This window comes from Parus major, chromosome 3 (genome assembly GCF_001522545.3).
Source record: "Parus major isolate Abel chromosome 3, Parus_major1.1, whole genome shotgun sequence".
Lineage (NCBI taxonomy): Eukaryota > Metazoa > Chordata > Aves > Passeriformes > Paridae > Parus > Parus major.
The window spans coordinates 64,900,723-65,018,721 of record NC_031770.1 but is presented as its reverse complement, the minus strand read 5'-3'; the positions used below and the strand labels follow the sequence as shown (position 1 = coordinate 65,018,721).

Sequence of the window (117,999 nt, the reverse complement as noted above, 5' to 3'; positions counted from 1 at the left end):
GAGAGGAGAGGAGAGGAGAGGAGAGGAGAGGAGAGGAGAGGAGAGGAGAGACGTGTTAAATTGACCTATTAAAAGATTTAAAAGGCTGACTTGATTGGTTAGTTGTGCAATGCAAGGGCCCATTACACGACAGAGGGGATCAGTTTGCAGGATATCACCATCAGACTCCTTGGTTCAGTGTTCTTATTGAGCAACACAGATTGATGAAGGAAGGCTACAGTGCCTTTGTGAAAATGCATGTTCACTTCTTAAGCTCTCCACAATCATTAAGACATTAACCACTACCATAGCCTGCTCACCCAGCCTAATATTCCCTGGCTGATTTCTTGGTTATACCTCAATGTGTAGAACAGGCTTAGGAAAGGATTTCAAGGACAGCCGATGGATTAATGGATTAATGGATTCATGGAGAATATCTCAGGCTCTAGGGAAGTACAGTAAAGCCCAGAGAACTGTAAGAGATCTTGACAGACAGGCTGCCATGACCAGTGTCATTGGCCAAGCAGATGAAGGTAGGTGTGATAACAGCAGAAACAAGTATAATGGCTATAAGTGTACTGCACTCAAGGAAGTCATCCAAATGTGCACAAACATTTTGACTGACCTGTTTTTGACAAATGGAAAATGCCTCCTTGTTAACCACCTAGTCTGTTGCTGTTTCAATTGGAAATAAACTTTCCCAACAAAAGTATAGCTCTGTGTAAACCAGATGTCCTGGTTTGTTATTCTCAGAAATTTTCCACCATACAAATACATCATGACAGGGTGAGGAGACAGGGTTATAGATTTCTACCATGAAAAGAATAATGGCATAATCTTCTCTTTAGCGATCATTATAGGAAGTCTTTGGTCAGAAGGAAGCCAGAAAATCCTGCTAAGTCTTCTCCATGAAGTAGATCAGCTGCTATCTGAACTATAGTAGCCCAAACTGATGAATTACACATGGCGCTGACATTAAATCTTGGTGTGTCTAGCTCTTTTCTGGTTTTTAAATATGTCTACCCTCTATTGGAGAGTCAACATGTGTTGTCACAGGTCAGTTGCCTAATCTTAACCACTAGTGAGGCTTGCTTATCCTGGGCCAGAAATAGGAAGCCGAGTGATGGTCATATGTCTGACAAGGAGCCGGGCAGTGGGCCAAAACACATTTGAGCTGGATGGAATTTCTTGCCACTGTGAAAATGCAGTGCTAAATCTTCCTCCCCCACTCGCCTCTTTACACACAAGTGGATCCCTCTAGTACAGTGAACTGTCACCCGAAACTAACAAGGAGGATGTGTCTCCCAGCAATCTGAGCTTAGGTCAAAAGTTCACCACTTGCCAGCCCCCTATGCCAACTTGGACCAAGATTTCTGGAATGGTTAGAAAAATATTTTAATGTAATTCACCTTGCTATGCTATTTCATTAATAACCTCTAAAAATGCAAAGAGTGCGGCTTTAAAATTCCTTGACATCCTCAGCATATGACTAATAATAATGAAACTTTCTTGCTGTCGGTAGAGCCACTCTGTGAACGCTCTGTTTTCCCTGGAGTTTCATGGAGCCTTTAGCAAATGCAGTACATTTGCCATGTCCATTTTCTACAGCATAGTAACTGCTGTTCAGGCAGGCTTGCCTGAGCTGTCTCTTTGTCCACACCACCACACTGCACTCTCCTTTCTCCCTGCACTGTGCTATTTTTCTCACAAGAATATTTTTTTACAAGCATAATTTGGACGTGCGTGAAATACTCTTTTACATGTTATGTCTCTCTTATTTTCTCTATATTAGTTCTGAGTCCAGCCTCTCACTGTCTTCCAAAATATCCCATCCATGCAAAGCATGGAGTTGTTACCAGCCCAAGACTGTGTGTGCTGAGTGAACAGGGCTCAGACCTCAGACTGGGACAGATCATGTCTGACATGCCATTATATAACATGAAACCAATGTACACAAGACCATCTTTAAGAGTATTTTTTACAGAGATCCCTATCTCTATATCTTGATTCAAGCATTTCCTTCTAAAATAGCCTTTGGGGAGTCAGTGGATGAGACTGCTCACTGGGGGTAAATCCAGGCCTACAGGATTGTTTTCCAAGTCATGTCTGCACCCAGGCTTCTAGGACCAGGACTTCATAAACCATGGGATGGTATCTAGAATTAAAGTACATCTAGATTAATTTTTTTTCTCTTTGCTCCTAATTTTGCCCCAATGGCAAAAGCAGAGCAAAGAGACAAAATGATTTTATTCTCAACACCTCCAAACTAGTAATGAAACAAAAACTCCTCTCATCATAATTTTTTTAAAAGCCTGGTGTAAGGTACAGTTATGGCCCATAGAGTGTACTCCCTATCAGTCCTTGATAGGTCTGTCTGCATTGCATATCCAAATGTAACAGGATCATGTTCCACAGCTTCCAGCTGACACATGAGTATTTGGGGATGCCATGCTAGATGCCTGGAGTAGATCCTTTACCCTACCACAGCCTCCTCTGGACCTGGGGTTTTGCAAAAACATAGTTCTTCTTTGTCTCTGGTGGTTTTCCCACCATGAGAAGCAGCTGAGATCAAATCAAGAGTGCTACCATAAACCATGAGAGGTTGTCATCCAAACATATTCTCTCCAACAAGCTTAGCCAGAGGAACAGTTCCCTGAGGGCTGTCCTGTGCCATGACCAATTGCCCAGCCACTCTATTTTGCATCCAGAGATCTGTTCATACCATACTCACACCACACCAGAGGCAAACAGGCAGGTTCAGAAAAATATAGAAAGAAACTATTTTTATAGCTGGATGACCTTCCACTGCATTAAAAATGATCCCTTTCCCAATGAATCCCATTTCTTTTCTAGCCCAACCCTGTGACTGTCTCAATTAACAGTTCATTTTTAGATTAATGTTATGCCATATGCACTGAGAGTTTATTTCCAAAAACTTCACACACTAAAAGATATAATCTTCTAGCACAGGTGAGACTGATCAGTGGAAGAGTTTTCCAGAGGTGAAATGAGAGTGGAATGTTTTTTTCCACAACATATCCATATTTGCTCAGTATTTTCCTATTTGTTCAAAAATCTGGCCCAGGAAAAAAATTGAAAAATTCCAAGCTGCTCTAGAGGTAAGCAAAAACTAAAGAAAAAGAAACAAAAATTTATCACAACAGATTAATAACATTTTAAAGTCCAGAATATTCATGAACAGATGCAAATATTTCTAGCTCCAGTTGCCTTGGATTTTGTAATAACAAAAATTAGATTTTATGAGTGAATTTTTCACAGCATAGACATCTGATTTGATTTAGACAGAGACTAAGTTTTCTCCAAAATGTGTGCCACTGTTACACTTCTACCAGACATTGCCACGTGAACACGAGCAGTGCTTTTGGGTTTTTACACACAGGTTTTGACTAAAGTTTCTAATCATCCAGTAGTATGTGGTGCAGGAGCAGCTGCAGTCTGAGGGGATTGGAAGTGTTCCCTTGAAGAGGCTTTCTGGGAACACCTACTTTCCATGAACACCTACTTTCCTACTCTCTAGGAGAGAAAGAAAGACCTGCTTCTGGCATCTTCTGGTTTCAGACAAGTGTCAGCTGCTGGCCTGGCCACACTCTCCATGTTGAGGCAGTTCCTCAACTGGATGCTATGTTTTACAGCTTTTTAAGAAAAGCACCTCTTTCCCAATTTTTTGTAAATAATAATTACATAGTTTCTGAAAATCTTCATCTTCAGACTTTCGTTATGTTTGTCAAAGAAAGAAAAATAATATTTTTGGTTTTTATAAACAAAAATATTTTTTTTAAAGTTTTGTTTATGTGTCTATCTATTATGTTTATATACATGTATGTGTGTGCATGAATATTTGAATACATGAATATGTATGCACTTTTTAACCACTTTTATTGCCTCCTTTATAATGAGCTGTCCATTTGTGACAACATGTCAGAATATGTTTATCTGGCTTTATGTCCTGTGTGACTGATACACCAGTGGTGTGCCATTCTGAGCAGTCACAAGCCCCATTTACCCAGAAAAGCCAAATATACATGTATTATGCGCAAACTGACCAGTGGAAAGTAGTCAATACATGTAAAATAATCAGTAAACCAGTCTTTTAAAAGAGCTGTGTGTATAACAAGTGTTTCTTTAGGGTCATTCTTACTGCACTTGCTGTTGGCCCACAGTGCCAACCCTCAATCAGCATGCTTCTGGAAACTTCTGTTCTTCTGAAAACCAAGCCTGTTCCTCAACTCATTTTCTTCTCCCTTCCCTGCCAATAGAAAGTCATTTCCTTGTTTCCAGCACTGTTGCTCACTGGGGGTCAGAGAGTCTCTGAGCTGGAAACCTCAGTGCACATGGGAGCAGACTGTTAGAAGCGTTTTTCACACATCAACAAGACCTGCCCTGTGTAGTTTTACATAGCATGGTGTGAAAAAAGGTTGTAACAGCCAGCTGGCCGTCCACACCAGGAATGCTGCTTATGCAGGGCTGAGTTGAGGGTGCAGCTTCCTAGGAAAATGTCCAAATCCAAACTGGGCCTGCAGAAGTGGAGGACATCTGCTGAAGGCACACGCAGAGTGAAGTCTCACCACACAAACTGAAGGAACCACACTGGAGCTGCCACTTGGCTCCAGTTAAAAGGGTAGAAAGGAGGACTCTGGCAGAGAAGGGAGGCATAAGCTTAAAGCTCCCCCTGTGACAGAAGAAACAACACCAAAAAGCAACAGCATCAGGGAAATCTGTGTCAAAACTATCAAATAAAACAGAACTAAACGGTGATCAGTTATAGCGCTTATAGCATTTAACATGAGATAGGGATTTTTAAAGGTATTCCAAAAGTTCCAAATACAGGTAGATTTCCAGTCCTTCTTGAAAATGAATTTCTTAAAAGGGAGAGAAAATATTAACTCAGTAGGGTTGTGGGAAATCAGTGTTTTAGGTTTTGATCAAGTATTTCTACAAAAGACAACAGTAACCTGGAAACATGAGTCACTCAAGGAGACTGGAGGTGAATTTTATCCATGAAACTGCTGCATATTAATTATCAGGCTACCCAACACCCCCAAAAGACAAAGTGTTCTTTCCAGTTCTTGGATTAGAAGTTCCACCATCATACCCCTTAGAACTGAAGGTTTGGCTTATAGTTATTAGTTGCTCAGACTTCTCTTTCCATGATATCACTCTCAAATTGTCTCTGCTTAGGTATTTGATAATTTTGAGAAATTTGTATGATAGGCTAGTAGGTGGGTAGGTAGATATTAAATGGATAAACAAACTTGGTAGGAATAATCTAGCAGACACATAAACTACACCTTTCATAGTATTTGGAGCTCAGTTGAAAAACACTGTATATATTTTGGGCATATTTTCACACATACTTTAAATATTTTTTATTTCTTAAAAGTAAAATTATTGACTCTTGGTTGATAAAGAACTTGTAACCGATTTGCATTTTAGACAAATTGTGAGTACAGAAGAACACAGTTGAAGAAACAACTGTGTTGGAAAAGAGAAATTACCTTTTTTCTAAGTCAGTGAGGATGGTATTTTTTTCTGCTTAGTGTTTCATGTATGTGTGAAATCACTACTTTAGCGTGTGCTCTCTGAGATGCAGAAGAAAACATAGTTCTGGCTAGTGCACATATAACTAGTTGGATAAAAACATGCAGTGTCAGGATGCCCTGAATACCCTTCGGAAAATTCATTTTACCCTTGTGCCAGCTTTCTCTCATCTATGCAAAAGCTGTCAGGCACCATTACTGATTTAGGAGATTAACACATACAATTCATGGAGTAGGAGTCATCTTGCTTTTCTCAAATAAGAGGAGCATACAGAAGACTGCCACAAGGCAGTTGCTTTTAGGATCCTGATGGAAGGATTGCTGAGCAGGGCAAACTGGAGAATGCTAGACTGATGGACCCTATTTCTCTGGGGCAACTGACTTTTGACACTATGCTAGGGCAATGCACAAAAGTAACACGAGAGAACTTGCAACCAGCTTCTGAAGCTCCAGTGAAGAGCAGGACACACACCCCAACCTGGCTGCAAGCAGATAAAAAGCAGTGTGACCGTAATTCTGCACATGCAGAATGCAGGCAAGAGAGAACACAGGAGAAAATAGGTTATATGACATTTTTTCTGACACGGGCTTCAAACGCTGTAACTGCACTTGCAGGTCATTGGAGTGTGGCACCGGTTGTGTTTTACTGAATGATAAAATTTGTCCTCCACCATGAGAACACACTCACCTGGGAAAGGGCACAGCACCCAATAATCAGTGTGTGTTTTCCCCCTGAGCATGGCAGCAGGCTGTGCTCCATGTGGGAAAAGGCAGGAGTGGGGTGTCCCATGCGGCAGGAATGCGAGGACTGTGGAGTTTGCCTGGTGCTGGAAGGCAAGAGACTGAAACATGGTTTGCCACATGCCGGCTGGAGGGACATGCTGAAAGACAAACTTCTGTCCTTGGGAGGGCAGGAGGCTGGGACAAGGCACACAGCATAAATATTTATTATTATATATAATATCTAGAGAGAAAAGAGCTGTAAGGGGTTCCTGAGTATCCTGATCTTCCTCTGGACATCTGGAGCATGGAGCCGATGACAAGCTTTCCCCAACAGTTTTTTCTTGAGTGTTTCTGATTTCCCTGGAAATCACCCTCAGCCCCTGCTTCAGCTGCCTGGCAAGCAGCTACCTGCTTACCCCAGGAACGTGCACAAGGGCTTCTGGAGGCAGCAGCATCTCTGCACAGCAAAACCAGTAAAGCCAGGTCCCAGCCAATTCCCCGGCTGGAAGTAAAGGAGCAAATCAGGACAAGAGACACACAGACCGGTAAAATTGTCCCTGTGATCAGCAATAGGCAGTATAACAAAAATTGATGCCTTAATGGTGAACAAGCCAGTTTATTTAATGCAGCTGTTGTATTATTTCAACAGACAGACACAGAAATGGCTTTGAGCTACCTTCCTGTTGCCCTCTGCATTGGGCCAGCTCCTCAGCTTTCATACTCTCCTTTACAATGAACCATGCTCCCATCTCACCAGAGAACTGTCTGTATCAATTTCTGAAAAATGTCATTCAAAAATTATCCCAGATTCTGAGGATAAATGAGTGCTGTCTATTAATTTCTTGTGAAGCGGCAACTCCAAGTATGTGCCAAACTATGTGTTTGGCTCTTACCAGCTATATACATAAAAACATGGAAAGGTAATTTTTAATGTTTTCTTCAATTTGATTGTCTTTCTGAAATGAAAATTGCATTCTGCTACCTTGCTATAAAAATTGGATCTGTATTTCAAAAACTTGATTTTTTAGAATAGTATCTCCATCAATTTAACTCAGTAGACAAGAAGTTCTTTACTGCACACAAGCCTTCTTCAGCAGAGGTATGAGAATGGCTAACTTTCTCTAAGCTCATGGCTCTTACCTCCTGTGCCAGCTCACTGACTGATTCATAGGTACAGGTAAAACTCTTTGCTCTTCAGGGAAGTGCCCGCCTTCAGCATGAGAAGAGATTCTTCTTAAAAAGTATGACCATCCAGCATGAAGATCCCAGCAAAAAAGCCCTGATATGAGCATTATGATTTGCGTTTGAGGGTGTGCTTTTTGCATGGGATTTCATTCCATTCATCTTTATTCTAATACTGTTGTAGAAGCAAGGGCATGGGGCACAAGCTACATGTCCTCAGTAGAGTCTAGAGCATTCTTATTTATTACAAATAAGTCATCTGCCTACTAATATCTTATCTTTCCATATTAAAAGAGGTAAATTTACACAGATACTGATATGAAACGAAGTCAGAATTCCCATCTGGGCTACAATATGACTATGTATACACTGTTTTTCATGGACTGGACTGCAATATATAGATATTATGAAAATTTAATTATATATTCTTTTGTCCCCTTCTTCCTCACACTGTGCATACCTGTGGTGTTAGTATGTTTGTTCATTCCTTTCTTATTGTTTTCCTCTCCCCTTCTTGTTTGTTTTTCCAGCCTCATTTCTGAAGATGGAGTTGGATTTTGCAGCTGTGAGGACTAAGTTCTCTATTAAATATAATCACTAAAAAAGAAGAAATTAAACATAGGATCTGTTCAGTTTCATAAAGTCAGGATATTTTCCAGGCCCTGAAATCACCCCTATTTACACTTAACCCAGGAGTTACATTATTTGGGGCAATCCCAGGCAATCAGAACACAATTCCCTGTAGCATGGCTCCACCTCCAGTATTTTGCTATGAATTTTCTTTTTATTTTGTTTTGCCATTTTGTCACTTAAAATATATTCTGTTACCATTTTCTAGTGGCATTCTCTCAAAGCTTAGCCAAATACACACTGAATAAAACAGAAGTGAAGCAGTGAGCCCCTCCTGTATGGTATAACATTGCCCACTCTGAGCAATTAAAGTTTCCACTTGAGGAAGACTTAATCATGGAAGTAAATGAGAGTCTTTCTTTTCCTCATCCCAGCTTCATGTTGTTGTTAGTATACTAAAGTCTGTACAGGCATTAAAAGCCACATCCCTTACCTGTTTGTGCTCTGCTGAAAACATGAATTTCTTGTTTCCTTCCATCGAGACACTTACTCTCTCAAGCTGCAGTCTTCCTCTGCCACCTACCTCCCTCTGTCTGAAATATTATCTGAAAGAGTGAAAAGAAAGATGCTTCTAAAATGAAAACATTCGCAAGAATTAAAGCCTTTGTATAAAGACACTTTCTTTTTCAAAACAAAACATGCAAAAGTACAACAGTACAATCAAAACCACTGAGACTGGACATTGAAGAGGATCTATATATCATAATTACATCAGGAGTTTAGTGCTTGTATTAATAGGGCTGGTGCTTAAGAAACTTCAAAAGAGTGCAGACACAGCCTTTTTCTGTTTTCACATGAAAGCAACCTTTAAAAAAAAGTAAAACATAAATCATCCCTATTTTGTGCATGGAGGTGATTTTTACGAAAATTTTCACTGAAATTGCCTTTCTGCTCAAAGCACAGTAGAAATAAGTATTGTAGGTGTTATATACAAATGCAAAAAATACATATTTTGGTGAATGAATCTCAGAACCAGCCAGATTCATCTTCTGGTGGCTCAGTGCTGAGAGGGGGAAAGAGGTGCACACTGATTCAGCTCAGATCTGAATGTGCCAAAACACCTGCATCAGAAAACCTGATGCCTCTGCCTCTGAGGGCAAAACTGAGTCTGCTCCTATCCTGACTTGGGAATAAACTTCCATGAACTTTCCTGTTGCAAAATCAAGCCCTAAATTCAATGCATTCAGTGTGTTCTCAGGCGTGTGAATGTATTCCCTCATGACAGCTCTGGGTTTCCCTTCCAGCCCTGCATAATGATCTCTTCATCTGCCGCCATCAGTAGAGGAGAGACAGGTGATGCCTCTGGCCCGTCAGGGCTGGGCAGGACGGGTGAGTGACACACGCCAGATGCTGCACCCTGAGCTGGGCTGCGGCTCCCCTGGAAATACATCATGGAGTAAGAATCACCACGTACATTCCAGCTGCTGCACAGCATGTCACATGGACAAATGTGCACCAAACAGTGTCCCTACGTGTGGTTAATTAGCAGCTAACAGCCGGTTCTTGGAGGTGTAGGGGAAAGAAAGGAAAAGGGGAGGAAAAGTCATACCTTCAAAGGAAGATCAGAATTAACTGTACAAGCACTCTGAGGTTGAAACACAGGTTTTTCAGGACAGTGAAGGAGACAATGGAGTCGGTGATTTGTGTCATGTGTCCCTTGATTTTTACTTTGTGTTTTACTATATTTATAATACTGATTTTTATCTTTAATGTCAGTTAATTCAGAATCCGCAAAAAACTACCAAGCCAGAAGCTCTTGAGCCTAAAGTCTTCTGCATTAAAACAGACCCAGAGGCTGGACCTCAAAAACATCCCTGAGAACACCATGGTAACAGTTGCCAAGCCCTAAAAAAACAAAAAGCTTTTAGGGATGTGGACCACAAAGACTAACAAGATAAGAAAGAGGAACAGCATTATCCATCTTAATTCATTCCAGCCAAATTTGACCCATGTAAACTCACAAGTAGTGCATTCAGCTGAAAGTTGAGTGTGTGCTGAGTCCTACAGGCAGATTGAGACATTAGAAAGTAACATAGAGAGCAGGAATAGAAGACCAGTGAAACTGAATTTATCATCTCTTGGAGGAGGCACTGCACAAGTGGTAAGTATAAGTGGTACACACAGCAAATAGACAAAAAATACAAGAAACAAGTCAACAAACAATCTTCCTGCGTTTAGAAATACGAATACTACCACATAAGAGTACAGTATATGAACACTGTATAGGAATATTTGTGGACTGTGCAAGATGATCATCTGTAGCTTGAAAGTTGATATGAAATCACACCAATAAATTTAGCAGGTAACATAGTAACAAGAAGACTGGTGAGTAAAGCGAGACTCGGGACTTTTGGCAACACCTGAGCCTATTGCTGAGTCTTGTGGCATTCTCATGAACAGCACATGAATGGACCTGTTTGAAGAGTTGCACATCTATGACCAAGGAAGATAAGTGATGGAAAATGTCTTAGAAAGGATGATTGTACAAGGCACTGTGAGCAGGTGTCATAGGCTTACATGGGATCATCACATTTTTCAGCCAAGTTACATGCAATCTCAGTCAGATATCTAAGAGTTTAGAAGAAATTCCAGGAGGCTCCCAATACCGTTGTCTCTTCACCACCAAATAGTCCATGTTTTTCATGTACTTGTAGTACCAAAACTGAAAATACAGTGGTCATCACATCACATAACACATTAAAATTGTGTTATGGCAACAGTTTTAAGCATCAGTTGCAAAGAAGGTATTTTACTTCATTTATGCCTTCAGAAAGAGCAATGTTAGAAAAATAACAAGGTCTTGCCTCAATATTTTTAAAACAAAGTTTAAAAATTGCATTGGTTGAAAATAAACGGTACAAAAACTATTAGAAGAATTGCAGAGGAAAGTTAAGGAACTCCATCTATTTTGACAGCAAAAAATATTATATAGAATAAAATCAATTTCATAAGATAAAATATTACATACAAAAGGACTGTTTAAATAAGTGAACTAAGGCATTACATGAACCAACAGCTGGAGGCTGAAGCCAAGCCAGCCCAAGCTGGAAGAGAAAAATACTGAAGGCTGCTAAGCAGCGTGGCAAACGGCTGCAGAGGGCTGGATTCTCCACCCACCTCGTGGTACCTTCTGTTTGGAAAAGCATGCCTTACTGGAAACTGAAAGTGTCCCTGAGCTTCTGAAGAAGTATATTGTGCACAGCAAGAAAGTTATATGTGGTACGATTGAAAAACCAGAAATGCCCCTTCTGGATGATAAATACTTAATCCTTTAATTGAACGTAATACTCAGTGCTCAAACCTTCATACACCAGGGGCTGGCAGGCTAGCACTGGATGCAGGATGTAGGGAAGGTGAGCAACAAATGTGGTCAGTGCTACCATGTTTTTGTCACAGTCTTCCTGAAAGTTGATGTTTTGTTTCATGATCTGGTTGCTTGTCTGGTGAATCCTCCGAAGTAGTACCCAATTCTTGTTTTGTGAAAAGTTCCAGCTTAGTTAGAAGATAACACTTACTTGTTTTATAGGAATGTTTTCTGAGGCAAGTTGTAACTTTCTGCATCTTGCTGTTTATCAGAACCAATCATTCTTTATTCCTAACAAGATTTTCTTTTCATATTACTGCTGTGAAATATTTACTAGTGTGTGGTTTAGGAGCAGGCCCATGACAGTGCTGCAATGGTACACATTCAGTTCTTAACCCATGTCCTTTCTAAAACTGTGCTTCCTTTACTGCTGTCACAATTTTCTCTCTGAGGTAACACAGCTGTTTCTTTCCAAGTTTTTATAATTCCTTATGTGATTCAACCCACCTGAAATTCTTTCATTAGGACCACGGAAGACTGTTTTTATATAATTGTAAATACACAGTGAGATCATTAGTAAATTTGGTTTCTGACCCTTGGTTTCCAGGATCATTTCCTATGCCAGGACTAATTTCACAGATGCACCAAAGAGGCAAAATACTCACAGTATTTTTGCATGAATGTTTGTATTGCTCTGCATTAAGATACTGAAGTTTACTTGTGTCTTACACTGCACAGTTTTACAGTCAAGTAACTGTCTGTAAAAGAGATCTAATTCATTGCAAGCCACATCAGACCTGATTCCCCTAGCATAGACCTGAGAGTGAGGTAAAACCCCTGAAGTCAGCCCTCAAGGAGAGGTTCTGCAGGGTACACACAAGCTAGACCATCTGCCACATTTCAGCACCCAGTCACACACGCTGCTGTACACTTTGGGTTTTTCCACACAAGTGAATGCTGAGCCTTGGCCAGTGTCAGGTCCTACCTTTGCTATCGCACAGAGTCCTGGTGAAGGGCTGCTCCAAAGAGCAGGAAGGCATGCTGTGTCTTTGGAGCAGGTGTTAATTGGACTTACCCTCTGAGAAATGGGCTTTTTTTGGTACCTTGCCCAGCACACTCTTACCTGTGAAACAGGCACAGGTCTGTGTGTGCTGGGAAAGCTCCCTACCTCTCACAAGCAGGACACAGAGGAGAAGTGAGATCCCGATGTCCCAAGTGAGATTCCTCAGTCTCTCGATGTGAGGAGGGAAGGGCTATTCTTTAGCTGACTGCTTTAATTTGGACACCAGCCACAGAGTGAGTCCTTCCCTCTACTGTGACCATTTGCTTACTGTTCAGGAGAAATAAAATTATAGAATACAAGTTACATTTCTTATTTTAAAGCCTAATACCCAGAGGTCATCCCTCATTTTCTTGTCCACCTACACAAAATTGACTCTGATGGGGGAAGGAGCAACACTGAGGCAGAACCCACAGCCACAGTGTTTCAGACTGCACTGCAGTATGGAAAACTAATTTCCCAAACTAGAACAGGGAGAAAGAAATTTGTTTAAATATTACTTTTAAACCTAGCACCTGGTGCAGAAAACATTGAAATATGCTCATCAGGCACTGGAATATGATTTTGGTGAACAACAGGCATTCAAAACAATTTCTAGCACTTGGAATATAAAAATTGCATTTTGAAGAAAACAAAATAGAGTAAATGTTTAGTTTTAACTATGATGTTTCTGTGATAAAATTAGTTTAAATGTTTCCAGGTCTTCAAAATTCAAAATGTTCATTCTTTTAAGATTTTCCCCAATAGTTTTGTAACCAATCAGCATTTGAAAACTGAGCAATATTCTTTCTCTTGTATTTTCTATATTTTTTTCTGCTTCATTACCAGTGCTTAAATCAAAACAAAATGGGTCTCTTCTCACAGTGGTTGTGACCCGTACCATGAAGCTGAACATTTCAAAGAGTTGATATTGAAATGAGAACTTACATCTCTGTTAAAAAATAATTTGCCTCCTATGCAACTCCTTTAAAATGAGCAGTGAAGATACATTCAGCTATTTACAACTTTGCGTGTCGTACTCAGCAGAAAGCCAGGGAGTAAATCCAGTTTACCTTCACGATACTTTGTTGTTTTGACATGACTTTGCCCTCGGCGTTGTTTTAGTTTCTATTAAGTGCAAAAGCATCGCCGTTCCCGGGATTTGTAATGATTCAAAAGTTTCTGGGGAGATTCCTCCTCGGGAGCAACTGGTTTTTCCTCCTTCGGTTTATCAGACCTCTCAACTCCTCTGGTTTTGGTGGTGGCATTTTCCGGCGGACGCCGGCCTTGGTGGGATTTGGATGGGGTCACCCAGATTCCTGCCTTTCCCGGAGCTCCACTTCGCCCGGGCCAGGAGCGGCGGCCGACAAGGTGGGGGTCGGCAGGGACATCCTCCCCGGGGGCAGCACCCGGCACAGGAGGCGCGTGGAATGTAACGAAATAAATGAAATTAAATAAAAAGCAGCGGGAGATGGATTGACCCGTTGGGTAAGCCCCCATCATCCCCCGTACCCCCGTCCCCCCCGCCAGGCTCCAGCGTGGCCGGAGCTTCCCCTGCGCCTCCCGCCCCGCTGCTCCCGGGCAGTCCCGGCTGCGGAGCGGGGGTCTCCCTGCTCCCTCCGCCTCTGCCACCCGCCGGGCCCGGGGCTGAAATTCCCCTGGTGGCCGGGGAGCCCCTCCAGCCCCGGCGAATTTGAGGGAGAGAGCCCTGCTATAGGAAGGGCGGCAGGCAGGGAAAGAAGGCAGGGAGGGGGTGTCAGCACAGCCCAGCGCGGCCTCATCCCCCCTCACTCCTCCCACCAGCGCGTGGTGCCTCTTAACCCCCGGGAACCTCCCTCCCCCGAAGCATTACTCCACTTTGCAGAACACGAGTTGATGAGAAAAAAAATTCTTCTCGGCCGCGGCCAGCCATGAGCTGTTTGGATGTTATGTACCAAGTTTACGGTCCTGGCCAGCCCTACTTCGCAGCAGCCTACAGCCCCTACCACCAGGTACGTGTAGCGGACAGCGGTGAAGAGGCAGAAGGTGGGAGGGGTATCGTCTGGAGGATGGCCGTCTGGGGCCTCACCAAAGGGAAAAAGGGAAAAGGAGAAGGGGAGGGGAAAGGGGGGGGGCGGGAGGGGGGAGATCTGGGAGCCTGCGATGGTGAGCGGAGCAGAACCGCATCCCACCTTGGCGCGGGGCTCGGCAGGGTATGTACCCCGGCGGCAAACGACGGGCTACGGGATGCCTTGGGAGAGAGGGCGCGATTTTAACCCTCAGAAGGCTTTTTAGGGGGGTTTGTTTGCTTGTTTGTTTGATTTAAAATGTTTGCTTGTTTGTTTTCTTTACCGTGACGGGCTGCTTCAGAGGGCGGCGGGTGGGGCAGCGATGTCCACGGCGTGTGGCGACCGTCGGGGGCTGCGAGGCCGGGCTTCCCAGGGCATCGCTCACCCCTGCGCGCCGGCATCCCGGCCGCTGCCACGGAACCCGCTTGGTGCAGAGATTTTACAGCCGACTCGGAGGGGTGCTCCGGAGTTACGCTCTGGAAGTGGGGGAGGCGAGAGAGACGGGAGGTTGCGGGGCTTCCCCGGTTTGGCGGTGGCGGAGGAAACCGCGGCCGCGAAGGGGAGCAAGGGGCTGCAGGATGCTCCCCTCGGCGGCGGCTGGACCTCGGGACGTCCCCCAGCCCCCCGGGCTGCCGGCGGCTGCCGTCGCCTGCGAGAGTCGAGGGTGCTTCGTGAGCTGGAGCCACGTCCCGCAGCCTCCTTGCGTGTAGCTCCGCCCGGGCGGTCGCGGGTGTCAGCTTATCCCGAGGTTTCAAGAAAAGGATCTCTCCGGGCGCGGGGATGTTTCGGGCACGCACGGCCCGCGGTGCGCGGGGATCGGCTGGCTCCGGGATGCGCACGGTCCCGCGTGGGTCAGGCTCGGCTCCTCCGGCATTGCACCTGCTGCACACCGCTTTCCTTTTCACCCCTCTGCTGTCCCAGTTTTTCCTTCTCCCCTACCCCTTTCAGAAATTAATTCCTTCCTCCCCCAGCATAATGAAAAGGGGATGGGTACAGAGAACGGTGCCCCGGGCCCGAGGCGGGTGCAGCCCCCGCCATGCAGTGCCGGGCCCGGGACAGCGGAGTGGCGGTCCCTGCGCAGCCTCCAGAGCCCGGCAGAGGGGCCCAGGACCCGTCACAAATAGCAGATGATGTGTATTCCCCTACCTTGCCTTCCTTCCCACCACCCCCTCAACCCCCGGCTTATTACATTATTAAGGGGGATGATCATTACCTCAATGGCCGAACAGGGAGCCAAGCGGAAAGGCGGTCGTCGCGACAAGTGACATTATCAAATATATATCGCGTGTCTTGGCCCAAGACACTGTCCCGTCCCCTCGGTTCTTCCCCCGCCGGCCGCCCCAAGGCTCTGCCCGCAGCGGCCAAGCCGTGGCTCCGCGTCCCAGCGCTTATTGCTAAGAAACTCCCAGCAGCTGCAGACACGCTAAAGCGCATAAAGACGGGAAACATCCGGCAAAACTTCACAACGCCTGCCGTTTTCCCACTCGGCGGAGTAAAGTAAAATGGGATTAATCCTGTAGTAAATACCTGGAGCTTCTTGGTGTCCAGAGAAATGCTGAGTTTTGCCCTGAAATGTGTTTGTGACTGTCAGTCTTTTTTTCCCCCTCTTTCCTTCTACCTCGCCGTTACGGGTTACAGGACACTCTTCGCACCAGATAGATTTCCGGAGCCAGGGACCGAGCGGCTCTCGCCTCCTCCCAGCTGCCGGCGCTGCTCCGTGGGTGCTGGGCCGTCGCACGGCCGTGCCCCCGCATTGCAGCCCCTTGGCAGCTGCCGTCCGCTCCTGAGCCAGCTGCAAAGAGCCTTTTTTTGCGGGGCTTGGTGAGGGGTACCCGGCGGTGTGACCCCCGCCCGGCCGCGGTCTTGATCCACCCCGTACAGCATCTGTGGGTTTCGGTCCCCCAGCCATATTTGCAGTCCCTTCGTTGCCCCCGGACTACAGAGGGCGATATGAGGGTGTGGGGGTTGCGGTGTACCCTGAGGGAACGGCGGGCAGCCGAGGACCAGACTTTGGCATCCCCTCGGAAGGACCGCGGGAGAGGGCTCGGCGCTGCACGCCGGAGGGATGGCACAGGGCGGGCCAGCGCACCTTGGTGTGCTGCGTGACCGGCTCCGTTTTCTTTCCTCCCCTGCAGAAACTCGCCTTTTACTCCAAAATGCAGGAAGCCCCGGAGAGCGGCAGCAGCGCCAGCGCCGGCAGCTCCTTCTCCAGCCACCCCGCGGCCAGCATCAAGGAGGAGGACTGCAGCCCCGAGAAGGAGCGACCCCCCGAGGCCGAGTACATCAGCTCCCGCTGTGTCCTCTTCACCTACTTCCAGGGGGACATCAGTGCCGTGGTGGATGAGCACTTCAGCCGTGCGCTCAGCCAGCCCAGCAGCTTCTCCCTCGGCAGCGCGAAGACGGCGAGGAACGCGGGCTCCTGGCGGGGTGAGCGCCCAGCGCGGCGCGGGGGATGCGGGGGATGCGGGGGATGCCGGGGATGCGGGGGATGCCGGGGATGCGGGGGCGGAGGAGGCTCCCTCTGGGCCGACACCTCGTCCTCTCCTTGGCTGCGCATCCCGGCTCTCTTCTCCCTCGCACCAGCGGCTGGTGCCCGGAGGGCATCCCCTGAGATCCCAGGCTAGGAGCTGCCAGATACTTGGCCCTTTTAGAGTAAAAAAAGAAAGAATAAAGCCCTTCAGTCTGAAGGGGGTCCATGGTCCAGGGGGAAAGCAGCCTGAGAGGCAGTCGGGGGAAACAAATTGTCTCTTCACTACAGGTCCTTTACCTGGAGGCAGATACCACCCAACTAGCCACGGCGTGACTCTCAAACTGTGACTGTGTATTCCCCATTGACCTTAGCTTTCAGTTTGGAGTGGTCATAGTGATGGGAGCAAAGAAAAAAGCAAATGTGGGAACCATCTCATCAGCTTCCCACCTCTAAACAAATATGTGTGTCCCTGTATCTTTCCCTGCATGTACCAGCACCCTGATTGCTGATGGAGTGCTAACAAGGACTCTGAAGTTTCTGAACACAAAGGCTTCCAGACCTGCTCATAGCCATGTGCTGTCAAGGCCAAGGAGGTGGCTTATGCACAGCTCTCCGTATCCGTGCCTGATTCACACTGGACAGGCCCACAGGGCAGCAGGAGTAAATTTCCCCACACTCCATCTGCCAGAGAGTTAGGGCTGGCACTTCCTTGTAGACAGTCTTAGTAACCCTCCCTCACAGGGCCACCTGCTCGGCCAGGGCTGGCTTCCCAGACCCTGCACGGATTGCTGTCTGTAGTGTCTAAGAATGTTTCATGGGTGAGATATATTCAGTGCTGGAACTGATGGCAGTAGATGAGGTTTTTTTGCTCATCATGAACTGCTACCCCATCTCCCAAGAAATGCCAAGGTTCAGAGCTGACATATTTCCCTGGCAAGGAAGTATTAGGAACACAGTTTTATTTCTTTCAGGAGCAGTGTGCATTCCCAGTTAATCATGCATAACACCTATTTGTGCTATTAATAATCACCAGTCCATTTTGCATGTTGCTAACTAGGCTAAGAAAATGTAGGGTGCTTGTCCTTTGCCCTGCCAATCTCCAAAGTTCTGCTGAGGGCTTCCCAAACATGTTGACAATATAACTAAGAAACAGACCGCTGTAATAGATGGAGAATTTTCCTCAGATATTTGAGTAACTCAAACATGTCTTTAGTCACATCTTGCACTGTTCCTGCCCACGTTGTAACTGCAGTGAGACAGCAGCCACTTTTTAGGAATCATTGGGCATAAATGCTTAGACAAGGAGATTATTAAAAAAACAAACAAGAAAAACCCAATCCTGAAAATGTAAATGGCATATAGTAGCTCTCACTCAGGTTCCACTACTGAAGAAAAGAGATGTTTCTCTCACCTTAGGTAACAACCTTTTGCCCATCTACAGGGTAGGAGAAAGATGGAGCATACAGTTGCAGTTTCATGGATAAACCATAGGCTAGGTGTGGTGGATTTTTAGCTGGGGAGGAATCTGTACTTGTTTGGAGCAAGTTCTTATATTTTCCAGTTTTTCGTGGAATAAAGGGAATGAAAGGACTGGTTTGGGTGGATCAGGGAGGGACAGAGCCCTAGGGAAAGGAGATCAAGTCTTGTGGGGCGTGCTCATTGCTGACTTTCTTTCCCATTTCCTTCACCCAGATGGTTCCTTCCCAATGAGCCAGCGCATCTTCCCACCATCCTTCTGGAACAGCACGTACCAGCCCTCCTCGGTCCCAGCCAGCCTGAGCAGCCCCCTTGCAGCTGCAGCCCACAGCGAGCTGCCCTTCGCCGCTGCCACCGACCCCTACGCGCCCACCTCTCTGCACGGCCACCTGCACCAGGGCAGCCCCGAGCCCTGGCACCACGCCCACCACCACCACCACCACCACCATCACCACCCCTACATTGGGACACAGAGCACTGCCTACCCCCGCCCCAGCGCCATGCACGAGGTCTATGGGCCCCACTTCGACCCCCGCTACGGCTCACTCCTGGTGCCCACCGCCTCCGTCCGCCCCCACCGCCTCACCCCCGCCTCCGTATCCACACCAGTCAGCCCCCCCTGTGAACTGGGCAAGAGCGAAGCGGGTGCTGCTGCGGCCTGGACGACGCCGGGCCCCTTCCCCAATGCAACAGGAGACATGGCACAGAGCATTGGCCTCAATGTGGACACAGGTAATGAGCTGCTCTCGGTCCCTCCAGGTCCCCTGGCTCAGCTGCACCCCTGCTCCCTGATTCCACACCGTCCACAGCAGTAGGGAAGAACTCATGGGAGGTGGCTGAGGCTCTGCTGTGCAGGAATGAAGTGAGGGTGGAAGCCCCATGTGTGCTGAGCTCCGTCCTGGGTGCTCTTCTTGGGGCTCTCAGGCCAGGCAAGTGAGGTAGGGAGAGGAAGGATGGAACAGGCCAGCACATCACATCTCCACAACATTATTTGAATTTCTGATGCCCTCAAACATGCCCTGAGGTTACAGGTTGCTTTGATGTACTTTTGTCCTGGTCCTGGTCTTGCTCCTGCATAGAGCAGTGAGAGCTGGGAGTAGAATGGAGCAGCCCCAAAGGTCACTGCTTGGCCCCACCCATGTGTTGCCCTGAGAGGTCATTTCTAGACACCATGCAGATTCGTGAACTAGCTCCTCTCGTTATTTACCTTTTCCTTCCAGGTTTTGAGATGAAAGAACAATTGCATTTGTTGAGCAAAAAAGGCAGGTTTCTTCCCCCATGGTGCCTGTTGGGGTGTCTGGAACCAAGGGTTTGGCTGCAGTGCTGGCAAAAACGGGTACACAGGCACAGTCAGCAGTGACAGATCCTAGGACAGTGGTTGTGAAGGGAGGGAAAATCTGCTCCATGCTGGTTTCATTATTGCAGCCACTAAGGGCTCCTTATAGTGTCCTCACTTTGAGCAGGAGGGACATGTGCCTTTCTCCAGTCTGGCTTGGGCTCTTCTTGTTTCACAGCCTTCTGGGGCTCTGGAGATCCCATGCTTTAAAATTACCTCAGCTGGCAAGAAATGCAATTTGTTTTCCTCTGTTCTTAAATGCCTATACCTATTTTTCTTCTTCCTTTTTTTTTTTTTTCTTCTCTCCGTTCTCAGGTTTGCAACCTCAGGATAAAAGCAAGGACCTGTACTGGTTTTAGAGCTGTCCTTCAATCCTCTTCCCCTGGCTGTCCCCTGTAGCTCTCTACCCGTTAGACATGGTGGCATTCAGAGCTGAAATCGGGTCAGTTTGTAACAGCTTCTGATCTTGGTTTGCAGCTCGCCGTTACTCCTTCTGTGGTGGATCCCTCCTGAGCTGATGTGCTGACTCAAAGACTCTCAGATCCCCCCTTGCCCTTTTCCAAGCCCACCATGGCCCTGCTGCTCGGGGAAAGACAACGGGATTTAAAAGGAGCTGGCATTGCAAGGGTGACACTTTAGACCTTTTTCGGAAAGGAAAACTGCTCTGTTGCAAGAGGAGAGCCAAAGACATTGAACTCCTGTTTAAGCAGATCCCACACCCAGACCTGCAGCCAGACTACTCTGAAAGAGACAAACGACATCATGGATGGTGATGCAAAACCACCGGCCTTCATAGAGGCAACAGAGGAAATTGTGGGGGGATTTTAGTGGTGTGAATATTTTTATATGGCAGTGAAAGTAATTTCTTGAATGCAACCATGGGAAAGCTAATCAGCATTTTTGAACTGGATTTTTATTTTGCATTATAGAAAAGTAAAAGTAACTGGAACTCATGAACATTTTTGGACTATCAAGAAACTGGTCAGTTTTTTTGACTTTGTGGTTGTGAGTGGCAAGTGTCTGAGTGGGGCCACCTGCCCCGGACTTACAGATATGCAGCTGTTCCCCTCACAACTGCTTAAATCCCAGAAAGACAAAAACCAAGGTGGCACTTCTCAGAGTTTGGCACATTTGCATTGGCTGTGTAACAGTTGTTTGGTTGGGGGTGGAGTTGTTTGTTTGGTTTTGTTTGGTTTTTTTGGGTTTTTTTCCTTTTTTTCCTTTTTTTTTTCTTTTTAATAAACATTTTCTGGTGAACGTTAAACCCTCTTAAAGCAGGGGGAGAAAGGAATCCGATGAAGAACGGCTCACCTCCAACCCAACCGCCTTTAAAGGGAACACCAGAGCAAAAAGCATATGATGGACATTAGTTCTGAATTGCCTCTAACACTTCCCTTTGTCTACTTGTTGCTGTCATTTTGCCACTTTAGTAATTGTTTTGTTTGGGGTATTTTGAAAGAGGGAGCTAGATATTTAACAGTAGCCAAGCTGTATTAAAAGTATCTCCTTCTCTCACCCTGTGTACTTTAATGAAGAATTAAAGCTAAGTAAGAGAAATGAAGCAAACTGGAAACTTCAGGATGAAGCAGAAAACATATCTCTCACGTGGATGAAGTGAGTTATTTTATTATTTTGCATGAAAGATATATAGAAATTCCTAACAGCTGAAAATATTTTCTTGGTGAGTAAAACACACAGAGATAAATATAAAAGATAGGAAAATATAAGACCATTGCTGTGTTACATTTTAGAATATGGTGTGTCTGTAAGATTGGTTAAAGTAAGGGAGCTGCTCCATATTTCTTCTGCTAGAAGAGGGGACTGTAGCATATAGAATTGCTATTGCAGTGGTAAATTGAAATGTTGCTACCTGGTGATGAATAATTAATGAAACAAGGCAGAAATGGCACTTACTTTTTTTATAGACAAAACATCTGATGCAAATACTGCAGTGTTTTGGTTTTTTCCTGTTTTGTTCTGTTTTGTTTCATTCTTTTTCTTAATGTAATGTCTTTAAAGTTGACAAATTTTAAAGCATATAGCAGGAAATTCCTAACATTATCCCCTGACACTGGGAGAAGCAGTAGAAAATGAATTTTTGTGCTGTGATGAGAGTTTTTACCTTTCAAACTCTTATATTGTTCATTGTGTGTCAGAAGTGGATTTATGAATAACCCAAACTTGCTTCTCCTAGGTTTGGTGATAACTCAGTTTCTGGGAAAGAATAGGAATCCTAACAGAAATAATTTGACAAAGCAGTGCAAGTACATACTGCGAGAAGCTGATCAGGAGCACCCGTGGCCAGAGCTTAGCAAATGGCAGGGGGAACTTGCCATGATTCCTTCAGCCAGACAAACCAATGGGCATTTTTCTCTCAGCCTCCAAATAGCCAGAGCCCAGACAACTGCAAAGGGCAAGAGAATGACCCCAGAATTTACATTATTTGTTAAACCAAAAACATTCCCAGGTGTTTATTAAGGAAGAAGGCACCAGCCTTTTGCAGGGGAAAAGTAACTGAAAATGGTATTTAACTGCAGGAGCTTAAAGTTAGCAGGGTCCTTTAATGAGCATTTTCCTGAGGGCTTTTTCAGGCTGTTTATAAGGTTTTGGTTTGTTGTTTTTTTTTTAAAAAAAATATAAATCTGAGTCTATGATTGATTGTGCTTCACCACAATTATTTCTTTTTTCTTCCTCTTTTCCTCCCCTCTTCTCTGCAATTCTTAACGAGGAGGGCTGAGTGACGCAGCCCAAATACATTCAGAAATATTCATGTAAACATAAACGAGTCATTTACTACATTGGCATTTGCAATTCGTTTTAACTGTGAATGTAGTCAAGCATGAGAATTTATGCAATGAATCAGTGAATATTGGTTTTGGCATTTGTTCTGTGGGTACATTTCATATTGTTATCTTATGAAAGCATCTAAACATAAAAGCCAAGACGGTGGCTCAAGGTGCTAAAAGTACAAACAACTTTTTTAAAAATGCTCCTGCTCTGGGTGGATTACAGCTTGAAAGCACACACTCCCTGTTTTGGCTAATCCCTGCAGTTTTGCTCACTGGGTTACTCTGACTCCTGAAGGACCACTCACAGCACCAACCTTTAAGGCTTGGGCATTAGTCTTTGTAGGACTGGGGCCACAGCTCCTAGTGCAGTAACAGCGCACATGACCTCCCTGCCATTTCTCAAGTCTGTTTTATTCCTCTTTGCATCATAGGTTATTACTCCCTTAGTCATGAATGCTTGCAGAAATACTGGAATTACAAAATAAACCCTTCTTAGATATTACATAAATATTACCTGTCACATGCTTGTCATGTGCTGAAAGGGATGTGAGTCCCCATCTCTGCAGCGTGAAGAGCAAATCCTCCTGCTGTCCCTTTCTGAATGTCATGCACCACACCGTGCTCTCTAGCTGCCCACCTGACAAACAGACTAGCCCAGCTGGGACAGACAAACAGACACAAACAGCTTCAAACCCATTTGTACAGTGTCCAGAGAAGGAGGCAGAGAGACAACATCTGCTGCAGAGCATGACAGTGCTGGACATAGCAAGGGTATCTGCTGCTGCCCAATAGCAAGAGTGTCCTCTCCACAAGGAGTTTCCAAAATGAGCTCTGGATGTATTCACCACAGATATTTATTTCTCTTTCTGAAAATAGCTGAAAATTAGCAAAGCCTGAAGTAGTACTGCTTTAATGATCTCTGAGATTAAAAGTGATCTGTCAAGGGAAGGATGGAGGTGGGGATAGGGCATGGTATTTGTGGGTGCAGTCTCCATTTTATTTTAATGAGTTTTTTGCTTCAGAATGGCTGCATTTGCAAGAATGAAGCATAAAACTCTTAAATGCTTGTATGTGCCCCTACACTTACAGTCTAATGTTGTTGAGCTTTAGGGCAGTGTTGATTTCTTATCTCCTTTTCCAGTGTGTTTTCCATAGGAGCCCCTAGCAGGAGGAGGAGGGGGGAGGAAGGGAGGGGAGAGAGGGTGAAAGAGAGCTTGAATAATCCCTTTTGCGGCCCCTAGATCGTGTGCTGCCGCCTCTGGGGAAATGTATCTGCCCTGTCTCCTCCTTGGGTCAGGAGCTGCCGACCCTTCTCGCCTTCCCTTTGAAGTCATATTTAGGTTCACAAGACAAGCTCTAGCTAGGGCTTAAATGTTGGGCCCTTCTTGGAAGGGAGGAAAATGCTGCTGGTGGCTTCGGATGGAGCAGCCGTCTCTAACTGACAGTTGCTGTGCATCTTTTTCTGGGCAAGTGTTGTAATTAACGTGCCCTTTTGATTACAGAAGGATGAGCCAGCTCCTGTGGAGGATTGTAGTGTCCTGGCTGTCTTCCCGGGCCTGCCACCCAGAGGAGCAGTTGCAGCAGGGAAAGGAGAGAGTCCTATGGTTATTTTCAGGAGTGAGACATTGATTTTGTATGCTAGGCAATTTTGCATAGGGAAATGCAAGTAGGAGATCATAAAAAAAGAAAAAGAAAAAAAAAGGGAAAAAGAAGAAAAAAGAAAAAGAAAGGGAAAAGAAAAGGAAAAAGAAAAGGAAAAGGAAAAGGAAAAGGAAAAGGAAAAGGAAAAGGAAAAGGAAAAGGAAAAGAAAAATAAAAAGAAAAAGAAAAAGAAAAAGAAAAAGAAAAAGAAAAAGAAAAAGAAAAAGAAAAAGAAAAAGAAAAAGAAAAAGAAAAAGANAAAGAAAAAGAAAAAGAAAAAGAAAAAGAAAAAGAAAAAGAAAAAGAAAAAGAAAAAGAAAAAGAAAAAGAAAAAGAAAAAGAAAAAGAAAAAGAGCAGAGAGACCCTGGGGAGCTATGTTCCCATCCTCCTGTCCCTGCTCTCTCTGTATCAGGTCTCACAAGAGATAGCAAAGGTGCTGGAGGAGCCTGTGCAGGAGTGTAGGAATGCAGGGATGCAGAGAGCACAAATGCAGATGGGCAGGAGTGCAGGTGTGTAGGAATGCAAGACTGTAGGAGTGTAAGAGTGCAGGGTGCAGGGACACAGGGTGCAGGAGTGTAGGAGGGCTGGTGTGCAGGGGTTCAGAAGTGCAGGGGTGCAGGTGTGCACTCTCCTGGGCCCCAGTCTCACACGTGGGTGCTTCATTTTGCCATGCTCAGCTGCAGCCCACAAAAGCACTGGCCAAGGATGGAAGCATTTCTTCAGGTATGTGCCAGTTGCTTATTCATTCATGGTAAAGGCAGGAAAAACACCTGGCAGGAGTGCTGTCCCACTAGGAGATATAATACCACATTGGATATTACTGAGGGTACTCCATCTCCCTGTAGCATGGCTCATTTCCTTCAGCCCTACCTGGCCTGGATACAGCTGCAAGATGCCCCTCCTCCCTCATCATACCCTCCCCAACTTCTCCACCCCTCTCCTTGACTTCTGTCTGCAGCCCAGACCCTGCATTTCATTTCCTCTCTGTTCTGCCTCACCCAGGCTCTTCCCTCCTGCACTTAGTACTCTGGCCTCACACCACAGCAGCAAGGAGCAAAGAAACAGTGTTAGGAGGGACACAAACTTTCCTGCCAAGGCCGTTTGCATGGAATCAGTATCTACGTGATAAACAGAGTTGGACAAACATGGGCCTTTTCAGGAAGAGCCAGTGCATTCATCTCAATCCTGCACCAAACCTCTGTGACAGGACCCAAGCCCTGGTTCTGATCCAGTGGAGAAACTTCTTCTCCCAGAAGCTGGGTCCCAAAGAACTGTGACAGCCCCAGTTGCGCACAGACACAAATGATTATTCTCTCTTGACAGACCTACACAGCTCCCTCCTTGTATTTAACTGCAGTCCAAGTGAGCTGGATCAGGAAAGAGACACTTGATAGCTGCTGTTTCCGTGGTTGAAATATTTGTGAAGTTAGCGCATAATCTGAAAGCAGAAGCTAATAAATTATAGGGTGCTAATTGGGGCCGGAGTGGAGCCGTCAATCATATTATCCTAAACACACAGAGACCCTCATAACCTAAAAAGGCAAGAAAGCTCCAGGAACGGCTCCCAGTTGTCACTAGCCATGACCTCCACTTCAGTGAGTGCACAGAGTCAAGGCAGAGAGTTTATTCTGCTAAGAAAATGCAAATCCTGTATTTAAGAGAGCACTTTTATTTAATTTTGTTTCTGCTCCTTGGGAGTGTATTTCCAAGAGAATGTTATTGTTTTCCTTTGCCACTTAACTTGACACTTCTGCCATTTAAAAATAAAAGTGTAGATCAGATTAGAATTTGCAATTTTTATATTTGCATAGTCCTTTGAATAACAGTTATAAGACTTTTTTCACACTCCAACTTCCTTGCACATAGGCTCGCTTTTTAAAAGCCATCCTATAACTCATATATCATTTATTGCTTCCTATGCCCCAGAAACATTTATTCCGCTTAGGATCTTCGGGACTCTGATCTGAATCAAAACATAACTGTGTAAACATGGTAACTATAGGGCATTTACAGCTATAGTCACTTTGTCACTACTTTTTCTTATATTGCTTCCATCAAGATTAAGTATTTTAATCATAATATTAAACTGAATCAAAGAATTCTGAAGAGATTTTCAGAAACACTTTTCCCCAGAAATGTATTTCTTTTTGAAGATAGGTAGGCATTCCAGAAAGCATTCCTTGAAGAGATCTGAATGGATAAGATCACCTTGAGGGCCATCACACTGCACATGCAGGACAATCAGGGGATCAGGTTCAAGCAGCATGGGCTTACAAGAGGCAGGTCTTGCTTGACTAAACTGATGTCCTTCTATGGAAAAATATCCCACTTAGTGGATGAAGAGAAGGCTGTGGATAATGTCTATCTGGACTTCAGTAAAGCTTTTGACGCTGTTTCCCACAGCATTCTCCTGAATAATCTGGCTGCTCATGGCTTGTCTGGGGTTTTAACCAGCTCACTGGGTAAAAAGCTGGCTGGATGACCAGGCCCAGACAGCAGTGATCAATGGGGTTACATCCAGTGGGCAGCGGCCACAAGTGGCATCCCCCAAGGCTCAGTATTGGGTCCAGTCCTGTTTAATATCCTAATCAATGCTCTGGATTACAAAATGGAGTGTTCCCTCAGTCAGCCTGTAGGCAATACCAAGCTGGGCAGGAATGTTGATCTGCTGGAAGGCAGGAAGGCTCTGTGGAGGGATCTGCACAGGCTGGATCCACAGGCCAAGGCCACTGGGATGAGGTTCAACAAGGCCAAATGCCAGGTTCTGGCCTTGGGTCGCAACACCCCCAGGCAGTGCTACAGGTTGGGGGAAAAGTGGCTGGAATACTGCCAAGGGGAAAAGAACCTGGGGGTGCTGGTTGGCATCCAACAGAACATGATCCAGCTGTGCCCAGGTGGCCAAGAGGGTCAATGGCATCCTGGCTTGTCTCAGAAATTGAGTGGTCAGTGGGACCAGGGAAGGGATTGTCCCTCTGTACTCAGCACTGGTGAGACCATGCCTGGAATTCTGTGTCCAGTTCTGGGCCACTCACGACAAGAAGGACGTTGAAGTGCACGATCAGAGAAAGGCAACAGAGCACAGGGAAGGGTCTGGAGCACAAGTTTTATGAGGAGAAGCTGAGGGAACTGGGATTGCTTAGCCTGGAGAAAAGGAGACCCAGAGGAGACCTTATCACTCTCTTCAACTGCCTGAAAGAGAGCTGTAGTGAGATGCCAGGCAACAAGCGGCAAGACAAGGGGACATATCTTCAAGCAGTGCCAGGGGAGGTTTAGGGTGGATATTAGGAAGAATTTCTTAATGGAAAGGGTTGTCAAGCAGTAGAATGGATTGCTGAGGTGGCAGAGTCACTGTCCCTGGAAGTGTCCAAGAAATGACTGGACATGGTACTTAGTGCTATGGTTTAGTTGGCAAAGTGGTGATTGGTCAAAAGTTGAACTTCATGGTTGTGGAGGTAATTTCCAACCTTGATTCTGTGAATCTGTGAAGGACATCAGGACTGGTGAAGGGTCTTGAGCACAAATCCTATGTGGAGCAGCTGAGGGAACTGGGGTAGTTTAGCCTGGAGAAAAGGAGGCTCAAGAGTAACCTCATCACTCTGTATGACTAGCTGAAAGGAGGTTGTAAGAAGACGGGGGTCTGTTTCTTCTCCTACGTAACAAGTGACAGAATGAAACAGCCTCAAGCTGCACCAGGGGAGGTTTAGATTGGTTTCTGTGGGACATTTCTTCTCAAAAAAGGCTGTCAAGCATTGGAACAGGCTGCCCAGGGAAGTGGTGGAGTCGCCATCCCTGGAAGAATTTAAAAGACATGTAGATGTGCTGCTCAGGGACATGGTTTACTGGTGTACTTGGAAGTGCTGGGTTGATGGTTGGACTCAATGATCTTAGAAATCTATTCCAACCTAAATGATTCTATTCTATTCCAGAAAGAAAATCCAGCTGTGTCAGCAGAATAAAAGAAGGAATTAATATCCAAACAGGGAGTGGTAATTTTACAACTCTGCTCTTACAGTAAAAGATAGAAGGCAGCGATGAACATCCTCCAAATGGAAGATGTCACACAAAGAAGTTAACACATCATAAAAAAGGTTATTTATACAGCAGTATCAGTTATGTCAGTAGCAATAACAAAAATATTTTGGCATCTTCAGTTGGCTTTGATACCCTGGGTTTCTGGCTATTTTTTAGAATTATAACATCAGTCAGAGTTGTTAAGTGTCATTATAAATAGAGCCATGACTGTTTGAAAAATCCAGCTGGTATACAAGCTTCTGCAACTAGAAGCGTGTGTTTAACAAAAATTTTCAAGAACTAATTAAATGAAAGTGAATTAGAATTTTTTAACCATTAACAGACCTGCCAGGCTATTTTACAGACATTCTTTTCTGCAACATCCTTTTTCAGGTCTAGCTGAATTAATATCAGCTTTGTGTAGAAGGAGGTACATTTGAATCTAGAGCAAAACTTGCCTTCACAGTTACCATGAAAATGCATAGTCCTAAACCAAAATTACAGAGGAACAGTTTCACCTGGTTATGCTCAGTAAAGCCACACCTGAGGACTCAAATCATCACCGACAGCATGCCATAGATGTCAAAGAAAATTTTTTAAAAAAAAAAAAAAAGAGGAAATAACCTGGACACATTAGTCAATTCAAATAGATGCTAAAATTTCTTTGTTGAAAATCATCGTGGAAAGTGAGCAGTGACTCTGCTGTCAGGATCTTTGTGCCCTTCTGTACAAGTGGTGACAGAAGCATATTTTGAGGGAATTGTGATCTAGATGGTGTTACTAGTCTCTGATATCCAGGGTACCAGGAAAGCTGAGGAACAACAACTTTAGTCTTAATGGACCCTGGCTTGAGATTCTCAGATAAGTTAGGCTGAGATGAACTTAGTCCTTGCCTTTCTTATCCTCACCACTTATGAGTTTCTACAGGTAACAAAGACTAACAGAAAAAACTTGTGTTAGCAGTGTAGCTATACAACCTTTTGCGTTTCTGGTGGTCATTTTCAAGTTTCCCAAAGCTTGTGATGATGCCATTGAATGAATGACAGTAAAGTGTTCCAGAGAAGATGAGACCTGAATGTTAAATATAAAAAAGGCAAAGAAATTGTCTTGACACCCCAAGTATTTCTGTCCAATGTAATAAAACCAAAGATGTCTTTTGCCTTTCGTATCTCAACAAATTTTATCTTTCAAGCTGTATAAATTTTCCCTTCAGAGCTCTTGACAGCCACATTCCCATAGGTATGTCACTGGGCACTCCCTCTATAGCACATGGGGATCAGAGAATGATCCTGCTATGCCAATGATTATTGGCATATCTCTCAGCTGCATGCACATTTTCATAATTTTATCTTTGTTCTAATACGAACTCAATATTCTTTTCATAAAACATTGGTTTTTCTTTCATAGTATCCTGATCATGGATCCCAAATAGAAAGCATGAGGTACACAGGTGTTGGATAGCTGTGGTCATCACTGTGTGCCAGCTTAAAAACTCTTGCAAGCAACCCTGAAAAACAAAAATGCACTGATGGCTGGGTGCTACCACCTGCTGTAGACCTGAAGATAAAAGACTTAGATCTGATGCCATTGAAAACACTGTCTTAGTAAATCAGTAACAGCTGCCATGGCCCTCCACGTTTATATAATTATTTACAAACATTAATTAATCACCACAGCATTTGTGTTGGGTTGCAGGAAGTTTTAATCATAGGCAGAAGTAGAATATTTTTCCTCTATTCATATGAATGTCAAGTCTGTAGTTGAAGGACTAGACAAACCAGCTACATCCATGTCTATCCAAGCACAGCTGAGAGTTCAGCCACAGCTGTTTGGGAGCCCAGCACTCGTGGGTTGTGTGTGTGGCATCATGTGTGCAGTGTGCTCATCATTGGTGCTCAGTGTTTGTTGTGCTGGCATCGAGGAACACTGAATAGCCTGAGACAGGAACTGGCTATGGTCCAGAGACTCACTTGGGGTGTCTTCTGATCAGTGCCTGGGGGTACATTTCTCCCCAGCAGCTTGGGGACTGTACTGGGCTGGAGTTTATTCACAGCAGCTCATCTTGTGTTGTATTTTAGATTTTCAACCAAAACAATACCAGTAACAAAGTAATATTTTAGATATTGCTGAAAAGTGACTGCACAAAATCAAAGCCTTCTCTGCTTTTCACTCTGTGCCCCTCCCCAGTGAATAGACTGAGGGTGCACAAGACATTGGGAGGGAACACAACCAGACAGATGACTCATATTAACCAAAGAGATATTCCATGCCATGTAATGTCATGCTTAGTGATAAAATGGAGGAGACTTAAAGAGATTAGTCCTCTTTTTTTTTTTTTCAGGAACTGGTGGGGCATAGGTCTACCTGTCTCAGGACAAATTTAAGCTAAACACTTGGAGACAGTTTTCATTCTGCTGTACATCATCTTAGCTTAACATATCTAACCTGATTTACAGCAGCTGAAAATTGGGTCCGCATGCCATATACTAGCCTTATCTCACTTATAATCTTTCTGATAAATATCTATTGCCTTTAAATGACAATTATCACCCTTAAATCCATCTCTACTTAAAATCTGTAGCCATGGAAGTCAAGACATTTGAAATCAAGGGTATTTTGACTCATTCCCTTGATCTGTGATAGGAGTGGGTAAAAACAGAGGCAAACACAGGCCAGGTAGTACCCATTTCCCTGCCCAAGAGAGAATGTGCTTAAGAAGTCTTTCATTCTCCTCACCCCTTATATGTGTATCTTCCCTACTCCATCAAAAAGTAGCACAATTGCCATCAGGCCTGTCAGCTGGAAGGCAAGAGGTGACCTCCTGATAGCAAACGAGTGTTGCTGAGAAAAACGTGAATCATCAAGAAGAGTTTGAATAAAGAGAGGAATCAACACTTCAGTAAGACAGAGAAAGTGAAATCATGAAGATGTGTAAGGAGAAGGGTGATAGAGAAATATGAGGGATTAAGACACTCTCTTCAAGTAGAATCATGGGTGAATGCAAGTGAGGCTAAGTTTTCCTGCATCAAATTCAGCTTTACCATAACTCAGTGGAATAGTTGCATTTGCATACTTCTCTAAGGCAGGAAAATGAGGGAGGGACAATGGAGTTTTGGCCAGTGTAGGAGTAGGGCCATGCTCAGAGCTCACTCTGTATCACTGAGCATGATGGCTGCAATTACGGGGAAGGATAGGTATTGTGTCTTCCACTGAATTCAACAAGTTATAGATCAGGATCCTCAAACTTGGATCAGTAAGTTAATTTTTTATCCTGTCCAATATATTTTTCATACTATTAGGTAAAAAAGGCATAGATCACTGGTCAATATCCTAAGGTTTCTTTTATTGGCAATGAATTAAACTTGATTCTTTTTTCTCATCATGCTGTGCTAAATGTTTCATTAAATCTAGGCTTGTCTTGCAACACTTACAAAATGTAAATACAGCAAGAATTACCTTCCCCTTTTTCCTTCTGTGCTGCTTTGTGTATTTGTGACTGCTTCAAGACTTGGAGGGCATTACTCCTTTTTGCTCTTTGTCACTGATGCTCATGTTGCCCACTAACTCAGTTTACACATGTTGGTTAGGCTCTCCCATGATTCAGACCTACACAAAACTGAATTGACTTGGGATATCACATCACAGGTGCTCACAAGGCCCATGAAAGCTATTGTCCTGACAAAATTTTGGGAGGATTGAAGGTTTCTCCCGCTAAAGAAAAAGCTATTGTATGGAGTCCTGTTGTTCAAAACCTTTGTCTGTGGCTTGCTGACTGAGCAGTCTTCTTGACTTAAGTGAAACTATGCACACAGAACACACTCAGGTGTGCTGGCTACAGAATAGGGATCCTCCTGGTTTCTGGCCAGCACATGCCATAGGTTAACAAACGTTAGTGATTTTTAAATTACTGAGATGGAAGGAATTGCTGTACAACCAGTCAAGCAGCACTCAAAGAGGAAGGAAACGTAATACAATATTTATTTGTTTATCCATTGCTCACGGTCTGGTGAGCATAGTGAAGTGCTGCAATTGTATTTATTAGCAAATTTGTCTTTTATACTGATTTTTAAATGAAGAAAAATATTTATATAATGCTTGAAAGGGCTTTTTCAGGAACTTTGAAGAACCCTAATTCAAAATATCTCAATTTATATTTTAGTGAAACTTTCAGATTCCACATTTTTTTTCATCTGTGTTGAATCTCAGTTTAAGAAACTTTTGAAGCTTGATTGCAGTGGAGCTGCTTCTTACAAATGTATACATTCTGACATCAGATAAAACCTTTACTACTCTCCAGTGTACCCCAATATCAAATATTTGCATAAAATTATAGCATGTTTCCAGCTTCCAGAAAGATGTCAGTGAATAGCTCTGTTTAATTTGCAAACTACTGCTCATGATGAAGGGTTAGGAAAAGCTTATAGCTGTCTTTTATTCAATAATTCTTTGAATAAAATTTTATTATATACTTTGAGCTGATCTCCAAACACACCGAAGAAGAGTACCTCCCTTCACCCAGTCTGATAAAAAATAAACTAGGATGATGAACACTCAAAAAGGAAAGGAGAAGAAATGTAAGGACTGTCCATACTCACAGATCAATTGCTGTGCAACTTAATATGCAAGATGATTGCAAACATTTGTTTAAATGAAGTAGGGAAGCAGACCACCTGCAGCAGTGGACAACCTGGTCACCCTTCTTCAACTGCTTTCTGATTTGAAGTTTGGTATTTATGTTGTTTCTTTCAGCTTGTAGAATCCTGTTTGTGCACAGTGAAGCTACACATCAACTGTTTGGTTTTACTCATGAGTGAGCTGGTCTGTTCTTTGAAGCAGCATAGGAAGAGCTGCCTTGTGCCTGAGGCATATGTGATTCCATAAATTTGATCAATACAACAGTAAAATCCTTTACTGTCTGATACATAGGGTTTTTTTGCTTTAAATTATCACATGTGAAGCACCCAAACAATAACATGTAGAAAATCAAAAGCTATGTAATCACTGTCTTATCCTAATATATACCACTTTGTACCTCATAATGTTTTCTGGTAGTTTTATTAGAGAGTTGCATTTTTATTTTTTTTTCCAGACACCTCTGTGTGATGACATGCAGAATATTTTCCTTGGCTTATGTCTTCTTTGAAGAGTTTTTTCTCTTCTTTCACTCTCTTAAACAGTGGCAACCAGACTTAACTAATTTCAGCAGAATTGATGCTTTCTTCATCTGAGTTGCCTTCTTTGACTAGTACCAAATAATTTAAACCCTCTTGATTCCTTGTTTCCGTTAGTGTGGCTGAAAGAACACTGTCTGAATCTGCACATGGGATATCATTATCTGCATGAAAAAAAAAATAAAAAAAGAGAAAACAAAAGGGAAAAATATTTTTTAAAAAAGAAAAAACAAAAAAAGGAAAAAGCAACAGCCCAGTAATATACATGTAGTATTAGAAAGCAAACAAAATCAGACAGCTGTTGGAGAAAGTTGGTCTAGTGGCCTCATAAGAATGATGATTCAAATTTATTTTCTGCTGTTGTCTGTGCAGACCAGTACTTGAAGCAAATCCCTTGGGGAATGTTGCTTATCAGTGTTCATACCTCCAGAGGCAGCAATACCATCATGAATACATGACTTGCTTCTTTTCCTTGTGAAGAAGCATAAAGCTAAAGTGATTTTAATGTGAACCTTTGTAGCAATCCTTCTGTAGTAATCCTGTAACACTGGCAGTTTTCTATCTACAAAATCATTATATACTGTCTCTCTAGATGACTAGTCTAGACTTCTGTCTCCCCAGTATTCTGCCCTTCTAGAAACTTAAACTTGGCAATCCACTGTGTTGTTCATGTTTTTAAAAACTTTCCATTTTTTCTCTAATATGATGCAGTTCATATACATATATATAGTTGCTTGAAATCTAGTGCAGGTGATATAAATATTTAAAAATATAGAAATGTTTAACACTAAAGTTATAACTGCTACTATTTTTTTGCATTTATTTTTGTAGCATGCACCTTCTTTTATTACACTCCCTCCTTATTTTACTTCGCAACTGAAAAATAAAGAGTGTGACATTCTGGGTTATCTGTTCAAAGGAATCATAAGCATTGTGCTATTCCAGCAGGCAACACACAATTTATTATGTCATTATAATCACATCTCCCCAAGCTATAAAGTCGGAAATTTTTTCCACATGTAAGAGTCCATTATCATAGGAAATAATATCAGGAAAAGTCTGAAAGATAATTTTGATTTTAGAAACCTGTTTGCAAGATGGGATTTGGGACACAGAGCAAACTGTGGTCACATACCACAGTGACTGACAGCAATATGAAATCATTTGATACTCACTTTGTCAGTTCAGGGCTATTACGGCCATATTTAGTAATTCAGCTCCAACTAAGACTTTACCAACAAATTCAGCTCTTTGTAGTTGATTTTTTGTTTAATTTAATGGCAGCCTTCAGGGACAAGTTGCTTTGGAAAAGGCACACAGGCAAAGGCTGAGGGGACATTTGCAGCAAACTCTTAAGAGGGAAACCTTAAAATAAGGACTCAAGTAAAACTGGGTATTTACAGACCAGACATATGCCGGCTGACCTGCCTAAGTATAGAACACTAGAGGAGCATTCAGATTTGTTTCCTGTATAAGTATCTGGAACTGATGAGGTGATGTTTACACAAATGTGAGTATGAGGTCACTGAGATATTTTTACCAGATATATAGATACATTACTAATTCTTTCCCCAATAGGTCTGAAGAACTACAGAATATGTAAAATTTTATAATCCTCTTTCAGCTTATGTGCCTCTGTGTTTCTCATTACAGAAAAAAGGAGTTAAAAAATCAAACACCTTGCCTTGGTTTTACTTTGAGCTGTGGGAATGCAATAAGGAAGAAATACTTTTTTTGCAGAATATTCTTACCATATCCAATGATGGAGGAAGAACATAATATTGATGACCTTTCTCCTATGACATGACACGTGTAATGTGTAAGGTACATTGCCAATTTCACAGTGACATTTTTGACTGTAAGAGCCCTTTCCTTCACTGTTGAGTCATCTCTTAGTGCAGTGTTCAGTGCTCACAAAACTTTAGTACCATTCTGCTCCAAAAGGCAAAGCTACACAAAGATCTCGAGTTGCATAGTACAATGCTTAACTGTTAGGTAAGTCAGCAAAGCAAGCAAATTATTTTTGCTCATTTAGTTGGAGCAGAAGAATGGATGGAGACAGAAAATACTAAAAATGAGTGAGTGAAGAAAAGATTCATGATATGTTGTGAAATTGCCCCAGAAATGTGAGGACTATAAGCACAACCAGCACCCTGGGAAGCTATAAGTCAATTCAGAAAATTCTGAATAATCTTTGGAAGGCCTCCCCGAAAAAATGTTAAGAAAATGAAGGAAGATAGAGAGAAACTGGAGTGGTGAGGCAGGTCAGTATATTTATGAGATATCATTATTTTCTTTTCAGTTTTAACATCGCTAAAATTAGTTGATTGATGTACAGTCATGCTGGGTTATACGTGAGTAAATGCAGGATAAACCGTGTGATGTGATCCCCTCAGATTTCACAAGCAAAGCTGGGCTGAGTCAACAAAACACCCCAAGAGGAGACATCCAAGGAGCACCTTCATGAAATCTGAAGTCATGCTGGAGAGTCAGCTCTACAGGCTTAAATTCTAAAGAGTTGTCTACACTGTGAACTACTGCATAGTTTAACAACCTATCTCAGGGAATGAGACAGGCTTGCTCTGTCAGTCCAGTGCTTTGTACAGGCTGAGGAGTACCCCAGCACCGAGAAGCAGGATCCAACTGAGCTGTGTTGTCCCAGGCAGACCACTTCCGATAGCTAAAATGGCAAGCTCAAAGCTCAGCATTGGACTTGCACAGACACACGTCTCAGGTCCTAAACGCACATGGCTTTGACCTTGCTGGATACTTTTCCTAGCAGAGCTGTGCTTAAAGGTTAAATCTTGTGCTTAGAACTTGTGCGTAAAGCACATCTGAGCCAAACTCCAGGTAAGTTAATTACAGCACCTCACTCCAGGGACGGGCAGAAGCTTACTCTAGAGAACCCCACATTAATTGACACAAGAAACAATGATCGCCTGACTCATACTAATGAGGAATAGAGTTTGCTTGCTTAGCCTCCTCTGAGAAGACCAGCCCTGACCTGATAAAATCTGTGCTTCCCCTTTCCCAATCCCAGCATCTCAGTCGGCCGCTTCCTGCCGCAGGGCAGCCACAGTGCCGAGCCGGGCCATGCATCCTGCCTCACGATTGCAGAGTGCCTTTCCTTGCCGGCTTGGTAAACTCTGGGGGCTCACAACATGTTTTGAAGTCCTGCCTGGAAGGGTGCAAATTTTTGTGATGTCTTGATAAGCAGATGAGGGGGTTTTGGTGTTTAAATTCAAGAAGGTGACAACATTTAAGAAGAGAAAGAATGTCAGTAGAAAAGCTGATTGGTTGAGACTGAATAAACTGATCTAGAGATGCTGATCTTGTATTACAGCTATTTCAGGGCCAGACCCTCAGCTAGCATAAATTAATGAAGTTCCATTGAAACCAGTGGGCTGCCACCAATTTACACCAGCTAAGTAGCCAGCCTGAGACGTTACTAATTCCGGGTGACATAATCCCATATGATGCTTAGCACCTTCAGTATGGTAAGGTATTTAGAAGTCCAGCCACATTTGCTGCTTCTCAGTAACACCCTCCTCTTTTTCTCGTACATACTCTGTCCCTTGTCGCTGATACACAATGTATGTGGCAGTAAACAAGAGACTGGCTGACTTACTGGCAAGGATGAAAGATATACCCCAGAGCAAGCACATTTGAGAGAAACACCTGATGACATATCTTTGTTAAGGGTGAAAAAGGTGGCTATTGAACCTTGACTTCTTTACCTCAACCACATTGGTTAGCTCGAGGAGACAGCTCCTGTGAAGAGAGTATTTTCCTGGTACCTGATGGCCACCTGGACCTGGAGGGGCTGTGTTTCAGTTTCTGCACATAGCCAGTAAGAATATAAATAGAACAAATATATATCCGTTTTAATACTCCACTCTGTATTATGTATCAGTGGAGATATATCTGTGTTTCCTGCCTAATGAAGCATATGATCCTGCATGGTTTGAGGGTGACTCACTGAGCTTTGCTATTCTGTCAGACATTAAAGGTGCTAAAAGTGAGAATTTTGTTCACCCTACATTTCCCCTGCATTTATCTGCTCAAAGCAGTGTCTTTCTTTTTATTTTAATATATTTTTTAGAGAACTATGTGCTGAAATATCTGTGTGCAAGAGTTACTGTCTTAGTAATTACAGATATAAACTTGCTTCTTACCTAGTTTATTAAAATTTATAATATACATGCACAAAAACCCTCCCAGTTCCACATTTGCTGCAATGCAGTAAGGCTATACAAATAGAAAAGCACTCCCTTTCTCCAGGTTACAAAACAGGATTCATTTTACCACATTTTAACCACCCAGGTCTTACACATCCAATTTAAGCTCCTTGCCTAGCCTGTTTTTACAATCAACAGAGAAAGGAGGAATGAGTCGCTTTGTGGAGATGCTTGATCCTTGCCTTTATACATCAACATCCCCTGAATATGTCTACAAGTCTTTGGTGACTGTCAAACAGCCTAGACACCCAGTGCAAATGCAGTTTTTATGTTTTAGTTGCCTGCATCTATCCACATCTGTCTACAAAAATGTGCCTCTTATAGTCTTCTACCATTGGATTTTTTCCTTCGGTCTATGGCAAAGTATTGGCGTGACTTCACTTGCAGCATCATACAGCTCATGTGCACTCTCTGGAATCAAACACCATTTGTCTGGAGTGCAAAGAAGAAATGATTACACCACCAAGTTCCCCTTTTCTTGCAGCGTTGTAACCACTCACTCTTTTTTGGAAGCAGCTTTTTCTCTGACCTCTGCAGGCTTTGGGTCAGCCACTCACTAAGCTAAGTGGGGAAGAGGATTACTGAATTTCAGAAAAATACAAAGGAGACTAGATACAAGGTTCTAAAAATGTCTCTTATCAACACATCTGCTTTAGAGAAGCTTCCGTTCGCCCAAGTGATTACGTCCATAGAGGTGTGTGGAGTAGTTTCTAAAAGGCAGATGGGTTTAGGAAAATAAACTGATGACTTACATGGGCAATAGAAAACAGGTACTCAGCTAGTACAGAGTGTGAACATATAATTAATGATGAAATAGATGATTCTAGCTTTAATATCAAGTCCTCTCAGTGCAAAATTTTGCAGAAATTTCAAAAAATACAAATGACACTTTAAGCAAGTACTTGAACTGCTGAAGAAATAAATACCCTGGCTTTGGAAAGAAATTACTAAATTCTAACTCTTGTATCTTCCTACATTTTTCAAGCAATATCTCCAGTTTAGGAATTTTAAAATCATGGTTTTGAGGCCAAATATGTTTCCTTTCAGTCTTTAGTCTTTTATCCTGGATTTTCTCTAACTGCCTGGCATCTCCTCTTGCCAGAGCAGCCTCTTTTTCTGAGCAATTAGATATCTTTTCTATATAGGTCCAAAAGGCATTGTGAGGAGCAGCCCTGATAAGAATAGTCCTTACAGGTCATAAAGGCAAGAAGTCTCTCCAGCTGCTTAATACCCAGTTGTCTGATGTCAGGAAAGGCGTTTGCCAAATCAAACAGCTGTTTCCATCTGTAAAGGGGCACTCACAGAACCTGAAAAGCTATAGTGCTGTCTTATATGTGCAAATGTAAAAGCTGATGCCTGAGAATAGATGGTCCAGTTATTTTTACAGCAACGCAGGGCCGTCCTAGCACGCTGCATTTCTTGGAACTGGAGGAAGAACAGACTATCTTTCCACAATGAATGGAAACTTTGGTGACAGGGTCAGTAAATTCCCATTGAATTCAAAACCCACTGGTGTCTCAGTCCTCCAGCTAGGTAGTTCTGCCCTCACTCAAATAAACATTGTTACTGCTACTTTAAGACCATAATCTATGTCTTGGGAAAGCCTGTCAGAGCAAGAAGGAAAAACCCCAAACTGGTAGACCCCAGTCCTGAGTTTGTTTCCCTCCCTTCCAGTGCAGCAGTGTCAGGAGGAGCTGGTATTGCTGAGGCGTGTTTATTGACACTTGATGCCTACTTTAGAAGGGTAACTCTTGCAATAACACAGCATGTGCCCCTTTTGCCATCCCCATGCTATCCTGTTAGCACGCTGTCCACTAGCAGACTGTATTGGTTTACCCACACTTGCCATCTCTGTATCATACTGCACTGGCATTAAGGTAATCGTGAAAGTCTAATGTTTTTCAGCACTCCCACCTATAAAAATCATCGATAGCATGTATGGACCTGCTAGAAGTGTGGCTACCCATGGGCAGGTAAGACTCAACAGAACTTGGAAGATGCATGATTCCCTGTAAGGCTAAGTATCTTAGCTATTTTGAGGCATGTAATTTCACTTTGCTTGACATTTGTCTTTCTTTTGGAACTAGGTCACCCGGTGAGAGCAAGCATTTCTTGGCTGGAGGCTCACGGCTGGAGTTTCATTACACACAAAGGCCAATGACCGTGTAGCATTTTTGGAAAATGTTATCGAGGACAATCCATCATGGAACAGACTTTTGGATTATTTGTTTTGGCTGTCATCTTTCTACTACTACTACTACTACGAACACAAGTTCACTTAGTCTCAACTAGAAATGACTACAAATTTTAAAAATTACTAACTTATTATACAATGTGTTACAAATTACAGTCTGAAACATATTCCATGCCCCAAACTGTTTTCGACAGGGTCACAGCAGAGCACACATTTTAGTCTGGAAACTCAAGTAGTACCTGAATGGCCTTTTCTTGCTTGAATCAATCTCACTTCTGTAGCTCACATCTCACTGAATTCCACTGCATGAGACTTACACAGCAGGCAGGAAAACTGTCTAATTAATTCAAGGCTGGAGAGCTACAGAAAACTGACGTGCATGTGTCCCTGATCAGATAATCCAGCAACATTAAGACATCAGAAGGACTCTAGAGCTTCAGTCAGATAAAGAGCACAACATTTTAATGGGCCTATGGATGGGGAAAGAGGGAGATAACCTACAGGTGAATTATAAATATGTGCATTATAGAGACATGTAAACAGCTAGTCAAATGTTTAGTCTTTTAAAATACATTTAAATGGAAGGATGACATGTAGATGAATAAAATTCAAGCTACCCTCTTTCCTGATGGATATTTCCTATATGAGAATCACCAGATGAACCTGAGGGGAAGTTAAGAAGGACTTTTGAGAGCTGAAGCATGAAAAACATTGAATGGAAGCATGAAAACAGTTGCTTTGTCTTTTCCTCCCACTGCAGATCCAGCAATGGGTCTGTGGGAGCAGCAGCTGGGCAGAACCTATGGAAAGGGAAGAATAGGGGCAAGTTGGGTGACAGAACATGGCAACTGGTGGGAAAAAGTCCAAAGCTCAGAAAGAGTATGCCAAGTAGAAGCTCTGAGGGACAAAGCTCTGCCTACACTGATTTCCCTGCCTACCACAGTGGGCCAGATTTTACCAACTAAGTTATTATAAACAGGTTTAATGATGTATGATTTTAAAAGTGACTGCTGTCATGAGACCACCCTTAAAGTCCATTTACTACCATATTTTCTCTGCTAAACTGATTTTTTTCAAATTTTTATCCTTTAAACTGACACTTTTCATGGAAGCCTCAATCCATGTTCTCCTTTGCAACTTGGAAATTTCTAAGAATGTAACTTTTGTTCCTGGCAAATAAACAAAACAAGGCCATTTTTCTCTGTGACCTCTGCTGTGTGGTAGAACCTGAAATTTTGGCAAAATAATGTTTCTTACATTAATAACATGTATTTATCATCACAGTGAAAGTAATTATTTGCTTAGACTGAGCAAGTTAGCAGCTGGAGAAAGATCAGGCTTATCTGACACATGTTCAGCAGAGACTTGCACTGAAACTAAAACTCTTTCATGTTACATCTGTGCCAGGCCTGCTCCACCACAAATACAGCAACATTCCATCCCAAGAAGCAGAAAGGTAGGTTTCTCTAGAAATTTCAGCCCTGCTAAAGATTTTGACAGATACTGATGTAATGCCACAAGAACTTCTTAAGTCCATTAGTTTTCATGTCTCTGTTGTCTGTGGAGGTAGGGAACACAGAGATGTCTAAGCTAGGAAACCAAACTAGCTCAGGAGAAGGTGCAAGCAATTGAATCAGTACAGCCCTGTGTCCAGTGGATGTTGTGCTCCTGTAGCCATCTGAAAAAACATCTAGTCTGAGATACTGCAGCTGAGATGTTGTATTTTGGACACAATCCTGAGTAACATGTTTGGAGGGACCCTACTTGAGCAGGGATGTTGGACTGGGTGACTTGCAGTGGTCCCTCCCAGTCTCACCCACCCTGTGATTCTATGTGAACCAAATTAAATATGGCAAATCACCTGGATGCCAGGCATCATCAGTGAAGAGTAAGGCAAAAGGTGACCCCATTCCTGCTGTGATACATGCCAAAAAACAGGAGCTGTCACTTTCTGCTTATGACTACAGAGCTACCTAGAAGAGTATCCTAGATGAGACTCCTAGCCTGTAGACAGCTGCACTTAGGTGAGATAAAGTCCATCCAAAACATAAGGCCTATTACCTTGGGCATAGTGCCTAATTAATTGGCTGTAGTCCTTTCCTGAGCTAATGCCAGGCTTACATTTGTGCCAGACTATGTGTCTCTTTCCTGAATGCTGTTATTGAGAGCTAGGATACCCTTAAAGAAACTAAAGAGTTACACTAAATGAAAACTGTTTTTCATTATAGAATGAGAGTACAATATCAACTGTTCAAAAAACATGAAATTATCTGTGCTGGCCCCTTCATGTCTTTATAAAGTTTTTGGTCTTGTAATGTAAACATGCTGTGAACAGACTGGATTTGAGGTAAAGAGAAACCACAGTGGAAATAAACTTACATTTGTAAACCTTCACCAACTGATAAAGATTAGCAAAATATCAAACTGACAATTGAACAATGCCAGTGAATTGAACATATGTAATATCCTGAAGAAAAAATGTCTAATGAGTTGTGTAACAGAATACTGTGTCATTCCTGGGATGGACCAGGAAGTTTTTAGGTAAACATTAAGTACTGAAGTATCAAAACTGTGAATCAGAGTGAGTTTCCTACTTCAGTAACAATTTGTGACAGGGAAAAAAAATACAAACACAAAAAATTGCCGCCAAAACTAAGCCTTTAGATATTTTAGAAACAGTCAGGTTTGGTTTTTCTAGAATGGGAAATAGTTCTTTTGCCATTAATATTTTACATTATAAAACCATAGCATGTAAACAGATTAAATGAAAAAAAATTAATCTGTGAAACAAAACTGAAAATAAAAACTTTATTTTCATAGAATTCATATCACATCACATTGTTTACTAATATTGTTCACTTTTTCTCAATATTTAGTTAGTCAGGAATTACTGCAGGATGTGAATAGATTGTTGTTCTGGCCCTGCCAGGACGTTCATTTCCATATTTAGATGACTTACATCCCAGTTGCACAGACAACTTCAAATTTAGCTTTACCTTTTTTCTTAATTCCTGTCTTCACAACCTTAGTAATGTTCTTAGATAATTGCGCTTTGTTGTGTCCCATATCTTAAGCATGTCTTCCCTAACATCACTTACTTTATTCACTCACAGAGTGCAGAGCATAGGCAAGACCAGAACTGATCAGGGTTTGGGCTTGGATAAAGGCTACCTTACTAGGGTGCCAAAATTATGCCCCATTTTCATGTGGCTGCTGAATCAGTACTCCTAGAGGAAGTGCCTATGGCCGTGTTTAGATCATGGAGAGGCCGTAGATGTCTTTGAAATTGGGACAGATTTCCACGCTGAAGCCTTCTAAGGATCTCCTGGCTCTGCAAGGATCTTAAGCATCTGTTTTAGAAGAACAGGGTTGTGAACTACCAAAAATTTAGAGGCAAATTTGACGTCTCTGTGTGCCAGGCTTTATTAAAACTTCACATGGGCCTTTTTGCTTGGCAATCTTACACATCCTTTATCTAAGTTGTACCTAGCAGACACATAATGAATCTTTTCCAGTTCAGTATGATAGAGGTAAATCTTTGCTGCTTCTATTTGACAGCCAGAGAATTTGAGGCAGTGGCAAATGCAATGAAAAGCACTTTGCTTACAGGGCAGAAGGCACAGGAATAGCAGGTGCTGCCCCAGACTCACCTTCAAAAGCTTCATTGATGACTCCAGTTGATGACTCCTTGTCTTCAAGGCAGTGGGTGAAGGACAGTGGAGAGTGTATTATCTCTTGCAGTTTGTCATGAATATAAGAGAAAGTAGGTCTGCTGTGAGGTTCTTGGGACCAGCACCTTGCCATTAAATCACATCTGGAAAAAAAAATTATATGAAAACAAAAATGATAATAGAATCATTCATTTCAGCACTTAACATTCAACATCTGAGATGCAAGTTTGACCTAAAAACTTTCTGTGTGGTACAAAGATTATCATCAGCTGCTGAGGCAATGAAAAACAAACTAAAGATCAAATTAAAGTTGGGAATATTTACCATGAAGTGTTTTAATTTTTCAAAGATGGCTATTTTTGAGACTGGAAGCAGACATAACACTTACAAAAAGAAGACACATTTACCATAGGCATCTACTCTCACTGAAGAAGTCAGGAATACTTTTTAAGAAGGCAGACAAGGAGGAAATTCTCTCACAAAGAAAAAAAAATAAAATAAAATAAAAAATGGAACTGTAAAATCAGAAATTAACCTGAAGTTTTCACTTATTTATTCCTCCTTCAACTTTCAACTCAAGCTATCTCACATTCATGAGAAGTTCAAGACAAACCCTCCAGCACAAGGAGAGTTAATTTCAACTTCTATCTCCAGACCAAAACAAATAGGAATTAGTTTTCCAAAGGCAAAAATGGTATGTATTTCCTCTGGGTGCAGGGATTCCAGACCACCTTGTACAACACTATTCCTACCATTTAGTAGAAAATTTAGCTCCTGTTTGTCTAAATGATAGGGTTGGTTTTTATTCCTTGCTCAAGGTGAGTTTATGCTACACAAAACCAAATCCTACAAAAGCCAGGGAGAGACAGGCTGAAAACCAAAACACAGCCAACACCTGGACATGCTAAGTGTTGGGAGTGGAAAGAGGTGTTAGAGTCTCAAAACCAGGGAGCAGCCAGTGAAAGGCTGGTTCAGGAAGCCGCATCTGGAATGTGGAGCATTTACCTCTAAGCCTTAAGTTCAAACCCTCCCCTGACAAACATCTTCCCAGACCTGCTGCTATGTGATACCAGGCATTAATCTGTTATGTGAAATGAATTGGCTTGCTCAGATCCTCGCTTATCCATCTTAAAAAGAAGACTGCTGTCCTTCACCACAACTGGGAATCTTAAAAAGCCCTCAGTGACAGCTGGAAGGAATCGCTTGACTTCTGATTTTTCAATTATATTTTTCATTAAAATATTAGCGTCAAGTGAGAATGTGAGTAAAAAAATTGTTTCAAAACCATTTTCCATCAACTTGTATTCTTCTGGTTTTCAAGCTGAACAGAGTGATTTTTCAAAAGGATTCCATGAAATTTTGAAAATTTGTTTTAAGAATCTAAAAACTGGTAGTAGCTTCCTATCACTCTGGAGCACTTCATCTGCTTACTTTCAGTTGCACTGGTTATTGATGACCCTGGAAATATAGAAGGAAAAGGACTGAATAGGACTCAAAATAAGGTTAAATAACTGTTTTTCCTTCTGCTGCCAGAAAAGTGTCTGTCATGCTGAATTCCAGCCTTGGATGCTGGAAGCCAAACAATCTTCTTTCTGGTCATGCTTGTTGGTAGGATATCTAGGAAAAAAACATGAGTTCAGGTGCTTCATCAGGTTTGCACTTGGGCTTTCATGAGCAGAGCCTTATGGAAGAAAGAGCCAGCCACTGACCAAAAGAGAAACAGGAAATGATACATAAGTCAAAGACAACTAGAATGCCTTGGGCTGGAAGGGACCTTCAAGGATCATCTAGTCCAACCCACCAGCCACATGCAGGGACATCTTCCACTACTTCAGGTTGCTCAAAGCCCCACCCAACCTGGCCATGAACAGTTCCAGGGATGGAGTATCCACAACTTCCCTGAGCAATCTTTTTCAGTGTTTCACCACCCTTACTGTAAAATAATTCTTTCTGTTTTACAATCTAAAATTACCCTCCTTTCATTTATGAAACAAGAAAATTGCTAGTGTCGATTGTGAATATTTTTGTTTTGCTTCCTATGACCAATCTCTATCTTTCTAAATAACAATTTTTTTGTTGGTCAGTCTGCTTTATAACACCATTCAGTTTTGCTATGGAGTAAGGATATTAACTTCTGACAAAACTGTAATTCAGTACTGTAATTTTCTCATTTTAATTATATTCCATATTTTTATTTCCTAAATCAAATTACTTGGTGATTGGCTTAAAATATCAGTACTGGTATTTTTCACTAAGTGTTTAATTCAGATAGGCTTTAGGTTTCTAATGACAAAAACGTTCATGCTCTCTCAGAATATATCTGCAAATTTTACACGTACAGCTATCTGTGGCATGGCATTTGGCTTTTAAGGCATGCTGTGACATCCAAAGTTTTAAGTCATATGGCTCAAACTTTCATTAGCTCAGAAATGTATGAGACAAGTCAAGAGGGTAAAAGATAGCTTAAGATACCAAGATACACATAAATAAGAGATTGAACATATTCCTATATTTCACCATAGCCCAATGACCCCATACATGGGCTAGGAAATAGTGCATCACTTCAGCATAAGAAAGACACCCAGGGGATTCCCCTACTTCATGGGCAAAGCCTGTCAGGAAAAAATGAAAAATGACAGTTCCAAACACAACATTTGCTAAAGGTTTATGTTAGGTTTAAGAACTAACCTTTACACTAGATGAACACCTACACACCTACATTTCACACCTGTGTTTTATCTGGGAGCGACAACCAAATATCCAACAGAGCTGCTTATGTGGGTCTAGTTAGAATTCAAGAGCCTGGAAAAGTAAAGAACTAATATTTGGTATCTGATATTGGAGGCACAATGTGAACATTCCTGAAATGCATTATAATGCACAGAAGCTGTAGGTATTACCAATTTTTTTCTCACATGAAATGGGAAATAAAATTCATGCGTGATTTTTTTTAGAAAATGAGAACATTTGTCATGATGAGGAGCCCATGATTTTATCTGATGCATTCTGTGCAAAGTTGCCTTCTCTCTCACTCTCTTAATCCCTCCAGGGGATCATTCCCAGAAACGAACAGCAAAAAGTTTTAGTTACCAGACTGAAATTTCTTATCAAAGTCAGTTGTGTAAGTTTGCATGGGACTGAGCATTCAGTGAAATTGCAGTTTCAAGCCAGCAAATGTCCTGGTGCTTGTACAAATTCTCTAGACTGTAATTCATGGCCTTTGAGGATCTGTGTTAAATTATAACTCCGTTCAGTCCTAATCTTGGCATTCTCTTGCATACAAACCTCATACCCAGGTGGCTGTGCCAGATGTGGATCTCTGACTGAAAATGAAGTTACATTCATAGATCTAATTCATGTTTCAATTCATGCGCCTCATTTATACATCCCCAAACCCCTTTTTCAATTCATTACCAAGCTTTGCCTAGCCACAGTTCTCTGGGGAAAAGTGATTAGTCCCTGAAGTAACAACTGTGGAGGCAAGGGGAAGAATTTCCCCCCCTTCCAAACAAAAAAACACCTAAACAACCCACTTCCTTCACACCTTTACACCCCAAGGTTTCTATGCCAGCCCTACTTGCACTTGCAGTGTAAGCCTACCACAGATTCCTAAACACTTCTCAGCTGAAGTACTTTGGCCTTTGAACTCTCTTCCTATCAGTGATGGTTTGTTTTGTCAAATGACAATGAGCAAGCCAAAGTGCTGAGCAGACAATTACTGACTGCTGATGTCCTGATACAGGTTCAAAACCACAAGGAAGGAAGCAGGAATGTCAAGAATTCCAGCATGCCATTAATGACCTAGCAAAGCAGCAAAAAGCTGTTTACCTATTGACAGAAGCTGTATGCAGGTGCTGAGTGTTCACCAAATGAGATAAAAGATGGTGCAAGAGTCTAAGCTCATCAGCTCTTTGCCTTTCAGAAACTACTATTAGGCACTGATCCTACAAGTTACAACAGGCAGGCAAGTATTTAAGATCTATCTGCTATGCTAAATTCAGGATCTGGGACCTTAAAAATTATTTCAAGCAAAGTCTTCTTGATTTTTCTGAAGATCAAGTCACTTAAGGCGATTTATGAGCCTTTGCTTAAATCTAAATGTCAGACTAGTACATGGATTTAGCTGCTTCCAGTGCTTTTTTATTCACAGGATAGCTTTTTTGCTAATTTTTTTTTGAGAAAACCTTACTCAACAGAAAATATTGCAATTAAAATTTCTTTGGACTTTCATTTGTTCTGTGACTTCCAGTTCTCCCTCTGTTATTAAAATAAATTCTAATCTCTTCAGTTCTTCAGTTCCTCCAAGTGCAAAAGCTTGGTTTGGTTTTCTTTTTTGTGTTTTTTGTTGCTAACATGGTATTTCAGCTATATCTACATAATGATAAGTAATCACCTTCTCTTAAACTCAGAACATGGTAATTGGTATAAGATCTATCACAGAGTTATTGGCTTGCCAACCACAGAATTATTGTCAAGTCTTTTCCTCAGCCCTGTGAGTAAGAATTGTTCACTTTCAGTAGCTTCTCCTATTTGTAGAACCACCTGTCATGTGCATTGCTGTGACTGCTTTTGCTGAGCCGGTGATAAAGAAATTGACACATGAAATTAGCAATACTGATTGTTAAACTCATGTTCTGCTTCCTCTTTTGTACAACTCTGGTCAGTATGGGGTTGATCCACTGCATGTATTTATTTTATTCTGTTAATTGCAAGAATTTTGCAATTAAACTTGGGTTTTGTGCTCAAGACACAAACAGTTATCGAAGGATTTATCCAGTCCAGCTAAAGACTAAACAGAAGTGCAGACTTTCCTTTTCATGTACTGCTTAACCTATTCCTATTGGCTTTTTTGAGTTCTCTCTACAAAGGGCAGAGTTTATTAGTCACACATATTCTAATATTAGCCTATTCCTGCACCTACCATTAAGAAAAAGTTTTGTCCATAGTCACAGACACATGATGTACCGAGACCAATAAAATCTTTCTTAGAGCCATCTTAACTTCTAACCAATACCTTCAGGTACTCTCAGCCTGTTCTCACAGTACTACCAGATCCATGCCTCAAATTCTTATTCACAGGCTGGACTATTGGATGAATTAGTAGCAGGTTGGCGAGTTCTATTGGAAACAAAAGTTGAAGATGTTGGGATCTCCATGGGCATGACTAGCTTCCAAAATGATGACCAACTGGAAAAAAGCCTCTTGCTTCTTATAAATAATATCAGCAACATTTAAACAAAATTAACTTACAGGTCATCAGGACAATTGTTTGGAGATTCCAGCCTTCCTCCTGATCGTACATGGTGTAAAACTTCTGTATTGGAGAAACCTGGATATGGCTGTTGACCCAAAGTCAGTGTTTCCCACATTAGTACCCCAAAAGCCCTGAGAAACCATGAAAGAAAAAGAGAGGAAAATTAATAACCATAGTCATGATGAAATCTCCCTATTAACAGTTGGATTGTGTCTAACCTAAGAATAAGACTCAGAAAAATTAGGAGTAAAAAGACTTAATTCAGTTTTGTCCCTAAGCCAGCCTCTGGAATAGCTAAAATAAATGTGTAGAACTGAGATGCAGCTCAGGAGACACTGAGTGCCCACATCTTCCCCGGGCAATACTCAGGTTGAGCAGGTCCTTATAGAAACAAGTGTTTTGAAATCTCTAGAGGTGTGGTTTAAAATGGAGAAAGACAAGTTCCTCTAAGCACCACTTGTGGAGCAATCAGCACCTCATTTGGTTTGGCACAGAGTACTAAGCTACTTTCTTAGATAAGTGCAAGAGCAGCAGTCAGATGGGTGAAGGCACTGGGGACTTGGACAAGATGCCTGGGATGAGTACCTGAAGCCACCAAAATCTAAACTTTTGTGAATATCAGGTTTCAGACATCTGGTTTAGACTGTGGTATTTTTTTACATGTCTCCTGACAGTGGGTATCTGCTTCTTCACAATAAACTAAAAGCCACTCAAATACACACTTTTAGCAAACCTCCACAAAAAAAGTACTGTGACCTTCCCCTGATGATGCCACAAAATCTGGTCTTCAAAATAAAGAAGTCACTAGAAGAGGGTGAAACTCTAAGGGCAAAGTATTTTGCTGTTGGAAGGAAATGTCAGTAAACCTAATGGAAAACAAAATGGAAGAGCATGCAGGCAGTCAATTCACCAGTCAATCACAAACAATATTGTGGGCCTGGTACAACTGTAAAATCGTTTGAGTGACACTAGTTCTTTCCAGTCAAAATCCAAAGAGCTCAAAGCATAAAGAAATATGTCCATGAAATATACTGTCATGGTGTCAAATATTTCATTAGATCCTTAAAATTTCACTTAGGAGGAAATCTGCCCTAGCCTAAAAATGATTAGAGATGACAATATACAACCCTGTAATTCCTCCTCTAAACCAATATTTTCTTGCTGCAGAATTTACTATGGTTATCCTTACAGCTCTGTGGCTGCTATAACTCACCAGACATCAGAACGACTTGTAAAGACACCATCAATAAGGCTTTCAGGAGCCATCCATCTGACAGGGAGCAGACCTTCTCCTCTTTTCCTGTAATAATCATTTTTATAGACATCTCTGGCAAGTCCAAAATCACCGATCTTTACTATCCGGGACGAACGCTCATATTCCTTCTTAGACACAAGGCAGTTGCGAGCAGCCAAGTCCCTGATTTGTAAGACAGAGAAAATGGATGGATTGCAGAAAAGCTCAGGTCTGTAAGTCATTTGGCTCAACATTCTCTTCAGAGCAGTGCCAGCCTTAAGGTTGGATCAAGTGATTTAGGGCCTCACCCAGTTAAGTTTGTCATATCTTCAAGACTGGAGAAGACACAGCCCTTCTGGACAACCTGTTTCAGTGATTGATCTGGGATGTTGTGAACAATATTATCTAATTTCCTTTCCTTTAAGTTGTGCCTGTTGCCTCTCATCTTTTCCCTGTACCTCTTTGAGAAAAGCTGGCTCTGTGTCCTCTAAAGCTACTCATTAGGCAAAGACAGCAGATGGATCTTCCACTTGTCCTTCTCTCTGTTGCACATGATATGATTCTTGCCTAGGGTGCAGTAAGTCCTCAGTTCAGATCTTAGAGTAGCCCACCAGTTTGGGAGAGAACTGTGAGTGATATTTAGCAGAAAAGCATAGTGTTAGATTTTTACTCCAGTGGTCTCTCCTGTCGTGTTACACTGTGACATCTTTCTAGACATTTTCTCCTGGGTAAGATAATGGGTCCCAATACCATGGGTAAACCTGGGAAGACTAAGGAAGTAAGTTCTGTACCTGTGTATAAAATGCATTCTCTCTAAATAGACACAGCCTTTGCAAACATCCAAACATATATCCAAGAGGTCAGTGACTCTCAGTAAAGGGCTCTGGAGCTACAAGAAACAAAGACAGAAGTTAGCTATTTCTTCCAGCTTTACCAGCTCAGAATGACAAACTCCCCATGCAAGACTTCCTCATTGAAATGTATTTCCCCATTTGAAATGTATAGGATTTTTCCAAAAGTGTCAAAGCACAGGTGCAAAATCTCTCTATGCCAATTGAGTGCTAATTTGAAGGAGGGTAAATCATCAAATCACTGTGCTGTAAGGAAGGTGAACACATCCTGTTTGATTTGCAGCTCAGAATACCCTGGGACCTTCAGAATTTTGAAAAAATGGGACCCTGAAAATTTCCTCCCACTCTCAGATAAGATTTGTTTGTTGCTGTATTAATCAGTGTAATATTTTTTCTCATAGAACATGTGTATATGCATTTCACTAAATTTGACACTGACTGTGGATTCAATCTGATTATGTAAATAAATGAAATATACAATAGCTATAATGCTATAAAATTTCTTTTTCACCTCCAGTCATATCCATATTCCTAATGCACACACTAACTGGAGAAAAATTTACTCAAAATTGTTTATTCTTTATTCTTTTCTTTCTTTCTAAAGAATTTGAGGACACAGGCACAGGGACAGTATATTCTTATATGCTTTGACTATGACTCTCACATTAAGGACACTATTATTCAGAGAGAAAAAAAAACCCTCTATGATTCCTAGTAGACCACATACATGATCACCATTATTTCAAAAGAACAGTTTATGATTTTCACAGAGAGAAATCCAGCAGACATCTCATGACTGAAAGCACAATTTTGGTTGGTGATCTAATGATATTCAATCTTCTTCACAGCATCACTGATTGCAAGATCAGCACTGTTGACTGAAGTCCCAGGGTGTTAAGGAAAAGCTGTGTCAGACTTTGCAAGTACAGAAACAGCTGAACATCAGCATGGACTTTTAGAAAAGGAAAAAGTGAGAAACTGTGGGCAGTTACAGGTTAAAAATAAGAGTCTCATGGTCTTTACCTTTTTCTTTCTTGCTCCTCGTAAATAGCTAAGTAGATCCCCTCCTTCCATCAGCTCCAGTATGAGATACTGAGGTTCATTTAACAGACACACACCAAGCAACTTCAGAATGTGGGGATGATCAAATTTGCTAAACAGAAGGAAACAGCTGTAAGATTACATAGGAGAAATCCAGCTGGTTGATAGCTCACAGAGTGTTTATAGTTGCAAGCAGTCAATGAGCAGTTTGGCCTTTACAATCCTACTTCTGTGAACAATGATTTAGTAGCTCTCAGTGCCTGGATTTGCTCAGTCATGGGGAAAGTTCAGGGACACCCTTCCAAAACACAGGCACTGTCTTTGACAGGCACTTTAATGCACGCACACATATTAAAAAGCATACTTCATTGCATTTCCAGGAAGCAAAAAAGAGTAACCAAATGGCAATTTCTTCTAAAAATAAGATGATTCATCGCCTGTACATTAAAGGTAACTACATTATTTTAATAGAGTATTTTTACTACTATATTCACAGTAGAACTGCTGATTCATAGAAATACACAAAAGTAAAAGCATAAGGTGTGATATATTATTTTCACAGTTCAGAGTGGGACAGTTTTTCATAGCACATTTGCAATAGGAACAAAATACGTATGAGGAATACTTCTAAGTATACTAGAAATTGTGTGTCGAAGACAGGGATTACCACAGAGCAATCAGTACTCTCAGTACTGCAAGTACTCTTCAAAGAGGAATATTTATTGTCTCTGTCAGTGCCTGTGTTTTTTTCAGTCACTTTACTTGTGTTAGAAAATGGTTTTCCCCTCTCACTGCTGCATGAAAGCACTTGCACAAGCAGTCAGAGAAACTTGATTCTATCGGGAGAGTTGGTGGTGTCCAAAATGCTGCCAAATTCAGCAGTGTAAACAAACAAATAAGAGAGGGACATTTTCCTTCTAATCTCTTTCAATTCACCTAATCTCAGGTGTGGGCAAAGACTCTTGCAAAAAGTGTGATTTAGAATTTGACAGTTCCCCCTGGCCCCTAGCACATACCTCTCAATCAGACAAACTTTGACACTTTCAGGAACAAACAGAGGGGAAGGAACACCTGGCACTTTCCTTCGCACCCAATACAGACCTTCCTCCACTGAACTGTCATTCCTAACTTCCCAAGGAATGGGACAGACACAAGAATTTCCTACATGTATTTGCACACAAATGACTCACCAATAATCAACAACCAATGAGTTTTTGAAATAGAGGCAATTCAGTTTTCCTTTTGCTGCACAGCAATAAAAAGGAACAAATAATTCTGGCTTAACTGAGCCAGCATGCATAACATAACAAGCCAAATTTTAATGAGCATCCAAAAAGGCAAGTAAAATAGAAGTTGCATATATTGCATCTTATATATCTACCTGTTTGTAAGCACTCAGATGCACTTATTTTTCCTTTCTACCCTTGGTTTAATTTATGAAACAGATAAACCAATGAACATCAAGTAAAATCATTCAACCCTCTGTGATGGAATTAAATACTTATTTTTTAATATTAAAAAATGAAATATTCAAATAATATAAAATATACATTATTATTGTTGTTGTTGATGCTACTGATACTATAAATTACTATGGGGATTATATAATACTTAAACTTTTCTATTCTCTTCATTTCTGATTCACTGTATGGGTGTACATATAGGCCCATGTCAATGTTTGTATTTAAATGCAAAAAATTTCAATTATATACTCTTCCAGGATTTCTGGGTTTGGATTATTGTCTGCAACAAGAATTGGGAGAGCCTCAGAAACTTTAACTATGGGTTCATATAATTTCCATAGTACACAGAATAAAAGAACTTAATTGTGTTTATGACTGCTAGGTCATAGAAGTCTAGACTGCTAGACTTAGAAGTGCTAGACTGAAGATGGATTATAAGGAGTTTACACACAACTTTTATTATTTATCTTTAATTTGCACTACAATGACATGGTTGAATTTTGGTCATAACAAGCCTTTTACCTCATTCAGTTGCATGTGTCATAAAAGGCAAAAAATGGAAGATATATTTTTAAGTGTGTAACCACAAAAAAAATTGAATGTTGTAAAAATCAATTTCCAGTTTAGTAGCACCACATTTTCTGTGCAGAAATAAATCCTTCATTTTTAGAAAATTATTTCTACTTCTGCATGCATGAAATGAAAGTCAAAGAAGTGCAAAAGTGCATCTGAAAACTAAACTGCACTCTGAGTCTTATACTACCAGCTGAAAATTTCAGTTTAACTTCTTGTTTCTGGGGACACTCTAGAAAACAAGATTTCTAACTGAAACACGAACAAACTTTGTTATGTGAAATTCTTGCAGTGGTAATTGCATGGTGATATGCATACAGGTGCATAATTTAACACAACCTCAGTAGAAGGAGTATGTGGCAGCCCCTAGTGGCACATTTTTAAAAAATATTTTCCACTGTAAATTACAACTTTAAGGCATCAGTTTGTTCTGATTTCTTTCAGTAAAATAGGATTAGCTGAATTCTGACCAGCGGCTTCTAGCAACTAACTTGGTTTAGGGGAGCAAAGATACTGAAATACACCAGTACAATCCCAAATAAATCTGTGATATGAGCATATAAAATATGCAGTCTATATCTTAAATTTTGCTTATCATATTTATAGCTTTATTTCCATTATACTTATCAGTAGCGATTTACTTGTATGACAGAAACACAAGAACACCCCAAAAATGCCACAATAATCTGTTTAGAGGAAAGTGCTGCTTTCATTCCTCTGGAAAACCACCACCCTCAGATGATACCAGCTTTGAAGGGACAAAGCTGTCCCTACCTCATTAAGTGTGCCTCCTTCAAGAATTCGCTCTTCTCGTGGTCTGTTGCACCCTTCTTCAAAGTCTACTCAACAGAAAACAGAAGTGTAGTAACATTTGGTCATCATCACTGTTATCAAATGGTGCTAAGTAAAACCACCATAGATGTGGCCTTAAATATATTCCAGAAATCATTACAAGGCTGAGTTTTAAGAGATTTCAAAGAAACTCTGCAAGGAAATACCCAGATCAGCCCAACACCCATTTCTCAGGTAAAACTCTGAGACAGATCCCTCTGCCCATCCCATTCTGTTGCCAGAGAAATACACAGCTGTGATTACCTTGACTGCTACTTTGGATTCTCCACTTCCATCTGCCAGGATATCTACTGCAGTCCCTTCATATACCTCTCCAAATGCTCCACTTCCTAACAATTTGTGTAAGTTGAGTTTGTCCCGAGGGAAGGCTGGCAGTGATTCAATCTCTGCTTGAGAAGGAAGAGTGCTACAAAACACCAATAGTAGTCACTTGCTCATACCTAAGGATGTCTGAAATTCTACTAAAATTCACGGGAAGCCAGTACTACTATTTGCTTCATCAGGTATATTTAAGGGGAGCTCAGGTAAGGTGTGGATGTTTTGGAAGTTACTGGAAAGCACCAGGGCTTCTTCCTTCCCTGTGCACTTGTGTTTGTTGCCAGAGTGACATGAAGGATGGGCTGGGGCTGTGTGCCAGAGGGGCAACACGGCAGGGCATCCTTCACAGCAGACCTGCCCTGCAGAAAACATGCAGCTCTTAACTCTGCCTTCAGGTTTCAGGGATGAGTGCCCTGATGAAAACTGCTCCAGGGAAGACCTCTTAGATGTTTTTGGTCTGAAAATACATTTGGTCTGAGGACATACCGTACAGCATAACAGGCATTGGCTAGTCCCACTGTCTCAGCCATCCCCCTGAGCTGAGCTAGTTCTTTATCTTCCTTGATGAACACTATCTGTCCAGGCAAGGCCCGTTTTCTGGATTTCAATCTTTGCTTCCATACTGGAATAGAAAAGGAGAGCATTAGGTGTTTCAGTCCAAGAGCACCCCAGTGTGCGAGCATGCTGAAAGGCTACAGGTTTTACATTATTTTGTTCAGCATCACCCCCCAACAGCTCAGGTAAGCAAGTCATTTCCATCTGGCCATTTTTTCCCCACAAAACACAGACAACTGCTCACTGAGATGGCAACTCAGGTATCCTTTCCTGTGTGTGACAAGACACCGGGGAAAGGATGAGGATTGAGAGGACAGGACCATCACATGTGGACATTTGCATCTCAGAGTAATCATTACATCCTTTCTTCAGGGACAAAGCTTAAGAGAAAGAAAATGGGACCCTCCGGTGAATAAACTTGAGAATTGTAAGATGCAAGTTTTTATAAGGATACACTCAAGAATTAGAGTTCCTTAAGCACTCCTGTGCTCTCCCTGCAGGTAATCAACAGCAAGAATCAACAGCAGGTAATCAACATTTCTAGGGCCTCAAAGAATGAGAATATACAAATTCCTGTCAGCTCCCACCCTAGGGAGGGAGAATTTCCCTGAATCTGGAGACCAGTCATTTCCCACCATGTGAACTGCCTTTCACTGAGGCCTGGCAAACCAAAGGTAAACAAAAAACTCCATCACATACCAAAGCCGAACAGCGTGACCACAGCCAAACACAGCACAGCTCCAATCACAGAAGCAATGGCAATGATGGTGCCCATGGAAATCATATTATCTGTTAAAGAGAAAGGGAAATTTGCTTAATCATTGTGTATGCATGCAATGTCAACCCCAGGAAGTGGAGTGCACCTGAGAGAACCCTTCAGCTGCCTGCTATGTAAAAGTCTTCCATTGCACAAAGCTCTCTTGTAGGCTGTATGTGGATGTGCATTTGGTCAGACATATCCTTCTCCTCCAGACTTGGGCCATTCCTGTGACTTAATGTATATGCAGAAATAGAAAATGCTGAACTGTTTGGTTCAAGGTCAAACTCAAGGTGTGATTTCCAAAAGCACCCACAAACTGTATATCTAACATTCTGGCTGAAGGCAAGAAGTAGTTCTGATGTCTTTACCCAGTGTGTGAACTTGCCTTTTTTTCAAGAATCATGTCATAAAGCAGAGTGGCAGACTCACAGAGACAAAGTGGTATAAATCAGCAGAAGTACTTTTCAGGCCCCCTGTTCTGAGCAAAAGAGCCTGGATGAGCACTAGCAGTAGGGGTCACCGTACAAACATCATCATTTATTACCCATCAGAGATATTACTTTACCTTTGCAGGAATATTGTTATTGAATATATTGCTCCTAAATTGGTATGACTATTTAGAATAACAAAAAAGAGATCAACAGAATACAGAAATACAAGACATACCTTCACCCAAGATTATATCCAAGCTAATGTCACTGTATTCACCAAGTCCCAGCGTATTTGCAGCTGCTGCTCTGAACTGGAAAATTCCTTCTAAGTTCTCGGCCTTCCATGTGCAAACGCTGCCACAGGAGCCATTGTAAACCACCTCCCATGTGGACTTCACATCGCTGCTGTTGCCAGACTGTTTCCTGAAACATGCACAGCACAGCACAGGAACGTCATTAATGCCACAAGGGCAGTTTATTGCTTCACCCCCACCCCATCCTTTGCTTGAGTTTCATGGTTTTTGCAGCATCTTTCTGCCTGCAAAAAAAGCACAACCTGGTCATGGGATTTTGGCTACAGAGAAGAAAATTGTGCTGCACTATTTCAGCAGTACTAGGAACCAAACATCTTTATCTTGGCATTGGAAATGAAATACTGGAACACTTTAGACACAAAAAGCTGTTCAGTATATGCCTGATTCACCTGTTTCAGTATATGCCTCACATCCAAGAATTTAAAATGTTCTAATTTAGCTTTCTGGGGGAAAAAAAATAAAAATTTCTATTGTGCTAGAACTTTTTTACCCTTCCAGACCCAGAGTAATTCAGTGTCTCTTGTGCATCAGGTTTCACAAGCTAAATAGGATACAAATCATTGGCAGGGAAGATACCATTCTTTAGCTAGCCACTTTCCCATAGTATCTGCTGACTGCTGGGTGTATTTCTTCCTTTCCCCATTGGACTGAGATTGATTGCTCACAATAAATTCAGAGCTGATTATTCACCAACCAAAAGAAGACCACGTACTTAAACTTGAAAGGCCATATCTGAAATATCATTTCATGTCACACAACACCGTAATACATCATGTGAAATGACTTCATGAGCAAGTCACTCATTCTCCCAACACACTTTAATGAAGGAAAAAGGCCAAACACTCCTAAACCAGAAAGTTAGGAGTTGGAAAAACTAAATGTTCATGCCCTTGGTGTGTATGTGCTGACACCAGGGCTGTAGGAAAAATAGAGGTTGCTTAAAAGGGCTAGGCAAACATTTTCTAGAATGCTATGCAGCTGACCTATTTTTCTCCCTGATGTGAAATTCAGTCAAAAACATCAGCATATGTACATTCAAACTGCAAGAGAAAATTTTATTTCATTAGAAGACCACCTCAGAGATGCATTATGATTCCAGAGATGAATAAGAAGCTGGAGTCTGGAGAACAAAGCAGTTAATGCACAGCTGTGGCACAGACAGACCGACCTTTCCTTTCCCATCTGCAGCAAGTCAGGTACAGATTGCCTCCTGGCATATCAAAGTTGTTTTCTCAGAGCAAGCAAGTCAGTGCAATGAAAACTGTAGGAAGATTACAGCACCAGAAAAACATGTCTGGGTGAAAATTTATATAGGTAAAGCATTTACAGCTCCAGAGTGCTGTCAGTCCTTAGCTTTCATAAGCACAGAGAATGAAATAATGGCTGAGTTTGGAAAACTGCTTCCCTCCATCAGTAATGACTTCAAACAATCACTGGACTATTTCAGAAGATGGATTCTCCTAATTTTAAAATAATGCATTAATTAAACCTTGACTGACTGCTGTCTACTTTAAACTGACGGCTTTAAAGAAATCTCTCCAGAGTCATGGTCAAAAAAATTAGAAGTTCAAAGTCACTGCCCACAGCAATATACTCTAACCTGCCCAATCAGCCCTTCCAATGCCAGTGCAGAAATAAGAGTGAGCTGGCGCTCTAGTGTGATATCAATAGCCCAGGCAATTGGTATTTGATGACAGAGCACTTTAAAAACGATGAAGTCGTCCCACATGGGTAGGAATACTTTATTTCTGGCAATATTACAACACCTTCTTTGAGTCCTCTGAGCATTAATATATTTATACATATATTTTAGCCAAAAATATATACTACATGTTAGTTGAGATTTATGATTTGAAATTATCTCTAAATCTTCTAATTCACTGACATAGATCCAAGTATATGATTGTATTTCAAGATTGCTTTGAAAATATTGTTAGTGTTAATTTTCCTTCTGTGCTTTCCAGAATTTCTGGAAATTATGGGTCTTGGTTTATCTAAGAAAGAGATCCCAATGGGAAAGGCCTTTTGCATCTTATGTATTTCATTCTTCCCATTGGAGCCAGCCTGAAAAGCCCTGCACACCCAGATTTGTTCTGGACTGCTACCTATGGGAAGAGTGCCTCATGCATAGCTTACCTGCTTTCTAAGATGTAGTAGGTCAGTTTGCTTCCATTGTCATCAGCCTTTTCCCACTGTAGAGAGTTTTTGGAGTCTTCTGCTCTTTTAGGAATTCCTGGCTTACTGGGAACACCAGCTTAAGTCAAACAGGGGAAGAAACAGAACCCTTAAAATGTGTTTGTAGCATGACAAAGGGCTAAAGGTGCAGAGAAAAATCTGATGCACACAAGGGTGTTTAGACATACAAAAGGAAGGAGGATATATATTAATAATCCTCATAGGGAATGAATCCTTGGCCTTCTCTTTGTGATGGATAAATTCCAAGATTTTTACTCACATGCAGGCTTTTACCACTAACAAGTTCACTTGCATTATAGGCATTTCATTTCAGTTCCCCTCACTCTTTCCACTTGGAAATGAACCTCATTTCTTTCCCCCTATTACTTCTGAAGGTATGGTATTGTGTTATTCATTTTTCAAACACACAGAACTATTGGGCCTTAGTAGAAAATTGTCTGCTAAACTTTTGAAAATATTACATTTAATATTCAGATCCTGCAAAGAGTCTTAAAAATCTTGTTATCCTGCTTTAAGTGCTTACCTGTAGTTTTAAAGGTTGTTGAAGAGGAAGTGCTTTTCACTCCTGTAACATAAACTACTGTTACTCTTACAAAATAGTTGGTCCAAGGAAGAGTTCCTGTGAGGTTGCACGTGTAAACAAGATTTCCTGTGCATGTCGTGTTCGCAGGAGAAAACCAGTCACTTTTTGTTGGCCACTAGAGAAATAAAATATCATTATGGTCAACTTTCTTGCTCTGCTGAAAGTGTGTCACAGTTCTATTCCTGGGTAGATTAACTACTTTGCCACCTCTTAATATCATAGTGGAAATATGACACAGGTGCTCTTTCGACCATGGGACTTTGTCCTCCCAGAGACCAAGGACACAAACCCTAATTTTCTTCTTTGTTTTCTGGAGACCTACAAGTCTTGGCAGTAACAAAGAACAGCAGATTAAGTGCCTGCTTTACACAGCCAAAAGGAGCCTTTCCCCTTATATTTCTGGATCATCGTGACGTGCCCATGAGTTCAGTTTGCCATGATGCAACTGAAAGGAGGTGGGTTAGTGGAATTGTGATGTGACATTTATTTTGGGGCAGGGAAATGTTTGGTGTGGGTCTATTGAATCTGATCCTCTATAGTAAAGAATCCGCATGATCCAGTTTGGACTTTTGCTCTGTCCAGTGGTTCAGGTGTTGAAGTCTGAAATTTCCATGCATGCTGCTCCCACTGCAAGTGCTTACTTCTTACTCCCTGGATCTGGTCTTCTCTCTGGCATTTTCTCCTATCAGTCTCTACCACAGGAAAATAAAATCCAGATACTAAATTGTAGCTAATATTTATTGCTTCTTTTCTTCTTTTTTTCATGCAGGCAGACATAGGATTTGCAACTGCAAACTCAGTTGGGGCAGGGCAGTGAGGAAACAGGGATAGGACTGCTGAAACAGGAGACTCAGAAGAAATTCTGGTGAGGTCATCCAGGATGTCCTTTGGCACTATGGAATACTAAATGCTACAGCTGCACTCCTCCTTGTTCCTGGCAAATGCTGACTCCATCCTGCCCCTGCTGAGCAGCTAAGACTGACATCACCATGCCCAAATTATCCACTGAGACTCTTCATATACTTCCTGCCACCCACCCTGTCCTGCTTACCAGGACAGAGTAGGTTAAATTGTCTCTCTGAAAAAAACCCACCCCAAAACTTAAAGGTATTTTTACCTTACACAGCTCAAACCAGAAGCTGGTTTCATTGATGTGCAGAGGAGCTCTCCATACTAGCTGGAAACTGGTATTTCTGGGGACTATGTTGATAGGTGCAGCTGGAGTCTCAAAAGTTTTTGCAATGACAGGGACACTTTCAGAAAACCAGTTCTCATCAGGATGAAAAGCAAGAACCTAGTAAAGCAATGGACGAACTGTACAATACCAGAGCAGTTGGAAAGCCAGCTTTGCTTTAGCAACACCAAGTGTTTTGAAGACTAATGTTTCAAAGACATTATTCAGGCAATAGAGATATAGGTGTAGAAAGATTCTGCACTTCACAGCTGCAAGGTCATATACCTTCAGGCTGAAATTCATGTCCAGTTCCTCAGAGAATCATCTTAGTTTCTCATCTCAGATTTCTACCAAGTCCCTTCACTTTCTAGATCTTTTTTAAATGCCACTCACTCTTACACAGACATGCATGATGTCACATCACATATTAGGCAGTGTTTTAGAACCACAGAAACACAAAGTCAAGAAGTGCCTTAGCACATTGCTTTTTGCTAAGCCACAGGCAAATATGACCTTGTAGGGATGCATACTTGCATACACACATACAGATATTCAGCTATATGTGTGTGTGTATATATATTCCCCATTATATTATCCAAATCATTAACAAAAGCCCAAAATCAAATTATGACCTACAGATCCCCTCCTGCCACCATCTGAATGTTCTCCCAGCTGTGTTAAATCCCTCTAATTGTGATACCCAGTGCACATTCTACATGTTTACTTGGTTACTTTTTAAAATGTCACTCTGATCATAGACCTTCTGTCCAGATGCATAATTGACTATATTTTTTAAGCCTTCATCTGTAATGGGGAAACATTACATTTTGTTCTTATGAATCCACATTGCATACATACTTTTGTCTGCTTAACAGGAGAGCAGTCTAAAGATTTGCAGGTCGAACAAACCAGTAAAACTACTTGCAATTATACCTTGAATGAATTATTTGTTCCAGGCTGGAGCCCACTGACAGACCAGGCAAGCATCCCATTTGAAAATTCACTTTTTGGTAAAGGTGTTGCTGGGACAGGAGGCAATAAATTGACAGAGATTTGATAGCGGATGGATTCAAGAGGTCCATTTGGCTTCAGAGGTTCACTCCAAGATATGTTGATGGTGGTGTCAGACAAAACTAATGTTTTAATAGTGTCAACTGCCTCTGGTACTGAAACAGAAAGAAAAATTAATCTCCCTTTCAGAGAAGTCAAGAAATGTCACCAAGGAGAGAATAGAAGGGTATAAGTGTATTAATATGATTCATTCACAGGACTGAAACTCTACACACGTAAAACTCATATTCTGGTATAGTCAGTCAGCTGCAGACAAGTTCAAAATATTTTGATGGACTCTTAGTATCTTCTTGGCTGTCCTAATAAACAAGAAGACAAAAAACCAAAAAAAGCTGAACAACAAAAGGGAAACAGCTGCTGTCCTATACATCTACATTTGTAGTCATATCACTGAATCCCTACTCCCTCTTAGTTTCCTAATCAGGGTCTCAGATGAGAGTTTAATATGGTGCTTACTTGAATATGCACGCAAAAAATTATTCTTGTGCACTATTCCAACTGAAAAGCCTTTTCTTGAACAGAAACTTATGAGGGAAGAAAATCCAAAAGTCCAAAACTAAGCATTATTTCCCATCATTTACAATTTTCCTTAGAAATACAGAGTCTGGCTGAGCTGTGTAAGGAAGAAACTGGGTTGCTGGTCAGATGTCATTACCAGCTGGTTACTCACTAATTGTTCTGGGAAAATCAACCCTTCCTTTGAAGCTTTAAGATCACAGACTTTGTAATAGTATATGGCATGTCCCTACTCTGCACAAAAAAACTTTCTTTCTTATTGAGGTGTCCAGATAGGTAAAAATTTAACAAGTCATTACACTATTTATGTTCCAAACATATCAAAATTATGAGTCCATATGTTTTAATTCATATCCTAGTATCAAGACTACAAATTATTTAATCAAATATACAGAAACTACACGAAGAAAGAAGACAAATTTCTCATTTGTCTAGCTAAAACATATGTGGAGTAAGAGTGACACTCTGTGGCAAGAGCAATGCATTAATTGGCTTCCTCTTTTTTACATTCCCTCTGTCTTGCTATTTGATGGAAAGCATAAATTATTCCAAGCTTCTTTCACTTCATTAGAGAATTGAGAAAAAGGCAGAGGGAATTCACACAGCTTCAGAGGCGTTAAATAGTGCACACACTTCAAGAGGCTCTAGCAGCATCTGATTACAATTTAAACTGGCAGTTACATTCATGAAATTGAGAGCATAAGTGTCAGGACACATATACCTTCTATTTACAGCTGGCTGGAAGTTTTTCAACAAATTGTGTAAAGCTCTGAATGCTGATACAAATACCTATTCAAAATACTCAGGGTTTGTAGGCTGGGGTGGGGTGAGGGTTTTTTGTTGGTTTGGTTTGCTTTTTGCTCAAGACTTGATTTTCATCCAGATTTTTCGTTTTGTCCCAACTAGAGAAGCCTGTTCTGAGTTTCATGTTTCATTTTAACATGAGACTAAAAAATTCCATTTGAGTGGAGCAATCCAGTCTCCCACTTCATATGCTACCTTTATGTTTCTTCACAGAAAGAGTGTACATTGCTGCAGGATGGCCCAGTTTACCACACAAAAAAAGTAATTGTGCACATTCTTGCCACATCCCACTAGTATTTAATGTTATTCAATCAACATGTCACACAAATTTATATTAGATGTGGAATTAGATGTGGAATCCCATGCAAAGAATTGAAGTCTACTGATAGAAGGCTAGAATTGTTGGGTGTTTTGGAGGGGTTTTGTTTGTTTGCTTTTCTTCATAGACTCCATAGGAAGGTAGAACCAAGGTTGGAAGAGACCTTTCAGATCATTAAGTCCAGCTGTCAACCAGCACTACCCCTGTAACCCCTAAACCACATCACACAACACCAGGTACCGCTTAAACACCTCTAGGGATGGTGACTCCACCGCCTCCCTGGGAAACTTATTCCTGACCACCCAAACAGTGTAAACATTTTTTCTGATATCGAAGCTGAATCTCCATCTCAGATAAGATAAAGGCCACTGCCTCCAGCCAACAAGTCTCTCATTGCAGACTTGTTAGAAGAGACTGGCTGACAATATTCAGAGATCCACATAGGATGGGAGCCTATTCACTTGATGAGGCAGATGTTAAGGGATATGATTGTTAAGAGAAAAAAAATCCAGCACAGTTGAACTAGAGACCTTTCAAAGTCTGGATTCCATGAGAAGGGTGGCAATATGCCTGCACCTCTTGTTTCACTTTCATTTAAAAGATGAAAAGAAGTTCAGCTTAAACAGAGGTTTTTTAAGGGTAAAATGTGACTGCTCCCAGGACAAAAAACAGGGAATGGTCTGTGCATAAGAGAAGCTACTGGTGGCTCACAAGTCTCCTCTGGACAATGGTGGCAAAAAAAGAGGCTGGTTATTCTATGAATGAGCCTTTAAAGAAATCACAGAGTCAATCCCTAATGAAAGAAGAAAGAAAATCAGGACTCCTGGTGTGCACTTGTTGTCAGGTATTCTGGGTAAAATGTTTTCTTGGGCACAGTTGATCACTAGGGGAAAGAGACATTGAGGAAAGGAAGAAAAACACAGTGGTGGCTGTCTGTACTTTAATGCCAGTGATTTCATCAGCTGCTGAAGCAGCCAAAATCCAAGGAGAGGTAAAAAGAGGTAAGGGAAAACGTTGGGAGTCCTGTGGTGGCTCCCTCACTGCATGTCAGAGCCGTATCCACATGCACAGCTGTGCAGCCTGCACGGCTCTGTGCCAGCCACAGCCAGCCCTGATGCAGCCAGGCACAGGGAGCCAGTGCCCAAGGGCCAGAGCCTGCTGTGCCTCTCAGTTTCACTCCCATAACCTCCCTCAAAAAAGAACTGCTCCAACTCTGGAGGACAAGACTCAGACAAGAAGACTACTGAAGATGGGGGCCACAGCATTCCCACATCCCAGTTCAATACCAAGTATCCCTAGGAAACATCTCTCCAGGCTTTCAGCAAAACATAGATATGCTGTCATGCAGACCTGGCTACAGTTCTGACTCTCTGACTTAGGAATTAACAGAGGTGCCTGATGGATTTGCAAGGGAAGAGTTTATGTGTGGATCAAGCTGACACTGGCTGGTGATACCAGCCACAACAGAGCAAAACTGACACAAGAGAAGAACAAGCCCTATGTATTCTATGGGGAATAGCACAATGGTTATTCCATGTTTTCAGCAAGGGAGTTCAGCAGAAGTGTTCAGAAAGTTACCTGAAGAGGAGTACAAAGGCAGCTCCTCATAATGACAAATGTGCATGCACAAAATTACACACACGAAACAAGAAAAAGTGAGGAGCAAGGTAGTTTTACTGGGCTGGGTTGCAACACGTGCAAAAGCATAACATGCACATTTGGCATGATTCTTCTCTTTCTGGAAGAGGTCAAGAGCTTCAAGGAAACTGGCACAGTAGCTGCCCCACCGCTGCAAACAGGTAGAGTAAAGCAGGAAATGAGTAGAAGCACCTTTCTGCCCTAACTGAGGTATTTACAAACACAGGAGGCATCTAGCTCAGATTGTAGTATTCTCAAAGAACAAGGACGGAAAGGGCACATCAAAATTCTTGAAATCAACTGAAAATGAGCTGTTTTCATTCAGGCCAAAAGTAAAAATGAAGCATTGTCTTTTCAGCCTGGTTCACGACAAAACAAATCTGCATTACCCTTAAAAACAGGAATTATGAGAATGACATCAAGCTAAGGGAAAAAAATCTCAATGTGAAATGAATACATAACACAGATACTTAAACACATATAACCACACTTACATTCAAATACAATTTAGTTAAAGTTGTGGTCCAAGGCAAAAAATGCAACTGTTTAGTCACTTTTAACCATAATTTATCTTCCCTCAGGAAGCCAGTAAGCCAAAGCATTAAGAATATATAAATATATATAATATAGACACACACACACACACACACACACACACATATATATAGAATAAAGAATAAATATATTGAATAAATCCTAAAAATTCATTTTTTCTTATTGCCAAAACCTTGCAAAGATCTACACAGGTTGTACTTTTAAGAAGTCTATTTGTCCACTTTCTGATTTACAACCCAAACTTGCATACACCTTTCTCTAACTGAGATGAGAAATCAGTTCAAAATCAGAATAAAATATGAAACAAACCTCCATATAGAGTTGTGCCAACTATGCCTTCTCCCACAGGCAGCACTTCCTCATCTGAATAGTAGTTTTTCACAGCAACTTGTATGGCATAACTCGAAAATGGCTGTAGGTTCTCTAACACAGCAATAGGACCCTGATATTCCTGTAAGTCAAAATCAGATAATAAACACGCATTCTTAGAAAAAAGAGTCATATGTCAATCCAATCATATTTCATGTTTAAAAAAAGAATGTTAGAATCACAGTTTCAGTATAGGTCCCTACAGAAAAGAAAGCACATACCAAAAAACAAGCCAGAAATATGGGGGGAGGTACTCACACAAAGGAAAACAGGGAAACTAAGAAATCTATCACTTACCAAATACCTAGAGAAAAGACAATTACTGTTGTAAAATTATCCTAGTGAAAGGACAATTACTCTTGGGAGAGAGAAATGGAAAAACTTGCTGACAGAAAGCTACAGAATGGTTCATAAAATCACTAGAAGTGATATCACATTGCCTGTTTATAGATGATAGCATTTCTGCGTGAAGTAGCCATACCAATGTTTTTTGCTGTGGAGCAGACACACAGTGTATTGAGTTCCTGCAGATGTTTGTCATTTGTCTGGAAAATACCAGGTACGTTGGTGTAGGCTGGGAAATGCCAGGGCATAGCTGCTGTGGTGTGACAGATGGCAAGCTTAGTGTAAAACTGGTGTTAGTCGTAGCAAGGATGGTAGGTTTCTCAGTGTCTGGCAAGAGAATCAGGCACCTTTTATCTAGAAAAGATATCAAAAGATTGAAAATTGAAATCATGGCTGGACCAATCCAAACTTGCATAGGATTCTACCACCATTCATATGAGGAAGCGTAACTACAAAGCATTCTTACTGCTCTCACAAAGAGAAACAGAAGAAAGTTCCACCTGAAAGTACTTTATTTGTTTACTTTCATGGACACTAAAACAGTGGTCCTCAAAGGAACTCTCATTTATCTTTAATAAGATACAACTTTAATAAAGAATTTAGGTTCTTCTTCAAGAAGAAGATGGAAATGCATCTTGAAGATGAAAATGCAAATTGTAGTTGTTGTGTTGTCAGGGCAGTACATAGTGATGAGCCCAAACTTGCCTGTTACAGGAAAGATATATACTGAATAGACATTGCCTTTCTCTAGCAATTAAGTGTTATCTACTACTCCTTCCAAACAGCTTTCCATGTGTAACGTGACAACAAATAATGAGAGCCAAATTTAGGAGGTAGAAAAGGAGTCTAGAGGGAGAAAACAATAGAAAACTATACTGACAGTTAATGAAAAGTAACAAAGAAAATTCCTCATCACTTGATATACTTTGAAAAACAAAATAAAAATATATTAAATGGACTTCCTGCTAAGAAGGAAGAAATTTAGGCATGTGCACAGGGAAGAAAGTACAAGGACTAATGCTTGCCCTTAGGTCACAACTGACCTCATAGTCAAGATCTTTCCTCCCAAAGTGAGCAACATACCATGCCTACAAAAGTCAGGCTCCTGCGTATTCCTTCAAATGTATTTGCAGCACTCAGTGTAAATTAGAAAATCTCTGTGGGGATCTCTGGGTAGAAATAATCCATTTGGGCTGAAATTTGGTTCTTCCCTTTCGGCTCCAGCTAAGCCTGGGGCTCTTGCAGGAAACCCTGTCCCTGGGGAGAGGGATTGGCACATTCTGTACCGGGGCCAAACCACGCTGCAGCACCATTGCCAAGCCCACACAGATCTCATGAGAACAAACATGCCCAAAGTGTTGGCAAGAATAGCCTGAGCATTGGTCAGAGCAGCTGCAGGCAGGCATGACTGTACCAACTACCCAAAAGAATGTGAAATGATTCTGTTCTGAAGTTCATCTCATTAAAATATTCATTTGTATATTTTTCAGGTTTTTTATGCAAAACTGGAGTTCAATAATTGTTTTGAGTATATTCATCATGTTGGTAGCTGTTCTAAACCTCTGCATTTACAAAGATAATCCCTATAGGTACATTGAACCCTAATTTTCTATTAAAACTAACGTTTTATTTCTTTCATTATCATTCTACAATGGTTTGTTTAAAATATTAGGAGTTTTAACTGAAGCCTGGGTCTACTATAATGTAACCTGTAATTGTCTCTTGCATACTTCATTATAAATCACTTTATTAGGCAGAGTTCTTATCTCTTTGTCCTTGGAAGGTCAGACCTTTTTTTGAGTTTTACATACTTTTGAACAAACTCAGAAATCTGTGTCATGACAGGGATCACTATCAAACTCTTGCTACAGCACTGTGGAACATATTTACTCTTTTTCTGCGCTGTAACATGCACCTCCTTTTCTAAATCTCTGGGTCTGACACAGCTTTGAAAATAGGCATAGTTTGGCATTAAGAAACAAGGGAAATACTCATCATCATGACCTTCCATTGTATCCAACACAAGGCCAACCCTTATATTCATCCTTTTAAAAATGTGCAAATTGTTTGTCTGCAGAAGGCACCTGAATCCATGAAGCATACTTTACATAAATACACATAGCACAATCTGCAACTTAAATACATGCTCTGAAAGAAATTAGTTACATTCACAAAACAACCAAATCCCCTCTACCTGGATATAATTGTGCTGCTGAGCTGTAAGCTAAGATTTTCAGTGCATGGTTTGTTCTCTTGTGAAGAAAGTGTCTTCTGCTTTCTTTATTTGCTAGCCAAATTTCAGTGTATTCCTTTGTTTCAGTGGTCCAGTATATAAATTTCTTATCTGCACTCAAGCTGCTAATTTTATTACCTGTAGGAAAACATTGCATAAGTAAGTTTTATAGTCAACCCTGAGCACACGATTTTTACAAGAGCAGGCAGGTGCTTGTATCCTCAGTGAGTCAATATAAGTATCTTGGCCATACCATATCCTCAAAGACCTCCCCTTGAGAAGAGATTTCTGATATTTTCCAGTGGGTCTCATGATGCTGAGACACTGTTATTCCAGCTTACAGGTGTAGATTTGAAGGTGTTTAATTACCCATAATTATGAGAACTGCTGTTCCATTAACAAACACAAGAAATAAGACACGAAAGCAAGAGCTGTCTAAAGAAACTTTGCTCTTTTTCCAAGAGGAGGACCACCATGATCTGCCATCTCTCAGGAACCACTAAGACAGCTTCTCTGGTAACAGAGCAGTTTTTCCAGAATGCCTTTAGAACTGAGCTGAAAACTGAGCAGCCAAGAGTAACTGTTATGGAAGTAAACATGGTTAATTTGTCACACAAGACCCTACCTGCATAAAGTACCTTCCCCACATGATGAAGTCTGCAATGCCATTTTCAGGCATAAATGGTTGTTGTACCTTTTCACTGAGATAAACTGCAATAGGTGTAGCTAATATGAAACCCTAGCAAAATAATGTGTTCATATCCTAAGTGAAATCTATTGACAAGTAGCACTTGAGGCCGCAGCATTTCTTTTATATCTTACTAGAATTCACACTTGCATCAGTAAACATTTACACACTGCTCCTTCTCCTAGTTTGTACACAGTACACAACTGGAAACAGAGAACACAAATATTTTGCTCATATTGACATATAGACTTTGTTCTAGAAACTAAATGTTTCATGAATGCTATTTTCTGAAATGAATGTTGATTGAAGTAAGAGACAGCAAGAATCACAAACTACTTAGAAAAATAAAAGACTCTCAGACCTTGAATACTTGGTATTTTGATAATTCTCCAGCAGTGGCAACCATCCACATCTGAGACCCATATTTCATCTCTTCCTCTGATAAAAAGCAGCTGGGGGTTTTTGGAGTCAGACAGATCTATACACATAGGTCTTCCTAGCTCCACTTCTGTGACATTGCAGGTACAGTGGTTCCTCATCTGTTTTTCTACCAATCCTTGTCCCAAGATGTGGTGCACAGTGTTGTTCAGAATATCATAATAAAACATGTGGTTGCCATTATCAAGCTCTTCCATCCAGTACAAGCGGCTATCAAAGAAAATGCATTGCTTTCAGCAGAAAAACTCCAACCTGACCAATATAAATGCAACCCTAGCCTGGGTAAATAACTTGTCACAAATCTCCCAAACATTTAAAGCCAGTTAACTACAGCAGCATAATCACAAAGTGATTCCAAGTGCCAAATTATTATTTTTGTATAGAAGGCCATAATAACTTACTATTTTGGACAAAATGGCTACTATAAAAAATTGTTATCTGGTGCTGACTTTCATTTGCATTACTCATATAGAAGAATCTATCAGTATTTAAGCGTAATTTGAAATCTTTGCTCACAGACATCTTTTTGAAATTAAATATATCCATGCTCATCCAGCAGTTCTAAAGTAGTACTACATCCAAGAATTTCTGAGATTTACATAATGCCAAAACTCATCTACAATAAAAAATCCATTTTAGTCTTTAACAGTTCAAGTTTTAATGAAAATCATATCTAAAATTTGCTTTAAAAAAGTTATTAGTAACATGTGCCTTACCTTAAGAAAGGATATGACAATAGAGATGATACAGTTGAGTTACTTTTGCCCAGCTGCAAGTTCAAGGATTTTAGGGATTTTTTCTTGAGCTCAAGATCAATAACAAATATTTGAGTTTCATTCTGTGGTGTTTTCAGTGCAACAAAGAGATGCCTTGCAATCCAGTCAACTGTGATGGCTGTGGCATTGTGAAGATGCGCATCTTTGAAAAACTTAAGAAAAAAAAATTAAAAGGTCGGAATTTTCCAACCTGTTGTTAAGACATTATGAAAATCAATTTGATTTCAAAAGAAAAATGTCTACTTGGGAAGTAGAAGTCAAAATACAAAGATGTGTCATGGATTGGCAGTTTTTTAGACAAATCAAAACTATTGTTTCAAAAATATCAATTGTTGCTTCCATACTCTTGAAATTAGAATGAATTAAATTAAATTGAAATAATTAAGTGTGATACAAAATACAAATTTCTTGTATTTACTAGTATGAGTTTGAAATTAAACATCTGATAATATATCTTATCAACAAAGCAGATGTCAGTAAAACCATTTCTAATTAATAGCACAACTTTAACGATGGCATACTCTGGTCATTTTTACTTTTTCAAAAGCATAGTTGGCCATAAAATAATGGCAACAATGGTCATGTACGAAAGTAGATTCTCTCAAGGAGTGAATAAAAGAATACCTGAAACATTGAAGCATTCTGTATATTGAGAACAAAAAGAGAATCTTCAGTGATATGGTATGCTTTGTCATCATCAGCAGTGTAACAGATGTCCTTTACATTAGTCTTTGCTGCAAGTTCCCATATGGTATGACTACTGTCTATGTCGGTAAGAAACAACTTGTTGGCAGAAATAGTTATTAGAGTTGGGGCAGGGAAAAGTTCTGGAGGAAAAAGGGCACAGCAGAATTAACAAAAAAAAAAAATAGATAATCACAGTTGTTCATAAGGAAAGGAAGTATGAGATACAAATAAATGATGGGCCTGAACTTATTGTATTTTGTTGTATGCCACAGTCAATAAATAATGAGATGCCCTCTTGTCATCACAATCAAACTACTGAGATATTTTCAGTGTTATTTTGAATGCTTACCTAACAAATATAAGCATAGTAAATCAGATTTGCTCATTTAATTCCCTTTAACAGCCAAACTAGAAATAGCCTATGATCTCTAGTGGATCTCTAACTTTCCTAGTTAACTTTGACAGCATAATTAGAAATATATAATGATCTCTAGCAGTATACAGATTGCAGGTGAAAACCTATTGTTCCATACTAGCCTGGAGTTGCACAAAAAAGCTAACTTAGCATAGTTTTGAGGAAAGGCATGAAATTCCCCAAAATTTAGTCTACTGATAAGGAATGTGTTAATCTTTCGTATCAGAGGATGTAACCATTTCCTCTGTTGTGTCTGCTGTATGTCACATAAAATGTTGGAGGCTATTTATCAGATTGCCAAGCTTGTACTGTCATTTTCAGCAGCTATTGCACACAAACCATGAGACAGCAGCTAAATCATCCATACCTGAAGAATTCCTCTCTGCCATATCAGACAAAGGTCCTGGACCTACAGAGGTGAAGGCCTGTACCTGTGGGACAGGAGATTGATACTTATGTTAAGTAACAGCATAAATGTCTGCATATAAGAGTCTGTAGAGTCAACAGAGAGACTGCAAACCCCTGTCTGCTCATCAAGGAATGTATGTGCTTTGTTTGACATAAGGCTGTGCTGGTCAGTTCAAAGTTTGCATTCAGGTTGGGACTGTGGCTATGAAGAGAATTTTTAGCAGTGCCACAGAGATTGACAATCCATGTTGCATCTAACAGTTAGAGCTCAAAGTATCCCAGACAGTCTTTTTGTTTCCTTTCCCAGCCTGGAACAATCCTTACTGTTTGTTGACCTTGCAACCAACATGGTGTTATCTCTTATTAGTATCTGGTCTATTACACACTCTCATGCTTTTAACTTGTCTTTCAAGCACACGTCCTGTCTGTTCCAAAACTTTTATCCCAGTGAAAATATTACTTCTTGACAAGTTCTGAATTGGAAGTCACTTTCCATGGAAACCATGAGTCTTTGCATTTCTCAAACTCTGGCTCAGTTCAAAAGGCCTGTCACTCTCTGCCAGATCAGCTGAATTGGTGTTCAACTTGCAGTTTTCAGTAGTGGCTTGGGGAAGCCTCTAGCAAAGTTTCTTTTGGGCTTCACCATTTAGTGAACAACATAATACACAGAGGGGTTAAGCCAGGTATCCATGGGTGAGTCAGCAAATCAGCAGTTCTACAAGCAGAAACCACAAACTCTTGCCCCAAGCCAAAAGAACATCTCCCAGGCAAACACGTCAGACTGCACAGATAACATCTACCAACTACCATGAGACAAGCTTAATAATTTTTCATACCTGAAACCTCACTGTGAGGTTGGGAAGGACATCCTTGAGAGAAAACTGCATCTGGGTGGGTTTAACATTGATTTCAGTCCACTCCATGAAAGTGCCAGCAGTGCTGCTCTGATTCAACAGCTGATAGTAAACCCTGAACTGCATTAATATTCCATTATCTCTTTCAGGTCTGTCCCACCTGAACTCCATAAGGACTTTCCTGTCACTTTCATGTAGATTCTTTTGTACCACATATATTCTAGGGTTCCTAGGGGCTGAAGGAACTGTATAAAAAACATAAAGATAAAATGCACAGAACAAAATATTCCTGCTAAAACACAAACCCTACCTCATAACTAACTCTACAGAAGATTATCTAAAACTGAAAGGTAATTCCATTCTGGTTTTCATTGATGTGAGGCTATCTGGTTTTAGCTCACCTAGCCAAAAGAAAGAGCTGTATAAACAGGAAAAAAATGCACTCCTGCACTGAGTTGAGACATATCTATTTAGCCAAGTCGTGTATGTAACTATGAGGCTGTAAAAATTTTCAATACATAGGGCATATTCTATCCCCTCTCCTATTCATTTCAAAATCTACTGCATCTCATAAGCTTTCTCAGTGCTTCAGTCACTCTACAGTATATTTTATCTAATTTAATTTTAACATGCATAAGAGCAAAAATAAACACTGAAGCAAGAGTAAAATATGTATAACATTTATTAAAAATCTACTAAGTGGATCCATGCAGCCTTTGGTGTTCATTATGGATTCAGTTTCTCTTTCCTGCTCATAGTCATAGACATATTGTCCTGCATTTTCTGTTCTGAATTCAATTACTTCAATTGTCTGCATTTATGTATGCAATAGATGATTGCCAAAGATACTCAGAAACATGTCCTTTTAACTCTGCCTGCAGCTGATTAGCTCTGAAAGCTGCTCATCCTTTGCCAGGTTTCACTTGCTGACATTGAGCTGCTCCCAGTACCCATTACACGAGAGGAAGAGGATGTAAAATTTTAGTACCTCCTTCAGGGGCTCGAAGGGATACAGATGTCATTGGTGCCTTGCCCCAGTATGTGTATGGAGTGACAGTAAAATCAAAGAGTGCAAATGGTTCCAGCCAGTCTATTCTGTAGGATGGCACTGTCAGATTATGGGGGTGAAGGCATCCTTCACTCTCCAGAGACTGCAAATGAAATTAAACAGAACAAAATAAAGACTTTTTTCCTACTCAAAAGGCCTTCAGTTTTCCAAAATTCCCTCACCAAACTGGTCAACTAAATGAAAACACAGCTTCTCTTCCTGTGAGTGGTCATTGTTTCACCAGCTCCCGTGGCACTGTAGTGATGTGTAGCGATGTGCCAGCAATCCATCTTTTGAATTTAAAGTAAAGTTTACCATATGTGCTAAAGAGGGGATGAAGGCTGGATTTCACATTCAGGCAAAGGCTGTCCCTCTGTCACCTTAGAGGACACTTCTGTCTCTGAGTTAATGTGAGAGGCTTTCTCATGAATTTTTGATCACTGTGATCGCCTTGACTGGCTCTTCACATCACACCCACTGGTCCAGAGCCACTGCTGGCTGCAGTGCCAGAGAAACTGGACAACTTGCACTCTGTTTACAATTTAGTTTGGATCTTGACCAATTTGTAAATGCTGGAGAAGAAACAAACTCTATTTCTTTTTAAAGATAGATGTATCAGCAAGTATGTGCAGTAATACACGTAGATAATAGGGAGGGATTGCATCAAGATCCTCACTTGTAGAGCTTTTAATCCCACGCAGTAAAAGACAGTTCCCCATTCCACCTTTGTGGAGGGACTCCAAGTGATGTGGAAACTTGAGGAATTTCCTGTAATTCTGAAAGAAGACTCTGGCACTGAATCCGGAATCACTTTTGGTGTAGAAGAAAAATTTCCTGTCCATAAACAGAAGAAATAATAATAATCTAAAGAATGTGAGGAAAAGGTAGACTATTCAAATGTGATTTAAAACATTAAAGTAAATCCTGTAAGCCAGCATTAAATAGAAACAATAAACAACAACAACATGTATTCTTTTTATCCAGACATATACATTCAGCTTTTATAATTGCACCTTAGCCTGACATATTTATCAGATGGTATATATATATATATATCATGTGTGTCCTGTTATATTTATTAATAAGTTGCTCTTGTCCTCATCTTTCTCATCTTTTGTCAAATGACTGAAGAATTTCAAGAATGAAGAATTGCAGGCTGACAGTGAATACTTTTATTGAGGAGTTTAGATAAAGGAAAAAATGTACCTGGCAAAGGTTTAAGTGACGCCTGAACAAGGGTAAAGGCTGTAAACCCTGCTGGTTGTGAGAAGGGAATGCTAATGCTCTGATTGACTTCCTGGACTGTAATAAACTGAAGCCTATTAATCCAGAACAGACGACCACTGTAGTATTCCAGTGCACCCTGAGATACTTCTGAAGTACTCCATGCTGCAAATTCCGTGACAATGACCTTAGCACAACTGTGGAAATACATATGAAATTAGCAAACTGATAGCACACATGTAGAGGGAACAGATTTATGCAATGTTTGACACATTGTTAAGTTTTTTATGATTCAAGTTCTTAATACTTATAATTCAAATTCTAAAATGTGGGAGGCAGGAAATCAATTTTTTTTCCTTTTAGCTCTTTAAAGCAGAACATTTTTCAGCATATGAAACATTGCAGAAAGAACAAAAGGCCTTCATTCCCTTTATTTCACTGGAAAACAATTATGAAATGGTTTAAGATCCTGCTGCATAGATGCAGAAAAAGTATTTTGAAAATGAGTATTTTGAAAAGTCAGCCTACGTTCTCTCAACAATTCCACTGAAACAGTGAAGTCTGCTTCAGAGCATGAGATTCATTCTACTTCACTACATCAGGAACCCAGATTTATTTGACCCTGCTAGTTTTCTTCCATTATTTATTAAGATCTATTAACATTTTTCTTCACTGGGATCACTGGTGATTTAATCTGCCTTGTATATTCTATGTCAAAACTTACAGGCTTTTTTAGGTCCCAATTTATCTTGGCAAGAGATTAAATATGTTATAAGAGGCATCATTTTGCCATCTCAGAAATGTCTTTGAGCTTAGACACATGCCATCCAAAACAAATTTGGAAAAGCTTTGACACGCCATCAGGTCCATTAGGATGGATCACTTCTAATCTCTGTATTCTGGCATGCCAGGAACAATGATTTATGGCTGCCAATTGGTTCATAATGGAGCTGCATGTTCCAGCTAAAACTAATCAACATATTTTGATTATTTAAGTGTTTACTATTAATCATAGCAAGTCTAAAATCAGTCAGAAAATTCATCTGATTCCACACAAAGCCAGCCTGCAACATTATGGGCACATGTAAATACAGATGCTGCTCAATTAAGTTTAAGCAGCTTAATCTGATGCTTGAAAGAAAATTAAAATAATCACATTCCCCACATGGAAGAGAGGAAAAACATAGCTTCACAAACTACTTTGCATTATACACTTTGCACTTAGAGAACAAACCACCACTTTTCTCAAGGTTTTAGTATATAATCAAGCTAACCCATAAACACTGTTTGTTATGTTTTGTCTTATTAAACTTTCTGCCTCTCTGGAGTAATGCAGCCATTTCACGTTCATGATGATTGAGAGGAAAGCCTGCTGAGTGCTGTTTGCTCAGGTGAGAAAGTGGTGTCAGTTCAAGTCCTGAGATTCGTGAAAGATGAGCAGGTTACAGAGCTCCAGGCACTTGGAAACTGTCAAGAGTTGTAAATGCCAAGATAAAATAGAAAATAAGCAGCAATTATTTCCTAAAGCTAAGTCTAAAAATTGATGAGCATGACTTCAGTTCAGCTGAGGTTCCATACCATGTTTCTCTCGCTGTAAACCTATGTTAACGACCATCACATGTAGTTTGCCACCAGCTAGCCATGACCACTAGCTCTTCTTTTTGTTTATTGCTAAATTAGTAAATAGTGTGCACTGGATGGCATTTTTTCTTAAAGAATATGACAAAAAGTAGAAAATACGGATTTTCTTACCTCTGCCATACATTTACTTACCCCTCTTTGCGGAGAGAAGCTCTGTATAGGTTTAGACATAGACTATCTTGCACAAGCCAGTAAAGAAAACCACAGGTGAGATCCAAAGTTACACCAACCACCTAAGAGAAAACAGTCCAAATAGCAATTTGAACACACCTTCACTTCTGAGGTAAGAGCCCTTAGGCATAACAGTTGTCTAGACAATATCATGAGTAGCTAGCTCTTCATTGGCAAAAACAGCATTACTACCATGAATGTTTATTCTAACACAGAAAGAGATAGCACTAGAAAATAATCAGGTCCCTGGTGGACACCTATTTATAGCAGCTGATGATTTCTGGATAACATTTTTTTAACACCTGTCACAGTGTTCATCCCTGGAGTATCTGAGTACCTCAGATGTGATGGCAATAGCATATCAAGAGATTAGTGGAACTACCTATCAAAATACCTCTCGTATTTTAGCATTCTTTGTCTGAAAGAGGTGGGTGATAGCCAGTCTGAAAGTCAGAATCACCTTTTGAAAAAAGTATTTCAGGTCTTTTGTCTTTGTTTTCCAGCTTTGATTTTATACAGAAACAGTTTAAAGTGTTGCATTACTTATGGAAAATAGATGCAAAATATTAATTCATTTATTTGATTGAGCAGGAAATTTGAATATTTAATTTTTTTGTAAATAATTTATCATTAAATAAAGGGGGAAGGAAATTAAACAATCTTCCTGTTCTTTACTTCAATGTTTCATTTTCCTTTAAGGGAGGTGAAAGATTTGTTGTTTCTTTTTAATAGGATCTAATATTCAAAATAGAGTTTTCTTGTTTCTGCAGTAAACAACAGATTCAATACCATATGCAACAGTAATAAGAATCAGACATTTAATAATCTGTTCTGTGAATAAAAAAGAATTTGCTTCCATAAGTTAGTCTGCTAAATGTTATCAAGTTTAGTCTATTTTATATCATTAGCACAGCTTACAAGTTGTTTGGGGCCTCTCTGAACATGTTTTCCAGCAGCTCTCAAACTTCTCATGCAAACATTAGTTGTAACTATTCTTTTACAAGCTTAAATTTCCATTATGTATGTAAGTGGAACAGCCTTTTTTTTTCCTAACTCTTCATTAATAAACTGCAGAAGATGATGACAGGAAAGCAAATGCTATATCACTTGGTTGTCTGTTGCTCCTTATGTAATCACATTCTTGACATATTTCTGTTGACATTGTATGTCAGAAAATCAAGGTTTGAATGATTGCTCCTGTAGGTTGTCCTGTTAAAAATATCTCGCAGTTTGTATGTGCCCAAGTGTATATTTAGTCAGCCGTGCTATATTTTATCCCATTTACCTATACTCCCCCCAATGCTCAACACCAAAAGACAAGTTCCTGAATTTATGTTGCTTTTTTGAACATTTAGGTGGTTCTACCCTACCCCATTTTTTTTCCCCTGCAGCTATTACATTTTCCTATAAATGTGTCCATCTTCTTTATCCTGATCCCTGTATCACCATTATTAAAAGGCAAATAAATATTTGTACTATTCATTTTCAGGAGTTAGGCAGTAGTTTAACACCTCCCTTCTGTTATGCCTCAAAGAGAGGCAAACATTTCCCAGTTCATGAGAGGTATTAGTCTCTGGGCATGACATGAATTTCTGGTGGTGCAATGAAACTGAACATCATGAGATGCAGGATGAACTTAGGTATTTGAAATATCTTTTGACTAAAAATATTGAAATGACACCTAAAGGGTCCTGGCCCCACTTCCATATAATGCACTTTGCTGCTCCCCTATAAATTACTTTTGCTCTAGTCATGTTGTACAGTGTAAACAACTAAGTGGTTTAGAAATTCTATGCCAGATCCTAAGTCAAAATAAATCAGAGTAGCTCTGCTAAAATCAATCAAGCTCTGCCAATACATGCCAGCTGAGCTAAACAACTGATCAGAAAATAAAATAATTGCCATAAAAGGATCTAGTTCCTGCCAAAGAAATTACACTTTCAAAGCTCTGCCTTTGTATTTGTTTAGGAAACCTGCCATTTTCACAGTAGGCTCTTCTATTCCTATTCCTAGCATTCAGATTTCAAGCTAAAAGGAAGTACAGCTACAAACTGCTGAAGATCCAGCTGAACAGCAATTCTTTATTAGAAAAACAGATGGTGAATACCAGTATGAACCACTCCACTGTGTGGAGAACACACTTTAACTGTCAGATAACAGCAATTAACTATTGCATCTGTGTTTTAATACTGAGGTAAGACATGTTCTTCTCAGGTAAAGGATTTCATTGTGCAAGGAAAATACATATTATTACCTGTGCAAACATATATTTGCCTCTTGATACTGAGACGATAACAACCAGCTCAACAACTCCACCATTAAAAAACATTGTGCTGCCCTTTTTTTTCCTGAGAGTTTTATTGAGTTTTATTTTAATAAAGAAACACCTGTCAGCTATAACTGGTCACTTCTCAATCTAGACACTTTCACTTGGCTTTTTGCCTGTGTGCATCACAGCAGGAGGCTGAGTTCAGGAAGTCAGTGCATAGATTAGGGCAGCAGAGAAGCAGAAGAGGAGATGTTTGTTTGTAGGAGGTGTGAATAAGTGAATGGTTGAAGGCTGGTATCACTGACATAGAGAAAGGTGCAGAAAAAAAAAATAAAAAATGACAGGACCAGACAAGCAATCATCTTGCTGCCAAGGTTCTTGAAAGCAAGAACAAGAAATTTGAGGTTAGCATGAGGTGATCCAGAGAAGCAAATAGTGATTCAAAAGAGAAGGGCAAGGAAGTTGAGGTTTGACACTCAGAATAAACTGGAGCTTGTTGGTCCTTTGCCACAGATCATCCAGAAGATGTATGCTAAGTCCAAGTGTGCCACTGAGCTTGGACAATACATATCTTTCCATGGAGACAGTTCACACCAGCCAGCTTCCACAGAGGTAGGGAAGCACTGGAAGATAGATAGGTCCTTTGTGACACAGACTTGTGTCTCATGTACAAAAGTTTTAACATTCTTCTGTATGCAGGATTACAAGTAGAGTAGGTGGAACACCAGAACCTGCCTTCCTTCTTCCCAAGCTCTCATGAAAGTAAAAGATCACAGGAGTAAAATCTCACAGGAGATTAGCTGGCCTTTCATGGACTAAACTAGGCCAGGTTTGTTTGGTTTTTTTTTTTTTTAAATAATCACAGAAACACCAGATTCTTTTCTTTTGGGAAAGGAAAGCGAAATGTTCTGGGGAATGATGCAAAGCTAACTAAGAAAGATAAAACTGAAAGTAACGCTAAAACTGAAAAGGGTCTTTTAATGACAACATTAACCTGGGTTAATGGACAAAAGGGTCTTTTTAGACAACCTAAAAGAAAATACTTCTTTAGCAAGGGCTATGAGGAGGGAAGGAGGGAGTAAAGGAAGGAAGGAAGGAGGGAAGGAAGATGCTAAGACCCTGACAGATTTTTTCATGAGAATACTCAGACTTGGAGTTCTTCCATTGTGTTGGCAACACCAATCCTCCTATCAAGAATGAAGTCAAATCTCACATGGTGGCAGAGGCAGGATGGATTTAGAGAAGACCACAATGACCTGTGAGGAGCCAACAGCGAACCAAGATTTTAGGAGACTTGACAGGTCAACAGAGATATGGAGGTTATCTGTGCAGGCCTCAGAGCATAACAAAATGTCTTCAAGTAGGAAAAGGGAGCTAATGAGCTTCCACATACTACAGGATCTTTGGTGAGCTAGCTACTGGTGGAAACAGCATCTTTATTTTCCCTCTCTTTCTACTTCTGCATGGGACCCATTCTCCACCCTAATACAGCTAAAACAGCAATCCCCCATCCCTTTTCCCCCACCTAAGCTGCCCAGTGTCTTTACTCACTCTTGCAAGTAGGCCCCTTCTCTCTGAGGAGCTGCTCTGCTCAGCACCAGCCCTTCACAGCCTTCTGGAGCTCCTTGTGAGCCTGGGGCAAAGCAAGGGGGCCCAAGCTGGGACCGGGCCTGTGTCTGGTTTGGGCAAGCAATGAAGAGAGGATGGGGAAGGGAAGGGATGGGTTGGGGAAGGAGAGCCTTGACAAGCCTCAGGGTGTTGAACTTTCTGTTCCTGCCACCACATGAGGGACAGGATCAGGAAAGATGGAGAGTGTCAGTGGCAGATGTGGCACCTGCAGCTGCACTGTGGCAGCAGCAGCAGCAACAAGCTGTGCCAGGCTGCAGCAGGGGCAGATGCCTTTCCCTCTTTCTCATCACCACAGGTAAAGTCTGCTTCTGGAACACACCTCTGCAGCCTGAAATGCAACCCTGGTATCCCTGGCAAGTGCTAAGCCTCAAAACTGGCCTTGACAGGTCCTGCAAGCTGGGGAAACATCACAAAAGAGGCAGGATGCTATGAAGCTCTGGTTCCACATTTTGATGTGAAAGCCAGAAGTGACCATTAGACAAATTGTTTGGGAAAAAAAGAACCTTTCACATACAGGAAGAAGCAGCATTACAACCACAATTTTGACAGCTGTGAACACTGACTATATTCAACAGTTCTAAATACTAAAACACACACCACCCCTCCACCCCATCTCTCACAAAAAGAAAGAAAAGTAAAAAAATCAGTCACCTGTTTATCAGAAAACTGTAGCTGCTCTTGTAACATGAGATACTCCTCTCCATTCAATCTTGTGGTCTCCACCGAATACATTGTGGCCCAGTACAAATAGCCATTTACTGAATCCACAACTAGATCCTTCACTGAGAAGACAACATGAGCTACAATGTCTATATGGCCTCCCCACAGTGATTTTCTATAGATCTAGGGACAAAAGAATTGACTTTAGCATCACATCTAAATGATCAGCTATGATCAGCTGAGTGTACATTAGTGACTTTTCCACAGCTGTTTATCAAAAGACTGTGCAAGCCTTCAGCTTTCAAAGCCTAAACCTTTTGCATTCAAAGTAAAAGGATGAAGAATAATGCAAAATTATTAGTTCATTTTTGCCAGAAAGTAACAAAAGGAAAAAGCTGAAATAGCTTTTTCCCTTCGCTTTCCCAGTTTTGGCAGCCTTCTGTCTGACAGAATTTCTCACCCACTTCATATTCACTATTCACAAGTGTAAATGAGGGTGCAAGGCAGTGTGAAATCTGGCCTCCTAGCTCCAGTTTTTAAAACAGCTTCTGACTTTGCACTTACAAGAAATGAAAAGCATAATTTGACAGCACTGCATAAATTAGCACTACAATTTTGAAGTCAGATACCTTTTAAATAATTCACATGTCAGTGTTCCTGATATGAGAGTGTACAAAGTGTAATTGTAATTATTTTTTAACTGCAGTGATCTGCAAAATATCACAGAGCAGAGGTCAACCTTGAAAATCTCTGTGTAAACAAATAACGCCAAATTTGATTAAAATAAAGTCCATCTACTTCTTGGATGAGATCAACAGGGCAGCCTCCATTTTCATTATCTTCATTTATTTTTACAATATTGAATCCAACAGAACTGTTGATAGCATGTTTGATTTGCACCTGGTGAATTGCATGTTAGTGAATATTTTACCCCAAACTTTTGTATAACTGTGGAAAATAACTTAAGGAAATAAAGATCTCCTTGTTCTACACTATAATAGCAAAGGTCCAAATGTATCTCAGGTTGCAAGAAGTAGGCATTATTTTCCCAAATACTGCCTTACAGTCTTTATTATTGACTTAAGGGATTTTTTTTTTTTCTTTTAAGAATGCAGCTATACCTACCGTATTTGCTTTGCCAGCCCAATACAAGCACTGACCCAACCAATCAAAGGCCAACATCCTTGCATTTCTGACGTCAGATATGTAAGTGTTCTCTGTGGTACCCTTTCTTTTGTTCAATGTCCAGGTCTGAACTTCCCCCATGGAATTAATCCAATAAAGAGTGTCATTATACCAATCGAGGTCTTGAAGAAAAAAAGGGAAATGTTAAGCATTACGCAAACATGCAAATAATATAAAAAACCAAACTCATTGTTTTAAAGAATAAAAATCAGTCAGGCACTTCAGCTTTTTAAAAATCAATACAAATGCACAGTTAGTCTCAGCTAATGTGAAGGTAGATGCTTCTTTATAGGACATAATGTACATGTATTGTACATATATAGCCTGGATTACTATAAATGCATGGCATATGTTAGGATGCTGGAGACAGAGCTATTTAGTTCAGAGGGTTGATTTTAGCTCTGCTGTAACTGTGGTCATGTCAGAAGTGTTTCAGTAAGGATTAATTTGACTGATAAAATAGAAGAAAGGGGGATGAACCCAAAGGGTCAGCTCAGTGAAGCTGCTGTACTGCCCTGCACATTCAAGTCTAGAGAACTCTTGAAATTTATGGAGAGCTAATAAATGCCAAAAAAGCCTGTAGCAGCAGCGTGTGATTTGTTTAGCATGTACCTGAAACATTTCCTATATGAGGATAGAGGAGTTCTCCTGGCCTGTAGCTGTCCAGTCGCTGCTTCCAGAGACCTTCAGGCCCCACAGCCAACATATAGGGCTCTTCTTCAGCTGCAAAGGAAGAAAACTGCAGTTGTGCACACCAACAAGCAATTTATGTATAGTATTTCTATTTCAATAGCAGTGGTTCCTGTTTCTGGAAAGTTGCAAAAGTGCCTTTAAAACTGCCCCTGTCCTGAGGAATAAAGGACAAAGAAGAAATGCATGAAAATGTCATAATTTGAGAAACTCAGACATTCAGGGTTGGTTCAGATAAAGAGCAATAAGGCAATTTGGAATTGTATTAGATGCTGAAAAAACACTGTGGGTTTGGACTTGTCCTTACCAAAGTCACGTAAAAGTCACCCCTAAGTCAGTCCAGTGCCCTAAGCTGGAAGCTATTTTCCCCTCAGACACACATTAATTTGGGTGGACTAGGTTTAAAGAAACATTCCAAAGACATGGAAATCTCAGACATTTTGCACAAATCCATATCCTCTGATATTCTATGCTCAAACCAAGAATGTTCAGCATTTGGTGAGCTGCACTTTTCCACAAATTGTCACTGACCCTCAGGGCACTGCACAAACCACTTCATCACAAAAAGTTCTTTATAGAGCAATGGAAAAGGATAACACCTCTTTTACCATATCAAATAATGCTTTTGATAGAATACTTGCATTAGAAAAATGTAGATAAGTACCAGTAATAATGCATAAATAAAATTTAATATCATTATTCTAGTTGGAGAATCTTACTGCTTTAACTAAAAGCAAATTTACTTATCCTGTATTCTTTAATATTTCTAAGAAAAACTCTTTTTTGTGCCCTTCATTTTGCAGTCTTTGCCCAAAGTGTGTGCCTCACTGAGTGGGAAGATTTATACACACTTTGTTCTTCGTTTTTCCTGTGTGACAAAGCAATTCTCACCTTCTTCTAAAGTTGTACCTCTAAATGACTCTGACCACGGCCCTGCACCAGCAGGAGACACAGCTCTGACAGACACCTCATATGCTGTGAAGCTGGCCATCCCTTTCACTGTAAGCCTTGTGTTACTAATATTTGAGACAACCCATTCCTCTTCAAATGAGTGCTGGGGTGACACTTTCACATCGTAGGTCCAGTTCTGCCAAGCAGATAAACCTGTGTGAAGCAAATAATTGTGTTATTACAGAGTAAATGGCTGTAACTGGTGATACATATCCTTTGAGAAAGATGTATATTGGAGACTCCTCTTAAAAATGCCAATATCAGTGGAATTAAGAAAATTTACACTCTTTGCCTCTGGCCCCATGTTTCAATCCTCCCAAGAAGAATGCAATCAGAACAAAAATTTTTCCCTGGCCAGGTATTTTTCTCCTAATCAAATACACATGCACAGAGGGTAGAAACCATAGCACAGTCACTGATCAAGAGTCATTACACCTCTGTCATGCATTTCCTGTGTGATATCAGTACTCAGCAATACTGTTACTCCATAACATACTTAAGATCAAGCTTTGCTTAAAATCCTTGCAGGGAACAGATGAGTTGCCAACACAAACTTCTATTGATTAAGACAGACAATTTAGCTATTTTACTGGCAAATTATGGGCTAAATTTTTCAGAGGTAACTCCATAACTTCCATCAGGATCTGCTGTTGAAGTCACTAAAGCCCAAATCAAGAAAAAGGAAGCTAGAAAGTTACTTCTCTAGAAAGAAGTGGATCTTCAGGGAAATCAGCTGAACTTACTGGTTCCAATGGCACGGTCAGGTGGCCTCCAGCTGATCACAGCTTGGTCCCATCCAAACAGAGCCGTGACAAGACGAGGAGCAGTTGGTAAAGGAAAGGGCTGAGTTGATGGCCCATAGAAAACCAAGTTGCCAAAGCCAAAGTAGTCTGGGTACACCAAATTGCAATCCACAATGTACTCATTGAAGCTAGAACTTCCCACTGGAGAGACCTCCTCGTGGAAAACTGCCGAGCCATCTGTGACTGTAAATGTGTTATCCTCGTAAACAAAGCTCTCCATGTCATTAAATGGCACGTGTGACCGCAGCGTGTGAAACTCTGAGCCATCAAGAAAACCTGACACAAAGGCCTGTTCTGTTTTGTTGAAGAAAATGAGTCTCTTAGACTGGAAGTTGATTGTGAAGGTTCTCAGAGCATTGGATCTCACCACTGGTGAAGCTGTAGAGGCGGCGCCAGGAAAGAGTGGAAGGTTTGCTCTGTATATTCCATCCTCCAGGAGACAGAAAATATAACTGGCCATAGACCAAAATAAACTCAAATAACTACAGTGCAAGTCTGTAGACAAGCCACAAATATTTTAGCAGTTAAAACATGTGCCTGTCTTTATGCACAATAAAAAAATGCTTTTGGTACTATTAGTATATATACGCTGGAGGAGCAGACACATCAGTTTTTACCTTTTGGAAATTTGCATAGCAGATTATTGGAGAATATTCTTCTATAATACCTTAAATGCTAAGCATGAACATTTAAAACTCATATAACTTCATATTCATAAAAGCATGAAATTTCTGAAACTCAAATTTCTGTATTGAAAAATCTTTATCTCTTCTGCTAACGCTGTAAAGAAGAAAATGCAGGAAACAATACTGCATGGCACCTTTCTTGTTCCAATTGTTTTGTAGCTTGCTATTTGTTGCCAATTGCACTTTTATTTTGTTAACTTAAGTGCTTGAAACAGAAACCTAGATGACTAATGAAGTAGAGAAAATTAGAGAGGAGCTTTATAGCATCTTTGTCACCAAGCACTCAAAAGAGTTCACTTACCCATTATAGGGATCAGCTATAACCTTCCTAGGGGATTTCAGGTAAAGAGGAGTGATGTCTTCAGCTACAGTGCAGTTCTCTAAATGGCAGACATGTATCTGGGGAATGAGAAGAAAAGCAGGTGATGCATTCATAGGGTGTTGGCTAATGAGCAGACAAGCTGGCCCGAGATTCCTTCAGGGGATGGAGAGAGTGAAACACCTCTCTCACAGTCCTAGGTCCTTCTGGGCTCCTGAGTGTTCAGTCAGCCACATATAACCGTGTACACAAAGCCATGACAGCACAAAGCCATGACAGCTTACCCTGCAGCTGTCAGTCATACCTCTAAGCTGGAGGGAAAATTGCATATCCAACTGCCTATACTCAATTTGGAGGATTATAGGCAAACCGTACTTTGAAAATCATCTGGCAGGGAAGGGAAGTGCTTTTCTGATCCTGGAAGCAATACCTTGGAATTCAGAAATCTCTGCCATTGGTCTGCTCATCTACAGCTCATTTGTATCTTTCCATCACTACTGCTTTTCCTGCTCCCTGTTCCATGTGCAGTAAGTAAAAAGTCAGACGTGGCAAGAGGATTAAAAAAAAATCCCCCACTAACCATTATGGGTGAGTTTCTAGTCCTCTGTACATTAGAGGATTACATGGGTACATGCAAAATCTGACTGTTAGTGTAACTGATGTTTTATGAGTAAGAAATCCAGTGCAGGGTTGCCATCTCCGTTTTTACTTCAAATTGAAGCAGATACAATCTGAGCTACTGCCATTGTATGAAACACTTAACATATTTTGTCAATTATGACAGACAATAAAATCACTATCTAATTATCTGACCACCTTCCTGAGGCAGAGTGGATGAATGAACAGAGTAGATGGGTAACCAAGAGAAACAGTGTGCCTATACTGAATATGAGGAGGGTGTGAAGTCAGTCTCAAAAAACAAATTAAAAACAAAACAGTTATATCCTAAGGAGAAAAATAAGGCCAGGAGCCAGAGTTCCACATAGGGTATTTACTTTAAATATGACCTGATAATTAAGCCTTTCTTCTTTTTCAAATTATAAAATATGTGAATATTAATGTTATATTAAAATATATTTTTGTAATTATCATTTGTGCATACATATCTATACATAAATCGTATTTTCTCATGTAAAATTAATCATGTAATGGTTCAAATTAAGCAAGAAATTAATTAAGTGCTAGACTTTTACCTTTTCATTCATGACAAAGTATATCTTCTGGTAAAGCCAGTCTACTGAGATGGATACAATATTTCCCCAGCCAGCATAAAAGAGCTTTAGGTCAGATACATCAGACATATTTGCAACTCCTTTCTCCCAGATAGAATTCCCTTCAGAAAAATAGACAACTTGCTGATAAATATTCACAGAAATTCCTAAAAACAGAAAGATATGTGCACACAGATAATATAAAAAAAGTTTCAGTTATCACTTAATTATTCTACTTGCCTTAAAAATATGTACTTTTCAGTCTGCAACCCAACATCGTCTTTGTCAGAGAAAAGTTAACTGTTTTTTCTCCTCACTTCTAGTATTCTTTCAGATAATAAGGAAGCATTCCCACGTGCTATGTAAGTGACATTATTATGGAGAATTGCCCTTCAGAAAGGTAATCAGACAATGAGAGGACATGTAATATGCAAACCGACACTGATTGCCCCTCTACAGGTCAAACAGATGCAACTGGCACCTCACAAAGCACCTTTCACTCTAGAATTCAATCTTGAGATAATCTGTGCCGCCTCTGCACTATCAAAGGCTATTTAGTCAGTGGCAACATTCTTTCTCTAGAGCCTTTGTGGCTCTGTGAAATTTGGTAGATAAACTCAGATTTCCACAGTGTCACCAAGGACAGTGTAGATAAGAAACGTTAGAGTGGTGAGTAATTTGAGATAACATGGTTATCTGGTGACTTTGGCTACTAAATGCCTCATCAGTATGCTAACACAATAGAACTCTCTTTTAACACTTGGCATTATTTTATTCAGAAGTTTGAACCACTTCATTTCCCCATATTCCCGTTGAGAAAAAGTAGATATTAATTGCAGGGAAACATGAATTCATATTACCTCAATTTAGATACCTACAATGTAAAAAATTAACAAGCTGCCTAGATACAGTGCAGAAAAAGTTGCACTGGGAAGAACGATTTTTCTCTTCCTAATGCCTGTCACTTCAAATACATCAAATCAGGTCCTGAAAGTTCCTATTTCTCCTGATTGACTATAAAGAGAGACTAGATACTGTCTCAGGCTATGTGAGGTGAATTCTGTCCTTGGTGAAAAGAGGTCTTAGTTGCACTTGACAGAAAAGGAGAGAGCCCAATCTGATTTTACCTGTGATGTTGTGGACTATAGCACCATTTGGCAGGCATTGAGCAGCTTCGAGGAAGTGTTCTGTGTATCTCTTCCTTAAAGACTCTTTTCTGGATAGAAAGAGCCACGCTGCTTTTTCTTTAACTAGCAAACAGAAAAAATCAGAATTTAGATGACAGCAGCATGTTGCTAACTCAGATACTTCAGTAACAGACATGCATATGACATGTACCCAAACGTCTGTATGTACCTATGAATATGTTTTTACATTAGCAGTGACAGACCAAAACTTAAACTCTGTGAGTGTTGAAAGTATATGGAGTTATTCACCATTGCAGCTGATTCTGGCTCCTCACAGAGAGTGGGAACACACCACGTGAATTTCACGTCATCATTCCTGCAACAATAGTCAGTTCCCTAGCGTGGGAAAGTAAACTGAAGCAAATGAAGCCTTACTGACTTGAGGAAATGAAGGCACACATGACTTCAAGATCCAGCAGAAATAGGATATTTAACCCCTCTGAACTTCTTTGAAAACCCCACTCCAACTAGAATATTATCCCACAGCTGGAGAAAAGCAAGGCAAGTTCATGTATGTCATGTGTTTTCTTGTAATGATTAGTGATTTATTCAAAAAACAAGTACTTATTACAGATAAAGATGATAATGGGATAATATCATCTACTTCAAATGTGATAAACTTACTAATTTTTTTTTTTTTTCTAATATAGTCACAGAATTTTAAGTCAACAAGGATAGTTTAGTCACATTAACTTCATGCTTATAAAGGCCCAAGTAATTTACATCAAAACCTCTGCAAATAGTAAATTTGTGTCTGGCCTATACATAGCCCTGGGAAAGATAACTTGCCTCACTTCTGAATCTCAAATCCTTGGAAATCTAGCACACACCCCACTAAATTGATTGTTACCTTCATTCTTAAAGATGGTGTATTATTTTGAGTATGATTTTGGCTAATTTCCATTGGCAAACAATCCTTCCCTTTTTTTAATCCTCTCCAGTTTAAGCAGCTGTCTGCAATCAGATATCATTTCCTCATATGGATATCACAAAACTGTGATCAAATGCTGTCTTAATTTATTTCCAGATAATCTGCATAGATTGAGCTGCATGTATTTCTCACACGATGCACACACTGCGAGTAATTTCAATAATGATGCCTTCAGAGCGGAGTACAAGAGGCCAATATTGCCTCTTTATCTCTTTTCAAGTAACATTTCTTGCAATCTACAGCAGCAATCAGATTCTTTCCCTGACTCTTCTCAGGGCTCAGACCTACACAGCTCAGTGCCTGATGCAGTAACACCACATCTGGACATGGTGCATGAGGAAGGGCTGCTCCTGCTCACGTTAGCACAGAGAGAAAGCATGTGCCTGTGCAATTTGGGGGAAAACAACTGAAATTTTGTGTGGAGACTAATAAGGGGGGTGAGGTGGTTCCCCACCCCCATAAGGTGGAGTTTGGGGGGTGATAAGGTTTGTTTGTTTGTTTGTTTTCCACCTTAAATTAACTGCTTGGCTATTGGATCGCTGTAATTAACAGAGTCTGAGCTTTTCAAAAATGGCACAAATGTTTATGAGTCAGGGTCAGCCAACCCTAGAGCAAACCTCTGTGGGGTTGTCAAGTAAGGAAATATCAGTGTGTCTGAGCTAATACACACACACATACACACCAAAAAAAAAAATAGTAATATTTTAGAAAGCACTAGAGAAGCAAGTTCAGTTTCTCTAACCAATAGCAGAAAACTGGCAATTCAGAGACAGTCTTGGAGTGTTTTCATAAAACTGAAGCATTTCCAGGTGTTTGACAACTGAATCTTTTCACAAGAAGGGAAGTCTTATTTTGTTTCCTAAAAGAACATTTCCATAACATCGATTTCACTCTTATTTGTGTTCTGTCTCAACGTGTATCTTTCTCTCCCAATTAATTTATAATTCTGCAATTATTTGAGCAATAGCTATAGTGCATCATTACCTTCAATATTAATTTGTTGATATAGTAAAATAAATACCTCCATGAAGGAGCAAAAAAAATTTTTATGATTTCACATGTTTGGTTTGAGATAATTGAGAATTTTTAACAAAAGAGTTTCATGTTAAGTATCTTATATTAGAAGAAGTGTATTTGTCTGAAGGCTGTTAAAATCTAATCTAGAAAATGGAATTATGTTTTTGCCAGTGGCTGCCTCAGACCACTGTGGTGTTTTTCATTTGTAATACAGCTCAGATCTGTTTGGGCCTAGCAGTTGTGCTGCCTTAACATGTCCACAGCTGAAGAACAGGACCCTCTCTGATGTGCTACTGACCCCTCAGTGCCCAACTCCTTGACACCTTCACAGTCTAAATATTGGTGTCCTCTGCCAGGTAGGGGCCAGGCCAAGGAACACGAGCTTGTCCCCAGGAACAGGCAGTGATAAGGACTCTGCTACTCTTGTACCTTTGGATGCAGGTGTTGTGATGTTGGCTTCAGCAGGGGGTCCAGCACCAACCTCATTGACAGCCACAATACTGAACCTAGGGTACATCAAAGAGACAGGCTTTGGTTGGTGGGTTATTTTGAAAGATTACCTAAAAACATTTTATCAAGTAGGGAAGCTGCTATAGAAGTGCTTCACTTTCAGAAAATGCCTGTTTAAATATGATGCTCTGGGAAAATTTAGAATAAAAACAAAACCAACCAAAGTCTGAATTTCCCAAAGGCAGAACAACAGAATCTTCTAAGTTGCAATTCAAAATAACTCAGAAGAACAACTCAACTTCATTTCAAAGGAAGATCTGTATTTACCAGTGCAAGTAGTATGCAGACCTTTGTGGTTAATAAAAATGAAATAATTTTTCCAGATGCTTAAAGGACTACGGAAGATTGCTCTATCTTTCTCCTGCTACACTAAAAACATGCCACACAAGCCTAAAAGAATTAAAAATAGCAGCTAAGAAAATTCAGCCTCCCAGCCCCATATCAAGTTATTTTTCCTTCCTCACCATCTGACTTCTGCAAAAGCAGCCAAGTTACCCAGGAGAACTCTCTTACCTCAAGGAAGGTCTCCTTGCTTTTGGCAAGAATGTAAGAAACTAGCATAATTGTGCAGAATTATGACCTCATACCTGGCCACATTGGCTATCTTTTCTTTTTTGTACCTGTAAGTGGTGTTTGGGAAGGTGGAGTAGAACTGAAAGCTGTGCCCTCTTGAGGCTCTCAACAATTCATGATTCTCACTGGTCAGGAGTAAGTTATATCCACTAATCAATCCATTTGGAAAAAGTGGTGGAGACCAGCTAACTTCAACAGTGTTTGGACTTGAACTCTGTATGTCTTTAATGACAGGAGCTGTTGCAGGAACTGCAAGACAGAAATATCTGAATCCCGGATTTGATGAATACATTAACTGTTTTTAATTTTTAAATATATTTTTAGGTTTTACACATGCAAATTCATTTATACATATAAATTTATTATTATACAATAAATATTATTAGGGACAGTTAACATTTCAGCAACATTTCAGGTTTTTTTTGAATGTCCAGGAAAACAGGACTGTGTTTCAATCAAATATACGCATAATTATGTCCAAAAGTACCCCATGTGCCTGCACTATTTTGACCAAGTCATTTTCTGTGCTTGCTTTTAAAACCAAAAGCAGGGAGAAGCCCTAAATCTTCTAGGTGAAGCAAAAAGAACCTATAGTTTTTTAGTTTGGTCTTCTGCAGCTACCCAAGAGACGACATACACATGGGTCTGAAGATTAGGCACCGATGTTTTCTGCCAAAGAAACAGCAATGAAACCCAAATGTTTCTATTAAGGTCCTGGAAGATGGAATTAATAGTGCAACTCATTACCTCCATAAGCACGTGTCCGGTAGCTGGGACTAGGTGGAGAATGGAGCTGCAGCTGAGATGTAATGATCCAAACTACCTGAAACACGTATTCTGTGAAGGCCTGCAGGTCTTTGACGGTATATGAAGTTTCAGATACTACCTAGATTAATGTACAAACACAATTGAGCTTTTCCTTCCTCCAGCTGCAGCTACTATGTAGGATCTTATGAAGGCAAAAGAGGCCTCATACAACAACATACATATTTCAGGATAAAAAAGGGCAGCATTCCAAATTTAATTAAGAGGAAATTCTGAAAGTTATTTGCAGCATAGACTTTGATTTTCCATCTCTTTAGAACATTTTCTCTTTCTTCAGAACATGGCACCAAACCCCAACAATGAGCAAGTGGATTGATGCAATAGTAAATTTTAAGAAAAAAGTAAAAAAAAAAAAAAAGCTAAATAGTAGCATATTATAAGATATGTATTTTAAACATATACTGCAGGTTTCAGATAGAAAGGATCCTGGTTACGCTGAAATATTTATTGCCTGAAGTAATTGCTTCCTATTATTTCATCAATGATTCATTCAGAATAACTCCCTGCTTAGCAAATTATCTTTACCTTTGATTTGTGGCACCAACTTGTCGTGCCCTGTAAATTGATCCAATAGAGATGATGGCAAGATAACAAGTGTACAGATGACGCAAAAGAACAAATTATGAGAGTAACTCTACTGAGTCAGAACAAAGGTCTTTCTAGCCAAGTACTGTGCTTTGACAAGAAGCAAAAAAAAAATTCTCTAGGGAGAAGCATTAGAGAAAAAAAAAAAAAAAAGCCTACAGCCATTCTTCTCCTGAATACTCTCACTGGCATTTCACAAGCATGGCTCAACATGAAACAATGGGAATATTTGCATTTCGTAGAACTCAATTTTTTCTTTTGCTAATTTTTCCAGTCACTTTTCAAACCCGATTTAGTAATTTTAGCAATTTTAATATTCAGGAGTTTAATTTTAGCAATTTACCATCCACACATGCCAGGAAGCAGCTGAAAATTTCAACTACCCATTCAGTGAGAAAATATATTTTGCTAGTTTTGAACCTGCTACCTGCTAGTTTCCATCAAGGTCCCTAGTTCTTACTGAAAGTTGAAGAAATGGGGAATAATCCACTCCTTCTCAGCTTCCCCATGCCACTCACGATCTTGAAAATATCTTTCATGTACCTAACATCTTAGGTACATGAAATATACAGGAAATAGATATACATAATATACCTAATAATATTTTTCTAAACAAACAAACCAACAAAAACAGAACAAAAAAGAAATAAAAACACCTAAAAGCAGAGACAAGCCAATTTCCTTACAAAGTAAAAGGGGGTGTCCTCCCTTACCTCTGTGTACCTCCAGTCACCAGGGAGCTTGTTGAACTTCCACTGGATAATATATTTCACCCCAGAGATGTTAGCTTCCTTCCACCCTAATGTGACACTGTGGTTTCCAATGACAGATGCAAACGGTGCACTAGGTTTGTTCAAGTAGTCTGAGGGGAAAATACAATATAACAGTAAGAAAAAAATATTTCATGGTAATCCCTGCATCTCAAAGGTATAAACCTTTTACCTCACACACCTAAAAGCTGCGAAGCCCATAAAAACACATAGAAGAATATATTAAAATGCTGCTGAGTAACTTGCATGGCATTTTAAAGGCAGTTTGATAAGTCAGACAGAAACAGGCCAGGTTCAATGTAAGCAGTTGTGATTACAACCCCATACTTGTGTAAGTACATTTTTAGTTGCAGCTACTTAGTAAATTTTTTTCTGAATAAAAATGTAGAGAAGGCATGAGAGACTTCTGAAAAGGTTTTCAAGGGGACTATTTCAATATTACTGTATTGGCCCAAGGTATCATCCTAAACAGCTAAGACTGGATTCAAAAAGTCTCATGTCCATGAAAGAGGGAAAAATGTTTTACTCCAAAATGAACTTCAGTGTATTTGTTAAAAGAGAGTGGTAGTTTTCTGATTAATGAAAATACTCAAGACATTCCTATTTTTTAAATAAATCCAGATCATAGAACAAGACTATGAATTTGTCAGACTGTCAATTGGATACAGGACTCTATTCAGACTTACTTAATGCTTCAACTCCATATGCATCCTCTGCACAGCTACAGCCAAACTTACAGGAAACTGCCTGTGTAGGGTACAGAACCCACTGGTTAGCTTTGTGTAAAGGCAAACTTCCTTCCAGAATCATTTTAAACACACACAGACACATTTTAAACATACAAATTCTGTGGACATTTTGCAGATACACAAACCCTGTGGAAATATTTTTATTAAATCTAAAAAACTACCATGAACTCACTCCAAAGATTTTCTTGAGAGCTTTTTCATCAATTTACTGGGCCATGAATTAAAGGTTTCCTCCTTACACACTGTCCCATTGTAGAAAGCATGAACATGGGCCTACATTAAAGTTGGAAATAGACTTTAGTGATGACCATGGAGTTAGGAAGACAAGGTTTTGACTAGTTATTAATATATTCCACATGTTACATTTCACCCTTTCCTGCTTCACGTATTCCCTGTGAATGAGGCACGTTCTTACAATGTATTTCCAGTGAATTTTCAAAATAACTGAAATTAGCAATTTTTAAGAGCAGCCATGCTAAACCACCCTTCCTTTTCAGCAGCTACTCCTTCTGTTACAGTTGTGCCTACAGGCTGAAAACATAACAAATACCCCAGGGCAGTGAGCTCCACACTGATGTGCTAAAAACAGAAAATTCCCAAGTTTTCAGTTCAGGTAGGGAAGATGTGTCATTCTGCTTTTTATGTAAAGAACTTAAGAAGAAGTAGAAACATGTTCTAGGTGGGTCTCAGTAGCTTTAAAATTACATGCAAGATCGAGTCTCCTGGAAATCCAAAACTTTTGAGAAGTGGTGATTTGAGCTTTTCTAGGCAGGATGTTTATTTGGGCTCATTTTATTCTGCAAGTTCATTCAGGCTTTAAAGTCTTGAAGTTTTCTCCATACAGCAGAGAGCTTTCAAGTGATAATCAACCTTTAGATCATTCAGAAGCAATTCATTATAGCAAGTGAGGAAAGTTTTAATTGCTCTTCCTATGATTTGAGGAAACACACTTCCGGCACCCTATGGAAACTGATAAGACATGTTATTTCAGACAACACAGTTGCAACCAAGACAGATTTGAAAACTTGCTTAGCTGTATATTCCTATATACATTATATCACATCTAGACATTCATTGCCAAGTGCAAGCACTTATAATGTTCTTCCAATATTTTCATATTCAGAGAAATAAAATGTTTTCAGTTAAATTATCACCATTGTTTGCAGGTGAAAATTCAGGTATTTGCACATATATATTATCTACACTGGAGCTTTAATTTATGACTAATATTTATTTGTTTTAATGGGCAGTGTCCCCAGATTGCACACTTTTGGCCTCATTTATCACACGTATTTCTGAACATCTGTTTTTTGTTGTGTTATACCTTCTTCTGATTTTTGTTCTGAATCTGAACCATAAATCCAATTTTTGCTTGAAGTAAGAGGATTGCTAAAGCTCCTAACCTTAAATTTTGAGGGAAATTTGCCAGCTGCTCTACTTGAAAACCATAAATCCTCATATTTTATCCATCCATCAGCAACGTTACTATATAAGCCACAGTCTGATGTCTTTTCTTGTGATTATTCCCATGAAATTCAATGGCAATCCCCTGTTCCTATATGGAAGGAGAAATACTACCAGATTTCAGTCCCAAGGTGCATTCAGACCACAGAATTGAGCTAATGCCAAAGAAAAAGTCCGACTTTTACTCCCACTCCTTTGCTCTTCAGGCTGCAATGACCTAATCCTCTGGATGCAGTGACATGGTGCATGCCTGACATGTGGGTAGTCAACTCAGTCAGTCAGATCCAGTGGAAAAGTAATCCTAAAAAATCCCCTGCAGAGTCAGAACATTTAAGTGGCATATTGCATGACCAAAGAGGCAAAAAAATCCCCCAACACAAAAACACCATAACCCCACACTCATTTTATATTTCTACAAAAGTAATTTGGTTACCTCTTGGACTGTTCCTACACTCCAAAACTGCCATTTAGTGCATTAGCAAACCCTTGTCATCATCACAATTTGATAGACTAAAAAAAGCATTAAAAAAAAAGAATCCTTTCAATCAAATTTCCAGGTTGCCAATGGGATTGTGTTCTACTTGTGACTCTCTCCAACTCCTCCATCACCTCCTTGAAATGTGTTGCTTCCATCTGGGAGCAACCTTCATCCTGGTCTCAATAGTGCCAAACACAATCTTTCAATCATCTCATCCCCACCCTCCTATCCTGCACTCTGTTCATGCTGAAAGGGCCCATCTCTTTACCAGCACTTGGTTGACCCATATTCATCACTGTGAACCCCAGTCCATCTACAGCACTCCCCACTTGAGATCTCTTTCTAAAGGGCCTTGTGTTGCCCCTTACTACATTGTGTTTTATTTAATTTAGACTCTCTATCCAGTCAAGAGTTTTGTCTTCTAGCTCCCACTCTTTGTTCCCACTTTTCACCAAGCTGGTATCATACCAGCCTTAACAAGCATTCTCTCTGGACAGTCTTTGATGGAATTAATGAAAAACTGGATGGACAACACTCTGTGAGAGTGCAGAACATGGTTTGCATAGGTCTGTCTTGTTTCATAATACCGAGATTAGTCTTCTTTACAGCTACGTTCTTTGTCACACAGCAGTTTTTAATGCGAACCTGGCCTTGCTCATCATGCTGAAAAGGTACATAATTCATTCTTCAGCTTTAGAGAGTACAAAACAATTAGATCTGAATTGATAAGTGTGTGTATCTACATTGCATTTCCTACCACTGTGTGGATATAGCAACTGTGGAAATAGTGATTTATTTTTTTTTTGGTATTGCTCTGATGGTATTTACTTACCTCACATGCTCTAGTGTATGTCTCGTTCTGCCAAGAAACAAATTAATAAAATGTGGGGTTAGCATAAATATAATCACAGAGTATTTCAAACAGATAATACCAATTTATTAGAATTTCTTACAGTGAAAGTACATTACAAAACCTTATCACTGTCAAATAATGAAAGAAGGAAAACCCACACTTGAAAAAACAGAAAGTCAGCATTAGCATGATGCTAAGGTTGAATGAGATTCAGATATTCAAGAGATGCATAAAAATGAGAAGTTTAAAAGTTGTCATGGCTGTTGTCCCAGACCAATGGTAGTTCTCATCCAACTGGTTTAGTAAAAACAAGAAATCAATCTATTGAGGGCCATGTGCTTCATTTACATCTGCATGAAACTCTGAAACAGCCCCAGTAGAGTAAAATCCTGAAAAGCACTAGTGCATTCTCACTGTCTAAAAATCTGTGTTGAGCTTAATGAATCAAAAAATACATATATTCTGACAAACTCAATGAAAACCTTTGATATTACAGGCAACTTGCATAATAAGAATTACTAATTTCCCAAATCAGAATTTATAAGGAACTGAGAAAAAATGTAGACATTACATCTTTTGATAGCAACACTGCTCTGATTGGATTTTGAATGTCTGCCATTGGATAAGATACTCAACAGGCTGGAAACAAATGCTATAGAGCCAAAGCTCAGGTAATACTCACACATTTCAGTGGACAGTCGGTTTGCACGGTTGCATTCCAAAACTGACATCCTTGTGTACACTGCAAAGACAGAGGATGGCTTTAAAAATTACTTTGAAAGCAGAATTCTAAAGGGATACTCCAGCATCATCTTACCTTAAAGGAAGATATGGGTGTTATAAGGGTCAGATCCTACAGTAAAAGGATTATGTTATATAGTGCCCTTCTTAATGCAAAACCAAATACAAAGGAAAACAAACTCAGTCTTGTTCTGGGAATGAGTTTACTGAGCAGGCTATGATGTGGCCAGCACTCCCACCCTCCCAGTTTTATTTCACCACTTGTTCCCTGTGCAGAAGCAGCAGACATGCAGTGTGCAGGACAGCAGAGCACAGAGGAAAGCTGTTCAGCACAAGCCCTCCCACATGGGCTCGCCAATAGGCATTGGCTTTAAAACCATGAGTTTGAAGAGAAGTAATAAATATTGTGTCATTCAGTTTTGATGTTGGATCTTTCTTGTTTATGCTGTCCCATATACTTCTTAGTGGTTGTGAAGGTTTTTCGTTTTAAAGGGAAACTGAAACAACTTTACAAGAGAAGACTAATACTGAGTGTTGCAAAGCCTCATGAAAAATATAGCGAAGATTTGATAACACTGAGCAAAGATACTCAGAAACTTAAACAGGTGAGTCAACCTTGCTATGTATTGTCATGACAGCACAGACTTTTATGGCCCCAGAATCATAAATTGCCCAGCCTAACTAGATACGAGGTGCTGAGAGGCTGCTTGCCACTAGTCTGTGTATAAAATACTGAAGATTGAATTCCCCACTACTCTTCAATGAATATGTATAATCACTGATACTGAAATTGGCAGGAAAAACTTTCTAACACAATCTGAGCCATTAGAAACCCAGAATTCTTTATCTGTGCAGGACAATCAGAAGGACATTTCCATACTTTTGTGTGTATTGTGAGACTTTACAACAAAGTATTTATCCACTATAATCATACATATTCATTAAAATGTGTTTCTCATCTAATACATTAACATCACTTTCCTAGAACTAATTTTCATGTATCTCCCTCCTCCTGGAAGTCCTATTATGGTCCTGAAGGTTTATCAAGAGGGGTCTCTGGTGGCCATATACAGTGAATGCTTCAATATTAAAGGTGACCTTTCCTTGAACTTTTTCTCTGGCCATGTGATGCTGCTTCTTGCTGCATAACTTGCAAAAACCCCACTGTAGTCCTCTTTATCTGCTTCTCCACTGGTTCCAGCCATGCTTATCATCCTGCATGCATACCTTTACATACTTTTATATTTTCTTTTTGCCACTTAGTCTTTAATCTCTATTCAGCAGCTTCAGGAGAGCTGAAAATTTTTATTCTCTGTGTCATTCATCACCACCAGCTTGAATTGCATCTGCAATATGAACTAGGACATCAGCTGAAATCCTCCAAGAATGCTCCTATGGAAAACTCACGTTAAGCCCCCATGACAGACACAACCATTTGAAATCCTAGAGAACTCTAAATGTTCAACAGTTAAAAGCTTTCTTACATTGAATCACCGAGAAAATAAAATAAACTACTTAACTGTACAGAGGTAACTGAATAAGACAGTCTTAATGATTTGCATGTTGGAGGCGACACTAGCTTTGACTCATTGTCTCAAAAATGAAAGGTTTTGAACTTTGTATATCACAAATGTGAACATAACTCACAGCAGAGATCATCACCCTTTACACATTTTCTTTAAATAAAAAATATGAAGCCATGTCTCTAATAATTTGAACCAAATCTACCCACTCAACTTAGTGACTTATGCTAGACAGGCAACTGTGCACATTTTCATGGAGTCTTTGAAAATATAATTGTACCCATTGTATTCAAATAGCAGGAACATAAAATGTCGGTAATTAACAAAGTAAACCATTACTCACCGCTCCAGTGATGTCACTAACATTGCAAAGGTTAGTAATTCCAAGTTCTCCTCCCTATAGGAAAATATATAATTTTTTTAATCATTTAAGAGAATCAAAATATTTCCCAAAAATTCTTTGATTAAAACACATTAAATTATTGGCTCCTTGTAAACCAAATTTTCTTCAGCTGATGTTTCCTCATCTGAAGAAATTTATTGTTGACCCACCAGTAGCTTCTCACTTGAGATTAATTTCAGAGATACCCTCAAAGACATTGGCAGAATCAGATGGTGTGAATCAAATTATCTGAGGTAGGAATTTGGCTCTTACCTCCCCATTCTGGTTCACTGAGTCAATAACAAATGCTTCACAAATATGTTGGGCTTAAATGACAAAGCCAAGCGGCTTTGACCTCTTGGGAGACGAAGGACCTTCCTTCAAGCTCAATGCCTTTTGTCTGGCCACCTTGAAGGAGTTTTACCCAGCCATATGGTGATCACCACCACCCTTCCTCTCCTGCCAAAAGTGCTCTCCAGCAAACTGTTTTTTCACATCATTCAGAGTGTGCAAAACCTATCACTGTCACTGAAGTGCAAATGATTTGAGGATGTATGCAACAACCTTAGAGAAGCTGAATAGCAGCTCTTAAATTTTTGACCTGAAACCAGGCAAGAGCAGCCTTAATAAAACAATTCTCATGAAGAAATTTTCAGCACACTGCATACAGTGTGACAATAGTGAGGATCAAAGCTGTCACCAAAAAAATATCGAACACAAGTAGACCAGAGGAGAAAAATAAGATTTACAACTCTCAAAGATTACATTTTTTACACCTGAATCAATACATTCACTGAACATAAATGTGATTTCCCTGTCTTTCAAAGCTGAAAGGAAGAGCAACTTATTTCTTATTCTGAATTAATTTAAACTCAAATCAAAGGATCCCCATTAAAGTTATCATTGCATGATAGACTCCTATCAGAAAGCAATTAACTCTTTCACTGGTGCAAGAGCTCCAAATAGTTTCAAAGGAACTGTCAGGCAAGTATATGAAATAAAATAGATCAGGTGATAGTTCTGTGCAGCAGGTTTCCACAATTAGCACCAAGGCACAAAATGTCCTTTTTACAAAGCAAATATACACAGTGGTGTAAAACACATCAATATTTCTGACAAATAGAAACAGGGAGGCATCTACTGAAGGCAGAATAATTGTATAGATTTCAGAGGTTTTGCTTATCTTTGTCTTGCATCCTTAGAATGTCTTGCACAATATTCTAAGGAATATTAAGAAAGTGTAAAACTAAGGATCTTACCACTAATTTTAATACTTACAGAACTAGCCACAATTAAAACCAGCTAACTTAAAAATTAAGCTGCAACTAATTTCAGGACGGCTGTGTGTGTCATAGAAAGGAAACTTCTTGTGACTTTACAGTTTTCCTCAATTATATAACAAAAGCCCCGGACTAGACTGAAATGAATGAGTGAATAAACTGAAAGAATAAATGTTTATCTTCCCCACCCTCCAGGGTCTGGGAAGGGTCTATCATTTATAGTAATTGCATGGAGTCAGAGTAGTGGGATTTGTTCCTTACCAGATTTCATAAATTCAAATGGTAAGCATTAATTCTCAAATTCTGCTCTAAGTAAAGCACATTCTGTGGAGTAATTTTGATATGTAATACGAAGTTCCTATAGTGCTAACAACAATCTGTACTTAAAATGATTTTGAAAACTTACCAGGTTACTTGTACATAAGTTCTGACAATTCCTTGAGAAAGCACAGTACACTGCAGAAATCCATAGACAGTAAAAAGCAACAGGACTTCTCAGCAGGAAATCCCACAGGCAAGTGTTCTTCATAACTCAAACAATTTCATCTATTAATCTGACACTTCCCTTGACTTGGCCATACAAACTCCTTCTAGTCTAGGTGACGGAGATGCAACCGTGACATTTCTGCATGTCAGATCATTGAAATACTTTTTGAATCCTTGTTTACACTCTGCTCCTTCAACAACTTCCCAGCTTCCTGGAGCGCTTGTCTTGAACTTACGCAACCTCTATTTCATAGTTTCTTATTAAGCCACTGAAACAAAAGGGTTGACCAATGAAAGTCAGTGTGTCTACTTACACAAATATCATTAACGTAAAAAGGAAACTAAGTGCAATGCTTTTAATCAGGTGCTCCAAGCCACACAGAAACAGGGAAACGGTGGGAAAAAAATGGCCTAATGTTAATTTTTTATTAGATTAAGCTATTTCTAAATATTTTTATGTGGATGCAACTAAGAAAATTTGTTGGTGACGATGAATAATTTTGTTAGAACACCATTGGCCACATCAGGCAAAAATTTTAATTAAACTTTTTTTGAATGATTATTTGCAAATGTTCCATTTCCACACCAAAATTCCATGCAGAACAGACCTGTGTCTGCCTTCAGATGCAACCTAGACACAAACTAATCAGAGCCAATCTGCTAGTGGTTCTCTAGATGAGGAGGCACAATTTTGTACATACAAAACAAAGTAAATTTGCATCCATATCATGGAAGAAAAATGAAGGTGATTGATAAATCATGTGTCTGATTTGAACAGTGGTGAAGAGTCTTACATAAAGTTGAAGATTCATGTTAAAGAGGTCCATGGAAAGTCAAGCTTAAGACACATCCAGGTCCTGGTCTGTGGCACATCTGAGCTGTACCAGAGTAATTCTGCAGTAGAAAATCAGCTTACATACACATGTATATATATATATATATCTATACAAATGTTATGCCATTTTGTGCATGTGTATTACTCACTATAAATCAAATGTGCTACTTTATAAATAATACAGCATTCTGATGATCAGTTGAGGCTAGCACATCCTGTGATTGCTGCTTAGAAAGGGTACCTGTTTTTCCACCATACCTTTCCAAGCCCCATTCAATTGCCAAGGAAACATTTCTGCAATAAACCAGGCTGAGAACCTGGTTAACACTAATCCAGCAACAGAAGAGGTGAATTGGTTGGCATTAACCTGATACTGGTTTTTTTCTGACTTGGGCTCTAGTTGTTCTGTCCTGTGTTGTTCTGTCCGTGCAGTCAAAGGAGTAAATGCACCAAGGCATGAGGAAAGGGAAAGACAGGCTGGAGACAGACAATGTATGTCGGGAAACATTTTGCTCAAAGTGGTCCAAGGCAGGGAAGGCTTTTAGGACCAGATTCCTTCCTTTTCCTCCAGTTGTCCTGGAAAGCTTTGGGGGCTTTCCTTGTGCATTATCTCAGTCTCCTCACCACTACTCAAGGGAACTTCCAGATGAGAGGAAGGTTCATCTAGGGTGAGATTTGCTTTCAGCTATGCAGGTCTGGGGGAATTACTGCCCAGTTTGCTTCTCACTTCCCCACTCCAGAAGGATGCTGCCCCCACTCCAGCCCATAAGCAAAGCTGCTCAAGGAGGAGCTCCTTAGATCCAGCCAAAATAAGCCAGTTTAGTCTGACTGCTTAAATAGTAGGTCTCTGCTAATCCAGCTCATCTTGGCTGAAGAAGTTTCATCAGAGCTCACATGACCAGCAACATAAAGTACAAGCTGGTGACAGGCAGATGAAGGCTGCAATTTCTTCCTGAGGCAAAGAACTTTGGCTTTGGATAGTTAGTACATTTAGGACCTTTGGGATTTGGTCTCTAAGTCTTGTAGATCTATATTACTAAATTCAATATACACATCAGTACCCTAGCAAGTGGCATGGGATAACCCACATCCACACTTGAAAAATCTCTCATAATCCAAGAGAGGAGTGAAATACCTATGGGCAATGGGTCTTAGATTTACTGTATTTAAAACTGCTCCTGGATATTATTTGAGTTATGCTGATGTGGATCAAAATCAGGCAGAGTTCAACGGTTGATCTACATGGTCACTCAGGATTAAGAATGCTGGCTAGCATGGATTTAACTTACTAACTTAGGTGTAGTGCAGATAAAAAAATATGCCTAAATTGTAACTTTTTCTAAAAAATCTTTCAATGGCATTTAAATAGTCAACATAGGTTTTTAATTTGTTTTGGTTTTTTTTTTTTTTAAGGAACTATTTGCTTGTTAGTATGTGTAGGGTGTTTTTTCAGCATGTATAGGGAGAAGCACTGGGAGATGAGAAACACAGAACCATAGAATCATTATAGTTGGAAAAGACTTCCAAGATCACTGAGTTCAGCCTTTGACTGCACACCACAATAATAGTTAATAAATAATAATAATAATAATAATAACAACAACAACAACGACAACAACACTAAATGCCATGTCCAGGAGTTTCTTGAATGCTTCCAGGGACAGTGACTCCACCAAGTTAAGGACCTGGTGAGAAATGTAATCCAGGTGGTGCATCTTAAAGTCTGAGGAAAAAGCCCACAGCACCATAATAATAACAAAACAGTATTTGGCTTTTCAGACAAGGAAATTTGGTTACTCTCAAATACACATAAGGAACCCCTTGTAACTGGAAAGCTTGGCTGCTACTGATGAGGATAATTCTTGCCAGTGAGTCTTTGCACACTCACATAGAGGTAGTGCACACATGCCTCACACAAATGGGCTCTACCTCTTACAGCTACCTAATAAAATAGAAATATTTAACACAATATTCAAATGAACTACTCAAATGGTGCAGAATTTTTTCTTAAACAAACACCGTTTTCCACCAGGTGTCACTCTAACATCCCATAAACCACGACTTTCAATGAAAAAAAGCGCTGAAATATCTCCTTTCTTGTTTATTTTCCTCTGAACATATTGAGAGAACAAATAGTAACAGTCACTTGACTCTTTGGATTTTTAACCTGAATTTCAGAATTTCTACAAGAAGAGAGTACTTATGGGCTTTAGAAGCCAAACTTTAAAAGGACTGTTTGCAATATCTGTAAATGACAAAGCATAAAGCGTAATTTATAAGTACATCCCTTCCATAACACTGTGCCCTGACATGGAACTAGGGATCCAAATCTTGTGAGATGTCATTAATAAACCTTGTCTTATAAATTATTAGTCAACCTTGATCTTATATTATAGATCTTACAGAATATAATTTCCCTTATCACAAAGACCAGCTAAAGGAAGGTATGTTTGTTGACCAGCACATCTGCAAAAGAGAAGACTGAGAATGAAGAGAAAATCAGAGAAAAGAAAACTTGATCACAATTCCCTACCTAGACAGAAGTACATATCAGAGCTCTTTACAAACCATGGATTCATATTTCAAGTTCTTTTGAGTCTCTTTTAAGAGAAATAGAACTATGTACAGACAAATGGTCAGCCCTGATAGCAATGAATAAGGGTTATCATACCTTGAGGAGAAACATGTACATTATTACTGCTAGTAAAGTGAGTAACTAACAGCTTCTTTATACCTGAAATTACCATGATCCATAAAGACAAACCTTTCCTGTACATGAACATGCACATGACTGTGCATACATATATGTGAATGGTTAATATAAGCAGACTAAGGATTGAAGACACTGAGCTTTAGTGCTTTGCTGCACTTGCAGCACAAGATTAAAACTATTGGCTCAAGGTGGGTTGGCAGCCTCCTCTACCATTCACCCCAGTGCACAGTCACAGGCTGCTGCACATACAGCCAGAAAGATCAGGTGGGAAACACCTCCTGGGCTGCCAAAGGGTTACAGCTCAACACATTAACATAAACCGATGGCAGCTTCAGCTTATTTAAATAGTACAGGACAAAAGCTCTCAAATGGTCAGCTCCCAGATGACCCAGTCCTGGAGTTGTGCCATCATTCCTGCCCCTGTGACAGCAATCTCCACCACAAAGGCAAGCTAAACTACTCAATGTAATTCCCACTCCAGCAAACTAATTTTAATCTCCTCACACATTCGAGTCAGGTACCTAAAATCTCATCAAATGAAATAATTGTCTATGTGCTGCCACTTAAACAATCTGTGCACAGTTTCACAAAACAGCAGCACATAGCAGGAGTCGGCAGGACAACAAAAACTGAACACGGGATGGCTGAGGAGACAGACAGGGGGACACCCAAAGCCCACAGATGTTTGGTCCAGTCTGAGCTGTTTGTGTCCAGTCACACAGCACCAAAATTTCCTTGAAGATAGACTACCATTCATGAGTCCTATCTTGATGGGACGGGAAGCTGGGAGAGGTGAGAAAGCAGAGACTGTCAGTCCCTCAACCAGCCTACAGGGCAGAGCAATGAAAAGGAAAGTCTCAGCTTTTACTTATCAGTTGCTACCTTCTTCATCTTGGGGAGGTCATTCTGAAAAGATATGCTGACATGAAGCACTCACTAAGTGATGATGGATATTCACTCTTTTGCAAAGATCATAGATTATTCTCATTTTCCCTCCGGCAATGGGCCCCCATTAGATTTTTAATTTCTTAGTAAAGTAAGTGAACAAGGACCCTTAGGACAAAAAGCTTCCCTCCACTGCCCACTCCTCCCTCCTTCCCCTTGTATTTGCTGGTGCAACTGCGAAGACAGCTGTTTGTCTGGCAATAGCAGCCAGTCGGTCAGGGAGTGCTGTGCACAAACAGAGGGAAGGCCATACAAGAGAAACCCCCTGTAGTCTGGCTCAAGATTTATATCTATCTCTGCAGATTAAAGAAGTGGGGTTGGGAAGGGGGGGAGAAACAGACTGTTAAACTGGATCAAATTGGAAAGACAGTCATGCATGAGATCCTTAGCTAAACCAGTCAGGAGACAGGGATTTGCTTCTATTGATCTGCAGTAATGATGACTGGAGAAATGTCTCATTAAACGATGCACAATGATGGATTTCAGACCAGGCAAATTTGAGCTGTGGAGATTAACAGGAAGAGATGTAAAAGCTAGGCCAGGATAGAAAATATAAGGTATGCTAAAGGGAAACATGGATCTATAAATATATTGCTAAAAATTCAAATCTAAAAGAAAAATAATATATTAGGGCTTATAAAACTATTAGTGTGATCATCATACACAACATTAGGAGAGACAATAAAAAACCCTCACTGTTAAGTAGGTAAATCTTGCACTACTTTTTATATTGCTTTAAAGAGGATGAGTTGGCAAGGTATTTGCAAAGCTATTTAGTGATTTGTTCATCTGTGTTATCTATTAGAAATCTCCTGACTATTACCAATCAAATGTGCTGCCTGAAATTTGAAGAAAAGTAAATTTCAACATACACAAGTGGCAGGCAGTGCAAGAGTGTGAGTGTAAAATGGCCTGATGCAGGATGTCTGAAGAGGATTGCATGAAAAAGATGTGCAAAGGGTTTTAGAGAGAAACAGAAGGAAAGAAGATTGCATACCACAGAGGGAGTGACTTATGGTTCTGAGCATGTAGATCAGTGTTTAAGATACAAAATCTAGATGAGGAGAAAAAGACAAAAGGTGCAGAAGCAGTAGTGCAGATGACATGATCTTTGTAAAGATCTTCAGAACAGTCAGATGTTCAGTTTGCATAAACATCTCCAATAAAATCTCCTCCTCTAACACCTCCTGGTTTCCATGGCATTCCCAAATACCTGAACATTTCATTTCCCAGTAGTTCCATAAAAAGGAATTGCTTATCCAGCAATCCAGAAGCGAGCCCATCTGCCTTGAGTTCCTTACAGACTGAGAAGCAACAGTGCCCACCATGGAGACAGGAATTAACTGGGACTGGATTTGACCATTTCAGTCACCAGCCTGAGAAAGTGTGTTGCTGGACTGTTGTTTGGATGCACTGCTCACTAACCTTTTGGTAGGTATCTAGAGTCCCAGTCCTTCTCCCTCCCTAAATTCCCTGCCTTGACTGGGCAGTATCTCTGGGTACAAGCACTGACACTGGTCCTCTCCACACAAGCAAGAGCAAATCTCCTCATAGTAGCAGGAAAAAAATTAAGGATGTTATCTAAAACACAGGCTTGTTGCAAACAGCTGGAGATATATCTGATCCCTTCTTTTCTGAAGGAGAGGGAAACATTCCCTGGAAAGACCATAATTAGCTGGGATCTACCATCAGGAGAAATCCTGGGGATGGCAATCCAGCACATCCTTTCCACCTGCAAGAACAGCTAAAAAGGTAAATGCTGTGGGCAAGACAACACTTTGCCTCAGCTCGCTAACATGCACCAAAACCACAGGCAACCCAGTCAACTACAAGTTTTATCCTCCAAGGGTTTCAAACTCCTCTGGAACACCAACAGCTGCCATGACTTAACACAGGTCTTCTCCTTGCCCTTCTGGGTGCAGGGGAAGGCCTGGGCATCCCAAGTGTGCCCTCAGACCCTGGCTGGCAAGTGCCACCCCCCCAGGAGGAACCCCTGCCCTTCTGGACCAGTAGCTGAGAACCAGAGGGATCATCTAAGAATCTCAAAAGGCCACTGAATTGAGTCTGCCAACTCCATTGACTGCAGCAGCAGTCATTTGGATTTAGATGTATTGATTTTAAATTAATTGCAATGCTTTTAAACAGCCTAAGTATTATCTGCCCACAGCCATATGTGCTGACCCTCGAGCTGGCACAGACATGCTGACAGAATCACAGCAAGATAGTGGTTTGGGTGTGAAACCAGCTTTATTATTTTGTTTTGCTGAGGAAATTTCCTTCCAGCTGAGGGAAGTTTCCTTCCTCAGGAAGTTTTCTTTACTGAGAAGTAGGGCAGATGCCGGAGCAAGGAGGGGACAGGCACACAGAGCTACACCAGCACACTGCCAGTGAAGGGGCACCTCGATGCCGAGAGGATTTATCACCCATGAAGGACATCAGCCCTGACATTCCCTGTCATGGTCCCAGACCTGTTCTCCTGCCCTGTCCTAGCAGTGTGATCCCTGCCTCCCCCTTGCAGCAGCTCTGGTGCTGTTTTGGTCCTCTAATGAGCTAATTCAGGTCCGCAGCACAGCGGAAGGACATTCACCTTGTTGTCAAGATGTTCTGCTACCTCAGCAAATTGTACTAGCTCAACACAACATCAGGTGAGCTCCAGGAAGAGGGGAAGTAAGGCAAAGAAAGGAACCCTTTGACCCAGCTGGTTTGAGCCTTCACTCCAACAGCTGCTATTGTTAACTAAATTTAGGTCTGATACATCATTGTCCCTTAACAGAGGGAAGCCTGGGGAGCAGGGTCTGCTGCTCATGACATGTTTGAATGTGATCTTGCACAACAGAGCAGTGACCTCTCTCTGCATTATGATAACACAAATAGTAAGAGGTGGCCTTTAATTGTGAGTGCATCTGGACTCCTAAAAGATTTGCAGAACAATGACATGCTTAAGCTGTAATGACAAACACTACCTCAATGTAGAGCAAGCTAAGACAGGAGAAACATTAAACAAGGGATGTCATACATGTTCATATGTTTATGCTCCCAAGATTAAAGATTTAATTAAAGAAATTAAAATTAAATTTAAACCAATAAAGATTGGTTTATAATAAGTACATTATTTTTCCAGTATTACTTACATGCACAAGCACAATGATATGCCTTTCCTAAGGCTGAAAGGACTCAGTGGAGCTCAAAGAAGAAAGGGATGCACTAAAACCAGAATATCTCTATACCAAAAATGAGAGAATGAATTATTTTAAATCAATAACTAAGATTATTTCTGAGAAGATTCTTCTGGCTTGGTTGGGGTTTTTATCTGTTTGTTTTTTAAAAAAAATTACTTTCCAGACATGTTTAGGATTTCTACTAAATTACAAACCAGAGAAAAACTATTCTATGAAAAAAGATTAATGTGTCCTTTTGCAGTAATCCACAGATTAAGACCATATCCTTCAACCTCCCTGGGCATTTGTGTTCTCAGTCCAGTGTACTGGTGGATACCCATCCTAACAACAATTTAAATGAGGTGCAGACACATGCTGTCTTCCATTGCTCTGCAAGCTGCAGAAGTTGAGGAGACTGAAGAGCTGGATACAGCAACATCTTGATATATTACAGCATCAGAATCTAGAAAGCATGGGACCAAAGGAGCTCGTGGCACTGCTGTCAACAGAGGTTCCCCCAGTAATTTCAAGGTATCTTAGATTAGGTCCAAGAACAAAACTGAAGAAAGAGACTCTGCCCAAACCGGACTACTAAGCAGTAATGTTTCATTTAGTGGAGATTCAAGGTGCACAGACTGCCTAGGCAGATATACTTCAATGTCTGTATGCCAGCAAAAATAGTTTACTGCATTTTCACATGAGTTCTTCAGATAAATATAATACATATGAGGAATTCTCTTTAGGTATGTCTTCATAAGATTAATAAAACAAAACAGCTACAAATATTTCCTTTATGTAACAACAAGTTAGTCTTCACTCGATAGAATGTCTGTCTGCAAATGTTATTATTTTCTGACTATGGTATCTCTGTCATACTGTTTTTGTTTCCTTTGCTTCAGTGTTTGCCATTTTATTTCATTAATGAAATTCTACAGATCAAAGCAGCAACAACAACAAAAAATATTCATGGGACAGTAACATATAACAAGGAACATCAAGAAAAAATACTGGGCATAAGATGCAAGGAAGTAAGTGAAGGTTCCTGGTCCACCAAATCCAGGCTGCAACCAGCAGAAAGCAATGTGAAATTACCTGCATGTGCTCCAGAGTGGTTTGTAACTGAGAGGAGACTGAAGAGCAGCCAGGCTTCCAGCTCCTGCTCATTTAGACCAGAGGATTTGCCTCTCTAGATGCCTAGTAATAGGAGCACGTTGTTGGGAGTGTGGGAGAGGAATCAGATAATGCCATGAGAATGAATCAAAATCCATTTGATCTCTCTCTTTTCCAAGTAAAAGCTACAAAGTCAGCTAGAAAAACAGTTCTGCATGCTAACATGAATCCCAATGATTGATTAATATACCATGCTCATCTTTTTTGAAGCAGTAAATCAAATACCTATAAATGCCTGGATGGTACAGTATTCAAATGTAGACAGCAGAAATCTGAGCCTAAAAGATTATGGTAACTCCTGAAAAAGTGCTGAGTCCTTGTAAATCCCTCATGAGCTGGGTGCTGCATGAGAAAGCCAGAAACTGCAGGGACTCAGGTCTTTGAGAGAGAGAGAGAAGAGGTAACTGCAGAAGCTGAGCAGGTAATTATTACCAGGGTTAGTTTTGGCCTGGTTGGAGCAGACAATAACAATCTTAGCTGTGGCTGACTGCACCAACACCGTGCTCACCATCTGGCATTCTGGGTGTGCATCCTGCATCCTTTTGTGCCAGACTAATCCCAAGTGTCCCAAGGCATGTCCTCTGTGAGGCTGCCTGATTCTCTGGGCACACGAGGAACTGTGGCTGGGTGGGGTTTGTTAGGGGGACTTTGGCCACAAACAGTTGTTATCTGCCACTGCTGGTCAAGCCCCATAAAGGTTTTCTTGTTCCCAGATGGTCAGCACTGTTCATCCACTGGAGAATGAAGCCATGAAGGGCTCACTCAGACTCTTTTAAGGTATTGGGGACAAATAGATAATGCTTAGTGTGGGAACTCAACATGGCCAGGCAGCAGGAGCTAGAAACTAAGGCAGCAGAGCTGCTCACATGGTGAATGCCTGGCCCTGGCTGTAACACCTCTCACCTGTGCAGCTGAGCAGCCCACAGGAGGTGAATGCCTGGGCTGGATCTGCACGGACAGTCAGCCCAGCCCCACCACCCTGCACCAAAACCTTCATCATGCTCAAGGGAACGAGGGTAAGAACATCTGATTTTAGTGGACGAATGCCATACTGGATATAGAGCAAAATATTAAAATACAGGTTGAATTTAAGTCTTGGAGGCAGACCTAACTTGGGTTTAACTATGCATATCACATTTGGAAAAAGGCCTTTAGGACCATTTATGAACTCTGAGGCCTAGAACAACTACCAGTATGCATGTCTGACATAACTAAGAATACAGTATCCTTAATGAAAAAATAAGAAAGCTAAGAGTTCTTGCTTTGGGAAGGAATATCTGAGAAATTATACTGTCCACACAAACCTAACCTCAGGTAGCAACAAATTTCAATTATTGATCTTTTATTATCTTATGAAGAAGAAATGTTCAAAACTGATTTGAGTGTTCACCAACATGCTGTATTTACTTTCTGTTGTGCAGTTATCTTTCACATGGAACCTAAAGCAGGCTCTAATCTTTTGTATTTCATAAACAGGCAAAATAGTACATTAAAATTAATGTAATTAAATATTAAAATATGAGAAAATATTCACTCAAACTCACATTTTTTTAATTATTTGCAAAAAGGAAAAAAAAATTTTTGACAGAGACAGTTTACATTTGATCAGGCTTTTACATTTAATAAATAGCCCGGCTTCAAAAAGAATTCACAGTGAATCCTTAAACTACAGACTGTAGTTTAAGATCACTACAGTTGTGATCCACAACTGTGACAGAATGAATTACAAGAATTTGACCTTGTGATTCATTGGCGTTGTGGGCCAATGCTGTGTAGAAAAGTTGCACAAGAAGCTTTTTCTCCATACATAATGATTACTGCAGATTTATGAGCTATGCTTCCACTCTGTATAACTGGCTTACTTCAGTGCAGACTTCCACAGGGCCTGCACAGAGAACGGGTGGGGGGCGGGACCACAGTCCCACACATCATAATTGCTAAATTAATAAGCATTATTACCATCCCTCTCTCTTGAAACAAATGAACTGAAGAGAAAGAAGGTCTTATTTTTCAACTCCTGAGACTTTCAGCCTGAGTTCATATCATACCCTTCAAAAAATTGCATGAACACTTGAAATTAGGAAGACGAGCTAGATCTGGAATAAACTGGATGACTTCTTTTAAATCAAGCAGTCACTCAGCTCATATTTGCTTTCAGCTCTCTTAGTTATACAGCCAGGGATATCATGATCAATAAAACAGCACATAAACTGCCCTCTCCAGTGTCCATAAGTGGAACACTCTCTATATTAGAAATTATCAAGCCCTTCTTACTTGCATTCATCTCCCATTACTCCACACCTTTTGGGAAAGGTTATAGCTAGATCAATTGCCAACTTTATTTAAAATATATATAATTCAAACATAATTTGTTATTCCTGGAAGTGACCACTGGATTGCTTCATATTTTGCACAAGTAACTTCTTAGCTCCTACTTGGATGCAACCTCATAAACACAAGCAACTGATTAAGACTCCTTGTTTCCCATGGAAAAAAAATGCAGACTGTGCAAATTCAGCTGTGAACTCCCTCTTGAAAATCCCAAGCATGCTACCGTTAAAAATTACATAGTACCTATGTATTAATGGGCAAAATTTGACATTTTTAAAGAATATACGGACTAATACCTTGCAGAAACACAAAGACTCTTTAAAACACCTGTACAATCAATCAGAGCTTTGTCACTGACAATGACCAAGGATGCTGCCAACCACTAAGTTATAAGCTACTACTGTTTTGACAGTGTCATGAATCCCTAGATCATATTTTTCAAGGCAACCCTAAAACAATATGTTTAAATGAAAAGGAACATTCTGCCCCATATTTCTTGACAGCAGCATAGCATATTTGGTTGATTGTCTTCAAAATCCAGATGATTAGCAACTTTATTTCTTTTTCCTTGAAAGTATGAAAAATTATGACCTAAGACTACCAAGCAGCTGTGAGAAACTGCAAAATATGTGGCAGTGGGACAAATGATTAGTCTTCAACTTGATCTCATAATTACATCATAATAGGTGACATGATTGGATAGGTTACAGCAATTAAAGTGATGAAAAGTGCACATTCATCCCCTATATGACTCTCATTAGAGTTACACCCAACTGCTGCTGTTGCAGTGAATGAGGCTGCCTCTTAGCATCCAATTATCCCATAGACATTCCCAACCAGTGCTGGGAAGAGCCCTGCTATCACCCCCACCCTGACAAAACCTTTAGTTCTCAGCTGCTGAAAAGACAAAAGTCTTGAAGCCTGCTGTAGTTTAGTTTTGTCTCCCAGAATTTATTGCCTGCAATTTCTTTTTCCATGCTCTTATGGTCCAAGAATATTTATGGTCTCTCCCCCCTGGGGATTTTTGCTACCAGTGTAATTACATAATGACACTATATGGTTCCAACTCATCCATATGGGTGCAGGCAGTGGCCTGTTCTAGTGAAAGTTAAACTGTTTCTTCTATCAGATTTTTCTTCTGTCTGATTCTTGCCTCATGCTTGCCTTAAAGTACTGAGGAAGCATTCAGTCATGATATCCTCTTACCTGCTTGCTCAGAACTACTTGAAAAGTGGAAATGTTATTTTACCGACTCCTTCTCTCCTGAGCATTTTCACACCTGGAGAGTTTACATTTAGCAAGGAGGGAAGCTGCTAACATGAAATTTACCAGAACCCAGGCTAGCTCTGAGAAGGAGGGCACAATCCCACAGTCTACTACAAATGGGTAGATTTTTTTCTACTTGAAATGGGTAAACTGCAAAATTTTTTGTAGTTAGGTGAATATTCAGAGGAGTCCTGAAGGTCAGTCCATTTTCTCATGGTTTAATGGTATGCAGACCTTAGTGGAAGGTGGTGTTTTACAGGCTGAAATGTCTGCTGCTCCATGGGCAATGCCTTAGATTCCAATGATAAAATAAAAGCATAGAGCATCGTGCCCATAAAATACTCTACATATACAGAATAATTCATGTATATTTCAAGGAAATTGCTAAACTACCTAAGCCATGCTACAGCCTTGTGGCAGCAGTGACTTTGCTGTAGTCTGACCATTTTTAACAGAGAGGACTCCTCACATAGTGTATACAAATGTTGCATCTAGACACATTTCATGATTTTACTTTATGTGTTCTATTTTCTGATTTATTTTTTTTTTTAATAACCACAGTGAAAAGCCAATATCACAATATGAATTCACAACACCACCACGTACACTTCTGGCAGATCACCATCCCTGAATACACAACCACAGCATTTTGTTCTCAGCGTTATCCTGTAAATCCACTATACCATTTGCTTTTGCCCCAGTGAAAATGCAAAACCCGGCCCGTGTATAAAGACTGCTAAAAGGCCTCTCAATCTGCAAGCTATCCTTCTGCTAATGAAGAGATTAACATAGCTCTCAATGTCTAGAATTGTTCTTGAGTTTTGTAATTTGTAACCTCGGGTCCTCTCCATCTCATTGTGTTTTCAATACCTCCCCCTTCTTCTATGCAAAGAAAAAGCTTTCCATTTACTAAGAACACAAACTTTCCTGTTAGCTGCACAAAAGCGAGACTGCTCCATTAAGATGAAACTTAAACCTTTTTGTATAAATTAAGGTTTTGGTTTCTATTTTTTTCCCTAGAACCTATACAGAACAAGATGCTTTTGAAAGGAAGGATATATACAGTGTCAAGTTTGCAAGATAAGCTTAGGTGAACTCTGTGGTGTGTTCTTCCTTCCTCCCCTGCCCCTTGCCCCAGACAAACTACCAGTTTAGCATCACGCGAGGAACACAAAGGCTCATCAGATGATTTAGGTCTGCTCAGAAGCAGTTCTTTCTCTGTGTATTATATACAATTATGCAACAGTATATAAAAAGTACAGATCAAGAAAGTAAATCCATGAAGCTAGACTGTGCAAGTCTACAAATGAAATCTAGGTATGTCCCCATACTGACCATCCATCTTCTGATTGAGCTGATTCTTGAGCTGATTTTGTCCTGAAGTCCTCACTTTCTGCTTCTTCATTCTGAGGTCAAAGGTTTGTGGAGTAAAAACTCAACTGCTCATTTGCAGGTGGCTGCACAGTAAAGGCATCCATACAATGAGCGATGAGACACATTATCTAGTTGTAGGTGACTCAGTTAATACCATTTCCGACACACAAAATACTCCTAACTCATACCATTGGAAAACTACCTGTAAAGGCATATGCTCATGCTAAAAAGTAGCCATGTGTTTAGGTGCATCAGGTCTTTTCCAAATTAAGTCAGTGCTAGTGACTAAAATCAGTTGCATTAAGCTGTCAGAAGTGGTTTGGCAGGGAATTTTCCTGTTGTGAAGCTCCCACTGTGTGACAATGTATTAGTCAAGCTCAATGTATGCTTTCTTTCTGAACTAATCTTTTGCCTTAAAGCATTTGCCTTTAAAACTAAATTTATTTAAAAGCTGGATTTTACTCTCCTCCTTACAAAAGGAAATTTGGAAAAGTACACGTGAACCAGTGTAGCAATGTGACAAGGGTTACACCAGTTCTCCTTCTGAATAGCAACTTTGAGAGCTATGAACTATTTCATTCATCTTAATGATTATTTAATCTTGGAAGCTGACAGTAAGTTCTTTGCCTACAGCATATTGAAAACTGACAGAGAAAGGGCATAGTAATGAGAATTTAATAGCAAAATAAATAATACAGAAGCTACTTCACTGATTGCATTGTTATTATTATCCTGCTGAAGTCAATAGGAAAGCTGTGCTTCCAGCACCTGGGAGAGGAACAGGGCTTCCCCCTGCACTACTACTTCCTGAGCACTGAAGGTTTGCAACAGGGAGCACGTGGCCTTGGACAAGCGACCAGCTGCGGCTGAGCCCAGCGTGGTGAGACGATTGAAAAGGCAGCCTGCACGCTTTCCCTCCACCAGTGCTCTCCTTACTGGCCATGAGTGGAAAACAAATACCACTCCCAGATATTTTACAGCCCCAGTCTCAAGGGCATGACTTATCATTTCACTACGAATCATTGAAATAAAAATAACTGTGAATTGAATCATTATCTCTCTGTCTCAGAGGGCACTGCCAAGCCTCCAGTGCCCAGGAGATGAAGAAAGCCTCCTTTCATGGTATCTACCAACCTACCTTCCCTCTTGTTCTCAGCCTCCTAGAATTGTGTGACAGGCAAAAACCACTTTGGCCTTCCAAGGCTCCTAACTTGCCTCTACCAATTACCAACCATCCAAGTTCTGTGGAGAGATCAGCACTAGTGACATTATCTGCAAGCTCCATGGCAAAGTGTGTTTTGCACATTAAATTGCTCAAGATCACTAAAGACGGTTTGTTGCAGTACACAGAGCTTCCCTGAGGCTAGTTGGGATTGACCTGCAGGACTGTTCTGTCCATACTACCATAGCCCTTAACAAATATAACTAGAACCTGGCACTATTACTAGAGAATATATTCTAGACCTCAGCTGATGGAATACAAATCAGTATGATTCCCAGTACCAACCCCTGTAGGACTGACTGGTTTTGATTGCCTGCTGAGACTAATACAAAACAATGCACACTCATATGTTGTTATATGGCTTTTCAACAACTACCACTCTTTCAAAGATGATATATGTTTTCCAACATATGTATTATCCTATGCATCTCCCTTATGTTTCCATTTATACTGAGTCTCATTTGTAGGTTTTGAACCAGAATTTGGTACCGGAAAAACTATTTTCCGGGACCACAATATTTTCATCACTTCTGTGGGGTCTTTAAATCCAGTCTTGAGGCTGCTGCAGAGTTTGACTTTCTGGCCCCTTTGTCTCCATAATCACCCTCATTTGTATGGATTTTCTCCTGACAATCTTGTAGTTGTCCAGAGACAATTACAAGAACAGGCCACATTTATTCACATGGACACACTCCTCTTTAAAAGTCTTTCAGCCTTCAGAGCCTCGCAGAGAGTGACCCATCCCAATCTCCTCCAACCAGAAGGATGCTGGCATTTGTTGGCAAAATCCAGTGAGGATTAATCTGACCACCAAACTGCTGCACTAACACTCTCTCTGCCTTATTCTATCTCTAACAGTTTAGTCTAGATTTCAAACTCTCCTTTGAAAGAAGGGTAAGTCTCAAATACTAACAACGTGTGTTAAATACATACACCAAGAATATAATGTACTGGGTACATGGCAAAAA

General features: G+C 40.4%; 2 protein-coding genes and 1 long non-coding RNA gene across 3 annotated transcripts; 1 reads left to right on the top strand and 2 right to left on the bottom strand.

Annotated features, from left to right (window-relative positions):
* Window positions 1-3,859: 3,859 nt before the first annotated feature.
* Window positions 3,860-13,864, bottom strand: LOC107201185. The gene is made up of 6 exons (XR_002001475.1): window positions 12,545-13,864; window positions 8,506-8,617; window positions 7,903-8,023; window positions 7,401-7,539; window positions 6,226-6,762; window positions 3,860-4,669 (listed from the first exon to the last, which is right to left on the bottom strand). It is a non-coding gene; the product is annotated as an uncharacterized LOC107201185 (long non-coding RNA).
* A 377-nt stretch (window positions 13,865-14,241) lies between these two features.
* Window positions 14,242-22,543, top strand: VGLL2 (vestigial like family member 2). The gene is made up of 4 exons (XM_015620391.2): window positions 14,242-14,406; window positions 16,599-16,890; window positions 18,626-19,141; window positions 20,223-22,543. The coding sequence occupies exons 1-4, from the start codon at window positions 14,326-14,328 to the stop codon at window positions 20,261-20,263; spliced, it is 930 nt and encodes a 309-aa protein (XP_015475877.1). The 5' UTR covers window positions 14,242-14,325; the 3' UTR covers window positions 20,264-22,543.
* A 10,046-nt stretch (window positions 22,544-32,589) lies between these two features.
* Window positions 32,590-102,207, bottom strand: ROS1 (ROS proto-oncogene 1, receptor tyrosine kinase). Its single transcript, XM_015623534.1, has 44 exons — window positions 101,938-102,207; window positions 100,213-100,266; window positions 98,288-98,347; window positions 97,585-97,611; window positions 94,748-94,808; window positions 94,005-94,153; window positions 92,629-92,767; window positions 91,929-92,130; window positions 91,228-91,304; window positions 88,791-88,913; window positions 87,646-87,830; window positions 86,435-86,532; window positions 85,388-85,899; window positions 84,585-84,797; window positions 83,616-83,726; window positions 82,944-83,125; window positions 81,810-82,001; window positions 77,222-77,322; window positions 75,431-75,645; window positions 74,901-75,058; window positions 74,165-74,327; window positions 73,159-73,421; window positions 72,282-72,345; window positions 71,437-71,639; window positions 70,753-70,964; window positions 69,960-70,246; window positions 68,872-69,048; window positions 66,814-67,031; window positions 66,273-66,414; window positions 61,994-62,226; window positions 61,004-61,180; window positions 59,827-60,001; window positions 59,244-59,361; window positions 57,029-57,216; window positions 56,302-56,391; window positions 55,534-55,669; window positions 54,973-55,135; window positions 54,652-54,716; window positions 51,824-51,953; window positions 50,741-50,838; window positions 49,929-50,132; window positions 48,712-48,846; window positions 43,441-43,604; window positions 32,590-33,522 (listed from the first exon to the last, which is right to left on the bottom strand). Exons 1-44 carry the CDS (start codon window positions 102,058-102,060, stop codon window positions 33,377-33,379), a joined length of 6,933 nt encoding a protein of 2,310 aa, XP_015479020.1. The 5' UTR covers window positions 102,061-102,207; the 3' UTR covers window positions 32,590-33,376.
* Between the last annotated feature and the right edge of the window lie 15,792 nt (window positions 102,208-117,999).

Bases quoted from the DNA above. Each gene is read 5' to 3' on its own strand.
- VGLL2 (XM_015620391.2), top strand. From the start codon at position 14,326: ATGAGCTGTTTGGATGTTATGTACCAAGTTTACGGTCCTGGCCAGCCC. The intron at 16,891-18,625 runs GTGAGCGCCCAG...TCCTTCACCCAG, and splicing joins GAACGCGGGCTCCTGGCGGG to ATGGTTCCTTCCCAATGAGC. The intron at 19,142-20,222 runs GTAATGAGCTGC...CTTGGTTTGCAG, and splicing joins TGGCCTCAATGTGGACACAG to CTCGCCGTTACTCCTTCTGT.
- ROS1 (XM_015623534.1), bottom strand. From the start codon at position 102,060: ATGAAGAACACTTGCCTGTGGGATTTCCTGCTGAGAAGTCCTGTTGCT. The intron at 88,914-91,227 runs GTACAAGAGTAG...TCTGTTTGCTAG, and splicing joins CACAACACCTGCATCCAAAG to TTAAAGAAAAAGCAGCGTGG. The intron at 75,646-77,221 runs GTAAGTAAATGT...GTATTTCCACAG, and splicing joins GCTTCTCTCCGCAAAGAGGG to TTGTGCTAAGGTCATTGTCA.